The 144,179-nt window shown below is 36.8% G+C and overlaps 4 protein-coding genes and 1 long non-coding RNA gene across 8 annotated transcripts in view; all 5 read left to right on the top strand.

Moving 5' to 3' along the window:
* Window positions 1-26,145, top strand: part of msrab (methionine sulfoxide reductase Ab) — an 82,668-nt gene extending 56,523 nt beyond the window's left edge. For all 3 annotated transcript variants that reach the window (XM_028438674.1, XM_028438673.1, XM_028438675.1), the window contains 2 exons: window positions 13,210-13,316; window positions 25,756-26,145. In XM_028438674.1, coding sequence (XP_028294475.1) covers window positions 13,210-13,316; window positions 25,756-25,929 — 281 coding nt within the window. In that variant the 3' untranslated portion in view covers window positions 25,930-26,145. The remainder of the gene's footprint in view (window positions 1-13,209; window positions 13,317-25,755) is intronic.
* Window positions 26,146-34,038: 7,893 nt separating this feature from the next.
* Window positions 34,039-67,185, top strand: LOC114456582 (uncharacterized). Of its 2 annotated transcripts, none has more exons than XR_003672848.1 (3): window positions 34,039-34,612; window positions 38,597-38,955; window positions 64,809-67,185. It is a non-coding gene; the product is annotated as an uncharacterized LOC114456582 (long non-coding RNA). The 2 variants fall into 2 exon arrangements; XR_003672849.1 differs by lacking the exon at window positions 64,809-67,185 and adding an exon at window positions 54,091-54,142.
* Window positions 67,186-69,390: 2,205 nt separating this feature from the next.
* Window positions 69,391-71,565, top strand: id3 (inhibitor of DNA binding 3). Its single transcript, XM_028437856.1, has 3 exons — window positions 69,391-69,786; window positions 70,426-70,502; window positions 70,796-71,565. The coding sequence occupies exons 1-2, from the start codon at window positions 69,496-69,498 to the stop codon at window positions 70,477-70,479; spliced, it is 345 nt and encodes a 114-aa protein (XP_028293657.1). The 5' UTR covers window positions 69,391-69,495; the 3' UTR covers window positions 70,480-70,502; window positions 70,796-71,565.
* Window positions 71,566-77,560: 5,995 nt separating this feature from the next.
* Window positions 77,561-97,224, top strand: e2f2 (E2F transcription factor 2). The gene is given in 8 exon segments (XM_028437151.1): window positions 77,561-77,855; window positions 91,958-92,057; window positions 93,140-93,359; window positions 93,456-93,617; window positions 94,626-94,740; window positions 94,838-94,974; window positions 94,976-95,049; window positions 96,276-97,224. Coding segments are annotated over 8 exon segments (1,359 nt in total). The 5' UTR covers window positions 77,561-77,579; the 3' UTR covers window positions 96,551-97,224.
* Window positions 97,225-109,279: 12,055 nt separating this feature from the next.
* asap3 (ArfGAP with SH3 domain, ankyrin repeat and PH domain 3) overlaps window positions 109,280-144,179 on the top strand; it is a 39,472-nt gene continuing 4,572 nt past the window's right edge. Inside the window, exons 1-21 of the mRNA XM_028438258.1 lie at window positions 109,280-109,575; window positions 115,929-116,001; window positions 120,797-120,942; window positions 122,805-122,879; window positions 125,155-125,204; window positions 126,501-126,624; window positions 129,510-129,595; window positions 130,777-130,852; window positions 131,169-131,255; window positions 132,731-132,846; window positions 135,575-135,644; window positions 135,724-135,811; window positions 135,953-136,001; window positions 137,228-137,394; window positions 137,480-137,613; window positions 137,689-137,780; window positions 139,413-139,593; window positions 140,971-141,056; window positions 141,985-142,100; window positions 142,179-142,246; window positions 143,445-143,552. Of these exons, the coding sequence (XP_028294059.1) occupies window positions 109,450-109,575; window positions 115,929-116,001; window positions 120,797-120,942; window positions 122,805-122,879; window positions 125,155-125,204; window positions 126,501-126,624; window positions 129,510-129,595; window positions 130,777-130,852; window positions 131,169-131,255; window positions 132,731-132,846; window positions 135,575-135,644; window positions 135,724-135,811; window positions 135,953-136,001; window positions 137,228-137,394; window positions 137,480-137,613; window positions 137,689-137,780; window positions 139,413-139,593; window positions 140,971-141,056; window positions 141,985-142,100; window positions 142,179-142,246; window positions 143,445-143,552 (2,118 nt within the window). The 5' untranslated portion in view covers window positions 109,280-109,449. The remainder of the gene's footprint in view (window positions 109,576-115,928; window positions 116,002-120,796; window positions 120,943-122,804; window positions 122,880-125,154; window positions 125,205-126,500; window positions 126,625-129,509; window positions 129,596-130,776; window positions 130,853-131,168; window positions 131,256-132,730; window positions 132,847-135,574; window positions 135,645-135,723; window positions 135,812-135,952; window positions 136,002-137,227; window positions 137,395-137,479; window positions 137,614-137,688; window positions 137,781-139,412; window positions 139,594-140,970; window positions 141,057-141,984; window positions 142,101-142,178; window positions 142,247-143,444; window positions 143,553-144,179) is intronic.

Here is a 144,179-nt window from a genome sequence, read left to right as displayed (position 1 = left end):
GAAACACTGAGCAGTTTGATTTAAAGAAAAACAACAATTTTCACATTATTGTCCCCTAGTTTTCACTTCACATATAACTGATATATACAGTATGTAAGGCACTTGACTTTAAAATGACAAAGATTTGTCACAAAATAAAGGAATTTTGTGGGATTGTTTGGAAGAAATTGCAGGATTTTAGAAAAAAAAAGAGAGACAGCAGTCATGTGATATGCTATGTGCACGAGAAAATTGCGAGCTCATGCAAATATTATGGAATGTCATTAAAACTATGTATTTGGAGGGGCTGGCTTTGTCTACAACTGGATTTTTTGCTTTTCTACACAAAGATTAATGTTTTCTGCAGAGATGTCCAGAAAAAAATAAGTAGTTAAGTAAAGAAAAGCAGATTTCTAAAACGAGTTGCCGACCGAGGATGCGCGACATTTAGGGGGTTAAAGGGGGCATGCCCCCCTGGAAAATTTGGCAAAGATTAGGCTATGTGGTGGCTTTTGGTGCATTATATTAGTGCAATTGAGCATCAGTATCATGTACCAACTTAGAGTATAGCAGTAGTATGGGTGCTTGGTCTCTTAGTAGTCCTCTGTAGAATGCTGTCTAACATATTTGCATGATTAACATCATTTGTGTGTGGTTTGCTTATAGTTGGTGGTGGTAATATATTTGGTTGTATCAATGCACATTAATATACATAATATATCTAACACAAGCACATTAATATTCATAACATATCTTATATATACAGTATACCCTTACATTTGTGATTTTCGTAACCCAGTAGCCTGGTGGCAGAACTTTTAATTCATGATTCATTATGTTGTTAATCATGAATGTAAAAAAAAATACATATTCAATCCCATTAAGAAATTTTGACAATATTATTGGAGAAATGTTTAGAGAGAATGATTGTTTTCCTTCAGTTGCAGCCACCAGATATTTGTTTGGACCAGCAGAGGGCGCTGGTATTCCAGTGTTCGGTTGAGATGCAGCTATTCTGCGCAGTGAAGAAGAGATGCTATGTGCTAGCAGACAGAGCTAAGAGAAAAACCTGACTTTTACAGATATTCTTTCGGTGCTAAAGGAGTAAGGGATAATTTATGAACATGTTTTAAAGTAGAAGGCGGCCAGAAAGATAGTAGTAGGCAATTCCGCCCGCCGCCTACGCTTCTGCACATCTCTGATTCTGTCATTTTTATTTTCTTTTGTTTCCCAACTGTTTTTGTTCTCTAGTCATGAGCTCAGATTTAAACAATTAATTCTATTTCTGATGTTTCAACCATTTTAGATTTTGAACTCAACATTTTGATGTATTTTAAAGAGTGTGCCTCAATTTATGATTGATGGATGAGGAAAATGTCTGTGTGCATGTAAAAAAAAAAAGTGCCCTTAATGATAGGAAATGGATTGACAAATATTTCCGTTCACCCCCTGACGTGTACACGTACCTCTGGTTGGGAATCACTTCTTTAAAGGGCCGTATTTGGCCCCTGGGCCTTGAGTTTGGGTCGGATTCTCTCCATCGCTCCTGTGTGATAAACCACTAAGGATGTAAAACTGTTGCTTGTGTTGTTCATTTAAAGCAGGAATCGTGGAATACCAATTTAATATATCTTTTTTTAAAGATATTTCCATTGTTATAATGGTGAAGGTATTTTGGATGTTGGATCCTAATCAGAAGTTGTTGTTTTAGTTTTTTGCTGACGCCACGGATAAAGATGTCCTCCGTGCAGTCCAACTACTGTTGTCATTTGGACAGATTGGAGTACAACATTGGAGCTCTACTAGTTAGAGGTGCAGCTAAAAATAAGCCGTCCTAGTGCTCTGACAGCGTGCCCAGAACCATGAAGTGATCACATGAGCCTTGCTCTTGTTTGGGGAAATGGAAGCTTAAAAAAACATGGAAGATAATGTTGTCACATTAATCTTTAGTCGTTGAACTATTGATTCTGTTTAAAAAAGTTTTTAAAATTTGGTTTGTTGCTAAATGTTGCAAAAAGTTGCTGTTTGTTTTAGCATTAACTATTGCCTCTGTTTGTGTTCTGTCACGTTCTAACAGCATCTGTGTCTTTTTGCGTTACATACATACAAATTAAAGAAAAAGGAACGAATCGACTACTAAATACACAAAAACAATAGAATAATATGCAAAAGAAAACAAGATACATGAAAACTACTTCAAAAATGTGCAAAATTACAAAGAACTGTTTACAAAAAACATACAAATGAAAGAAAACCACACAAAACTACAAAAATACATAAAAATTATAAATCAATATACAAAAGAAAACCAAAGATACACAAAAACTACTTCAAAATTTTGCAAAATTACAAAAAATACACGAAATGTGTACAAAAACATACAAATTACACAAAACTACTGAAAAAATACATAAAAAGAACAGAACAATAACCAAAAGACACAAAAGGACGCCAAAAAACATACAAATTACTGGAAAATACAAAAAAATAATAGAATATACAAAACTGGGATAAATTCATACTATTTTGCATTTTATTTAAAAAAAAAAATTGTGAATTTGAAATAACTTTTTTGCAAACAATTCAAATGTTATAAAAATAACACAAAATGCACATTGTGTGCAAAAAACATACAAACATTGAAATACACTAATAACAGAACAACAAACAAAACAACATGCAATATTGAAATACACCAAAATTACTTCATTAATTATACAAAATGACAGCAAAATACAGAAAATTACCCCAAAAAAAACACATTTAAAAATGTGCAAAAATGCAGAAAATACACAAAATGTGTACAAAAAAATACAGAATACAAAAAACTCCAAAAAACATACCAATCACAGAAAAATACATGAAACGACTACAGAAACACAAATAGAATATACAAAAGAAAACCAAAGATACACAAAAACTACTTAAAAATGCAAGTTACAGAAAACTACAAAATACATACAAATAGATCATTATATACAAAACAACGTACAAAATGACAGCAAAATACACAAAACAACAGCGGAAACACAGAAATATACATAAAATGACTACAAATGGCAAAAATAAAAATGCAAAACATATAAATGTCTTGACAGTGGGTGAAATGGACAAATAAGTGGGAAAAGAGTTCAAACAAAAAGCTAAAATCATAATACATGAACGTAAAAGGAAGTCGATATGTTATAAAAAAAAATAACATGTATACGTCATGTGATGTGTGTTGGTGCGTTTTATGTCTTTCCTCCTCTGTTTAAAACCTGTGTGTGTGTGTGTTTGTACATTCAGGTGTGTGTGTGTGTCCACTGGGAGTGCTCTCAGCATCCCAGCTCCATACTCTGCCTCTTGTCTCCAGCGCGTCAGGAGCATCTTACATAAGACCAGAGCAAAAATAGCAGCAGAGAGCGGGAGAGGAGGAGAGAGCGGTGCTGACACACACACACACACACACACACACACACACACACACACACACACACACACAGTGAGGGGGACCGCGGGGCACAGCACAGGCACGAGTAGCATCACACTCGGGGAAGACTGCACTTATCAGTCGTTACTTCCTGTGTTCTGTTGTTGTCACTCATTGAAACGATGATAACATGAGGTGATGTTACAACTCCAAGGCTGGAGTTCACATTAGGACAGAAAACAGACACAACTTTAACTGGTTCATTAGTCCAGGGGTTCTCAACCTTGGGGTCAGGAGCCCATTCGGGGTCACCAGATGTCTTTAAGAAACTAAAAATTGAACAATTTGAGCCCAATGTTGCTTATTTTTATTCTTTCTCTGCAACTACACCAAACTTGTCATATTAATTAATGCATTTTTGATACATTCTGCCACTTCTACATTAAATTTCAATGCCTTTTCTGAACATTTTTTTCACTTTTAAGACATTTTCCGCATTTATAAACTAGACTTTACACCGATCTGATCGGCTATATCGGATCGGCCGATATTTTGCATTTTATGCAATTAATGTGATCGGCTGTAATGCCTCAATTCGCAGATTCAATCAATGACGTCATTGTCGTGATGAAAGTTTTTGTAGATGCTCCCATTGCATTGTTTTATCGTCTCATTTACACCGAAGAGTTGTTTGCTTTACGTGACACGACTTTATTTCACTCACATTTGTGCACAAAGGTAAAAACCTATGAGCGAACGGCAAAAATGTCTCTCGGTTGGAGCCGGACTTGTTCCCCAGTCGACTGGTGTGTGCGTGTGCGCTTGTTTTATTTAGCGGCGCGATGCGCTCCCATTTACGTTCACTTTCATATTATGTCCGTTTCAGTGCGATGGTGGACACAGAACTGGGACTTGATTCAACAGCTGCAACGTTTATTTTGCCAATCACTAAAAAACGGCGTAGAGTTTATAATTGATCTGCTCCGGTCGAACACGCTCCCTCACTCCGTACATTGGTCAAGCAGTTAAAGGGCCACACACACACACACACAAAACAAACGTTATGTTCAGGTTCTGCATGGAAATTCTTCAACTCTTCCACTCCCTCACAGTCACAAGGCTGCGTTTAGGTCCAGAAACATTTGATTTTCTGTGACTCTGTATCAGGTAGTGCCAAAGGAATTCAGTCGTTACCTAAAAATACACCTGAATTCATATGATCGGTGATCATTTTTGTTAAACTCACTGATCGGTGATCGGCCCAAAAATACTGATCATTTTCATATTTCATATTATAAACCCTTTACACCATTTTTCCACTTAATGTTGCATATGTTGACTCATTGTTGCACGTGTCCAACTCCTGGCCCGGAGGCCAAATCCGGCCCTTTGGAGAATCCGATTTGACCCGCAGGAGAAAGTAAAAAAAAAAAAAAAACTTGAATCATTGTGTAAATGAAACTCAACAATATTTACATTTGCTCACCGTTTTACCGGTGCTTGTATTGCACCATTACAATCATGTTTAATGTGAATCTATTGAAGAAAAAAAAATGAATTAATTCTTACATAATCTTTACATTTTCCTCAAATTATTACATAATATTTTCATTAATTAAATGGAAGTTGGTCACAAAATCTAGTGAAGATCCTGTTGGGACTAAAGATCTGTCACGTATTGCTTGGATATTTGTCGGTTTCTAACATATTTTGTATTTTACGTTTATGTAGAAATGCAAACTAGGGCATAATTGGCCCCTGAACTAAAATGAGTTTGACACCCTGCATTATTGTCACTTTTAACCTCTTTTCACCATCTTCCATGATTATTTTAAGCCGATATTGACACTTTGAAGTTTCCATTTTTTTACCACCCAAATTTACAACTTTTAACCAATTTCTGTGGTTTTTAAAATCCCATTTCACCACCTTTACCACCATTTTTGGTCACTTTTAACCCATTTTTTTTCTGATTAAAACAAGGATTTACATCTTTAAGATGACTATATACTATGGCGCAAATAATAATAAACGTTCCTGGATAACAGTGGATATTATTCAGATGAATAAATAAATGTGGTTATCACAGATTCATAGAACAATGGATCATCATTTTGTTGACTTTATGGATGGACCCCAACAATCTCTCCCCTTTATTCCCCCTTATAGATGGTCCTGTCTCCACATGGCTTTAATGTTCATATCTCAGGTATTAAAGTGGGGGTCCCCGGTCTCTGAAACCTTTATTTTTGGGGTTGTGGGCTAAAAAAAGGTGAGAACCACTGTTTTCTTATCAATAGACCACACTGTAACATGGAATTCTCTTCAGATAGAAAAACTGTGATTATTCAAAAGGTTTTTTTTAATTGCGAACATGAACGATAGCTTGACTAGTGAAATGTTCACTCCCCCTTTCTTCTCTGCATTCAAACATTGACTTATTTTTGCCTCATTTGCAGTCTCTCTTTTCTTGTTTCGTCTCATTTTGAGTGTCGTCTGAAATCCCGGGGCAGCGACGAAGACGAGAACAACAAAGGGACAGTGTGTGAAGTTGTTTACAGTTGAATATTTCTCTTTACTTTTCCAGTGGAATAATACAAAAAGTTTTTGTTGAGGAACAAAAGAAGAAAAAATAGATCAGTGTGGACGAGGCCACACGACTTGCTGAAAGCTTCACACTTATTTTTGCTTTACAAAATGTGTGAAATCCAGTTATTTTAGGTACTTTATCCAGTTAATAAGCAGTTTACAATCAGAGGGTTGCAGGTTTGAATCTGCTCTGTGGCTGCCCACTTCTCCTGGGAGGGGTTAAATGAGACTGCCCCCAACATACACGTACAAGATGACAAATACACATAAAAGCAAAAATACACAAAATTACCCGCTTGAACGCACAAATGGCTACAATAATACAGTAAAATAACAGAACAGCAAAACAATAATCTTAAAAACTCAAAATGACTCCAAAAAACATACAAATTACAGTGAAATGCATGCAAAAATACACAAATAATAGAATAATACACAAAAGAAAACTACTTCCAAAATGTGCAAAATAACAAAGAACTTCACAACATGTGTACAGAAACCATACAAATGACACAAAACTACATAAAAATAATGGAACAATATGCAAGATACACAAAAAACACTTTAAAAATGAGCAAAATTACAAAAAATACACAGTGTGTACAAAAAATACATATTTAAATGACTGCAAAAATAACAGAAAAATACACAATACACAAAAAGACAACAATAAACATGTAACTGACAGAAAAATCCATGAAACGACTACAAAAATACTCAAAAACACAAGAACAATATACAAAAGAAAATCCAATACACACTAAAACTACTTCAAAATGCAATTTTACAAATAATACACAATGTGTATAAAAACAAAACTACAAAAATAACAGAACAATATACAAAGCAACACAAGAATGACTTTAAAACATACAAAATACACAAAACATAAAAAATACATGCAATTATCCCCAAAAAGACAAAAAAAACGACTACGAAAAATACACACAAAAATAACAGAACAATGTAACGATAACTGAAAAACACAAAAGAAATCCAAACATATAAATTACAGAAAAATACATAAAACTACAAAAATAATACAACAATATACAAACTAAAACCAGATACAAAAAAACTACTTCTAAAATGAGCAAAAATTACCAAAAAAACACAAAATGTTTCAAAACTGATAAAATGGACAAATAAGTGGGAAAATAGTTTTAATAAATAAACTTTAATGCACTTTAATTCTCCAATCCAGTCACGTTTAAACTTGTGTGTTAACGTGCACACAAGTCGGCATTTAACCACTTTAACCACTTTGTTTCATCTGCGTTAAAGAGACGACTTAAACATGTTTAAATCTTTTTTTTTTGAGGGGGGGATTAATTAATACTTTTACCGTTTGCGGGCAAAGGTCAGTGACCTCCCCCAGGAGTCATTTGTGCACGCGTGTATCTGTATGCACGTGTGACCCGTAGCCCCGCCTCCTCCGTGCACCCCCATTAGCCTCTCCTTTCAGAGGCGAGGCTCTCATGCATAATGCAGAGGTTACAGGGAGGCTCTCATTAATAATTACTACAGCCTTTGATGGATGGAGAAAATAACGAAGGGAGCTGTTAAAAATGGAGAAAGCGAGCAGGAGATGTGATGGGGGGGGGGGGGGGGGGGGTTTGGGTAGTGTTTCTTGCTGTTGTAGTTCTTTGAGGACAACGTGCTTATGGGGAAAGATATGGAGTTGGAAGAATCAAGATTGTGGATGAAGCTGGTGTTGTGATCGGGGAGATGAGATTGTATCGGAACTTAAGACGTAATTATCACTCCAGAGTGTTTGTCTCCTGACTTTACTCTGATACTTTGTTTATAAGGCACATCCTCTTCTTTTTATTGTGACGTATTAACGTTTCACCTTTGATGTGAGGCCACAATAAACGTGTTCAGCTTTAATGGTTCTCGATATACGAGGGTCTTTACTCCTTATTAAAATGCACGTTCTGATCCTATTAATGCTCATGCTAGTGTTGATGTGTTGCTGTGTACAGCAGGTATGGGCAACTGTCACAGCGAGGGCCACAAAAATATGATTGTATCTGATCCGAAGGTCACATGACCAACATTCATGTCAGCATTTAGAATCCTGACCAATCAGAGCATTAACACGGGCGGAAAAAAGGGTTTCGTCTTTTTTTTTTTTTGTCTGTGGTGTTGATGTTTTCTCAGTTTTTAGTCGTTTTGTGTGCTTTTGTTTTTTTTTTGTTTTCTTGTTTCAATTTTTCTGTCAATTATCTGCATTTTTGTTGTCGATTTGTGAGTTTTTGGGGTCACTTTGTGTAATTTAATAACACTGTGTGTCTATTTTTGCTGTTTTGTGTGTTTTTGTAGTCATTTGGTTTGTTTATGTGGTTGTCATGTCTGTCTTTGTTGTCATTTTGTGTATTTGGGGAATTTTTTGTGTACTTTGTGCATTTTGAGGCCAATTTGTGTGTTTTGGGAGTTATTTTGTGTATTATGTTGGGATTCATATTCCTCCATTTGGTCAAAAATCCATAATCACCTTTGAGCGTAACAGACGGGATACATCGCATGTAAACCTAAGAGAAGCATATTCAAGGTGGAGAGAACAGACACAGCCACCGTTCGGGGGAGTAAAGAGAGTAATCTGTGCTTTCACGTCTCTAAAACATCGGAAAACTTACAGATAACACAACTAAAATGCCAACTAAAATTTGTCACTAGTCTCTATTGAGAAAAACCTCTTAAAAAGCTGCATAGTTGTTTGAAACAGGGAGGGGAGGGAGGAGCGTGGTTGTTTCTATACAAGTCTCACTATTTTACATACTGCGGCTTTAAGTTTCCTTGATTTTTGTGAAAACATTTTAATTTTGCGGAAATTTAAGTAAAATTGGAGGATTTTGAAAAGAAATTTAGAGCAATTCCAAGACTGTCATCATGTGATATAAGCATGGGAAACCTTGAGCCATGCAAATAAATAATAATACATAAATAAATAAAATAGTTTAATTTGTGTTTTCAGAGAGAATAAAATAACTACAACCGATTTAGTTGGTAATGATTCATGGTTTCTATCATTTTTCTTTATCCCGAGGGACGAATTTGGGGCACTAAAGGAGCCACATTTGGCCCCCGGGCCTTAACTTTGACACATATAATGTAGTTCAATAGTGAGGTTTTAGGGGCCTTTCAGCATTTAAATCTACATTAAGTGTTTGACGAATTTCTTGTCTTCAGAACACGTTTTTTTCCTCTTATATGAACCACCCAAACGCTTAACATGTAAGAAATGTCCTGAGACCCACATTCCCTCAGGCGGCGTCATTATTTCTGTTTTATTCAATGTATGTCACAGTGTGAACGCTCTGGACTTGTCTGCCTACGAGCGCTTCTCGGCATTGTGTTGAAACGAGCCTGTGATTAGAGAAAGTAATGTTGTTTCTGCTCAGCGTACACTTATTAGGATGGAAAGTATTTAAATGACATGATCTTTTGATCGCTGTATAGACAAAGCTGTGCTTTTATTTTGGTAGATGCTTCCTCTATAGTCTAATGTAAATGTTGTTCTATCACATCCAAGTATACTGTCACGTTGCTTGAAATTGAGCATTCTTCTTTTTGGACAGTGTTGTTACTTAAGTTGTTATCAGGGAGTGTCTACAGATGCTCAAAGTAATGACCCGGGGGCCAGATTTGGTCCTTTGGAGCATCCATTTTGGCCCACAGGAGAAAGTCAAAATTACAGTGAAAACATGAATCATTGTGTCAATGAAACTCAACACTCCTGGTGTCATTTAATATTAAACTGTTGAAAAACTAATTCTTTCAAAATTCTTCAATGTGTGTGTGAAATTGCAACATGACAAGGAATATACCCTCACATGTATGATACCAGACAATATCACGCATTTATACACACTTTTTCACCGCAAACAGATTGGCAAAGAGACGGAAATGTCAATTCACGCACAAAATATGACGGAGTTTACCTCTAGAACTATAAAAAGCCACATAACACTGACAAAATCCCCACCGAGTGGTAGTTAAGTTGGCAAAAATGTGCATGAATTATGGTGAAAAGGGCTTAAAAGTGACAATAATGGCTCAGCATATGCAACATTAGGTGGAAAAAGTAGTGGAAAGGGGTTAAAAGTGCTGAAAATGTCTTAAAAGTGGAAAAAATGTGCAGAAAAGGCATTGATATGTGATGGAGAAGTGGCAGAACTGGGAGAAATGTAGCATCTGATGAGGAAAAGCTGAAATTCTTCTACCTCCTGTGACACGTTTTTTACCCTCGAGTCCAACACTGACAAGCAAATCTTCACTAATTATTGTTGTGACACACACACACACACACTTTTAGTGAAGACGCACTCCATCGTCATCACGTTGAAATCCTCAATGTTTTGATTTTGAAACATAACTCCTCTCATTTCTGAAGCATTCTCTCTGCTCCCATCTGTTTCATTCCCAGTCCCATCACACGGTTGCTTTTGGCAGAAAAAGAAATCAGATTTTTTTTTTTTTTTTAACTGCCTACAATCTGCCAAGCCAACCTGCCAACAAATAAACATAAGTAACTATCTGGTGAACACGAGTCAGTGCACAAAAAACAAAAAAAACAGAACTTTGTAAAGATATTGAGAGTTTAAAGTCAATGTTGATTGATGTGTGTTAACTTTAAGCCTCCTATAATCTGACCCCAGGGATATTTGCCTCCAAAAATCATTGTCAGAACATTGTTTACCTACAACAAATAATAAATATGGTGTTTTGTATTTCTTTTTTTTTAATTGTTCTGTAACTGCATGTTTTTGTGTAATTTTGTTGCTCTTAGTGTTATTTTGTGTATTTTAGTTTTTTGTATATATTTCCTGTCATTTTGTGTGTTTTTTTTTTTTGTTTTTTTGTGTGTGTTTTTGGAGTCGCTTTGTGCATTTTGTTTGTCAATTTTTTTTTTAATACTTTGTAATTTTGCATGTTTTTGTGTAATTTTGTTGTCCTTTTGTGTGTTTCTGCTGTTGTTTAGTGTATTTCTGTTATTTTACTGTCTGTTTTGGAGTTCTTTTGTGTATGTTTCAGTCGGTTTGTGTGTTCTCAGTCATTTCATATACATTTGTTGTTTTGTATGTTTTTAGAGTCATTTTGTGCATTTTGCTTCTCATTTTTTAAAATTCTTCTACAACTTAACATGTTTTTATCTCAGTTCTTTGTCCTTTTGTGTGTTTTTGCTGTCGTTTTGTGAGTTTTTGGAGTCATTTTGTGCACAAAATTGGACCGAGGTCTGCATGTGGCCCGCGAGTCCCCAGTTATCCATATTTGGACTATATTATACTTCCTGCAGTGTTGTTACGTCTTTGCAGAGTCTGTTGTGTGTAGTTTATTTGTGCTCTATAATTTCTAAAGTTTTTGTGTCAGGCACTTTGTTTATTTGTTAAATACATAAATAACCCCTTGAGGGTGAAACCCTGACCTGTTCTCTAGCGCCACCATCAGGACAAACTTTTAAGTTAGAATTCATTTATCTTGAAACATTAATGGCTAAAGGGGGGACGGACAAGTTTTACACAGCTAAAACAGTGTGGGGTCAAATTGACCCCAGAGGAACACCAATGCGTGCAATATGTTTCCAGCACAATTGAAAAATATATCATTAGATTAGCAAAGGTCATGAAATACACAAAAAAAAGAAGTCAACGTTTATCTTTTAAATGATAAACATTGAATGGGGTCAAATAGACCCCAAGGACAACAGGAGGGTTAAACCCCAAAACCAACATTCAGACAGAAATAAGCAAAGCTACGCCAAGATTTTGCCATATTTTGTCTAGATCTCATTATGTTTGCAACACAAAACTGACCGACCGAGAAAGTTCATACAAAAAATAAATATACAAGTAAAGCCAAAAGTCATAAAAACAGATTTTACCCTTGGGGTCAATCTGACCCCAGGGATATTTGCCTCCAAAAAAGGATTTTTGTCTCAGGCACTTTCTTTATTTGTTGAATACATAAATAACGCCTTGATAATGAAACCTTGACCTGTTCTCTAGCGCCACCATCAGGACAAACCTTTGATTTAGAATTAATTGATCTTGAATAGTTTTCATCCAAATCTTCTCACACACACACAGACAGACAAGTTTTATACAACTAAAACAGTTTAAGGGTCAAATTGACCCCAGAGGAACACCAATGCGTGGAATATATATTTTTGGCACATTGAAAATATATCATAATTCTATGCTTAATCGATTGGACCCATCAAATTAGGAAAAGTTCAACTATTATTTTTTGAATGGGGTCAAATTGACCCCAAGAATGATTAGAAGGTTGAGAGTATTCTTTATTCATCCTGCAGTGGGGAAATTTTCTGTCATGACGGCTCAATAAAATAACAATGCAATGAAAAAGACAACAGAATGCAACACACAGAAAAACCCGAAAGACACGCGAAAAATAGTGCAATGGTTAAAATAAATTATTAAATTAAATTGGGCTTTTTGCCTTTATTGGTCATATATATGTTGTTACACATATATGAAATGTATCCTCTGCATTTTAACCCATTTTAACCTATCCCTGGGGAGCAGTCAACAATACAATACTAGAACCTATTAAGAATACAGGATACAAATATATACATATTTACAGGCAGGGGCAAGAAGATATATTTACATATTTACTGACGGTCCAAGGAGAGATTTAACCACAAAACCATTGTTCAGACAGAAATAAGCAAAGACCAAGATTTTGCCATATTTTGTGCAAATTTCATTATGTTTGCAATACAAAAGTGACCAAACGAGAGCGTTCATGCAAAAAAGAAACACAAGTAAAGCCAAAAGTGGTAAAATGTGGTTAACTGAGTGAAGACGTGTATATGTTTGGCCGTTGTGAACCAATGAGAGTGAGATGCCTGGTCTGCATAGTGTTGCATCCTGGGTAAAAGCTTAAAGTGATGCTGTGTACGTCCTTATCACCCTAACACTCAGATTCAGGCCTCTCCAAACACACTGATGTAAATGTTGTCAGTTCTACGTAGGCGACGAAGAAGAAGAAAAAAAAACGCACCCACCTACACGGGCCCGGACACCTACACACACGTCACTTGCCTCCCAAATCTGACACCATCTCCCAATTCATTCAGTTACATGAAATCTCACGACAGCACATCGACATAACTGTGGAAAAACCTTTTTAATGCAAATGGAGAATCATCTGCTTGGTTTATGTGTTCATTTGTTTCCTGTTCTGTTTCTCTTTTCATGCAGGAATGAGGCAGCAGAACGATAAAGGCTCCCAGTATCGCTCGGCTATTTACACGTCCAACGCCGCTCAACAGGAACTGGCTTTGAAGTCTAAAGTGGACTATCAGCAGGTAAGAGAAGACCAGAACATGTCCTGTTTCATTTCCATTAGAACTGAAACCAGACTGATTTAGAGCAAACGGCCTCTTCAGTGGAGGAGGAAGTGGTCGATTCAACAGGGAATTCTGAACGTTATACTATTATAAGTTTATAAGATACGTCTTTATTCTCATGAAGTTACGACTCTATTCTCCAAATATTATGACTTTATTCTCATGATATTTAGACTATTTTTTAAAGTCTAAATATATTTATTTGAATTTTATTCTCATAAAATTATGACTTTATTCTCATGAAATTATGACTTTATTCTCATGAAATTAAGACTTAATTCTCAAAATATTACGACTTTAATATATTAAAATTACGACTTTATTCTCAAAATATTATGACTTTAATATCAAGATATTATGACTTTAATATCAAGATATTATGACTTTAATCTAATAAAATTACGACTTTAATCTCGAAATATTACAACTTTAATCTAATAAATTACAACTTTATTCTCAAAATAGTACGACTTTAATGTAATAAAATAATAAAATTACGACTTTAATCTAATAAAATAACAAAATTACGACTTTAATCTCGAAATATTACAACTTTGATCTAATAAATTTCGACTTTATTCTCAAAATAATATGACTTCAATTTCGAAGTATTACGACTTTTAATAAAATTACAACTTTAATCTCGAATTATTACTACTTTATTCTAATAAAATCACGACTTTATTCTCAAAATATTACGACTTTTTAATAAAATTACGACTTTTTAATAGAATTACGACTTTTAATAAAATTACGACTTTGATCTTGAAATATTACGACTTTAATCTCTTTCTTTTCATTTTATTGTGGCCCTAATATGCCGAGGTAGAATAGAAATTGTCATGCATCAAAGCTTTAAAAACAAAGCTAAAAGTAAAGCTCAGGCTAATTATTTCAAAGCTAAAATAATTCCGTTGATGTGACGTTACACTGTGATTTTGTGTTGGGGGTGAAAGTGACTCGTTGCAGTTTGTTTTGGTTCTTGTTTGAATATAAAAGTCTGTGCGTTTATACGTGATGTGAGACGCTCTCAGAACCATCTTTGTTTGGATGATTCTCATCTCCATTCACTTATTGAACGCATCGGTTCCTAAACGGAGGGAGAAGATGGAGGTCAGGAGGTCGTTCCAACTGATCCTCCGATGCGCTGCCTTTTCAGCTGCACACGCGTCCATTCTATTGTTCCTTTCATCCATCCGTCCACACGTCCGTCCACACGTCCGTCATTTGATCTCTGCGTCGCTCTCCTCCAAATGCTATTCATGGGCGAACAAATTATAAACGTCGCTGCGACCCAGGGCGACCTAGGGTCACCAGTAAAGGGGCTGAAGGACTCTTATGTTGCCGTGGCAACAACCTCCCCAACCTTGGCCTTGGGCTGAGGGTCAGAGGTCAGAGGTGAGGGAGGCCAGCAGCTGGGGGGGCGAGCTAAGAGGGGACGCCGAGGAGGAATTAGATCAGAGGGTCGACGCTGACGGGTTATCTACGGACACTGGCCACGCCCCCCCTCGGCTATTGACTGACCGTGACCCCCTCACACCCACGCGTGGTTACATACAGTAAAGCGGGCGATAGTTTATGAAATCATGTTTGTTCTTCTTATGGGGACTGGGAAAAAATTACTTCAAAATTACTCCAAAAACACACATTATGACAAAATACCCAAAATGATAGAATGATATACAAAACGACACCAAAAATACCCCAAGAGCACTCAGAAAACACACAAAATGACAACAAAAGAAACAAATTACTTCAAAAACACACATAATGAAGACTAAATACCCAAAATGACACCAAAAATGAGGCAAATTACTCAGAAAAATAACTTTTTAATCCCAATAAAACACATTTAGCCATTATAGGCTGCTGGTGGTGCCTTCCAGCTGAATATTGCTCTAAAGGAGAATTAATGAGGCTACATTAAATGATATAAATACTTGTAAGCAATTATTTATTTATTTTTTTAATTTGTGTGTATTTTTTTTTAATTTTATTGTATTTGTTTTTTGGATTCATTTTGTGTATTTTTGCAGGGGTTTTTTTGTGTATTTTCCCATCATTTTGGACTCATTTTGTAATAATAATACTAGTAATAGATTTTATTTGGAACAGTGTCTTTCAGGTCACCCAAGGTCACTTTATAATGCATAGTATAAACATCACTATAAAAAAGTGCATTTACTTTTGGGGGTCGACAGCTGCCCAGGTTTGTTCAATATTTAAGGTTTGCAATCATGCATTGTGTGTTTCAGAACAGAAGCACTTGGAATTGCTTTGATCTTTTATCACAGATCTTTGCTCCGTCACAGTTTGACCTTGAGGAACATTTTCATCATCTTCTTCTTCTGATGAAATTATTAGGACTCCCAACAGAAGATCCATCAGATATGTGATTAGTGTGGGTTTTTAAACTCCAGTATGAACGAGGAGCTTTGGCTGAGACTGGAGACGACGTCTCCATCATGTCGTCATATGAACTGAAGCGTCGGGTTCATCTGGTTCAGCTTCGCCTTTTCCTCACCTCCACGTCTGAGGCTGAGAACCTCCATTTAGTTCACAGCAAAACTCTCACCAAACGCACACTTTCACCCCCATCGTGTCCGCTCTCCCTTATTCCCAGCAGCTCTGCTGACACCATCGATCTGTCAAACACTTCACTGGCACCACAGCGTCCATGTGAGGGCCACTGGGAGACGCGTCTCCTCAAAGCAGCTGACACGGCCTGAACCAAAATGGCAGCTCGGTGCCCTGAAACGCTCGCTGATGCTGAGTCTGTGGAAACCAACGCCTCGGAAATGGCGTCTGACGGAGGAAAAAGTGGGGGTTGCCATGTTTCTATGCGCGTGTGTGTGTGTGTGTGTGTGTGTGTGTGTGTGTGTGTGTGTGTGTGTGTGTGTGTGTGTGTGTGTGTGTGTGTGTGTGTGTGTGTGTGTGTGTGTGTGTGTGTGTGTGTGTGTGTGTGTGTGTGTGTGTGTGTGTGTGTGTGTTGTATCCTGAAAGGCCGGCGTGCTAAAGCATCAGGAGTGAACGCGTGTTCACTCGAGTGACAAGAGGCGGTGGGTAGAGGCGATCTAAGACAACCACAGATAAGACAAGCATCACAAAATCCAGATTCTACCCTGCTGCCAGCTCATGACGCACACACACACACACACACACACACACACACACACGTGCAGACATACATTTGGCCCATACAGGCACAGCTCAATGAATAATTAACCCATACGAAGAGTCTGTTCTGCAGGGCTTTCAGTTTCTTAACTTCAGCATTGGGAGGAAAGTGGGGGAAGGGGGGGGGTTGTAGAGGGAGTCAGAAAAGCTTGTTTAAGCAGAGAGGGAGTGAGGGGTGGGGGGGATGGGGGGTTCTCTATAATGAAATTTGAAATTTGCAGAACATCAAAGGCTTCTGTAGCTGAGCCGCTGTGGCAGCAGAGCAGAGAGGAGGAGAGAGAGCATCTCTTCTTCTTTCTCTCAATCTGCCTCCCCCATGACTCCCCCCCCTCCCCCACCCCTCCATCCCATCCCTCTCTCTCTTTGCTAAAATGTCTCTCCCTGGAGCTGGAGCGAGGCGCAGGGGTGAGCAGAGGGTGAGAGAGGAGGGATGGGACGAGTTGATTAGGATGAGAGTTGGGGGGTGGCGATGGCTTAGAGACGAGGTTTGGAGAGCGAGAAAACTGGATGAACGGGGGTTCAACATACGTGTGTGTGTGTGTGTGTGTGTGTGTGTGTGTGTGTGTGTGTGTGTGTGTGTGTGTGTGTGTGTGTGTGTGTGTGTGTGTGTGTGTGTGTGTGTGTGTGTGTGTGTGTGTGTGTGTGTGTGGGTGTGTGTGTGTGTGTGTGTGTGTGTGTGTGTGTGTGTGTGTGTGTGTGTGTGTGTGTGTGTGTGAACAATAGGTTTTATCATGCCAGCTTGGATGTGTGTGTGTTGGGCCTTGGAGGGGTGAGTGTGCCCTCTGATAAAGCATCCTAACTTAATGAGCTTGAAAAGGGGATGATGGAGGGGTGGGGGTGTACACAGTTTGGGATGATGAAGATGAGGGAAGGGGGATAATTCGGGGCTACAAATCTTGAGGGAAACCTGGAGGTTTGTCGGAACGGGACCTAAATTCAGCAGGTTTTACCATCGCGTTCAGAAGTCACAGTTATCCTCGTTTTTAGACGGTTTAGGTTCAAACTTTCACTTTTTAGTGATGATATCTGGCTCGTATCGCCATAAGATGAGAGGAAGTGTAATAAAATATGTTAAGACACAATGACGCATAAACGTTGAATCGCCGGGAACGTTGTGGCCATCGCTAAAACTCTGTGAAGATCAAAGGCGATGGCTTTGATGTGTGTTTGTACGTCCGTCCCTCTCTAAAAAATGTAGCAGCGTTGACTTCCTCGCTCACAAAATGTAGGAGAAAGATTAGTGCCCAGCTAAAATGGATGCCTGCCCTGATCAGAGGGAGAACGAGACAGGACAGAAACACACACGTACGCGCACACACACACACACACGTGCGTGCATACGTTTTAAATTCACAGAAACGACGCTTATGCGTCATTTTCTGTCAGATTTCTTCCTCTGTCGTGGCTCTGTGTAGCTTTTCCCGTCTCCTTTTCTTTGCTCCATCCATCCTCTCTCCTCTTTTCTCCATCACTCCCACGCTGCCTCGCTCACAGAGGTCGTCGAGGGCAACGATCGCCACGGACCAGTCGATGATTTCATGTGTTTCCCAGGCATAGATCGACTGTTTAGACGGAAAAACACACATCACTTCTTCTCAGGCCTTCATTTAAATAATAGAAATAATCATGACGCTTATATCAGGAGTTGTTTTACTTTTTTTATATATATTTTTATTATATATAGGAAGTAGTGTTAATTATGTTGACTAAAACTTTTCATCATAGTTTTTGTCAACTACATTTTTTTAACTGACAATAATGAGATTAAAGACTTAAAAAAAAAAAGAGTGAACAAAAAGTTTATTGAAATATATCGATTTTTTTTGTCAACTAATAAAAACTTAAATTTTGTCAGATTGGACACAATCCAATCAGAACTCATGTGATCTTACGCATTGATCATACGAAATGTTGTCTGTGTACGTTTACAAACATTAATATAATACATTATCAGGTTGATCAGCTTTAGATTTTTATTATAAAATCTTATTTTTACTATGATGCTTATATCAGGAGTTGTTCTACTTAATTATGATTTCATTCCGTTTCTTTTGCTTTAATATAGATTTGTATTGTTATATATTGAGAGTAGTGTTAATTTTTTTAAGTGACAACTATTAAAAAATGTAAACAAAACGTAATAAAAACTAAAGTATCATTTTGTCACTTCTAATCAGAACCCATGTGATCTAACGCATCGATCACATCTGATCTGTGTGTGTGTGTGTTTACAAACATTAATACAATCCAATATCAGGTTGATCAGTTTTAGACTTTAGTCGACTATAATATTAAGTTATAATCAAAGATGATAATTATATCATGAGTCATTCTACTTTATTATGATATCAGACTGTTTCTTTTGCTTTAACATTCATATTATTATTATTATTATTATTATTATTATTATTATTATTATTATTGTTATTAATAATAATAATAATTAGAAGTAGTGTTAATTGACTTAAGTGACAATAACCGGAATGACTAAATTAAAAAAAAATCCATGTCAACAAAAACTGTAAAAAATATATTGATATTTTCATCAACAAATTAAAAAAAAAAACTCGATCACATCAAATATTTGTGTGTATTTACAAAAATTATTCCTATCCAATATCAGGTTGATTAATGGTAATGAAAATGTTTTATTTTTTTAAAAAAAAAAGCTTTATGCTTGAAGATTTTAGTCGACTAAATCTGTTATTGATATAGTCGATAAAATATTATTTTTTGGCTAACACTAATCAAAGGACTACGACTAAAACTCAATCAGAATTTGCCGTCAAAGTTAACGCTAGATGTTTTTTGTCTGTGATTGTTTAATAACTAAGTTATTTATTTGTAGTCATCTTATTTTTGTTGTTGTTTTGTGTATTTGTATGTTTCAGAGTCATTTTGTGCATATTAAATTATGTTTTTGTTTGTTTTTAAAATATATTATTCAGTTATTTGTAGTCGTCTTGTGTGTTTAAGTCATATTTTGTCATTTTGTGTATTTTGTATACCATTCCATCATTCTGTATATATTTGTGTGGCCTTTTTAAATAATATTTATATATATATATATATATATATATATATATATTTCAGTGATTTATTTGTCGAATAAAATCTTGATTTTATTTAGTTATAACTGAAATAGTTTTGACGTGGCAAACACTAATCAAAAGACTACGATTTAAACTGTTGACGTTATCGTCTGTGTCTGTTTAGTCTCTAAAAGTGTTCATGAAGGCATTTTATTGCATCGCCGTTCGAATCAATATTCATCGATAATTTGTTCCAAACTAGCCTGATTTTTAAAGGTAAACATGACCATTGAAAGAACGCAGTTACTTGTAATGGATGATTACATAAAAATCACCAAATTGAGGTCATATCCCTCCTCAAATGTCTTCGCCATGAGTCATCGCGTGTCACAAACTCTCTGTCAGTGCGTGTGCGCCCCCCCCCCCCCCCTCATGCTCTCTGAAGCTGTAGGCTCTCCAACGGACGGGGGAGGGGGGGTTAGGGTACGTCTTCCTCTCCCGGGTGTCACATCATATTTGTGTCCTGAGGCCGCCTCTTTGGTTCTGGTGATGGTGCAGGAAGGCTCTCGCTCTCTCTCTCTGGATAGAAGGGCAGGACTTAGGCTGTGAGAAGGAGTCTTGGTCCGTGCACGAGGAGGGAGGGAGGGGGATGGGGGGAGACATTGGGGATCAAGGAGGAGATGGAGGGAGGGAGGTGGGGGGAAGATGCACCCATTCAACCATGTCTTTGACACGCGACTCATTCCGACAGGCGTGAAAGAAAGGAAAGGCTGAGTGAGGCCTGCACACAAAACATGTCCCTCCAGAGCAGTGGTTCTCAACCTTTACAGCCCCATTACCCCCCCAAAAATAAAGGTTCCAGAGACCAGGGGACCCCCACTGTAGCTGAAGGTGGTTGAACACATACATGAACATTGAAGAACAGTCATGTGGAGACAGGACCATCTATAAGGGGGAATAAAGTCCACAAAGTCAGTAAAATGATGTCATTGTTCTATCAATGTGTGATAACCACATTTATTTATTCATCTGAATAATATCCACTGTTATCCAGGAAGTTTATTATTATTATTATAGTCAACTTCAAGATGGAAATCCTTGTTTTAATCAGAAATCAAATGGGTTCAAAGTGACCAAAAATGGTGGTGAAATGTGGTTTTAAAAAACCCCAGAAATTGGTTAAAAGTTGCAAATGAATTAGACAGAAAAAGGGTTCAAAGTGTCATTATTTACTTGAAAGTGGCAAAAAAATTTAGGAAGAATTAGTTTAAACTGGCAAATAATGGGCACGACAAATCATGAATGCGGTTAAATTATCAAAAATAAGCATGAAACATGGTGAAAAGAGGTTAAAACTGACAATAATGAGTCAACATATGTGTCTTGAAAGTGTAAAAATGTGCAGAAAAGGTTCTGAAATTGCAGAAACGGAAGTAATGTAGCAAAAATGCATTAAAAAGAGAAAAGAATATGCAGGAAGTTTAGTAATATTTGCACCATAGTATATAGTCATCTTAAAGATGAAAATCCTTGTTTTAATCAGAAATAAAAATGGGTTAAAAGTGACAATAATGTGTTAACATATGTGACAATAGGTGGGAAAGTGGTGGAAAGGATTTATAAGAGCCAAACAATTCTTGAAAATGGAAACATTTTGAAAATGTGCAGAAAAGGCGTTGAAATGTAATAAAGAAGTGGCAGAAATGGGAGTAATGTAGCAAAAATGTCCTTAAAAGGAGCAAAAATATGGCAAGAAAAAGTGAAGAAAAATAAGGAAAGTTTGGTGTAGTTGCAGAAAAAAGGTTTAAAATAAGCAAAAATTGAATCTAATTGTTGAAAATTCCATGAAAATCATTATTTGCAGGTGTTGGCAGTTTTTCCCATGCTCGTATAACACGATGGAAGTCATTTTTAATCTGAAATTGTTGAAAGAAACCAGAATTTTTTTTTCCAAAATAAATATAGTCACGACCCGTCACCTCATGCTTAGATCTTGTCTGTGTCTTATATACCTTACATACTTGTATCAAACGTATCCGTATTTGTCCTCTGAACTAAAATGAGTTGTACACCTCTGATTTAAACACCATCCGCAGCTGACGGCGGGAAGACATTTTGCTATTTGGCGTTCCCTGGTGTTCCTTTCCCACGCTAACGCTGCTTTTCCCTCCTCACCGTTCCCAGTGTTCCTGTAGCTGCTGCAGTGAGAACACGTTCCACACACTAACGCTATGCATTCTGATTTATATTTCTAAAATGGCCGCCGTGTTACGGCTGCTGGAGGCGTTGGAAACGGTGTGTGCTGGAGTCGACCTTTCCTTTCCTCCTGCGTTCCCTCAGCCCTGGAGGCTTCTTCCTCTTCCTCTTCCTTTTTCCTTTTCCTCCTTCTCCTTTTCCTTCTCTTCCTTTTCCTTCTCCTTCTCTTCCTTTTCCGTTTCCTTTTCCTCCTTTTCCTTCTCCTTCTCTTCCTTTTTCTTCTTCTTCTTCTTCTTCTGTGGTTTGGGGCGTGGGTTGCACTGATTAATGAGGTGGCCGTGTATATACGTTGTCGTGAGTCAGGATCAGCTGAGCGACCACAGGCAGGGAGAGTTCTTGTTTCCATGTCAGTCTGAGAGGTAGGAACGCGTGTGTGTGTGGAGGGATTCATTCTGATGCTGCGGCGTGCACGTTTGTTTGTGGCGGCGTGCACGTTTGTTTGTTCCTACAGAGAGATTAGAGCCACTGAGGACGAGAGGTCAGCTGCTGCCTCAACCTCTCTGTGGGGAGCACAGCTTTGATTTACTCACTCCACTGCATCACACACACACACACACACACACACACACACACACACACACCTAGTACAACACTGCCTCCTTGTGGACAAAGATACACCTCACTCTCTAGTCTTCCTACTGTCTCTCATCATAAAAACACTCTAATATTTATTGTAGATGCTTCATATGTATCAGGAGCCTCCACTAAACTATGTGATGCATCTCTAGAGCAGAAACATGCTGTTTATCACATGAGGGCCACAAAACTGTCTGAGGGCCCTATTATTAACATTCATGTCAATAATGACCAACCTGAGCATTAAAACAGAAAAGAATATAGTGTTTTTTGTCTTTTATTGTGTTTTGGAGTCAGTCTTTATATAATTATAGTTTTGTGTATTTAAATTATTATTAGGGGGCCAAGCAGGACCAGCGGTGCTGGGAACCCCTATTGTAATTGTTCTGATTTTCATTATTATTCCTTTTTATTTTAGTGGTGCTGCAGGCTAAACCGTACAAGGGAGGGCGGTGCCCTTTGGAGGGCTGGTCCAGACCCCTCAGCTTACCTCAGACGCAAAATTTGCATACGTCCGCCAGTAGGTGGTGCTATAACCAAGGTCAACGCGTTTTGGCCTGTAACTCCCACACCGTTTGTCACACATTTAAAAACGTCATATCTACAGATTCCCTGAATAGCACTGAATCAGCTGGGCTAGGCCACGCCCACTTCCGCTTTCAATTTTCTGGCGCAATTTTGTGAAAACAGGAAATCAATGTGAAACTTGGCACGTAGAGTCTTTGGTTGGACCTGATCTAAAGTTGAGTAAAGAATTTTGCTCGGTCAAAATATGAGCAAATTATTAACGATTAAAGTTTTCAAGCTAGCTATAAAAATGCGAACTGTTTCATATCTCGGTCAAAATAAATGCTAACAACACAAAATCTGTGATCCTTGTTTGGCGTGTGACTGTGGGGGTATGAGCCAAATGTTAATAATTTAGGCCACAATGGGGGGCTGCAAATATGGGATTTTTATATCTCCTAAATAGCAAGACAGATTTTTACCAATCTGGGTGGGTATGACCTTGGGTTGCTCCTGGGGCCGTATCTCAAAGTTAATCACGATTGGTGAAAGTGGGCGTGGCTTATTAATTTATTTTAGCTGAAGTGTTATGAGGGCTGTGAAATTTACAGGGTATATATAGCAGAGCACACAGACCACACGTTCCAAAAAATGAGCCTCTAGGTGGCGCTATAATGGGTGCAAACACATTTTGGCCTGTAACTTTCACATTTTAAATCACATCTTCACAGCAAATGGCACGTTGGCCTGTGTCCTGACGCTCGCCCCCAAGCCCCTCATCCTTCGTGACATAATTCAATAGGACCCGCAAAACCTGGGGTTCACGCGTGAAGGTTTGGCCCCTTTCATAACTGCTTGCAGTTCTAGTAATTTATTTGTAGTCGTTTGTGTGTTTTTGGAAAAATTTTATGAATTTTTGTTGTTGTTTTTTTGTGTAAATTTGTATGTATTCTGTAAAAAATTGTGTTTTGTTTATGAGCCTTTTTTATTTTATTTATTTATTATTTTTATTTATTTGTAGTTTTGTGTGTTTGAGTATATTTTTTCTGTTTTTATTGGCTTTATGGGCTTTTGTTGTTTTTTTAATGTATTCTTATACACATTTTTATGTTTTGGAGTCATTTAGTGATTATTTTTTTGTGTGTTTTTGGAATGATGTTTGCGTTGGGGGCATGTGGCCCCTGGGCCCCCAATGGCCCATTTCTGCTCTAGAACAACAGTAACTATGAACTAAAGTCATTCATTTATGATGTTCTGACATTTTTCCTGTTTTGGCTTTGAATGTCTTAATGTTTAATGAGAAATGCACCGAAATCTCTTGATGGCTAAATAAATTGTTTAGTTCACGTTTGGGCTGAAAAATGGCTGTAAAACAATACTAGGGAGTAGGAATATTACATAATGAATTATAAATTGAACGTGCAGTGCACATTGCTGTGCTTTTGCTCTAAAAGTGTATTTTAGTTAGTGTTTTACCTGATTACACAACATCATGTATGAGTGTGTGTGACACACACACAGGCTTATATGAACAGGTTGAGTTAAATACATTAAGCTGCTGTTTCATGCTTAATGTGAGGCCTTTACAAAGGTAAACGCTGCTCACTGCTGCAGACGTGCACGCCACGTGTTGCCCGCAGACCGTCCCCATGCTGCTTAAACCATGTTTTTATTATTAGATGGAGAAAAACCACTCACCACAGCAGGTGCACCTTTAATATAGAGAAAGCACACACACGCACGCACACGCACACACACGTGTTCAGCATGAATGTGATATCAGTGATAATTAAGCTCTACTAGTGTACATGGATTCCCTTTTTTTTTACAATCCTTTTATTGTTTGTTTATAGCCTAGCTTGAAATAGATAAATTCTACTTATGTAGTTTCCAGTGATGTATAACACATCACTAGTAAACTACTAGTGAAGCAAAAAGTGTCACTACTTAGTCTAATGCTAATGAGGGGGGGCTTTCCTTTGACTTTCTAAAATATTCCAACTATTTTTTTACACTTTTTCTGCAACTACACCAAACTTGCCACATTTTAACCTATTTTCATCACTTTTTCTTGCCATATTTTTGCTCCTGTTAATGCATTTTTGCTACATTACTCCCATTTCTGACACTTCTCCATCAAATTTAAATGCATTTTTTTATAAACCCTTTACACCACTTTTTCCACCTAATGTTGCATATGTTGACCCATTACTGGGACTTTTTTTAAAAATCTTTTTTCATCATATTTCATGTTTATTTTTGCCAATTCAACCACATTCACAATTTGTCACACCCATTATTTGCCAGTTTAAAGTAATTGTACCTTCTTCCTACATTACCCCAACCCCCTCTCGCCTCCTTTCTGTCACTTTTAAGCCAATATTGACACTTTGAACCCATTTTAAAAAACAGACAAAAAGTACCTTAAAAATCTATTAAAAAAAACACCAAATATACACATTAAGACTCCAAAAATGCAAAATGACAACAACAAAAACGGACAAAAACTACCCCAAAAACACACAAGACAATATAAAAAACGGCACCAAAAAAAAGCACGTAAATGACTCCAAAAACACGAAACAACAACAAAAAACACAAAACATCAACAAAAACACATTATATTGCAGATACATTTTACTAAATGACTCGAACGAAAACAAAATCACTCGGAAAAAGTCATAAAATGGCTCAGAAACAACTACAGAATTAAACAAAATGACTCCTAATTTTTTTAAACACAGATCCTCTTACTTTTGTACATACGTTAAATTGATCCTCCTGTAAGGCCGTGAATATTTCTCCACTGGATCTAAATGGTGTTTGTTGTGTTTATGTTTGGTTTAAAGGAGCTGGAGAAGAAAGGCTACGGTCCCATCACCACTGAGATCCTGGAGGGGCAGCAGTTTTTCTACGCTGAGGATTATCACCAGCAGTACCTGAGGAAGGTTCCCAGAGGCTACTGTGGCCTCAAAGGCACCGGAGTCTCCTGTCCAATAGGATCATCCAAAGACGAGCTGTGAGGTCTTTGTAGAAGATTAATGACTTTATAACAGAGATGGGCAACTGGTATCCGGGGGCCACATGTGGTCCTCGGCCTGATTTTGTGTTTGGCCCTCACACAAAAGTATCCCTTAATCACACAAAATGATTGAAAAATGCACAAAACACCAGCAAAAAATCCACAAATTTGGTAAAAAAAAAAAATACACAAATTTACTCCAAAAACATGACAAAAAGATGACAATACCAAAAAATATACAAAAATACACTAGACTCCAAAATGACTGAAAAACACACAGAATGACTCCAAAACAACATAAAATGACAAGAAAAATACAAAATGACAAACAAATTTAAGACAATATAAAACACAGCACCAAAAATGCACATAAATGACTCCAAAAACACATTCAATTACAGACAAATTTCCAAAAATTACTCAAACAAAATCGCAAAATCATTGGGAAAAGTCACTAAATGGCTCCAAAACAACAACAAAAACAAACAAAGTTACTCCAACACATAAGGTAATATACAAAACAACATAAAAATGTACATGAATGACTCCAAAAATACAGAAGTACAACAAAAAACACAAAATGACAACAAAAACATTACATTCCAGAAAAATGTCACTAAATGACTCCAAAACAACATCAAAAACAAACAAAATTGCTCATAAAAAAACATGACTACATGTATACAAAAAAAACATAAACAAAAATATACAGAATTACTCCAAAAACACACAAAACAATGTGACTAAAACAGAAAAATCTGGCAAAAAATACACTAATTAACAACAAAAACCTATTGTTTTTCCCTGTATTAATGCTCAGATTGGTCATTATTCTAAATACTGACATAAATGTTGATAATGTGGCCCTTGGATCAGACAATTACATTTTTTATGGCCCCCAGTTTGATTAAAGTTGCCCATCTCTGCTTTATGGTAATGTTTCTGCAGTTACAATATTTCTCCTTAGGGTGGTGACATTTTTTAAGAATTTAAACACTTCAGTGAGAGTTTCAGCTTAACTTTTTATGATTATCTTATTTATCAAAGCTTTGTTTGAGCTGTGAATTTAAAAAAGGTGAAACAACTTTAAGGCTTTATGGTTTAAAATAACTACATTTTACATTTAGATCAGAAAGAAAAACCTTACAAAATGTAACCTGACATATTTTCTCATTCAGCTAATTTTTATAAAACACCCAGTCAGTTTTTAATGAATCATTTGTGGCTTCCATTAATAAACAGCGACTTCCTCTGACCCGTTATCAGTGTGACTTTCATGTGTGTCGTCGCACACTTCTGAGAAAATCAACCACAACAGTTTAGAGTTGACACATGTAACGAATGAGTGTCTGGAGACAAAAACTAAAAACAAAGCCATCATCGGGAATGTCTGGTGGACGCGTCGTGAGGAATAATTCATAAATGAGGAGCTTTTACATGAAAGTCTATTTTAAAAGTGATCCTCAGAGATAGTGTCACGGTGTCGAGGAAAAGCTTTTTTTGGTTGACCGCAGTGGTGTGATTCACCCACCCACCCACCCTCCCTCCCTCCTTTCTTTCTCAGTTTGTGTGTGTGTGTGTGCGTGTGTGTGTGTCACATCCTGACACCTGTGTGTAGGTGTGGACCAGGGCGCAGGTGCAGGTGCTGCCTCTGAGGGCCTATTTTCGTATTGGGACAGATATTTTTGCATGTGTCTGCATGCAGCAGCTGGTGCACATGCTTTGTGTACGTGTGTGTGTGCGTGTGAGTGTGTGTGTTTTTGGCATGTGAGGCTTGGATCGAACCATCCTGAGCGGTATGTGGTTTGGCCAGATTGCTACTCTTCTTCTTCTTCTTCTTCTTCTTCTTCTTCTGCAGCGCTTAAAATAAAAACGTGTGTGTGTGTGTGTGTGTGAGATTTGTTTTTAATCAGTTCTATGACTTTATAACAGCAAGATAATTTTGTTCCCCCCCCCCCCCCCCCCCCCCCCCAAAGTAAAGGCACCAAATGACAGAAAAATACACAATACACAAGCAAAAAATACACAAATTTACATGACAAAAAGATGACCTAAAGATGACTACAAATATACAGAACAATACCTAAAAAATACACACTAAAACTCCAAAAATGCACATAATGACCCCTAAAGCTCACAAAATGACAAGGAAAAAACACATAATTAGAGAAATAGTTAGTAATTTACTTCAGCAACACACAAAATGACGACAATACTCAAAACGACAACAAAAACGCCCCAAATTACTCCAAAAACACATGACGATATAAAAAAAGACACAGAAATGCACTTAATTTACTCCAAAAATGCAAAATGACAAAAATAAATGCACACAATTACTCCTAAAGCACACAAAATGACTCCAGAAATACACAAAATGACAACAAAAACACTCAAAACAACATCAGAAACATACAAAATTAATCCAAAAACACATTAGAAAATATAGAAAAAATTACACAAAAATGACTTCAAAAACACAAAATAACAAAAATACACACAAAAATCCCTAAAATTACAACAAAAATAGAAAAGTTTCACGAAATGTCTCCTAAAACCCATGAGTAGAAACATATAATAAAGGGTACCATGGTAGCTACTGTAATACACGTGGTATATAACTGTAATACACACGTCTATAGAGATGGACACAGGAACCAGGCTGTGTGTGTCCTTCAGACAGAGCCTATTGTCTGCAGATGTGCCTTTAATGGCCCCACAGCTGGCCACTAACAGCACACCGCTATGCATCGTACATTCACACTGAAAACAATGCTTTTTTATTTCACGTCACCCAAGTTTTCACTCTATTTCTATCTCTCCAAATCTCAGTTTTGAGCGTGGACGGTGACGAGTGATTGTTGTCTTATATTTGGTTGTTTTATGTGTTTTGGTTGTTGTTTTTATATTTTTGTCTTTTGTGTGTGTGTTTTGTCATTTTGTTTGTTTTTTGGAATCATTTTTGAGTTTCTGTGTTTTTATATTTGGTGATATTGTGTTTATGTTGTAATTTTTAGTGGGGTTTTGTCATTTTGTGTGTTTTAATGTTTTTCTTTTGTGTGTTTTGTCATTTTGTGTGTTTTAGAGTAATATTTTTTTATTTTGTTGTCTTACATTTGGTTGTTTTACGTGTGTTTTGTGTGTGTTTTAGTTGTTATTTTTATGGTTTCTTTTATTCTGAAGTTTTTGTGTTGGTTATCCTGTTTTTGCTGTTAAAGATTTTTGTTGTTTTGTGTATTTTTGTTTTCATTTTTGTGCGCTTTTGTTGCCATTTTGGATTTTTTATACTCATCTTGTATTTTGCTGCTGTTTTGTGTATTTTTCTTTTTCATTTTTGTATGTTTTGGTTGTTATTTCTGTATTTTTGTCTTTTTGTTGTTTTTAGTTTTGTGGGTTTTTTTTTTTGTCATTTTGTGTTTTCTCTTATTTTGTATGTTTTTGTAGTTTTTTTTGTGTTTTTGCTGTAATACATTTTTGTTGTTCTGTGTATTTTTGTCTGCTTTTGTTGCCATTTTGTTAGTTTTTTTTTTTCTCATCTTGTATTTTTTTGTCGTCATTTTGTGTTATAGGAGTCATTTTTGAGTTTTCGTTTTATTTTGTGTTGTTTTGTGTGTTCCTGTGTCATTTTGTGTTTTCAGTCTATTTCTATCTCCAAATCTCAGATTAAAGCGTGGACGGTGATAAGTGATGAGACACAGTTTGTTGATCTCACACCCCCGACACAACCACCACCTCAGGTTCCGTCCTGCACTGCTGCCAAATGCAAAGATGGGTCTCCCACGCAATACGTACCAATGCACAGAAAAACCACAGTGCAGAGACGTGCACCCACACACATCTCATGCACTCAGTTGTGTCATCTTTGCACAGCTTCTCTCGACAACTCATGGATTATACCAGTGGTTCTCAACCTTTTCAGCCCGTGACCCCCAAAATAAAGCTCCCCCCCCCCCCCCCCCCCCCCCCCCCCCATTGTACCTGAACACAGACATGAACATGTGTGATAACCACATTTATTTATTCACCTGAATAATATCCACTGTTATCCAGGATATTTAAAATTGATTAAAAGTGACCAAAAATGGTGGAAAAGATGGTGAAATTGGATTTTAAAAACCACAGAATTTGGTTAAAAGTTGAAAATTAGAGCTGCCAAAAACTGACAGAAAAAGTGGTAAAAAAGGATTCAAAGTGTCAATATTGGCTTAAAAGTGGCAGAAAATGGGATGGGGAGGGGGGTAATGTGTATTGTATTTTCAAAAAGTAGGAACAATTAGTTTAAACTGCAAATAATGGACATGCCAAATTGTGCATGTGGTTAAATTGGCAAAAAATAATGCATGAATTATAGTTAAAAGAGGTTAAAAGTGACAATAATGGGTCAACATATGTGACATTAGGTGGAAAAGTGACGGAAAGGGTTTATAGGTGCCAAAAATGTCTTAAAAGTGGAAAATATTTGCAGAAAAGGCACTAAAATTTGATGGAGAATTTTCAGAAATGGGAAAATATGACAAGAAAAAGTGATAAAAATAGGTTAAAATATGATATGTTTGGTGTAGTGGCAGAAAAAGGGTAAAAAATAAGCAAAAATGGGCTCAAATTGTTGTTGAAGGCATCTGGCGACCCCTACTAGTGTCTTGGGACCCAAAATGGGCTCCTGACTCCAAGGTTGAGAACCTATGGACCAGTTAAAGTTGTTTCTGTTTTCCATCCTAATCAACTCCAGCCTGTGCACATGTTTCAATATCACCTCAGATTACACACGGTTTCATGAAGTCATCATATTATCTGGCAAATAATGGGCATAACAAATCATGAATGTGGTTAAAATATCAAAAATAAGCATGAAATATGGTGAAAAGTGACAGGTCAACATATGTGACGTTAGGTACCAAAAATGTCTTGATAACGGAAAAAATGTGCAGAAAAGGCATTGAAATTTGATGGAAAAGTGGGAGAAATGGTAGTAATGTAACAAAAATTTATTAAAAGGAGCAAAAATATGGCAAGAAAAAGTGATGGAAATAATTTAAATTATGGCAAGTTTGGTGTAGTTGGAGAAAAATGGTAAAAATGAGCAAAAATGGGCTCAAATTGATCAAAAAATATTCTTTTTTTTTTCAACCCAGTGTGTCGCGACCACAAATGGGGTCCTGACCCGATGGTTGATAACCACTGGATTATTCAATATTTATGTACTTTAAGACTCTGCTTTTATCCACTGAAATATGTATAATTGGTGTTAGTTACTACAGTGTTTTTCTGGTACCATGTTTTGATCTAATCTGTCCCTGTGTGACCTTTACATTCCTTCACTGATAATATTAGAGGTTGTGTTGGGGGGCTTTGCAGATGCCAGATGTGTTTGCGTCCCCTCCCTCCTCCCTCTGGTTCCTGCACGGGCGCAGAGACTCAATCGGAGCGTCAGGGCTCCAGGATCCAGAGCACAGCGGCGTCTCTGTGCTGCCCAGAGAAGTGCAGCCTTGTCTGGGCCCAGTGCATCTGTGGCCTGGGGGGTGAGCCGAGGGTAGGAGGCCACCCCTGGCCCTGGTGCTCCTGCAACTGGCAGCGTCTCCACCAGTGAGTCCTACGTCCACTGTTAACTTTCACTGCAGATTTAGTTTTAGTCCAAATTTAGTCATCACGACTATTTCAGTTCGAACCTTGGGGTCAGGACCTCACTGGGAGGGGGTCACCACATGCCTTCGAGAAACTAAGAATATTTTTAAAAGAATTTTAGCCCATTTTTGCTTATTTTTACCATTTTTCTGCAACTACTCCAAACTTGCCATATTTTAACCTATTTTCATCACTATTTCTTGCCATATTTTTGCTCCTTTAATGTATTTTTGCTAGATTACTCCCATTTCTGACACTTCATCAAATTCCAATGCCTTTTTTTGCATATTTTTCCACTTTCAATACATTTTCAACACTTATAAACCCTTTTCCACCACTGTACCACCTAATGTCACATATGTTGACCCATTATTGTCACTTTTAACGTCTTTTCACCATATTTCATGCTTATTTAACCTCATTCACGATTTGTCATACCCATTATTTTCCAGTTTAAACCAATTTTTCCTTTCCATTACCCCAACCCTCTCCTATTTCTGCCAGTTTTAAGCCAATATTGACACTTTGAACCTCTTTTTTATCACTTTTTCTGTACATTATTGTCACTCTTAACCTCTTTTCATCATATTTTTTGCTTATTTTTGCCAATTTAACTACATTCATGGTTTGTCGTGCCCATTATTTGCTAGTTTAAACTAATTGTTCCAATATTGACACTTTGAACCCTTTTCATCACTTTTTCTATCTTTTTCTGGCTGCTCTTTAATTACAGCTTTTAACCAATTTCTGTATTTTCTTCTAAATCTCATTTCATTACATTTTTCACCATTTCTGGTCACTTTTAACCCATTTTATTTTGAATTAAAACAAATAATAAAATAAATGTGGTTATCACAGATTCATAGAACAATAGACCATCATTTTACTGACTTTATGGACGGACCCCCAAAAATGTCTCCCCTTTATTCCCCCTTATAGATGGTCCTGTCTACACGTGACTGTTCTACAATGTTTATGTAGTTCATGTAGTTTTGATTTTGCATTTAAATCTGTTGTTTTTTACTAAAATAAATGAAGTTTGACAGAATATTTAGGTGTCACGTCATTGATCTTCATATATATGTATTTATTTGCCATAAATCAGCAGCTTTCGCAATATTTTTGACCTCAACATTCTATAAATCAGTGAATTACCAACATTGTTGATACTGGAAACAGACAAATTGCAGCTAAAGTGTTCCGTTATGGACGCTATGAATATGTTTTAGAATATAATTTGGATTATTTTATACTTACAACAAAATAAATCCTCATATTATGAATATTAAAATACCTTTCAACAGGTATTAATGAGAGCTACTGTATGTGTTTAATAACTGAGTCCAGATTGTGTGTGTGTGTGTGGAGGGCAGCGCGTGCTGTTGGCTGCTGCCTGGCTCACAGGCTCCATGGCAGACAGCCCACACTGTGACACTGTGCACCTGGAAGCCTGCGTGTTGTCAGCCGTGCTATAGCTAGCTCGCTCCGGCTACCACAGCGTCACACACAGGAAACACAGAAATAACTGCTGAGTGTCTCCAACAGACTCAGTCACCACACTGTGAAGGTTTGAAGATGCTCGGCTGGAGGTGGGGGGACGCCAGTCCAGTGGAAAGTGACAAATAAGAAGATAGAAAGTAAAGTTGGGCAGATTTAAGCACAGCAGGGCCTCATTATCAACATTTGTGTCAGCATTTAGAATAATTATCGTTATTAATATACAAGCATTAATCCCAGAAGGAACAATGGGTTTATGTATTTTTGGTGTTTTGTGCTCGTTTGTTTTTTTTCATTTTTTTTTCATATTTCTTTTACATGTTGTATGTTTGTTTATTTTTATAATATTCTCTTATTTTGTAAGTTTTTGTTGACACTTTGTGAGTTTTGGTTTTTGATTTTATGTTTTAGTTTTTAGCATTTGTTTTATGTCGTTTTGAGTTTTTGTTGTCTTATATTTTGTTGTTTTATTTATTATTGTCATTTTGAGTGTTTTAGTTATTTAAATTTTTTTTCTCAATTTGTATGTTTTGGGGGGATTTATTGGTCATTTTTTGTGTTTTTGTTGTCAATTTTTAATATATTTTTTTTTTCTCATTTTGCATGTTTTTAAAGTAAGTTAGTTTTTTTTCTGTGTTTTTGCTGTTCATTTTTGTTTTTGTGTATTTATGTTGTCATTTTATCTGTTTTGGTTATTATATTTATATTTTTCTCTTATTTTGTAAGTTTTTGTTGACCTTTTGTATGTTTTTCAAGTGATTTGTGTGTTTTTGGAGTCATTTGTTGTCTAATATTTTGTTGTTTTATGTATTTTTGTTGTCATTTTGAGTGTTTTGGTCGTTATTTTTATATTTTTCTCTTATATTGTACGTCTTTGCTGTTTTTTGCATCTTTGCTGGTCTACTTTTGTTTTTTTTTGTGTTTTTTCTTGTGCTTTTGTGTCGATTTTGTATATTTTTGAGTTTTTCTTTTGTTTTGTGTTTGTCGTCATTTGGAGTGATTTTTTTGTGTCCTTTTGTTGCTATTTTTCCTCTTATTTTGTATTTTTTGTTCTTGTTTTGTGTATTTTTGTTGTCATTATGTATATTTTCTTGAAGTACATTTAGGCATTTCCTTTGGAGCCACACAAAAGTAGGCCGACACACTGTATGTGGCCCCAGGGCTACACAGTTGCCCATATCTGATATAGATATAGAAAATATCAGCCCTGTACCTTTTGTGCATCTCATTTTTCAACATGGTTTGTTTTAATCAATCCTCCTTAAAAGTGATTGGGTAACAGCTGTACTTTATCACCGTGTGTTGTAACAGTCAAATTTCCACAGCACGTCTGTGATGTGTTCACTGTCTGCTGTGTCCATCTGCACCTCCACTCGTTTCTGGTTCTTATCGTCGTCACAGGTGCCGACGAGGCCCCCGATCACAGCTCGATACGGGAAAGAATTGAGCAACATCAGAGCTTTCAGCTGCTGATGTGTCACCGATGTGAGGAAACGAGCCAGAGGAGGGGGCGCCCACACATCAGTGTAACTGTTGCTTCACATTATGACACAGCAGAGGCCGAGGTAAAAGTAACTGATCATTACAAGTACTCACGTTACTGTAATTCAGTTGATTTCATGGCTATTTGTCAGTAATTCATTACATTTCTACACCCAACCATTACTGAGTAAATTACATATATCATAGTTTTAAAATTATCAACGGACATTGTGAAACTTTACAAAACAACAATCATATGCATCACAGCATAGCCGACCAATCAGATTAAACATAATGCTCCAAAAACAGCATTGAATGGAGGTTATTTTTAGAGTTCAAAATAGAAAAAGTATAGATACATTTATGAATTAAATTCATTTGTTATTTTATTATTTTTTTTTTTTTAAAAGAATTGTACATTTTTACAAGCCTTTTATTTTATACAGATGACTTTGTGGAAAATAAATTTAGTTCCAATTGTGCAAGGTTTTATTTGTACATTTTGACGACGACGAAAAAAAAATACAAAATGAAAGAAAAATATCAAAAATGGCAACCAAGGCACACAAAAATGACTGGAAAACACCCAAATTAATGACAAAAACAAACAAAATAAAAAGAACATAGAACAAAAACACAAAACGACAAGAAAAATATACAAAATGGCAACAAAAGCACACAAATATGACGACAAAAATGTACAAAACACCATAAACGTAGAACATAAAAAACACCCAAAAACTTACAAAATTGGAGACAAATATAAAAATAACTACCAAAACTCTCAAAATGACAACAAAAATACATAAAACAACAAAATATAAGCCGACCAATCAGATTAAACGTAATGCACAGCACCTAAACAGCATTAAATGATGGTTATTTTCTCAGTTTTAGAGTTCATAAATGTAATAATAATATAATAATTTTATTTTGAATTGAATTAATTGGTGTTATTTGATTTAAAAAAAAAAAAAAAAAGAATTGTACATTTTGACAAACCTTTTATTTTATACAGATGGCTTTGTGGAAAATAATTTAAGTTCCAAATGTGCAATATCCTCTTATTTTTTTAACTTTATACATGAGATGTTTACTGTATGCAAAGCAACCAACATTTATTACCAAAATAAAGGTGGGGGTTTAAATTCAGCTACTTTCTACTTGTACTTGAGTGTTTTACGTGTGACTTTCTCGTACTATCAGTACTCAGGTGCTATTAGTTAAAAAAAGAGACAGGAAAAGGCGACTGGTGCAGGTTCGATGTAGCGCTACCGTTCCCTGCAGCTGTTCCCAAACACCCACTCTCTTCCTGCTGGAGCGTGTGCAGCATCTGGTTCACCTCGTTCTGTAGTTTTTAGAGCTGTACACCCCTGTAAGAGTACTGATGTATCCTACGTTTAAGTGATTTCAATTGTACTCAAGCACAGGTACAAGAAAGACGTGCGTAAAATAATCAAGTTTATTTTTGGTAATAAATGTTGTTGCCATGGTTCCCTTACATACAGTAAACATCTCATGCGTAAACTTAAAAAAAACAAAAAAACAAATCTTGCACAATTGGAGCCTAATTCATTTTCCACAAAGGCATCTGTATAAAATAAAAGGTTTGTCAAAATGTACAATTGTTTTGTTGAATAAAATGAATTAATAAATAAATTCTAAGTATAGCTACATTTATGAACTCTAAAAGTGAGAAAATAACCAGCATTCAATGCTGTTATTAGTGCGGTGCCTTACGTTTAATCTGATTGGTTGGCTATGATATGATGCATTTGATTGTTGTCGGGTTATTACATTTTTATGTACTTTCACAATGTCTGTTGATCATTTTTAAAACCAAAAATAATGTTTTACTCAGTAACGGTTGCTGTAGAAACGTCATTAATTATTTTACTCCTTTTAAAACAAACTTTAGTACAAGTAAAACTACTGATTTAGAAATATGGAGGGTTTTTACCTTCTGGGCAGTAACACGGATGTGCGGCCATATTGGAGGCACTCTGAGGTAAACGCTACGATGGATAAACGTCCAAAACCACAAAAATCTCCTTAAAATGTGTTATAGATGCAAAGGCATACAGGATGTTATGGTTTATTGGTGGTGCAGATCCTGGTTTTAACCCTAACCCAGTCTGGATCATCCTTATCTGGAATACAATGAGAAATACAGTTGTATATTTTAGCTCTATTTTAACAACTGTTGCTACGGTAGCAGGCTATTAAATGTGATTATATTAAGTCAATAATACCACAAACACTTCATTTACCTGACAAGAAAAGGGCTGAGCAATTTTGGATGTTGTCCAGATGTTAGCCTCGTAGATCGTGGTTTAGCTTTGCTAACCACAAGCAATTTTTGACATTGTTTTCCCTGATTTGTTTTAACTTTTGGCAGTCTATAAAACTAAACGTTTTTCACGGTCTGACCCATTGGTACAGCCGAAAACATGCCTTTCGTTGGACGTTCGGTATCTGCTTTGCTTACCTGCTGAGTACCTCCAATATGGCCGCTTCCTATTTAAAGACGAGCCATGAAAACCCTCTATACTATATAAAAGTGTGAGTACCCATAAAAGCAACTCTATTACAGTAACATGAGGACTCAGCAGTGAAAACAGCTCATGAAAGGTTTGTTATCTTGTGTTTTGAATTTAAAATCTATTAATATAGTTTAAATTTCCCCTAAAAAAAAGTCTAACCTTTGGGTTTTCCTGCCTCACTGAAACACTTCATGTCTTTTAAAAGAAGCTTGACCCCAAAAAACATCCGCTGGTGGAAACACTGGCCTGTGAGTGAGTGACTCAGTAGGTTTGAGGTGAGCATGTGGTCATACTGAGGTGTTCTCAGCCTCCGTTTCTCTCAATCTATGTTGAACAGCTTTTCAAATTTTCCGATACAATGAAATGCAAACGATTTCCGCAGCAACGTTGTTCTAATTCACTGTCTTTCTGTATCAATATTTAAATGCTGACATGTGAACAGTAAATCAGGATTTAAGGTCTATAACTAGTGCATGTACAGGATTTATTGTATGTTAATAGTTCGCTAGTGAAAGCTGTGAAATTAACAGTACAATTCTATAGGTAACATGCATGTTAACAATCATGTACTTCTACTTAGTATATATATATAAGTATATATATACTTATCAGTACTCTTTACACCTCTGGATCTGTGAGCTACTTCCTCATAGTGTTATGCACTACATAATAGCATAAATATTAGCTATAGATCACTTAATAAAAGCTATAAATCACTAAATAATAACTATATATCACTCAATAATAGATATATATATATATAACTAAATAATACATATATATCACTAATTATTGGATATATATATATATCACTAAATAATAACTATATATCACTCAATAATAGATATATATCACTCAATAATAGATATATATCACTAAAAATTAGATATATATTACTAAAAATTAGATATATATCATTAAATAATAGATATATATCATTAAATAATAGATATAAATCACTAAAGAATTGATATATATCATTAAATAATAGATTTATATATCAATAAATAATGGATATATATCACTAAAGAATTGATATCTATCACTAAAGAATTGATATATATCAATAAATAATAGATATAAATCACTAAAGAATTGATATATATCATTAAATAATAGATATATATCATTAAATAACAGCTACATATCACTAAATAATAGATATATATCAATAAATAATTGATATATATCATTAAATAATAGATATATATCACTAAATAATAGATATATATCACTAAATAATTGATATATATCATTAAAGAATTGATATATATCATTAAATAATAGATATATATCAATAGATAATAGATATAAATCACTAAAGAATTGATATATATCATTAAATAATAGATATATATCAGAGTGTTTGTCCCTCATGGCAACAGTGAGTGCAATGTGTCCTCACACGGGGTCCATGACCAGTGTCACCTGGTCAGTTGTTGCCCAGCAACAGAGATATGAAGCTGAAACGGCCCATTGTGATCCATGTGGGCTCATCTGTTGGTATTTTTCTCCACGTTACAGCTGGTGCAGCGAGCCGAGCCGAGCACAGGCACATCTGCTTCACGCTCCATAATGACGGGGGGGGGAACAATACGTGATCACCACCCAAACTGTGACAGCCTGTTACATTACAGTGTGCCACTTCATTCTGGATGGCTATTATTCAGGGGGAAACCGGTTTGGGTAAATTATAGGAGCAGTACGACGCAAAGTCATTCATCTCTGAAAGTTTAAGTACCCACACTGTTACAAATGGTTTGAGACCCTTGTTTTTTTTGTGCAAAGTTTGCATGTTTTTCCCTCAAGTGTGTTTTTTTCTTCCATAGCAACAAAAACAACGTAGACAATACTAGCTTCAGTGCAACAGCTCAACTGACCAGGTAAGGGGTCACACCAGGGTTGGGGTCAATTACAATTTGTTGTGTTTTGTTGTTTAATGCTGTCGTTTTGTTTTTGTTTTGTTGTTTTTTCATTTTAATTTATTTACCGACATTTATTTTTTAATTTTTTAATTTTCTAATTTATGCGTGTCCCACTGTTGTATATTTGCACTATTATCCTACAATTGTATTTATTTATTTTTTGATGTGTGCTGTTCTATTGTTGCTGCAACGTGTGAATTTCCCCTCTGGGGATCAATAAAGGTCTATTTTATTCTATATATTTAATTACAGTTATGGTGACAGGCAGTTTTTCCAATTATGATTAAAATTACAATTATCATTTTCCCCCTGAAAGTCAATTACAATTACGTTCTCAATTACTAAAGTTCAGTTACAATTAATCCCAATTACCCAACCTGAAATAAAATAACCCCATGAAACATGACCGTCCTTTTGTGTTAGCTTCCTGTTAGCATCTCTAATGCTAACGGTTCAGTTTTGACCCATTTCTTAAATCAGCTGTAAAATATATCTATAATTTTTTTCTGTCAAAATTGGTAAAATGATACTCGAAAACTTGATCTAAATCACATTTTAATAATCATTTATGTGTAAGACATAAAACTGTAACATGGTCCCCCTGGTTTGAATTTTATTACATTGTAATTGACAGTTTTTATAGAATTTCCATTCCAATTACAAAGTCATTAATTTAAATTACAGTTATATTTACGTCATAACTGTAATTTATTATCAATTAAGCAAATACAATTATAATTGACCCCAATGCTGGTTCAGACATCTGCACACACGGGTCTTTCTCCCTTTTATTATTAAATATAATAGTTACCTCAGGTGTCTCGAGTCCTTCCCTGAATCACCTCCCCCGATCCTCACACGCACCCATCACATTCAGATATCACACTTTTCAAAAGAGTAGCCAACAGGTGTGCAGCACTCTTTTCTGAGCCTTTCCTTAGTTATGCTGCTATAAGTTTAGGAACCAATTCCTCCTTTCATTAAATGTGATTTTTTTGACACCCTATCCAAGTCCCTCTCTCCTTTCCCACCTATGGTGTGTGTGCTGAATGAATACATTTGACTGTAATAAACAATGATGCTTCTCGTGTCCATATCTCTCCGCTCACTCCTTCGGCCCCTTCCTCACTCCTTTCCTGGTCCCTGGTGTGTGTGTCGTACCTCAGGTTTCCCATCTTTATTGTGAAGATGATAAATGAAGCATAGATATATATATATATATATATATATATATATATATATAGTTGGTTTTTTTATGTGAAAATCACAATTACATTGGATGATCCCGATGTATTGTTGAGGTGTTTTAGCACATGTGCTAATTCATGACGCAGGAGGCTTTTAAAGTGATAAAGAAATAGAAGTAATAAGAAAGTAAATGGTGGGGAAATGTAGTGTACAATAACATTACAGCAGTAAAAGAAAATAATTTTATTCTCTTTTTTTAATTATGTTTTGAAAATATACCGCTGACATAACAAAGTGTATATATTTGCTGTATATTCACATCAATTATACATTAAAAGTGCAGACTGTTTATGCAACGTTCTATACAACTGTTAACGTGCAGAAAAGCAATTTTCTAATTAAATATATAGGTACTAAAAGTAATGTACGAAATAATCATGGAATAATCATATAATGCAGAAAGAAATACTATTAATAATAAAATTTAATTAGAAAGCAGGTGCTCAAAGACGCTTCACAAAGGTGAGACAAAAAATAAGAGACATGAATAGAAGAAACATAAGAATAGACATAAATAAGAACGTAAACGCATTTAAAAACAACACAGGTATAATATAGTTTGATACTTGTATATATTTCTATTATGTATTATTATTTATTTTCATATTTATTTTTTTCTACTTTAATGTGTGGATTTGAATTGAATCCTTTTCTTTCTTTCTTTGTTTAGTGTTTATTCTATGTTTATTCTTCTGATCAGACATTAAAAGCTAGTTTAAAAAAACACAGCAGGATGGACGTATCAATTATGTAAGATTTTGAAATGTTATAGAAATCATTAACATGCTAAAGGTACAGTATATGATAACATAGACGATATGGCTGTCGTCTATGAGATCCAGTTGCCATAGTGACGTTTCACTGAGAATAAGAAGAAGAATTGTAAAAAAGTGCAGCAGAGATACCACAGCAAACAAAGCGGTCGTATCCTAGCAACCAGAACTCTTTGTTGGAAAATCTCTCTGTTGAGAAATGAGTTGCTCCGCCTCTTCACACACTTTGATCTTTTCTCCTCCCGGCCCATGAGTAAGAGGAGTATAAGACGAAAATAACTGGTAGTTTTTTTTTTGGTTTGTGCACATGTGCATCCATCCACCTACACACACATCAAGTCACACTCTCTCTTACTTTGAAAGGGCTTTAGCTAAGCACGTTTAGCACATGTCAGTCAGTCACGGTGCACGTTAGAAAAGAAGCTCTCTTTATTTGGATTTAGTTTTAGTTTTGTTTTAGTCAATCAGGATTATTTCAGTTAAAGCCTAGTTTTAGTCAACCAGCTACACAACTTTAAGATTTTAGTTAACTAAATATGTAACACATATGATCAATAAATATAAAGCATGAGAGTAAACATTAAATTACTATTTATCAACCTGATATCGTATGGTAAATAATAATGTTCAGATATCAATGTGAGTCAGCTTATTTCCTATTGGATCACTTAACGACTTGTCCCGCCTTCCACGCTATAACAGTAGTTTTGATTGGATACCTTTGAATAAAGAAACTTATGACAAATGTATAGTTTTGTTTTAATAGTTTTCGCATATAGTATGCATCTGGGTATTTCTCACATACTCAATCTTTTCATACTATCTTACGTACTCATTTTGACGTCATACTTAGTATGAGTAGTACATTAGTATGACATTTACAACACGGCCTTAAGGTGCGTTCACACAGTAGCTATAGTTGCATAAATCGCCCGTGATTAGTTGCTTAAACATAGTTGTGCTTTTTGCTTGCTTCATTTTCCCCAGTGATATGATGACAGGGGGAGTGGCTTGGGTGGAAACTCATTGCCGGTTGGATGTCAGCGTCACTCGAAGTCGTTTGATCGAATTTCGTTGATTGAAAGGAGGTCGCTTGACGTTGCGTCATTTTCGTTGATTTTTAATGTGTTCACACCAAATGAAAATTCAGCGACTATAGTTGCTTAAATTGCCAGTCATGAGTCGCTTGAACATAGTCGCACTTTTTGCTCAATTTATCTAGTGATGTGACGACCGGGGGAGTGACTTGGGGGGAAAAGTCATTGCCAATTGGATGTTGCGACAGTGTCCCTAGAAGTCAACTTTGAGCAACTTCCAGCGACGCTTGAAGGGAGGTTGCTTGACGTTGCGCAATTTGCATACATTTTGAATTTAATCTAGTTGCTGAAGTCACGTTCGATGCGAACGCACCTTAAAGGTGAGAACTTAGAGCGACTTTGTGACTCAGATCATGCGATCGAGTCACTGGAATCACGCGATTGAGTCGCTTGAAGGGAGGATGCTTGAAGTCGCGCCATTTCTATACATTTTGAATGTAATCTAGTCGCTGAAGTCGTGTTAGATGTGAACACGCCTTAAAGGTGAGAACTTTGAGCATCGTCCAGCGACTCAGATCGTGCGATTGAGTTGTCGGAATTGAGCTTTCGCAAAAGCCCCGCCCCCCTTATTTACTTGTGGGATGTCCTTCAATGTCTCGTCTGTAATGGCTGGGAGAAGTCTACCAATGTGTGTTAGTGACATTTTTTGGAGCAATACCTGCGCGAAAATGATTACAATATGCTGTGGAGGGATATATTCAACATATTAAAATAAACAACAAAAGGGACTTTACAACAATCAAAGCGAAGACATACCAGACCAGTTATGCTCTTGCACTGCTGGGTAAGTTTTACCACAGCTAATGGGCATCTTAATAAAACAAACTGTCACATTAGCTAGCTGAACCTACAGGTGACCCAAGGCTAATAAGATAGCAGCTATGAACGCTTCTAATTGGTAACAAAGCCTGTTGATTCAGGAGGATGTCGACTGGAATATTGATTGTAATATAGTAATATGATAGTTGCTAATAACTGTATACCCCAGTCGTCATCGTCGCGGCTTCGGGAATGGAAAGAATGTGACCACCCAGCCAAACTCTTGGGGTACCTGGTATCTGACTTACACAAGTCATGAGCACACCACTTCACCATTGTGCCTGCTCTGATCATGTCGGACCTTGTTTACATGGTAACGGTTGGTCGGACGTATGATTGGACAATGACTGTTTGTGGGCGGGGTTTTGCAAAAGGTCAATTCAGTCGCTTTGCTTGAAGGGAGGTCGCTTGAGTCGCTTGATGTTGCATCATTTACATTGATTTTGAATTTAATCAAGTTGCTGAACACGTCTTTAGTCTGATTATTATCAATTTTAAAAGAAATTCAAACAACAACGATGAATATTTGCAGTCAACAAAATGAACAGTGGCTCTGTGAGAGAAACGGGATGTTTTTTTTCCCATTAATCTGGATTCTTCATCAGGGTTTTTGGGAATTTTTTAAGTTGTGGGATGCGACTCACTGTGGCTCCTCTTGTGACGGATCCTGCTGCCTCGCTGTCAAGCTGGCATAGTGGCATCATTCTAAAACTGGTATTAGGCATTTCCTGCTGCGTCCGTTGGCGGGCGTGCATGTGTGTGTGTGTGTGTGTGTGTGTGTGTGTGTCAGGGCGGAAAGCACCTGGTCCACGCAGCTGTGGGGATCCTAGCAGGGGGGAAAGAGAAAGAGACGGAGAGAGAGATAGAGGAATGAAAGAGAAAGATAGGGATGGGAGGAGACAAAATAGGGGCCCTGTGTAGCTGTAGTAGGGGGAAATAATGTGATTTAACGCCGTCACAGAGACTTATGATAAATACACCAGACTTAAACTTTCTAAAAGTGTCGTTTACGTGACTCAGTCAGCAGAGAACACGACTCTGACTCAAGCCTATGTGCTCTGTTTCTTTTCTCCGGTAATGGTTTGACAATCGTCTAAAACAGAGCTTTTAGTAAAAAAAAAAACTGTTTAATGTTTATATTTCATAGCGACAAAAACTAGTATTTTTTAAATGTTTATCTTAAGTATGTAAAGAATGATTAAGGTTGAAAAGTTTAAATATGTACAAGAAAGTCTGAAAAAAATAAAAATAAAATATATATATATATATATATATATATATATATATATATATATATATATTCAGACTTTTCTTATATCTGTGTATATTGAAGCTTTTTTGATATATATTTTTTCATTCAGTCCATATAATATATATGAATATATATATTTAATTCCCTAAATGGCTTGCCATATATATATATATATATATATGTGTGTGTGTGTGTATGTTTTTTTTCAACCTTAATCACTCTTTACATACTCAAGATAAACTTAACTTATAATAAACATTTAAAAAAGCTAATTTTCAAACCAAGACTTCACACCTACAGTAACTTGTAATAAAGCCCCTGTTCAGAGAAATGCTAGTTTTTGTCGCTATGAAATACAAACATTTCTTGACTAAATGGTCTGTTTTAGATGATTTAGGAATATATATATATATATATATATATATATATATATATATCAAAAGTTTGTATAGATATATATATAAACTTCCATATACTGTATAAATCCAGGCTTTCATATATATATTTGAAGTTTTCTCATATATATATTAAACTTTCACATGTATGTATTTCATTCATTCCATATATTTTATATATATATACACACACACACACACAAACATAATGATTTCCTTGTTTTTCCATTTTGTTATCAATAATAAATAATCAACAACCTTTTAGTTCTCTCGTGTTCCCAAACACTGGAATGCAGTTCCTTTGGTTTTCTGTAGAGGGGGCAACGTATCTGGGAGAAAATATAAAGCCACTATCTGCATATTTCCTGTTCAGATTCAAACTGAGAGAACATCCTACCAGTGAGAAGTGGAAACCACATCTGAACTGTTATCTAGATCTCATATTCAGGTTGGGTGAGTCGCTTTAGTTTGAAGCCCAGATGTGATTGAACACGGTCTATTTCACTGTTGGATGACCAAAGGACCAGCATCGTAAAGGTCATGTGACCAGGTCAAAGGTCAATCCACAGAAATAGAGAAGAAAAGAGTCAACACGGGGGGGGTTTAACTTCAGTCTAATGGCACATGGACACTCTTACTATTAGCCTGTTAGCCAAAAGGAGCTCTGTCCAATCAATTCATGAGAAATAATATGATTTATTGTGTTTCGTTGCCAGACAAGGAGGACATGGGCTGTGTTGGCAATGCTCCACTCTGTAGTATACACTGCAAACTCAATGAGTACTTACTGTCTACTTTATACCATGGTTAGGCTGTTGATTCTCCGCCTTTGAAAGTTCTGAAAACATTTTAAGTGAGAAAGTGACCAAGTAGAATATTAAAGGTATTGTGGACAAAGTTATTTTGGCTCCAACTTCTTGGTGGATCATGTTAACTATTGGTCCTCCTAAATGTCAATCATTCTGACGATATGTTTACATAAGGCCGTCGTACATGCTCATGCTCGTGCCCGGTGCACATCGAGTCCTTGGAAAATGGATTTTCACTTACCAGTGTTGAGTCTCAACCTTGCCTGCAAGATGGATTCACAAACACCAGAATCCATCTTGTACTGTTCCTGCCTGTGCCTTTAGGAACCGAACCGAAACGGTTAAAACCAATCATGAGGCAGTGTTGTGGTTTAGGGCGGGATATCCAGGTGTGACGAAGGCAGAAGCGCCAAAGCAAAACTGGCACATATACAGTTGCGGGGAGAGGAACTAGCTGGGCTACCGCTATTAGATGTCGACACAGGAGGATGGTTAACTTGCCCTTAAGTCACATACTCGTGTTACAAAAATGGCAAAAGTCACTCAACAACATTATGACCGCAGCATTAATATCCAAAAAGAAAGTTTTCACCAGCGGAGCCTCGTTGTTGTTGTTGTAGCAGCGTCTCTGCGGCGCATACCGATGACGACATCATCATTTGTTACCGTGTGATTGGCTAAAATAAATCATGGTGGACAGGCGCTTCGCCCAATCAGCTTCAAGCATTCTGTTCATGTCCCTCCCTGGTTCTGAAAGGATTTGCCAGACACAGATCAATGTGGAGAACTGGAGTTAGAGGGAGGGGCTACACATCAATCTGGCTCTTGCCAGGTTAGACGAGTCTGATATAGTGGGAAAAGTGCAAGGTAAGCTGAACCAGCAGCTTGAATGAGTGATGCCAACTCTAACTTGTAAACAAAGCTGTGCACGAGGAAAACTGGGCTCGTGCACGCTCTCTCGCCCACGTAGGCATTCCCTCTTAGAAGCAGGTAGTGTTGCGCATGTGTTTGTTTCCTAAACTAAACCAAAATCATCCTCTATACCTTTAACATGTGCTCATTTGATCCATAAAAGTCAAGTAGACACATTTCTTTCTGATATTTTCGGAGACCCTCCATTATGTTTCTGACAACACTTTCTCTTAGCTTCAAAATAAGAGCGCGACTCACAAAAGCATTTAAAAATAAAATAATAGTAATGGAAGACAAGAAGAGATGCTTTTCTTTATAGTCAACCAACTACATAACATTAAGATTTTGGTGGACTAAATATGTTACAGATATAATCAATACTATTAAAGCATGAGAGTTTATGGTAAATAATAATGTTTAGATATAAATGTGAATCAGCTGACTTCCTATTGGATCCGTTACCCGCTTGTCAATGTAAATTGATCCTGTTTGTTCTGCTATTTATTGCTTGGATATTGTCGGTTTTCCCATATTTAGTGATTTATGTACATGTAGAAGTGTGAACAAGGACAGAATAATGTTAAAATTGACCCACTTGAGATCAAACTGCTCTTTTTTTGGCCCCTGAGCTAAAACTAGTTTGACACCCCGGCTTAAAGGGTAAAGTTCTGTGTTTCTGGTGGTTCTACTCCTTTGGTTCTGGAGTCCTAGAACGTTGGTGCTCAGTGAAAACACACCAGTGTCACACCCCCACTTTTCTTAAAATTTCCATATGTTCTAACGAATGCATGAAGCCTCTGGGCAACTGACTGAGAGAGCAGAGAACGCAGAGTACGGTGGCTTGTCATGGACAAAAGTTAATGAATTGCAAAATGAGCTGAACAAATTCTAAAGATCTTAAGCTAGCTGCTAGCTGCTACCTTTGCTATTATGTGATGACATCAAAAAGTAATAATCTACATTATATCTAGCATTCCCCTGAATACTCCCACTTCTAAAGTTATGCTCTACATTAAACATAAAGGGTTGTTTTATAGCTTTAGCTAAGAGCTAGCCTAGCAGTTAGCTTAGATAACTCTCTTACCTTCAGAGTCCAGCTAATGACGTCTTGTTGATTGGGTTAAAAATTGGGTTTGGGAAGTGAAACCTTTACGGAATTTATATTTAAAAAATCTAATGTACACATGTAAAGACTAGCAACAGAAAAACAGAACATTTATTCATTCAGAAATTGAACTTATCTTACCTTAACTTAAGTTTCTCCCAGTGACTTTAAATCCATTGCGATTTTGTCTTTTTCAATCCATCTTTGACTTCAAACACTCCTTTTTTTTTACCTCGTGTGTGACGATTTCCTCGAAAACAAAGCGGCATCTTTAATAATTCTGTCACGTGTGAGTAAAATAACCGTAATGACATGATACTGGCTCTAAAGACCAACTCATTAGCTTTCAGAAACTGGTGGAATTTCTCCGACAGAGGAAATATTAGCGGAGTTACAGTCTTTTAAAATAACATGTTCCTGAGATGCGTTCAGTGTTCCTGGGAAACCCGGTCATTTTTTGAGTTTTTAATATCCGGCCAAAAGTCTGGACAAAACATCAAAAAAGGACATGTCTGCGTAAAACCAAACATACTGTATGGTACATCTTAAGCTATATGCTAGCTGCTAACTGCTAACTTTGCTATTATATGATGAAGTCAGCAAATAATAATCTACATTACATCTAACATTCACCTGAACACTCCTACTTCAAAAATTATATATTTGTGTATTTTTGGCCAAAATAGATATAGCTTTAGCACACAGCTAGCGTAGTTAGCTTATGTTGTACCAGAGCCACGAAATGATGACGTCTTGTTGATTGGGTTTAAAATTGGATTTGGGAAGTGAAACCAGTATGGAATTTATAAAAACTTGTGATATATGTGAGAAATGAAAAATCCCTGATGTGAGAATAAAGAGTATTTATTTTATCATTAATTAACAGACTTTGAATTGTTTTACATAATTCTCTAATGTCTTTTTGAGCTATAATGACCTTTAGATCTCTATTCAGTTCCTAATATTATTATTATTGTTATGTTTGCATCTCTTTTACTTCTTTATCAGTTCATTCTCGAGTCGAGCAGCCAATTTAAATCTCACGCCGTTTCCTGTGTTTTTGTTTACATGAATCAAATCAACGTTACTGAGAAACATTTATTGCTCCTTTTCCCTCTCATAAAACTTAGTAACATTTCAACTATTCAACTTTTACGGTCTCGGTAATTGCCACTTTGGTTGTTGGGATTGTTATGTCACTGCCCACACACACACACACACGCACACACACACTATCTTATCAGAGCATTAAGATATGCTAACTAACGTGCATGGTCAGTGATGCACGTTAGTGACCCTGAGTTGAATTAGCCCTGGCATGCAGCCTCATTTCACGGCGTAACCCCCTGCTGCCCCTGCTGCTGCTGCTGCTGCACAGACACAGAACACACACACTCCCTTTACATTATCAGTCTGCGTCTAACAGTGATGAATGTAGACTAGATTAAAAAAGGACTGAAAAGTGAGGTGAGAAATCACAGGAACTGTATTCACAATGATGGACGAATCCTCAGAGCCACAGGTCACATCTTTGGAGCCGTAAGGTCTCATGTTAAGATAAGAAAAACTGCAAAGGGTAGACCAGATTTGGGCCCTCGGTCTAATTTTGTGTGGCCCTCAAAGTAAACACACAAAATGACAGAAAATTCACATAAAATATACCAAAAAAACACAACATTACATGAAAATACAGTAAAAAGCAAGAGAAAAACACAGAAAACACTCCAGAACCACACAAAACTACTACAAAAATGAACAAAACGACAATAGTAATACACAAAATGACTCAAAAGACATACAAAATCACAGAAATTTACAACAAAAGTAGACAAATAAATACACAGAAAATGACGTTTTCCAGACAGTCACACCAAATAATATTTAACACTTTGAATAACAGAATAAATCAGATGTAATTTAGTAAGGAAATGAAAAATCAAAGTGAGCATTTACTACATTACAACATATTTTTTTATACATTTAAACTAAAAGAGAATATTAAGGTGTCACATCATGATGGTGATATTTCAGTCCTTTTGAATTTGTAAATTCAATGAAAATTCACAGTATTTTTGTTTGCTTACTAATTTCCCATGAGTCAATCACATAACTGAAGTCATTTTTAATTCCTATATAATTACAATTGTCACATAAACACTCAAGTCTTCTCAAATCTTTCAATTTTCTCACAAAAAAATGCCCTAAAATACACAAGAAATCCCCCAAAATCAAAGGATTTAGACATGAAGATCCTCAGGGACTAATATTTGTCATTTATTGTTTGTTTATCATCGATTCCAAACATACTGTATGCATTAGTGATATGTGGCAGTGAAAACTACAGCAGAATAATATTAAAAATGCTTGTTTGTCTGTGGCCAAATTGAGATTGAACTGCTCCGTATTCGGCCACAGAAAATGACAGCCCGCACAGTTTTAATCAGTAGTTAAAAATATTACATTTTCCCACCCTGACTCCCTCTCCCCTGTTCCTTTCCCCGTAAAACTGCCCTTGCTTTTTCATATCCTCCCTGTAATAAAGATTGTCTTCCCTTTCCTTAGGGAGGGCTGGTAATAGTCACAAATATGCAATAAATTAAATGTGTTTATTATAAAACATGCATTGCTGTTGCAAAAGGTAAAAAAAAAAAATATTTCTTTAATATTACTGAGTAATGCAAACAATATTTAACGTTTTTAAATGTAAAATATTGTTTGCATTACTCAGTAATACTGGCGGATGTCGATGGGATCTGAATATACATATAATACTGTTTAATGTTTCATCTTTCACTCATAAATAAATTTACGATGGGTGAAGGCATAAAAAAACTAAAATAAATTTTCACCCTGTTTTTTTGCACTTTTGGTGCCGCGTGGGTTAAAGATGCTGAAAATGGAGCCCTCTGCCCTCTGCGTCTCCAGCTAGTCTGTAAACATAGCTGCTCCAACATCTGGATCTCACATCAGCCTCATTCACAGACTGGCACTGCATATGCTAGAGAAAGGAAAGAAAAAAAAAACAAGAAGAGCAAAGCTAAAGTTGCTAAAGCGATAAACTGCAGAAAAAAATGTCTTTTAAATGATATAAAATTAAATTATACTCCTTCCAATATTAGTTGTTGCTTTTTAAGTGTGTGTGTGTGTGTGAGATGCTAATATTGAGATGTGTGTACACTGCTGCTGGTGCATCTGTGGCAGGAAACATGCACACCAACCTGCCATCTCTGCAGAAACACTAATGGAAAATCTCACACATTTGTGTGTGTGTGTGTGTGTGCGTGCGTGCGTGTGCATGCATTGGTATGCAACTGATGGTTTCATGTCTGTTGATTGAGTGCATATAAAGTGAACTGTAGTAAATGAATAACAATGGTACTTCTCTTGTTGAAATAACTTTAAGGTAGTTTTTTTTGTTGCTAAGTTACATGAAAAAGTACTAAAACTGTAAACAATACGTAAAGACTTAAATACCACACCACAAATTACCTCTAATACCATTGTTTTCACAACAGGGTGAGTTTGTTGTGGGTGTAGCACAATTTTTAAACCTCCCAATTCTGTGAAAATGTACGTTTTAGACAGTATTTATGTTTTTCTGTTATGGGTCATGTGGTAATAATTTGTACCAGAGAATTTTAGGAAAACACAATAATTATTGTATGTCAATGTGTCAAACGTGTGTTTGGCTGAACCATAAAAGGACCTGATGTTGCTTGAATCTGTGCAAACTAAAATATGAACAAACAGTATTTTAGATCATTTTCTCATATAGTTAATACATCCTGGTATCCATAGTATTACTTTGTAACAGAGATAGACGTTTATCACAACTAGGGCAACAAAAGAAGTGATTATCTGATATAAGGATCACATGATCAGCATTGACGTCAGCATTTAGAATAATGACCAAACTGAGCTTTAACACAGGAAGGAATAAAGAGTTTAGTCTGTTTGTTGTAGTTTTGTTTTTAGAGTCATTTCATGTTTTTTGTTTTTTTTTCTGTGTTTTGTTAATTGTCATTTTGTATTTTTCGTGTCTGTTTTGTGCTTTTATTATTATTTTGTGTATTTGTGCTGCCATTATCTGTATTTTAGTTGTTGTTTTGTGGGTCATTGACTATTTATCTGATATTTTGTGAGTTTATTGTGGTCTTTTGTGTGTTTCTGACATAGTTAATTTTAGAATCTTTGTGTGTTTTTCTTGTTTTTCTTTGTGTACTTTTGTTGACAGTTTGTGTATTTTTGGAGTCATATTGTATACGCACTTTTGTTATGTCATTTTGTGTATTTTTAAATATTTTGTTTGTTTTTCTTGTTACTTAGTGTACTTTTGTTGACATTTTTGGAGTCATATTGTATACGCACTTTTTTTTAATGTTTTTTGTAATAATTTGTAGTGTTTTTTTTTGTTTTGACTCATTTTGTGTATGTTTGATGTCTTTTGTGAGTTTGTGCTGTTACTTTGTGTACTTTTGTTGACATTTTGTGTGTTTTTTGACTCATGTTTAAAATCTTTTGTGAATTTTTCTTGTTACTTTGTGTACTTTTGTTGACATTTTGTGTGTTTGGCTGTTTTTGGAGTTATTTTCTGTATTACATTAGGCTTCATGTTCCTTACAACTTCTTGAATTGCATTTTTTTTGCCAGATTTGTTTTGGGGGGCCGAGGGCCACATGTGAGCCCCCTAGGCCATCATTTGCTCGTTGCTGTTTCACAACAATTACATTTTAAATTGCGATTTAAATTTACTTAAAGTGCTGAATCTGACTGTGAGGCTTGAGATTGATACACGTGTGTTTTTGATGATGCTGTTTGAAGCTAATTATTCACTCAGGCAGGTTAAAAACGATAAATACTGAGCAGAGCGTGTTACTCTAAGATCTTAATCATCCTTTGTGGATGAGTCACTGCTGTCATTGGTGGGAATTATTCACTGTTAATGATCTGAGAGACTGATCTGCTGGCTTTGATTTTTGATTATAATGAAGTTTTACTGCATTAAAAGCTGCTGCCATGGTTACATCTTTAGTGTGTGTGTGTGTGTGTGTGTGTGCGTGTGTGTGTGGATGAGGGGTCACGGGGATGTTCTTGACTGTGTCATCTCCAGCAGCTGTTTCCCCACCACCACCACCACCCTATCGCTTCACAATGAAACCAATACAAAGGAACAGGAAGTGCCCCCCCGTTAACTGGGGGCCCAATCAAAGCCATCATTATTCCCGTGTCAGAATTTTTAACAGGAAGTAGCTTCTCAGAAAATATGCCAGCTGTGCAGGGAGTGTGTTATCATTGATTCATGTATTTTTTATTTTTTTTGTAGGTCTTTTCTGGGGTTTTTTTGTCTATTTTTTAGAGAGAAACCTCACGCATCGCTAACAAAAGGACGCGGCGCCGCGGTTTGGACCACGTGTCACCGCCGTGGCGCCGTGTTATTGTGAACTCAGTGAATAAAGGGCTTTCCTGCTGTGCCTGCTCGGGCTTCTTCGGTTCCCATCTTGAACAAGCAATTGTCTTTTGAGTCCTTTTCGCTAGATGAGCTGAGCTGCAGATGTAGGTGGGAGTGCGTCACATTCACACAAACACACACACAGACGCACACACACAATGCTTTGCCTACTGGTGCTGCATCTGTAAGAGAGCTGCTCAGATTACAGCATAAACGGTGGGTTCAGGTGAAGCCTAACGTTTGCCAGATGCTGCATTTAAAGTCACCGGGAGGTTAGCCTAACACTGGGGTGTTGTTGTTGGTCGGGGAGGCTGGAATCATCCACTTCTTTCCTCTAACAAGAGCAACTAAAACCTATAAACCTAAAAAATTCAGAATGTCAACGAGTTCAGATACCTTGGCGTCATTTTAGATTTGAGACTGAGCGTTAAGAAACATATGAAAAAGGTACGTCATACAATAAAATATAATCTGTTTACATTTAAATCTATAAGAAATTAATTGACAATACACGGAACCAAACCCTCAACTCAACTTTATTTATATAGTGCAAATTACAACAAAGTCATCTCAGTGCACTTAACAAAATATAAAGTCCATAGTAAGAAAAAGAATCCAACAAGATCCTCATGAACAAGCATTTAGCGACAGTGGGAAGAAAAAACTCCCTTTTCATAAGAAGAAATCTCCGTTAGAACCAGGTTCAGAGGTGGAGAACATCTGCTTCCACTGGTTGGGGTTAGTGAACAGAAGGATGGAACATCCGAGTGTTCTAGACGAGCTGAGTTGTAGTGCCATGACGTACACCCATTTGAGAAACTCTGCCATATAGTACACATCCAGGTATTTCTCACATACTCCATCTTTCCATCTAATGTGAACACACTACATACTCATTTTCATGTCATGACATTTACAACACGGCCTGTGTCTCTGGGTTTGGTTAAAGTCACCGGGAGGTTAGCCTAACACTGGGGGGGGGGTGTTGTTGGTCGGGGAAGCTGGAATCATCCACTTCTTACATCTGCAGGGCCTTAAAACCAAATCTAAAATATGAAAACTATCTCAAACAAAGCGTGAACCAAAGCGATGACGCCTGCGCTTTATCACAGATATTCAGACGGGAGAACACGATGCTCATGTTGAGATAGATTTGAACTGGAAAGAAGGATGAAGGACATCTTCTCTTTATCTAATCTTTGCTCGTCTTCTGTAATCTTTTTTATGTTTTTAGTCGGCCTCGCAGACGTCTGAGGGACAATAATTAACTCAACACGTTGACTCAGGTGAGCTCCACTTGTTAAACAGTCATTATCGAGCTGCATGCACACACACACACACACACACACACATCCAATGAGTGCTAACTCTGCGTATACAGCGCCGTCTGTCACGTGGCCCCTGAAGCTTCTACGGGGACAAAATCCCACTGTTGTTGATTGTTTGACGACTGATTAGATAAAGTTTTCACCTCCACCTCTGCTGGGATTCACCAAACAAACCTCACCGCTTCTTACTCTGGTGAATACAATGCACAGTCAAACCGTTGAAACTGTGTCGTTTTTTACGGCAACGCTTCCAAGAGCGAGAAAATGATCCAGTTAGAAAAGATGACGCTGAGGTTTTTAAACTGCAATAATATGTTGAAATATCTGTAAAGAGGAGATTAAAAAATGTAGTTTTAATGATAATTTTCTCTTCGATTTCCTATTCCGAGCCATTTCCTTTTCATTGTCTTTCCCTATTTCTATGACTTTACTGGCTATTAAACTTCCAAACATGCTAAATAATGTGAATAGAGTCAACTACTGACATCAATTCTATATTTAAATTAGTTCTGTCAAATCATTAAAAAAAACCCAACTAATTAATCACATAATTCTGTAATTAATTGTGATTAATCGCATTTTTCTACGTAATAGATGTGTATAGAGTACTGATATATCCGAGTACTCACGTAGAAGTACTGTTACATGATTGAAATTGTACTCAGGTACAAGTACAAGTAAATAGTAGCTGAATTAAATAGTACTCAAAGTAAAAGTTACTAGTTACTTTCACCCCCCATGTTTATTTTTGGTAATAAATGTTGTTGCCATGGTTCCCTTGCATACAGTAAAACATCTCATGTATAAACTTAAAAATGAAGAGACCAAATCTTGCACAATTGGAGCTTAATTTATTTTCCACAAAGCAATTTTTATGAAATAAGTTTTGTCAAAATGTACAATTATTTCTTAAATAAAGAAACATTCATGAATTAAATTCAAAATAAATAAAAAAACATCTCAGGCTTTAAGTACAGCTACATTTATGGAGGAAATCACCTCCATTCAACGCTGCTTTGGTTCTGTGCATTACGTTTAATCTGATTGGTCGGATATGATGTTTTACAATGTCCGTTGATCATTTTAAAACTAAAAAATAATGAATTTACTCAGTAACGGTTGAGTTTTGGAATGTAATGGATTACTTTACTTCTTTTAAAATGTACAAGTAAAATGACTGATTTAGAAATAAACAATAATGTGCAACTCAATTACAGTAAGTACTACATCCGTTACTTTCACCTCTGTAATAGATGTTCTTTAGTTTTTTCTTCAAGTACTTTTGATCATGTCCACTGAGATGCTTGAAGACTTACAGTAATTCTTCTTCTTCAGGCCATTCGTGTGTTTTTGTTCTTTTTTTAAATCTACTGCGTCTTTGACCCTAGACTCTTTGGAAAGCCTCCTAACGTAGTGGTGTGGAGATATTTTCAGTAATTACACAGTAACCAGGGAATGTGAGCAGGAAACGTCCATAACACAATGCACTGATGCCAAACAAGGCCAAACAGATAGAGGAATTTCCTGGTAGTGTTTCTCTTTTTAGGAGTGACTCATGCTCTTGTTACTCCAGCTGGGTTTTTCTTTTTTTTAAGACTTACTTCTTGACTCTAAAAATTGTGTTTCAGCAGTTAGTGAAGTCACTCAAAGATCTGAGTCAGTTTGGTTCAGATTTCTGCTTTAGTGAAAGCTGTTTACAAGCTTCCAGTGGATCCACATCAATAAGGTGTCATCACGTCTCCAAAAAAACCTTTACTTTTATATTTTCTGCCAAATCAACTCAAAATTGAAATTTAAAACTAGATTGATGTTTGAGAAAGTGAAAATATAGAATGCAGTTGTTAAAAATTGTGTGGTGTGTTTTAATTTAAAAAATAATAATAATAATAATGATTTTATCTATTACTAGACATTTCAGGTGACCCCATTTAAATTCCAGGCGACCCCACATGTGGTCATGATCCTAAGGTTGAAAAACACTCATTTAGGTGTTAGCAACTGAAACAATTAAAATTACTGTAAGCTCTTCCAACTATATTTTTTCTTATGTCACTTCAGATTTTACAATATTTATGGTCCAATGAGCTGTAATTAGTTAAATGTTCTATAAAAGTCTTTGGTCACCTGTTTTACAGCTTTATAACATTTTATTTACATTATAAATAGGATTCATGTGTAAAAAACAATTATAGCTTAGGATTAGGAAGTTAAGAGGATTTCACAAACAAAGCTTAAGTATGATATGATATGACATCAAACTGATGATTTTGTTAAAAATAAATAAATATATATATATATATATTTAAGAAAAACTACTTTATTGTTATCTTTTTGACTGTGTGTGCGCGCGCGTGCGTGTGTGTGTGTGTTTAAAGCAGCTTCTAATCAGGTCACCAAGACCCCCAGACCTCAGACCCCCCCCCCGTCTGCAGGGCTCCACCAGTGGTGACCAAGAGGGGCACCGTGACCCATATTAGGACAACGTCAGTGCACGTGTGTGTCAGTCACTGTGTGTATTCATGTGTGTGTGACTCTGTGTGTGTGTGTGTGTGTGTGTGTGTGTGTGTGTGTGTGGAGGGCAATCAGCTGTGTGTGTGTGTGTGTGTGTGTGTGTGTGTGTGTGTTAGAGGAGAACACAATGTCAGTGGCAGAAGGGGAAAGTCACTGCTGTGATTCATCTTGGATTTCAGCGAGACACTTGACCTAGAAACGCATGGCACACACACACACACACACACACACACAGGTGCACACATACCCACCAGAGACCTCCCAGCCTGTGTGTGTGTGTGACGCCTGACCAGCTGAACCCTTGCAGCAGCCACCACAGCTTCACTCCTTCACGTCTTTGTTTCCCATCTTGTCTTTTTCATTCAACCTGATCATCATCATCATCATCATCATCTTCATCATCATCTTCATCTTCTGTCTTCATCATCATCATCATCATCTTCTGTCTTCATCATCATCATCATCTTCATCTTCTGTCTTCATCATCATCATCATCTTTCTTCCACCTTAGCCCCGTCCTCATTCCCCCCTCCACTGGTTTCTCTGAGCTTGTCTACTTCCTGATCACTAAAACTCATTTCCTGTTTGTATCTGTGCATCATGTCTTCAGGTTTCAAAGTTGGAAATGGAACAAAATGCAGTTTAGTTTTAGTCAAAATGTCGTCGTCGTCAGGACTGTTTCAGATATAGTCGACTAAAGCTAAAGTTCTCAACCTTGGGGTCACGAGACACTGTTAGAGGGTCACCAGATGCTTCTCAAGAAACCTTTTATGAACAATGTGAGCCCGGTTTTGCTTATTTTTACCATTTTTCTACAACTTCACCAAACTTGCTATATTTTAACCTATTTTCATTACTTTTTCTTGTCATATTTTTGCTACATTTGTCCTATTTTTACCACTTCTCCATGAAATTTCAATGCCTTTTCTGCACATTTTTTTCACTTTTCCACCTAATGTCACACATGTTGACCCATTATTGTCACTTTTAACCTCTTTTCACCATATTTCATGCTGATTTTATTCATAATTTGTCATTCCCATTATCTGCCTGTTCAAACTAATTGTTCCAATATTGAAAATTTAAACCATTTTTTTTTTTTTTTAACCACTTTTTCTGTCCATTTTTGGCCACTCTATTTTACAACTTTCAACCAATTTCTGTGGTTTTTAAAATCCCATTTCACCACCTTTTCCACCATTTTTGGTCACTTTTAAACCATTTTATTTCTGATTAAAACAGTGATTTCCATCTTTAAGATGACTATAATAATAATAATAATAATAATAATAAATGTTCCTGATAACAGTGGATATTATTCAGATGAATAAATAAATGTGGTTATCACAGATTCATAGAACAATGGACCATCATTTTTGCTGACTTTATGGATGGACCCCAAAAATCTCTCCCCTTTATCCCCTCTTATAGATCAACTGCCAGCCTTCCTCAGAGGTATCTGCTGATCAAAGGAAACATTAAAGTAATTAGGAAGACTGGCAGAAAGCCTTACCATATATGGTGTGACCATCTGGCAAAGAAAAAAATCTGTAAGATGACTAAATCTATATTCAAAGTTATTGTCTGCACTATTTTAGTTATGTTATAGTCCTGTATAAGATTTCAAAGTATTTCTATATCTATTTACTTTGTAATATTCATTCAAACCTTGCCCGATGATGATGTCATTTTATGACATGTGGTGAAATCCTTATACGTCATTGACCCTCATATGTATTTGTTTTTAATTCGTCATAGTCTCGTTAAATAAAATGTAGATGATGAAATGTGTTTTTTGTCAACAAATGAACTCGTGTAAAGAAATGAAGCGTATAGTTTGTGTTGGATCTCATCGGGCTGACGCTATGACCTCTTTATGCTGGAACATAATCCATCCTGGTGTTTGGTCAGACGTGTTGGGATTGGTTTGTTTCCATTTCGTTTGTGTTCTTCTATCTCCACACGACGAGAAACGCTTACATTCAAGCAAACATATCACGCTGCACCTCTGGAACCCAAGTGAACTTTTGAAAAACAACCATTTAGATATCAGATTTAGATCTGTGGAGTAAAAACAAAGCCTGTTGCTGCTGGTGGATGTTACATAAGGTGGATTCAGGCTGTTCTTTGTGTGCGGGGGTCATAATTCCAGCTCTACTTAAATAAACATTGATCTATCACCATTATTGGCACCGCTACAAAATACCAATAGCATAGCGTTTCAGCACAGGTGAAAGTAATGGATTACAAACACTCACGTTTCTGTAATTGAGTTGCTTTAATGGATTCTTGTACTTTTTTGAGTATATTTCTAAATCAGTCATTTTACTTGTACTTAAGTAGATTTTACAAGAAGTAAAGTAATTCATTACATTTCTACACCCAACCTTTACTGAGTGAAATATTTAAAAATGATCAACGGACATTGTGAAACTACAAAAAAATGAAATGACCAGACAACAATCAAATGCATCACATCATAGCCGACCAATCAGATTAAACTTAACCAAAACAAACACAAAACTCTTTTAGAGCCTGAGAATTCATTATTTTGAATTTAATTTCATGTATATAATATTATATATTATTATTAATTATATACTAGTGCAGTGCCTGTAGGAAGTACAGTATGTCTTGCTATTGAAAAGTTGGAACGTTGGTCCTACCTAGCTAATCACTGCACACCGTAGCCACGTGCGTACCAGAGCCAATCACTGCACAGCCCACCTCCATACCCCACCCATTTCGAAAAATACAGTGATGATGCCATCAGTCCTACCTCTGCAGTGATGATGTCATCAGTTACAAATAATTTATTAACGGTATCATTGCAGTCCAAACAAATCTGACGTTGCACACCCTTGAACCAAGCAGCAGCCATGTTGAAACCCTCAGCTCTGTCCGTCCCTGAACCGCTGAGATATTTGAGCCACAGACACACAGACAGACAGATATTTCTTGCTATATATATATATATATATATATACACTACCGGTCATTGCACTCTGATATAAAAGAATAGATCCATGAACAATACTGTTCAGTTGATGCTCATGAGGGTCTGGTACCACAGTGTGTTCCAACACTGCTTTAATGCAGACAGAGGAGGTTGTAAGTAACCAAGAAAAGTTGGAACACCTGCAGGAATGAGTAGCACCAGCTTTCAATACTAATTCAACCTTCAATGCTGCAGAACAGCTTTAAATTAACACTTATGTACATTATTTTTCAGTTTTGGGAAACCAAACCTTTTTTTAACCTCTCGTTGTTCAGTATTTACCTTTGTACAATTTCAAGCTATTCATTGGACTTGCACGACATAAACTGAAAACATTAGGTAGTGTATGTGTATGTATGTATATATATATATATATATATATATATATATATATATATATATATATATATATACTGTATAAAAGATTTGCACATTTTGTCAAATCTGCTATTTTATAGTTTATAAATGAGATGTTTACTGTATGCAAGGGAACCGTGGCAACAACATTTATTACCAAAAATAGAATAGAATAGAATTATTGATCCATTACAGTAATAATAGAAAACTTTAAGTTGAATAGCACATGGTAAGAACAAAATAATAGTGCAAATGTAAGACTGTGGGACAGACACAAAATAAAAATAAATAGATAAACAATACATAGTCAATAAATACATATATAAAGAAAAGAACAAACAAAACAAGTGCATAAAAATGTGCAAATGATAAATAAAGGAATACAGTGGGGCGTGGGGGGATATCAGAGTGGTGACAGTTATCATATAACTGTAAATGTGGTTAAAGTAACTCGTAACTTTTTCTACTTTTAAATATCCAGTAACCGTACTTCTACGTTACTACTAGGATACATCTGTACTCTTTACTCCGCTGTTCATTTGGTCACTGTTTTCAAACTCTAAACGTGTTTTCATGTGTTGTGACTAGTGGGATCACATTCGCCTACACACCTATGGCCCAGAGAACCACCACCACCACCACCACCACCTTGTCTGGCCTTGCTTACACAGAGCCAGATGTTGATCCTCATCAGATGAGATGGCTGCACAGTAAACACACATGCACTTCCTGTCAGCTGATAAAAAACGACACAACAATAGCGTGGCTGTAGAGCACCTGCTGCCCACTGGCACTGTTTTGGAGCCATGATGCTAACGTTATGGCCTTCTGAGGCTAGCGTCCCATCTGCTGTACACTTCTACTCCTACTTAGAGAATGTAACGCAACATTCACACCCAAGGACACAAACCCAGACACCTGACACCAGTGTAATGACAACATCCCAGTTCCCACAATGGGAGTGTGTAAACCGTTATTACCAGAGGTGACAGATCCTGACTGAGGATTATGTTCTTATCTTCCTACTTTAGTCCCTGTGTGTTTATAGATATGTGAGCAACACTTGTGTTGTTGTTTTTGAGGGTTTTTATGTATTTTTGTTAGTACAGTGCCCATTGGAAGTATGTATTCATATAGTGGGAGGAGCTTAAGTAGAGTTGTCATTTATGGCCAAATGAGTATGTGTTTAAAGGTTGGATGTACAAAGAGGTGTACATACGCTGTACTCTATAGTGTTATTAAGGGGTTTATTTGTGGGTGCAAAATAAAATAGTGTGTGTGATTTCCCTGGTTTAATTCTATGGGAACATGCACATGATAAATGTGTTTGTTGTTTTTACTCATTTTTATATATTTTTGTTTGGTGTATTTTTCTGTAAGGTATATTTTTTGGAGTCATTGTGTATTTTTCTAACTTTCTGTTGTGTTTTTGTGCATTTTCTGTATAATTGCGGTTTTTTGTTGCCATTGTAGTGTGATTCTGGAGTCATTTTGTGTATTTTTCTATCTTTTTTAGTGAAGTTTTGTGCATTTCTGTTGTCATTTTGTGTATTTTTTGTAAATATTTAGTTTTGTGTATTTTGAGTCATTGGTGTATTTTTTGGCAATGTATATTTTTTGGAGTCATTTTGTATGTTTTTGGAGCCTTTTTGTATATTTTAGTGCATTTATTTTGTCGTTTTGTGTATTTTTTGTATGAATATTATTTAGTTTTTAGTTTTTTTGTTTGTTTTACTTTCTCTTGCAGTCCAATTTTTGTTGTTTTGTATTTTTTTTTTCTCGTTTTGTGTGTGCTTGTTGTTGTTTTGTGGGTTTTTCGAGTCATTTGTTGCCCTTTTTCGTAATTTATTGTCATTTTGTGTATTTTGGTTATTGTTTTGTATGATTCTCTGTTTCTTTTGTGTGATTTTGATTATTCTAGTAGTATTTTTTTGTTCTTATTTTGTATTTCTTTTCATGTTTTTGTACATTTCATTGAGTCATTTTCTGCGATTAGTCGCACAAAATGAGTCCGAAGGCCACTTTTCCTGTGGCTGAACATTGAGGGTGGTGGTGTGTAACCACTGCTGTGGCCTCACATTAACCTCCTCGGGTCCTGAGTGGGCGAACGGAATGAATGACACACATTTAACCGAGTGTTCATTTCACATAGAAAAAGATTATGCACGAGAGGCTGTGACACAAATGCTGTGAGCCACACAGAACAACAGTGTGTATAAAAATGTCATGTCACTGCCTGGGTCATTTGGGACAAAAGCTTTGGATGTGTAGGCAGTTCAAAGCTTAAAACAAAAAGACTGAAGCTTCTTTGAGGAAGAAACTGAGAAAATACGGCGCAGAGGTTGAAGAATCCTGTGTGAACCAGACTTTATTACGATGACGTATTTATAAAGCCACAAGAAAATAAAATCATAAATCTGGGCACTTTAAGTCGTAATATTTTGAGAAAAAAGACGTATTTTAATTAAATCACAATTTTATAAGAATAAAGTAATAATATTTCAAGATTAAAGTTGTAATATTTCGAGATTAAATTTATTATATTTCTAGATTTAAATAGGAATATTTCGAGATTAAATTCATAATATTTCCAGATCAAAGCCGTAATATTTTTAGATGAAAGTCTTAATATTTTGAAATTAAAGTCATAATGTTTCAATATCAAAGTCGTAATATCTTGAGATTAATGTCGTAAAATTTCGAGATTAAAGTCATAATATTTCAGGATTAAAGCAGTAATATTTTGAGATTAAAATCATAATATTTTTAGATTAAAGTCCTAATAATTTGAGATTAAAGTCGTAATATTTCAATATTAAAATAATAATATTTCAATATTAAAGTTGTAATGTTTCGAGACTAAAGTCGTAATATCTTGAGATTAAAGTCATAATATTTCGAGATTAAAGTCATAATATTTCAGGATTAAAGCAGTAATATTTTGAGATTAAAATCATAATATTTTGAGATTAAAATCATAATATTTTTAGATTAAAGTCCTAATAATTTGAGATTAAAGTCGTAATATTTCAATATTAAAATAATAATATTTTTAGATTAATGTCATAATAATTTGAGATTAAAGTCGTAATATTTCAATATTAAAGTTGTAATGTTTCGAGACTAAAGTCGTAATATTTTGAGATTAAAGTCGTAACATTTCTAGATTAAAATCATAATATTTCATGATTAAAGTTGTAACATTTCTAGATTAAAGTCGTAACATTTCTAGATTAAAATCATAATATTTCATGATTAAAGTTGTAACATTTCTAGATTAAAGTTGTAACATTTAAAAAATAAATAAAGTTGGAATTTCATGAGAATAAAGTTGGATTTTAATTAAATCATAATTTTACAGGATTAAAGTCATAATATTTGAACGTTAAAGTCGTAATATTTCTCGAATAAAGTCGTAATTTTATGAGAATGAATAATAATCCGACTTTAATCTAATAACACTCATAAAATGACGACTTTAATCTGGTAGTGCTCAGATTTCTTTTCATTGTAATGTGGCCGCTGTATTGTTGTAGATGAAGGTAGTCCCTGTATTCCTGGCTGCTTAATTCCAGCCTGTAAGTAGACTTGTTTGTGCCTGAATAGAATAGTCGTGTGTTTACAATGCGGCGTCTCCACATCACAACACGGTGACGCTGGTGAAAACCTTCTGTTTCTTTGTCTCAGTGAAGATGAAGCTCATTATTCTCTCCTTTGGTTCTACGCTCACACCAGGCAGAAACACACTCTGTTATGTTCACACACAGTGGAGAGATGTTTACGCCCAAGCATGGATAGAATCTCTTCTTTATTGTTTATACATTGTTGTTTTGGATATTTTGGTCTTTCATGTTGAGTATTTTTGTCTCATTCTATGTGTGTTTGTTGTTTTCTGTTTTTTAGAGTATGTTTTTGAAGTCATTTTGTGTAATTTTGTAGTCATATTGTGCTTTTTGAAGTCATTTTTGTGTTTTTTGGTCTTTTATTTTGTGTGTTTTTGAGTATTTTTTTTCTCATGTTATGTGTTTGTTATTTTCAGTTTTTTTAGTCATTAAGTATGTTTGTGAAGTGTATTTGTGTAGTTGTCTTGTGTGTTTTTAAGTCATTTTGTGCATTTTTGTTGTCATTTTGGTGGCTGTTTTGTTTTTTTTGAGTATTATTTTATGTTATGTCGTATTGTTTTTTACAGTCATTAAGAATGTTTTTTGAAGTCATTTTGTGCTTTGTTGTCATATTGTTTTTGTTTTTTGCAGTAATTTTTGTGTATTTTACATACCTTTCTTTATTTTTACTTTTTTTTTGTTGTTGTAATTTTGTAGTATTTTTGCATGTTTTGTAAGTCATTTTGTGCATTTTTGGTGTCATATTGTGTTTTTAGGAGTCATTTTTGTGTTTTTGTAGATCTTTTTGTGGCCATTTTGTGTATTTTTGTTGTCATTTTTTAGTTGTTTTTATTCACATTTTATGTACGTTTGTTGTTTTCTGTTTTTTAGAGTCATTAAGTATCTTTTTGAAGTCATTTTGTGCATTTTTGTTGTCATATTGTGTTTTTTGTAGCCATTTTTATGTTTTTTGCAGTCATTTTTTTTGTGTTTTGGTGGGCGTTTTGTATACCATGTGGTTTTGGAGTGGTTTTTTGTGTACTTCTAAGGCTTTTTGTCATTTTTTTTTGTCATTTTGTGTGGGTGGAAGGGTTGGGGGGGGGGGCACTGCTAATTATGCGTGGCGATTGTTGATGGTTTGATTGTCTGTGTCCAGCTGCACGGAGGATCAGGGGGAGGGAGAGGGAGGGCGAGCAGCGAGGCAGACTCTCTGACGCCGGCCTCGGAATTCTCCCATCCATTGAAAGAGAGACCCGATTGTGTCCAGGGCCTTCCGACGAGCACCTGATCCCTGCACAGACACACCAGTGAGTGTGTGCGTTTTGCACAGATTTACGCACTGAGAGCTCTGGAATCTGCAGGCACTGGGTACCACAAACAAAACAAAAAAACTCATCTAGTATTTACAGCATTCAGAAAAGATGTTTAAAATACGCTACGTTTACGGTTTGAGGGGAATTTCTCATCAGAGATGTTTCCAATCTGTTGCCTGAGATTAGCCAAGCGAGCCAATACAATTATTTTCCCAGCAGACCTGGAGAAACTAAAGCAATATTTGTCCTCCCCTTGACATATTTAAGAAAGATATTTGAGGTCAAAGTCTTGTTTGCATTCCCGGCTCCACTCACACATATCTCTGGAGTCGAGCTGGATCGAAGTCCCCGTCTCTGGGTTCAATATTATGGTTTGTACTGATGTGAGGTCACTCTGTGACTCGTTCTGCTGGTAAACCTCTAAACATACGATCCAATCAGATCACGCTGAATGCTGATGGCATGTTCTATTTGATGTCTGTCTATGCTGGGAACGTTGCGTCCACGTTATTATTGGGGTTCTAAAAGAGATCTAAATTTGCACTTAAGCAGCTAAGGAAGAAGGGCTATTAATAACGTATTCTAATAAATCTTTATTAAATTGCATTAAGATTTTTAAAAAATAATTTTGTTTTCTAAGAATTCTATTAGCATTAGCGGTAAACGCGCTAACACAATACGACAAGATTAGCAGTAGTTGCTTCATTTTTTTACATTTTTTTTTAAGCAAATCCGTTTATTAGATTTAAACTAAATATAGTATAAAGTGAAATTTGAGATGCAATGAGAAGACATAACATAAATTGAGATGAGATTATGTTATATTACATGAGATTATATTACATGAGATTTCATGACTTGACATGAGATTAGAAAAGAAAAGATGACATGACACATAACCAGTAATGAGATGAGATTAGATGACGTGACATGAGAAAAGAAAAGATGACATGACATAAAACATGACCAGTCATGAGAACAGACGACTAAACATAACATGAGATGAGATGAGATTACATTACATGAGATTTCATGACATAACATGAGAAGAGAAAAGATGACATGACATGACAAATGACCAGTAATTAGACGAGATTAGATGATGTGACGTGACATGACAGGAGAAGATGTGACATGACATATGAGATGAGATTTAATGACATGACAAGAACAGATGTTGTGAGATTAGAAGACATGATCAGTCATGAGATGAGATTACATGACATGAGATGACATAAAATGAGATGAGATTATATTACATGACATGACATATAAAGAGATGAGATTATATTACATGAGATTTAATGACATGACAAGAATACATGTTGTGAGATTAGAAGACATGATCAGTCATGAGATGAGATTACAAGAGATTACATGACATGAGATGACATATAAAGAGATGAGATTAGAAGACATGGTCAGTCATGAGATGAGATTACATTACATATTACATTACATGACAAAATGAGATTATATCATATTACATGAGATTTCATGACATAAAGCAATAGATGTCATGGCATAAGACATGACTAGGTATTACATGGCATGTCATGAGATTAGATGACACTATCAATCATAAAATTATATTACATGAGATTTCATAACACAACATGACAAGAGAATACAAGAAATATCATGTTTTGAAGACATTATCAGTCTTGAGATGAGATTAGATTAGATGACATGAGAAGAGAAGCTGTGACATGAGATTACATAGCATGACATATCAGATTCCACCAGATTCTATATTTCATCAATAGAGTCGATCTTATCATTTACAATACTCACAATGTACACATATAAATCAAAAAGGGGAGAACATAAATGTATTTATTTTTTATAGCTATAGGATACGGTCCTGGTGAAATATCACAGATGACATTATCTCAATTATTACAGCACCAACACAGGTCACAGGTTGTGTTGTTTTAGTTTGAAAAGAATACTATTTTAAAAAATTGGAAAAAAATTTTTGAATCAGTATTTATTTTTTTATCACTTACTATACATTTCAGATGACCCCACATGGGTCCACAAACCCAAGGTTGAAAAACCCTGCCATACAGAATTATTAAGGCCTGAAATAGATTGAGTACACGAGCTAAAATGTGAGTAAATTATTTTCCAAAAGGAATTTGATCCCTGGTGACAATATCTATGGGGCACCGATTGTAAAGTTGCTCATGCTAAAATAAACAGCAACTTTAAGCAACATTTAGCAACAAACCATGTTTAAAACAAAATATGTAAAAATATGATGTCAATGTTAAACCTAAGTGTTAAACCTAAATGTACACTTATATATAAATGCTAAATCAAAATAATAATTGGTAAATCTAAATGCTAAATAGAAATCTTAAATGTTTAATGTTAAATCTAAATTTGAAAAAGTAAATCTAAATGTCACGGGTGAAACTAAATATTTAGCTAATATGCAAATTCACCGGAAGTACCAGAATAAAATCTCATTGACGTGAACGAGCTTTATCCACGACAGATTTAACATTTAGATTTAACATTTATATTCAGACTTAATATTTTAGATTTACATTTAACATTTAGATTTATATTTAACATTTTTAATTTAACATTTAGATTTAGATTTAACATTTAGCATTTAGATTTATGTTTAACATTTATATTTAAATGTAACATTTAGATTTAATATTCATATTTAGATTTAATATTTGACAATTAAAATTTGATTTAGATTTAACATTTAGATTCAGACTTAACATTTAGATTTAACAATTAGGATTTAGATTTAACATTTAGCATTTAGATTTAAATGCTGATATATTTGGTTAGAGAAAAATTGAAAATTTCACAAATATTGCTGCAAATCTGATCAAAATCAACAGAAAATACAATTGGCGCCATATAAATATAGTTTGGTTTTGATTTATTTTTTTGATGCTGAAGAAAGAAAATAATATTATATAATCCAATGATCATAATCACGCCTTTATATGAAGAGAAACGATCATATTTCCTTAAGTTTCTCTGAATAAAACTGATTCAATGATTGACAGATGTGCTCAGCCAATCAGAGCTCTGAGCGCCTGTGCCTCGTGGGTTGACGGGGGGAGGAGGGCCGTCTGCCAGAGCGGGGAGTGCGCGTCGGGTTGAATGGATGACGTCAGGAGGCTGGCGCCAGCATGTCTGGGACTGGCGCGTTAGATCAACACAGCTGGGCCGGGATAGGACACACAGCTGGCTCAGGCCTGCATTCCTCCACAAAACAGGATTGTGAGAAAAGGGGAAAATAAGACCCAAATAGGAGCCTTTACAGCTTTGATGTCCACGAAAAAACCCAACAACATTTGGGACCGTTAAAATAGAACTTTTTATGAAACACAAAAAGTGTAGAGTTTGGCAGCTGGTTGGGACAATTTGAGGTGCGGTACTTTATTACAACTTTATATATAAGTTAAAGCACATTATTGGGCTGAAGTGAAAGAGCAGTTTACCTTTTATAGTAGAAAAAGCTAAACATAAGATATATGTGACAACTGTTTCTGTAACAAGTGAGATAATATCATCTGTGACACCAGGACTGTATAGATATAAAAATAAATACATGTATACTCCCTTATTTCAAAAAAGTGTGTTCAATTACACTCAATATTTAGCTTTGATCGGCCTAAAACAATAGAAATAGTCATAATAACTCAACAAACTTTGTTTTATGTCCACATTGTGACTGTTTTAGATTAATACAATCAACTTCATTAATCAAATATATAAATTCAGTCAGCACACAAGTTCAGTGCACTGGATATAAAATGGTTATGTAAAAAAAAAATGTATGTCCTACTAAAAAAGGGTATTTAAAGATAGAAACTTAGTGTCCAAATGTCATGGGTGAAAATAAATATCTACAGTAGCTAATATGCAAATTTACCGGGGTACTTTATTTTTCTTTTTTTTTGTTATTTTGAGGTTGTGAATTGCTTCTCAAATGACAGATTTATTTTCATAATCTATTGATTGTCATAATTTCAGCCTTTAAAGCTAATTTCATGTTTTGTGCATTAAATCATGGTTGATTTTAGATTGAAAAAACTGTTGTTACATTGTTTATTTCCATTTAGCATCAACACTGCTCCACATTTAAGTTATAAATCACTCAATGTTCTGTAACATCTTAATTTTCTCTCTTTTTTGGGGGTCACACAGTCTATTGAGGTGCTTCGTGGGAACTTTTCTATTTCTAATAAATAATAACACCTGAAACCCCTCAGCTCACTCACTGATTGACACTCTCCCTCGGGCATCCCACTTTTAATTTCCTCATTTTTTTTTTCCACCCCAGCCTTTCCACAAGGTGGGGTTTAGCTTTTTTGTGCTGGCCAATCAGGTGACGGTGCGAGAAAGGGGGCGTTCCCGCTTGTGGAGCGTATAAAAGCCAAAGTGAAGCTGTCACACACACAGAGCGCGTGCACACAGACCGACTGCACGAGTGTTTCATTTCGTTTCTTTCTCCCGCCACTGAGATCAAACAGCTTTTTTTCCCCTCCTTTGATGATGAAAGCCATCAGTCCCGTCCGCTCGGTGAGGAGCTGCTACAAAGCCGTGTGCTGCATCTCGGAGCAGAGCCTCAGCATCAGCCGGAATAAACAACACGCGTGCATGGACGAGCCCGTGCACGCGCTGTGCGACATGAACGACTGCTACTCCAAGCTGAAGCAGCTCGTGCCCAGCATCCCGCAGAACAAGTCCGTGAGCCAGGTGGAGATCCTGCAGCACGTCATCGATTACATCTTCGATCTGCAGATCGCCCTACAGGCGGAGGACGCGGTGCTGTCCATAAAGGTGAGCAACCATCATCATCATCATCATTGTAAGGCAGTTCAATGTGCTTTAATGATTTTAGTAATCAACAGAAAACATTTAATAGTTGATAAATCAATAAGAACATTAAAATCAGCAGTAAAAACGTTTGAAGTTAGCAATAAATACATTATAATCAGTAATAAAATCATTTAAAGTCAGCACTAAAACATGAAAATCAGCAGTAAAAACGTTTCACAGTTGAAAGATCAAAAAACACATTAAAGTCAGCACTAAACCCATTATAATCAGCAGTAAAATCATATCAATCAGCAGTAAAAACATCTAAAATCAGCAGTAATTTTTTTTTAACTGTTTCAAAGTCAATAAGAAGTTCTAACAACATTAAAAACATTAGAATCAGCACTAAGAATGTGAAAAATCTGCAGTATAAACATTAAAAACACAACAATCAGCAGTAAAAACATTTAAAATCAGCAGTATTTTTTTTTTCAACTGTTTGAAAATCAGAGAAAACTTTAAAATCAGCAGTAAAAACATTAAATCAACAATATTATGATTAAAAATCCATCTCCCTCTCACTAGAGAAAAAGAAAAGGCTTTAACTTCACCTTCACATCATGACATTTGGTTTCTTTCTTCTTTTTACTTTTCACTCAGACTGCAGACATTGCTCGAAATTTCTCCAAAGAAGATGGAAGTTTGTGCCACTAAGGCTGGAGGAAACAGAAATGATGGTACGTTACATTCATGTGCTACTTCACTGTGTATTATTCATGTCTGAATGCAGCTGTAGAGGATGATATGAGGGGATTTGTGTTAGAACGTGACACAGGCCTGTGATTGTGCAGCCCCTGCTTTGCTTTACTCTGCTATCTGCCCGGGGTTAATGAAAGTCCCATGCCTGCATGCTCGGCGCCAGGCTGTCTGCAGCTCCCTTCTGCAGGGAGGGAGGGAGGGAGGGAGACAGAAAGAAAGAGGGAGAGATCTGACTTCACTGTTTTTTTTTTCTTCCTTTCTCTCTATGCAGGTGCAGGGAAACACATGTCTCCACTTCACTCCGGGCAAGAGGACAAGAGGGGCAGGGTGGGATAGGTATTTGTGAGAGAAGAAGAAGACGAAGAAGAAGGATAATAATAAGGAGGAGGAGGAGGATAATAATAAGGAGGAGGAGGAGGAGGAGGAGAGCTTAAAAGTGACTGTTTCCTGAACAGAAGAAGAAATGCATGAGCAGGAAAAACAGAGACTCATTCTTTGGCCCTTCCTCGGACAGACAAATCAACTCACCAAAGCAACAACAAAACAAAAAAGTCAGGATTGGAAACTAAAACCTTGGATTCCTTCTTATAATGTTGACACATTGTCCTTTTATTTTCATTTATTTTTATTTTTTTTATTATTATTATTTCCAATCTTTGCATTCCAGACTTGTTTCTCCACCCTCCCTCTTTAATCCTATCCACACACAGTCTTCACATCACCCTCGTGTAATTATTAATTATCAACCTCCTCACGTCACACAATTTGTGTTCTTTTTGTTTTGTTTTGTTTTTTCAAAATGATCTGCAGAATGTTCAACCCTCAGAATGTGTAACAGCATATGTTGGTGGATTCTAAATGGGAGTTTACGTATTGTTGGGTATAATCAGAACTCTATAATAGAGTTATTATGTGTGTTTGTAGGGATGGTGATATTTCTACAGACAGTGCAGCAGTGCTTTGAGTTTCATAAACTCTTTATTTTTTTGTTCGCTTCGTATGTACTTTATGTAATGAAATAAAACAAAATGATCAAGCAAACAGGTGTTGTATTGTTTTTGGATTTTTTTTCTTTTTTTTTAGCAGATTTTGTTTAGACAGGAACAGCAGGTTCTCGTGGTTTTAAATCAAACAAATGTCATTTCCCGTGTGGTAAAAAAAAAAAAAAAAAGTAATATCTTCAACTTACAACGCAAAGGTGTGACGTAACAGTTACAAAACAGGATACACAGAAGAAATATGTGTTATTTCAAGATGTGCAAGAAGCCTAAATAATGCTTGAATTGACCTCATAAAGTAAGATTTAAAGGATTTTAAAGTTGATGCAACATTAAAAATCTGTGAAAATATAGATACACACAAGTGCCCTTCTCGTGTCTTTAAAGAAAAAGATTTAAATAATGGAGAACATGCAAACTATACAGAATAATACTTTCATTTGATTTGAATTGAAGCTGTACTGCCCTCCAGTGGTCACACTAAGTAAGTGACAGGAACATTTCAGAGCAGCAGTGTTTTTAGACGAGTTTAATGTGCAAATATGATTATAACACAAAGTGCATCTTATCTACTGTTCCATAAGCCTCTTGTTTTTGTACATTTATTATGCTATTTTAATTTTTTTTCTTTCTTTGGGCTCACATCAGCTTGTGGCATTAGTTTTTGGTCAGAAATAGAAAGGGTGAAATTCATTTCCGCCCCAAAACTTCAACACAATAACTCCAAAAACCCAAAATAACTTAAAAAAAAAACTCAGAACTTGAAAATAAAACATAAATGACTCCATAATCCCCAAATGACCACAAAATAAACTAAAGAATGACTAAAAAAAACTCAAAACGTCAATGATAATACACAGAAATGACCACAAAAACTCAAAACGTCGACAAAAAAAAAAAAAAATGACTCCATAACACAAATTGACAGAAAAATACACAAAAGAACATAAAAATGACTAATATCACAAAATAAGAACAAACGATACACAAATGGCCAGAGAAACTAGAGCTAGAAATGGTGTTTGAATAGTTTTACATAAGAATAGAATATTAGTGCAATCAAATATATTTTTATCTTGTTTGTTTGTTGGTAAATTGAAATGAAATGTTGCGTTTGCATTGAAACATTGAGTGAATGATTACATTAAAAGCAGGTCATATTGAAAAATGATGATAATATTAGAATTGTTTACAACCAACAGGCGACCCTCTGTCTTATTCTGTGTGACCCCCGATGCACAAAAGCACAATATGATATGATACATACATAAAATGACCACAAAAACACACAAGAATGACTCGAAAAAAAATTATATTAATAACTTACAAAAATCAACTAAAAAACAACAAAAATACACAGAAATGATTGACTTTCCAACTGTATTTATATATATTTATTATGTTCTTATAGGTGACTGAGCCAAAACACTGCTTATCATCCCTGTGTATACTGGATGAGAATAAACCAAAAAATATCCAAAAAGGCTAGAAAACACATAAAAGGTGAACAAAAAAAAACACACAAACACAAAAATGACAGACAGGTATATACAAAAATGTATAAAAATCACACAAACCATTTGTTTCCTGTATTAATGCTGTGATTAATCATTATTCAAAATGCTGACAGATCAGATAATCATTATTAATATTTGTCACACTACTGCAATAATTTCCACAAATGTGTCCTTAGGTGTAATTGACGCAGAAGAAAAATGGTCACAAATACATTTGCTTAAAACACAGTAATTTTAAAAGACGATATTTTAACTTTAGTGTTCTCAGTTTCTTTAGATAACTAATAGACTGATTATATTTTGTCTTTAGATGTGAATTGAACTGAACTAAATGTATTACTATTGTTGGTATTTTGCTTTGCATATCTTAGATACTGATTATTAGTCTGATTTTGACGGAAGCAATATGATGAAACTTGTTGATTAAGAAATCGGGGTGGGATTAAATAAGTCTTTTTTTCTTCCCACTCCCTTTGAGCAGACATTTTATTACAATTATGTGTACATGGATCTTATTATTTTGAAAATCTGATTGTTTTTTTTTCTGTTGGAGTCTTTTTGTTCCTTTTGTTTTTTTTTATTTTCTTGTCCCTGCTCGAAAAAAAAACATATACATGAAATGAAATGAAAATATCAGTGTTTAAAACCATAAAAGTAACAGAAACGATGTTTGTAGGTTTTTTTAAATCAAAGTTGAAGCCAATGCACAGACGTGTCCACTCCACAGGGGGGCGCTGTTGGATAAATATCTTTATATTCTTTCTCCAAACACAGAAACACTAGTTTTTCAAAGGGAAACTTTGTTTTTCAACTGGTATTATCAAAATATCATGCAAATATTGTACATAGAGAAGACATTTAACAGAGCGAGTGTCTTGTAACATTTCATTATTATTTAATAATACATTTTAAATATTTGCAAGCCTAAACAATCACTTTAGTTTATTGATTGTTGAGCTAAATGTGGTGTTAAATAGTTAAAAAAGTAACTAAACGCAGAGGTTTGGGTTGATGAGTGTCTAGGCTGGAATGATTGAATATGGGCGGGGCTCCTGGAGCAGTTAAGTCACGCCCAGTCTATACTGTAACATTTCCAAAGATCAATCAATGCCAGGGTAGGGGTGTTCAACTCATTTTAGTTCAGGGGCCAAATACGGAGACATTTTGATCTCACGTGGGCCACATATTTTATGCATGAAAAAAAGTATTTTCAACATTATTGTGCCCTAGTTTGCACTTCTACACATACATAAAATACAAAATATGGAAGAAAAACGATAATATCCAAGCAATAAGTGACAAATATCAGTCCCGACAGGATATTCAATTGAAATTTCTTTGGTTTTGTGACAAATTTCTATTTTATTAAGTAAAATGTTACATAATAAGTTAAGGAAAACTGAAATTTTGTAATAATTTTAACAGTTTAACGTTAAAAGTGACTGCAATCCTGTGATATAAGCACTGGGGAAACTGTGAGCACCTGCAAATATTGTTGAGTTTCATTCACACAATGATTCACGTTTTCTCAGTCATTTTTACTTTCTCCTGCGGGCCAAATTGGATGCTCCAAAGGGCCGGATTTGGCCCCCGGGTCATGAGTTTGACATGTGTGATCTATGCTACGCTAACTAACTAGCTACTCTATACTCTTTATACGTCTCTATTCATAACTCTCTCAATCCAACCGAGTCAACAGGTAATAGTTTTTATAGAAGGGGCGGGGCCAATAGTTTAGTTACTCTTTGAGATGTGCTTAAAAAAAATAGTCAAAGATCGTATCCATCATGTATTTAACTTGACCCATGGAACACTGTTAAAGTTAAATACATGCTGCTTGTTCTTCCAAAGTGAAAGTACAAAAACGTGTAAAATGAATCTTATCATTGTCTAATGATTTACCAGCAGCAGGTGACAGAATCAGCAAAAGCGCTTTTACATTTGTACCGTCATAAAAACCCTTCACCTGTTTAACATGTTGGTTAACAAACTAATATTAAAGCTAGGAAATGTACTATTAAGTCTCTATATTACCTCAAAGTTTGAGCCACGTGTTAGAAAATGTGCGTGTTGAATAAATGTGAACGCAGAGTTCATCATTTCTATTCAAGTGCAGTTCACAATGAGAAATGACAATGGCTTTTACTGTGATTGGGACTCAGTAGTTGTCTTGGTAAATGGGGGTCAGGTCATACGCTCTGAATGGGGGAGGGGCTGTTTTCTTTCAATATCTCCTCTAAGCCAATAAGCAAGAGTGGTACAGACTAGTGAATCCAATTATCATCCATGTACAATTGCCCTCCATGAACTTTTATCTAGTGTAAAGACAGATTCCCATTTTGAAAGTATCTTTGATGCTTTATCTTTAATCAATAAATTTAGATCTCAAGATCGATGCTTTTTAAAACCGATATTTACTTGTTTAACAGTCGTGGTTTCAACCTTGTTTAAACTACTACCACAAAAAAAGGAGAAGAAAATACCATTTACTGCCGCATTCGCTAAAGTGTGGACACTGTTAAATCATAGTATTTATAAGAACATTTTTCAAAAGTATAATTAACATCATCCCAAACTCCCTTTCCCTTGTATTCCTCCCCTCACTCAGATCTAACGCTGCCCTTCCTTCTTATATCTTTATTCCTCCTGATAAAGTCTGGTTTACCCTTCCTTAGTGAGGGCTGGTGACTGTCACAGTTAATCAGAAATATTAAACAGAATTTTTTGCAACAATAAACCATGCGTCGTTGTTGCAAAAATATTGCTCTTCTTATCGAAATCTTGATTAAATTTAGTGGTGTGATAGCAGAATAAACCCTATACAGTATGTCTGAGTCAAATTTCATGAACATCGGTCAAATATTCGACGGCGTATTAGGGCCACATGAAAATTAATAGAAATCTGAGCACTACGACATTTAAGTCAGAATATTATGAGATTAAAGTTGTAATATTTCAAGAATAGTGGGAATTTTGTGAGAATGACCCAAAAAAAAAAAATGCACGACAATGACTCCAAAACCCCCAAATGACAACAAAATAACACAGGAATGACTCCAAAATACACATAATGCACAAAAACGACTCCAAAATCCAATACATCAACAAAAAAATGACCCCATAACACAAAATGACAGAAAAATACACAAAAAAACAACAATAAAATCACAAAAGGGCTATAAAAACACACATAAAATGAGAATAAAACACGCAAAAATGACTGACAAATATATTTTAGGAAAATTTCATCCAAATCCATCCGTTAGTTATTGTTTGACTGTTTTATAACAGGTTTATGTTTAATCAGGATTATTTACTGTATTTTATTCCCGACAGTCATAGAAAGAACAGTTTGTGCCTACATTTCACTTTGTTGGATTGTTTTGTTTGGAAATGAAAATGAAATATATGTTATAATTAACTCTAATTAGAAATGTTAAATGCCTGCATTCAAACGACTTTAAAAAAAAAAAAAAAAACCCACATCACAACAAAAATACATAGAAATGAGTCCAAGAAACCCACAAAATTAAGCAAGAATGACTCCAAAACGCTCGACATTAACAAAAATACACAGAAATGAGTCAAAAAATCCCCCAAATAACCACAAAAACATTCACAGAAGGGCTTAAAAAAAAAAAAAAAAAAAAAAAAAAAAACACACATCACAACAAAATCACAAAGAAATGAGTCCAAAACCCCCCCAAATAACCACAAAAACATTCACAAAAGGGCTAAAAAAACCCCCCAAAAAAACAAAAAAAAACAAAACAAAACGGGGAAAAAACACAGAGTACTACACACACGAGAGACAAATATATTTGCGGAAAATTCAATCAAAATCAAAAAAAAAACAAACAAACACTTGCAAAACAACTCATGTAATAACAGCTTCATAAAATGTGTATTTTTATGTTTAAACAGGATTATTTACTGTCTTTTATCTTTGTCGATCAAAGAAAGAACAGTTTGTTCCTGCATTTCGCTTCTGTCGCTTTAAGAAAACCAGCCCCGCCCTCCTACAACTGTTTTATGTAAATATGACAAGCCGAGCGTGCCGTTAGCCAATCAGATTGCAGCGTGAACCGCGGGAGATCTAAATTTCGCGGGACCAACTTTGGCGCTAAAAGGATTCTCTTCTTCTTCTTCTTCTTCTTCTACTACTACTTCTACTTCTTCTTCTTCTTCTTCTGTTGTTTGGAGACGATCAGATCGTGTGGTGTCAGAAACACGGAGCAGATCACAACAGGAATCCTTTGTATGCTCTTTGATCTGCTACAGGAACCGGATCAGTGTGAGAAAGTGGACTTTAACACACCGGACTGTGTGTGTTTGTGTGAGATAGTTTGTTAACAAAGGACAACACGGAGCTACGGAACAAAAACCCTCCAAACCAACGCTTCACTGCAGAATCTGAGCATTAAAAGTAGATCCAGGCTGTAATTGATCTACTTTTATTGTGACTGGAGGCTGTGGGTGGGTGAGTGGGAGCTTTAATAGGATCCTTTGTGCTTAGCTAACTTAGCTCAGTGGGTTAAAGATGATGCGGATGCCCAGAGGAGTCTCTCCGGCGGGGAACCGTCCGTCCCCGGCTCTTCCTCTTCCTCTTCATCACCCCTCGTCCCAGCACAAGATGAAGGCTTTGTCCGCGGTGGGCACGGGGCTCTGCAGCCCCCCGCTCAGCACGGTACCGGCCGGGTTCTTCACCCAGTGGTCCAACACCGCAGCGACCGAGCAGAGAACCAATAACAGCCTGTACTCCACCCCACACGGACCAGAGGCCAAACCCATCCGATCATCGTCCGGGAGACTACCGGTACGATAGCAGCTCTCTACCCCTACCTGTATCTATCACACACACACACACACACACACACACACACACACACACACACACACACACACACACACACACACACAAGCCTCTGTGCTGCACTGTGAGCTGAATGTGTGTGTAGGAGGAATAATAGTGGATTTGCTGTGGAATGCATGTTTAAAATGTGTTTTGACGTCATAAACCACAGAGGAACCAGTGTTACTGATGATGATGATCATCATCATCATCATTTATGGCAGTGCTTCTCAAATGGAGGTACGCGATGGCACTACAGAGGGTACTAGAGAGAGAGAGAGGAATATTAGGGGTTTATTTTGATTTAGAAATGATAATCACACTGAGTATTATCAGCAACTCACACAATAAACAACAAAAACTCACAAAATAAAAGAACAATATATTCTCTCATTTTGTGAGTTTCTGTCAAAATAAGAGAACAATATATTGTACACACACGAAGAGAGAATACTTCAAATGGTACCAACAACACACAGTAACGACAACAAAAACTCACAAAATAAGAGGAAAAATATACCGAATAATAAAAAGAACAGACAAAAAGCAAAAATCACACACACTAAGAAAGCATACTTCAAATAATAACAAAATAAGGGAAAAATATCCTGCACAGAAACACACAAAATGACAATTAAAAGTGCACAAAATACTACAATGAAAATACACTAAATGACAAAAAAAAACAATAAATACAAATGTACAGTAATAACAAAAAACACAAAATGACTCCAAAGAAGAACAAAAATATACAAAAATCAAAGTGAAAAATACAAAACAAACAAAGAAAACACAACCTTTGTTTCCTGTTAATGCTGTTATTTGTCATTAATGTAAACGCTGACATGAATGTTTCTAACGTGGCTCTCAGATCAGATACAATCACATTTTTTGCAGACGTGCTGATATTAAAGTTGTCATTGTAGGATTTTTTTTTTTGTTTGTGTGTTTGTTACATTTTAACCTCTTTTCTCACCACATTTGCATGTTTTCTTTCTGATTCCAAATGAAATACTGCGGGACTGAGCAGTTAATCACGCTGACATAGTGTTGTTGTCTGACTGTAGTCATCTGCACAGTCCATTAGTAACCCTTGGGTGAGTCTTGGGGGTTAAATTATCATCGATAGTCCACAAATCTCATGTTAACTCCCTGCTCACTAATAGGCCCCACAAGAGGATTAGTCCCACATAAGTAAAGATAGAAATAGGTTACCACCTGTCTTATCATATATACCAAACAGGACATTCTGTCATATTTTAGTTGTGATTGTGTCGTTGAATTTGTGATGAAAATGTTGCATTAATACGGCCCATATTTTACTGCTATTAGGGGAAGAAAACACAGTTCAACCTACATGTGCGCTGTAAAGTGCTGAGTCGTGTTGGAAATGTCATACTAACGTACGACTCATACTAAGTCTGACGTCAAAATGAGTATTAAGGCTGCAACAATGAATCGAAAAAAAATCTATAAAAATTGTCTATTGAAAGCGTTGGCAACGAATTTCATTGTCACTGACTGTGACGCAGAGCTGTTTGGTTCACCTGCAGTGTTTGTATTTCAGTGCAAGAGTGTAATTGTGTGGGCGCAGAATGTTTGTGTGTGCACCACGAGAGTTTGTGTGTGCGCATGAGTGTTTGTACCACGGGTGTTTGTGTGTGTGCAGGAGTGTTTGTGTGCTGTGTGCGCGCATGAGTGTTTGTGTGCGCACCATGGGTGTTTGTGTGCGCGCAGGAGTGTTTGTGGGTGCGCATGAGTATTTGTGTGTGCGTGCACCACGATTGTTTTTGTGTGTGTGCAGGAGTGTTGTGTGTGCGCACAAGTATTTGTGTGTGCACACGCAGAGTATTTGTGTGCGTGCGCGCAGGGTGTTTGTGTGTGTGTGCACCACGAGTGTTTGTGTGCACGCAGGATTGTTTGTGTGTGCGTGCACCACGATTGTTTTTGTGTGCGTGCAGGAGTGTTGTGTGTGCGCACAAGTATTTGTGTGTGCAACCGCAGGGTGTTTGTGTGTGTGCACCACGAGTGTTTGTGTGTGGCTTGTGTGCGTGCGTTTGTTTGTGCATGAGAGACACTTTTATTTCAGTTTAATCAGCTTAAGCAGGGTTTAAATGTGCTTTATAGATAAACGGGGTATTTTTAAAAATCGGATTAATCGATTATGAAAATAATTGCTAGTTGCAGCTCTAATTAGTATGTTGTGCGTTCACATTAGATAGTATGAAAAGATTGCGTATGTGAGAAATACCCAGATGTATACTATATGGGGACATGTTTCTAGTATGCACGGTGGGTATGATACAGTGGGAATGGAATGTAAAATCATCCTGGGACTGGCTTCAAGCTAAAAATCAAACATCCCCTTTTCAAAATAAAAGCATTTTGTCTCGTCTTCCATCAGTTTTTTTGTAAAAAAAAAAAAAAAGAAGTTTCGTCAGTAGGAAATGTCGGACAATATTGAGTCTTCGAAATGTCTACGTGAGTAGACATTTTTAACGTTTTTAACGTTAAAAATGTTAAATGTTTTAACGTTTTTAACGTTGTAGGTTCCAAATGCATCTTGGGAAACTTGGAAGTAAACTTCAGTGGGAACGCTCATCATCCTAATCATACTATAGTATCTAGTAGACAGTATATACTATAGTATATAGTAGACAGTATATACAGTACTCATTGATTGATCCAAAACAACCTTCAAAGTGCACTTATACTTTGTTGAAACTTTAGAAATGTTGCTTTTATTTTGCTAAAAACTATAATGGAAACACAGGTGAAGTATTAATTTTTGCCATATTTTTGTAAAGGTCTTTGTTGAATCAGTTAATTTTTACATGCTAACTATGCTAATGGTGCTAATCAGTCACAACAGGTTCATCTATAAGGGGAAATAAAGGAGAGAGCTTTTTGGGGTCCATCCATAAACTGATGGTCCATTGTTCTATGAATCTGTGATAACCACATTTATTTATTCATCTGAATAATATCCACTGTCATCCAGGTTAACAGTTGTAAATTAGAGTGGACAAAAACAGACAGAAAAAGTGGTAGAAAGGGTTCAACGTGTCAATATTGGAACAATTAGTTTCAACTGGCAAATAATGGGCACAACAAATCGTTAATGGGGTTAAATTGGCAAAAAAAGGCATGAAATATGGTGAAAAGAGGTTAAAAGTGACAATAATGTGTCAACATATGTGACATTAGGTGGAAGAAGTGGTGGAAAGGGTTTATAATATATAGAAAATGGAAAAAAAATGTGCAGAAAAGACATTGAAATTTGATGGAAAAGTGTCAGAAATGGGAGTAATGTTGCAAAAATACATTAAAAGTAACAAAATATGGCAATAAAAAGTGATGAAAATAGGTTAAAATATGGCAAGTTTGGTGTAGTTGCAGAAAAATGGTGAAATTAAACAAAAAAGGGCTCAAATTGTTATGAAAATATTCTTAGTTTCTTGAAGGCATCTGGAGACCCCCCCCCTAGGGTGAGAACCCCTGATGTACACCGTCTGTTTCAGTAAATCTAACTGTGTGCGATGCTTCTGACCTCTGGCTCTGTCATGTGTTTGCTGTTTTGTGTGTTTACCTGGAGCTCCTCCTCCTCCTCGAGGGCCTTCAGGTATCTGTAGAGACAGTGGAGATCTTTGGGTGTCCCCCCCCCCACTGTAAGCTCTCTTCCTGTCGCTGACCTGACCTCACCCCCACCTTTAACGCTCGCCCTGAGGATAATGTCCTAAACAGTGTCAGCTTTGCATTTCAAAGCCTCCTGTCCGTGAACAGCCCAAATGGGCTGACCCAGCCTCCTGCTTGTGTTGGCATAACAACGGGCCACAAAAATGTGATTGTTTCAAATACGAGGGTCACATGATCAACAGTCATGTCAGCATTTAGAGATTAGAGAACAAAGGGTTCATGTGTTTTTGTGGTCGTTTTCCTTCATTTTTGTATATTTTTCTTCATGTTTTTTTTTTTTGTCATTTTGTGTATTTTTTTTCTGTAGTTTTGTGTGTAATTGAAGTTATTTTGTTGTCAGTATATTTTCAGTCATTCTGTGGGTTTTTGTTGCAATTTTGTCATTTTGTGGGGTTTTTTTCGTCATTTTGTGGGAATTTTGTTGCCTTTTTCTGTATTTTATTGTAGTTTTGCGTTATTGGAGTCTGTTTTGCATGTGTTTGTTGCAATTTTGTGTGCTTTAGTCATATTTTTGTATTTTTTGTTGATGTATGTTTTGAGTCATTTTGTGTATTTTTATTGTAGTTTTGTGAACTTTTGTTGTCATTTAGTGTATAGTCCATCATTCTGTGTCGCCTTTTTGTGTATTTTATTGTAGTTTTGTGTGTTGTTGAAATCATTTTTTGTATTTTTATTACTGCTTACTGTATTTTCTGTCATTCTGTGGGATTTTGTTGCCTTTTTCTGTATTTTATTGTAGTTCTGTGTTATTGGAGTCTTTTTTGCATGTGTTTGTTGCAATTTTGTGTGCTTTATAGTCATATTTTTGTATTTTTTTGTTGTATGTTTTGAGTCATTTTGTGTATTTTTATTGCTACTTAGTGTGTTTTCTGTCTTTCTGGGGGGATTTTGTTGCCTTTTTGCGTATTTTATTGTAGTTTTGTGAACTTTTGTTGTCATTTAGTGTATATTCTGTGTTGCCTTTTTGACTATTTTATGTAGTTTTGTGTGTTATTGAAGTCATTTTGTATATTTTTTGTAGTTTATTTGTATTTATTGGGTCATTTTATGTGCTGTCATCACAATAGTGACGTATTGAACTCCTAAAGCTGAGCTCTGTCTGTGCTGGGGAAACTGTCAGTTGCTCTGGTGAAATTCCTGTGAAGTCAGACCGGTACGGTTTGTTGGCTTTGAGGACAGACTGTAGGTTTATGTGTAGGCGGCGTGAATCCAGAAGAATGCACAGCACACAGGAGATGGAGCGGTGTAGACTTTGGGTGTAACGAGGCCGTTCAGGGCGAGGTTACAGCGAGTGGAAGTGGAGTGATACAGTGAGGGTTGGAGATAAAAGCAAGAGGAGGGTGTGGAGTTTAGACTCGCACTCACAACCTTTTCACATTCCTGTAAATTGTTGCATTCTACAGTTTCCGTTTCCTCCTATTGAGCTAAATTTTGTGTAACATTATTATTGCTTCATCAGAGACAAACAGGAGCGTCTGAGCTCATAGAGCTGCAGGCTGAAACCGTTGCTTCCTCCAACAATGTGTCTTTAATGTGTCATCCTGCCTGTGGCTGTGACCTTAGTTATTAACCATCACAATGATGGGATCAGTGCACCAATGACAGGATAGCTGTAGAACAAACACACAATAAATCCAAAAAACTTACAAAATGACAACATGGAGAAAATGACTCAAAAGGTACAAAACAACAAAAATACACAAAAAGTCTCAAAGTGCACAAAATTTAAACAAAACGACTCCAAAACACACAAACGACAAGAAAAGACTGAAAATGACTCCATAAAGATACAAAATAACAATAAACACAGTATGTCAACAAAAGTGCACAAAATGGAAATAAAATGACTTCAAAAACACACATGGCAACAAAGAAAACCCACAATGACTCAAAAACACACAAAAATAACATCAGAAATTCAGGAAATGACTTAAAAATAACAGCAACAACACACCTGGCAACAAAAATACACAAAATGACAATTTTAAATGCACAGCATTACTCCAGAAACACACAAAATGACATCAAAAACTCAAAGAATGACTCCATAAAGATACAAAATAACAGGAAAAACACACAAAATGACAACTAAAAATCATAAAATGACTTAAAAAACACACAAAACTACATTTAAATTACACAAAATGTCTACAAAAACAAATATTAAATGAAAATACACAAAGTGACAACAGGAATACACAAACAGGAATACACAAAAACAGAAATACACAAACAACAAGAATATACAAAAATGAAAGGGAAAAAAATACCCAACAAACACAAACTCTTCGTTGTTTCCTGTATTAATGCTCTGATTGGTCATTAATGTTGATAACGTGGCTCTCAGATCAGATAAAATCACATTGTGTGTGTGTGTGTGTGTGTGTGTGTGTGTAAGTTGTCGAAGCGTTTCAGGTCACAACATGTCGACGGTCCAACTGGAATCTACAGCGTCTCTGTGACCTTTAGTTTTTAACAGCTACTATTATTATAGTTGAACCTTTTACAGCTTTTCAGGCGTTATTTTACAACTAAATAGCAATAGAGAAATGCTTTTGTAACGTCCGAGTTATAGGGGCTCTCACTTGCTGTTGTAGACAAGAACACACGACTTAGACTCTTGGAACGCCAGGGCAGACGTCTCCGTTTATTTTCACCCACACAACACTACCTCATCCACCCGCGCCGACGCGCGCTGATGACATCACACATACACGGCGCATCAAAACAACACAGTACCAATTGCAGCGCTCACATGCGTCCCCCCTCAGGAAAAGAAATGTCCCCATTTCCAAAAAAAAAACAGTGGGTACACCCCCCAGAACATAAACAACCCAAGGAGGGGAAAACAAGGCACCATGAACATGACAGAACCAACCTGAGAAAACACACAATGCCGTCACGGAAAAGAAGGAGAGAGAAAAAAAAAAAACCAGAACAATCAAAAACAAAACACCCCGTTCACACGGGAAATTACCTTCCTAAATAAAAACAACAAAATAAAACAAAATCATTCCAAGACATAGTCCCGGAAACGAGTAGGAACCCGTGACTGCCTCCCAGCCCGGGAGACTTTACCCAGAGCAGGCACAGGGGAACCAGGTGAAACACCAACCTGCCCCATGCCGCCACCCCCAGCGGAGCCAGGCAAAGGAACAGCACCCGGGCTGCCGTGGGGGGTAACCAACTCCTGCAGCACAGGCGACATAGAAGGGGCGTGACCAGATTCCGAAGAACCAGCCATAGGCACGGCAGCCGGCAGGCCATAGCGGCGGAGTCTATTATAATGAACAGTCTGGTGAGGAGGGTCCTCGGCAAAAGGGCTATTTATCCGATACGTGACCCCCACCATGCCATCCGTGTCCAAACGGGCCTGTACCAAGTAAGGACCCTTCCAATGCGGAGCAAGTTTGCGACGGCTCTCCGTGGGGTCGTTGAGCCACACCAGATCCCCCACTTCATAGGGCTCGTGCCTCATCCTGCTGTCATAAAAAGTCTTCTGTTTTAAGCTCGCCCCAAAGTTATTGTCCCGTGTCAGACCAAACGCTGTCTCCAAGCGCCTGAGGAGGGACTCCACAAACCCCTCCAGAGACACAGGCCCCGCGTAGGGCTGCCCCGAAGGACCCAACAGCACATCCACTGGAGTACGGGCCTCCCTGCCATGCGTGAGAAAATAAGGTGTGAACCCAGTGCTCGAGTGCACACTGGTGTTATAGGCAAAGGCCACCTCTGAAAGGAAACAGTCCCACTCCCCCTCACATGACAGAAGAGTCTTAGCGAGCTGATCAATTAGGGTCCTATTGAACCTCTCAACCATCCCATCAGACTTCGGATGATAAGGCGTGGTGTGGGTCTTCCTCACACCCAACTTGCAACATAAATGTTTCACGACCTCCGACTCGAATTGCCTGCCCATGTCAGTGTGCAATGTTTCCATAACCCCATGTTCCAGGACATAATCCTTAAAGAGACGTTCAGCGACAGTGGCCGCCCTCTGATCAGAAATAGCGTAAAGGTTGACAAATTTGGAGAAATAGTCCTCAACGACCAACACATAGCGGTTACCACCAGATGTCACAGGTAACTCCAGGATGTCAGCAGCAACACGCTGGAACGGTCTCTCAGACTGCGAAGTCCTCATGGGGGCTTGATGATTTGGCACCGGGGACTTTCTCCTCTGACAGGCATAACACTGTTCACACCATGCAAGAATGTCCGTGTGCATGTAGGGCCAATAACACACAGCTCTCGCACGCGCCAAAACACGTTCATGAGCCAGGTGAGCCGTGAGAGGGGCGCCATGAAGAAGTTGCAGGACCTCAGGGACCAAGGTGGAAGGGACCACTACCTGGGTGGCCAAGCCAGCCTCAGAAAGATAAACAGTTCTGTACAGGAGACCATCAACCAACTTCAACCGTGGAAACTCGTGCCACAGTTTCTTCAAACCCCGGCTCGCACCTCTCAGCCTCCACCGAGGGGGTCTCAGATCCTCCTCCAGCCAGGCCAAAACTTGGCCAACGTCCGCATCTTGTCGTTGGAGTTCTCTCAAACTGGAGCCATCATGTGACAGTGCGTACACCAAGGCTTGATCCTGATCAACAGCACAACTAACGGGAGGTGGTGTCGAATCCGAGGGTGAATCGGGTTGGGGAGACTCAACCGAACACACAACGGCTGAGTCACTGTCCATGTTTGTTTGTGTGCTGGTGCTTCTGAGAGTGGTGGAGGCACACGGGGCACCATTGTCCAGCACCTCCTCATCGACCCCGGGTCTGCGTGACAGAGCATCAGCATTGGTATGTTGGGCCCCCTTTTTGTGCACAATCACCCAATCATAGGGGTCCAGCTCCAGGGCCCAGCGACTTCTACGCCCCGTCCTGTCATTGTCAATAACGAGTTTCCGCAGACCCATTAAGGGCTGATGATCTGTGACAATAGTGAACTGATGAAGTCCCAAATAATGTCTAAAACTTCGGACAGCCCACACAATCGCCCACAGCTCTCTATCGAATGTGGACCACCGGCGTTCAGTCGTTGTGAGAGATTGACTAGCGTAAGCCACCACCCTCTCCTGACCGTCAGAGTCTTGCGCCAGCACAGCACCAACTGCTACTTGAGATGCATCAGTGTGCAGTTTGAAAGGCTTAGCAAAGTCAGGGTGACAGACGACCGGTTCTGCACAGAGAGCGTCTCTAAGGAACTCAAATGCCATCTGGCAGTCCCCCGTCCACTGGAATGGGACATTCTTTGCCGTGAGGTGACTGAGAGGAGCGGCACGTTGAGCAAAACCTTTGACAAATCTCCGATAATAGGAGCAGAGACCCAGAAACGCACGCACTTCTGTTGCCGACTGGGGTACCGGCCAGGTCATAACCTTGCGTGTGTTTCGAGGGTCCGGGCGGAGCCCCTCGGCTGAGATGACATGACCCAGGAAGACAACACTGTTGCACGCAAGATGGCACTTCCTGGCATTTAGTCTTAGTCCAGCTTCCCCAATGCGGCCGAAAACCTGCCCCAGGGCCCCCAGATGATCCTCAAATGTTTTGCTGTACACCAGAATGTCGTCGAGATAAACCATGCAGATGTGCCATGGCAGCCCCTTCAATACCAACTCCATAACCCGCTGGAACGTCGCAGGCGCATTGGTGAGACCCATGGGCATTGACCTGAATTGATAAAGGCCCTGGCCAGTGGTAAACGCAGTCTTGAATCTATCCTGCTCCGCCACTTCCACCTGCCAGTAACCGTCAGAAAAATCCAGTGTGCTGAACCAGGCGGTCCCCGCCAGGGCGTCCAGTGTGTCATCCACCCGCGGCAGCGGATGAGAGTCTTTAATTGTCACAGCATTCAGGCCCCTGTAGTCCACACAGAACCGCCATGCGTTGTTCTTTTTTCTCACCAGCACCACAGGGGAAGACCACGGACTACAGCTCTCCTCAATGACGCCGTCCTCCAGAAGACGCTGGACCTGCCTCTCAATCTCCTTTTTTTTCTCTGGGGATGTCCTATAAGCTCGTCGTCTAACTGGCAGATTGTCACCTGTGTTGATGTGATGCTTAATCAAATCAGTCCCAATAGCGTCATTCCTACCAGGGAGGAACACGCCCCGATGCATCTCCAGCAAGGACCGCAGCTGCTGCCTCTGCCCATCTGTTGCAGCAGAGTCAGATAAATCTGGTAGAGGATCAGTTACACAATGAGAACCAACAAACTCCGTGGAGGCAAATATGTCACACTCGTTAACATGGTGTAACACCCCTAAATGCGAGCCAGGATGCAGAGCCAGTTCATGGTCAGTAGGATTCAACAGCCGCGCGACAGTGTGCCCATTATTAACCGGCGCCACTGTACGTGCAACCACCAGACCCACACTGTCCCGAAGCTCAGGCTCCAAATAGCCCAAGTAAGAGGCAATGGGAGGCTCCACATATTTAGAAGACTCCACTTGCACAGGCACAATCATCTCACTGAAAGGTGGAATGACAACATCAGCAGACACAGAAATGTTACAACACATAGGAATGAAGTCCACAGACAACATAAGAGAAACATCAGTGTCACTGAGGCGGAGGAAACCCCGACCCACATCTAAAATAGCATGAGTTTGTAGCAAAAAGTCAAAGCCTAACAGGACAGTCTGTGTGGATCCCCGCACAACATGAACAACCTGCTCATAACATTTCCCCCCTAACTGTATAGAGAGAGTCACAGTCCCCAAAGTGTCCAGTAAATTTCCATTAACAGCCCGACCAAATGTGTACTGAGTCTGTAACACACGTTTACGGAGTGATGGGACAGACATCTTAAATTCCTCAGAAATCAATGAAACAGTAGACCCAGAGTCAATCAGCATAGTAACATCCATACCTTCCACCAAACCTTTAACGTATGCTGTAACTTTGGACTCGCTCACCATACATGAGTTCATCACTGGATCCGGAGCCGAAACAGTTGAACACTCAGGTCGACCCTGCGGCGAAGCAGCTGGTATCCGGGCCTCAATGCCAGCTACTGGAAGTTTCCCCTCTCCGGCCGGTGCGGGGAAAGAGATGGAGTGCGCCGAGAAGGAGACGAGAACCTCACCTCCCGTCTCGGCTGTCGTGTCTCGGAAGGAAGGGGTGCTCCTGAGCTTCGATCTTCCGTCCGTCGTGGCGAGAAGCTCGCGGCGGCGTCCCGGTGCATCTGCTCCTGAGGCGACCATTCATTGGTCCTGTATCCACTCCGATATCCGCGTTGTGGAGAACGACCCCTTGGCTGATCATCCCTCTGGAAATCTCTGTCAACAGACCTGCAACCAACTCTGCCACAGTCACAGTGACAGACGGGCCGCCAGTCCCTGCGTGTCCGTGGATCGCCCAGGGAGGATGTACCACGACCACCACGCTCATCCTCACATCGCTGTGCCTTCAGGCCTCTCACCTCCATCTGCAAGCTGTCCATCCTGGATGTGAGTTTTTCAACGGCATCGAAGAGCTTCTCGGCACCACCAGAATTAGCGCCCACAACACCATCCAGAGAGGAAACCACAGCAACATGAGATGGAGGAAAAGGTGCAGCAGTTACGGTCGCCTTCAGGGACAACCTCGCCCGCTCACAGCGACCAGCTATTATCAGTGCCTCCTCCATGTCCGTCGCTCCCTGCTCATGGCATTTAGCTTGGAGAGCAGGATCAAGTCCGGCAAGAAAACGTCTGAATTTCTCACCGTTCAGTGCGGCTTTGTCATAGTCTGGAAAAGCCTCCATCACAAGCCTGGAGATGTCAGCAGCATAGACCTCCAAACTTTCATCCACCTGGCGAGGTCTTGCAGATACACACGTCTGAAAGTATAACAGGAACTGCTTCTGTCCAAAAGCCTCCTTTAATCTCTCTTTCATCCGTTCAAAGTCACACTGTACATCCGGGGGAAAGCTATCCCACAACAGAAAAGCCGCTCCATCCAGTCTGGTTGGCAGAAGACTCACCAAATTAGCATGAAAAGCACCGCGGCCTGCGCGTCCCGTCTGGGCGCGCACAGCGGCTTCAAACTGCTTAATCCACGTGCTGAATGGCTTCTGACCGTCCCCACGAAATGGCGACGGGAGCTCCACTTTGACACTACTCCCGCCAGCAGCCCATGAAGCAGCAGGTTTGGAATAATCCTCATCCATGTCACAGTCCACCGTTTCGGGCATCCGCGTCGAAAACATGTTGTTACCCGGGCAAACACGAGCCTGCTAGCCAGAAAAAACTCCGACTAGAAAGTCCAGCAATTGTCCACAAAATAAACAGTCAAAGCCAGCACACTCTCCAGTTACCGCTGCCACCAATGTAACGTCCGAGTTATAGGGGCTCTCACTTGCTGTTGTAGACAAGAACACACGACTTAGACTCTTGGAACGCCAGGGCAGACGTCTCCGTTTATTTTCACCCACACAACACTACCTCATCCACCCGCGCCGACGCGCGCTGATGACATCACACATACACGGCGCATCAAAACAACACAGTACCAATTGCAGCGCTCACACTTTTATAGCTTGTGATAGTGTTGAATCCTATAAAGGGTTAATCCTGCTAAGATGTGTAGAGGAAGTGGCTCCCTGTCCTGTTTCCAGTGCCTTTAAGGCCTGCTGCAGGGATTAATGTCGTCTCCATGCATCTGCTGTGTTTTCAACAGGTGGATGTGTCAGAGTTCACAGTGGGACAATAGTGGCCTTCACTGTCCCATCACAGGCCTGTTGGTGTCCACACATGGTGTTTAGTTCTCCTCCTAAAGCTGATGAAAAAAACGGTTATTATTGACAATGTAGAATGTATTTTAATGTATGAACAGTAACATTACAAACTGACCTTCCAAAATAAAGCGTATACACATTAAAGCATGGATAGTGATGTTTCAACAAAGGTTCTGCGTATAGCGAGAAACATTTGGAGAGAACTTTAGATTATAGTAATCACAGCGGAGCCACACAAATGTAATTGTTTCTGATCCAAGGGTCACATGATCAACATTCATGTCAGCATTATGAGCAATCTGAGCATTAATGTGTGTTTTTTGTGGTCGTTTTCCGTTTTTTCTTTCTTTTTTTGTCATTTTGTGTGTTTTTATTGTGGTTTAGTGTGTTTTTTTTGTTGTCATTTAATGCATTTTATTCTCATTCGGTGAGATTTTCTCGCCTTTCTGTGTGTTTATGGAGGTTTTTTATATAGTTTTGTTTTAGTTTTTGTGTTATTGTTCTGTGATGCATGTTTTTGGAGTAAGTCAGTGTGTTTTTTTCTTTTTCTATTTTGTGTATTTTTCTGTAATGTACATTTTTTGTGTATTTTTATTGTAGTTTTCTGTGTTTATTTTGTGTCTTTTTGCCATTTTGTGTGTTTATTTTTGTTATTCAGTGAGATTTTGTTGCCTTTTTGTGTGTTTTTCGTTCTCGTTTTGTAAATTTTTCTGTGATGCATGTTTTTACAGTCATTCTGTTTATTCTTATTGCAGTTTTTCGTGTTATTTGAGTCATTTTGTGAATTTTTGTTGTCAGTGTATTTTGTCATATTGTGGGATCTTGTTGGTTTTTTTTTGTATTTTTTTTTTGTCATTCAGTGGGATTTTGTTGGTTTTTTTGTGTGTTTTTGAGGTTTTCTTTGGTTAGTTTTGTTGTCATTTTTTTGTGATCCATGTGTTTAGAATCATTTCGTGAATTTTTATTGCAGTTTTTGTATTTTTTTAATTGTATTTTTGTGTTATTGGGGTGCTTATTTGTGTGTTTCTGTTGCAATTTTGTGTGCTTTGTAGTCATTTTGTGTGTTTTCCATTGGTGTTTTCTATATTTTTTAGTCATTTTGTACATTTTTGTCATGACTGTGTAATTTTTCTCTCATTTTTGTGTGTTTTTGGGTTTATTTTCAGCAATAACTTTGCAGGGGTCACACAGAATTGGAAAGAGGTTCCATCAGTTCCCCTTGTCTGTATTAGTCTAAACGTTGTACGTTTTTGTGTTGCAATGAATAAAACCTCAATTGTTGCAATAATCATGTACGTATGTGCGGCATGTGTGGAGTGGTTGAATAAAGATGCAGACACTGGAGAGGGGGAGGAGGGGGAACCAGTGAATGAATCCAGAGACTTCCTGGAGTTTTTCAGGCAGCAGGTCGACCCCAAACACACACACACACACACTCGGGGAAAGTGCTCGGCTGCTGCCTTCCATCCTGCACTTGAGGATCGTTGGCGTATTTATGACGCGGTTGTTCTCGTCTGACCTCGACTGAGACCTTTTGACAAAGTTGGACAAATGTTCCAGATTGTTTTTAGCTCTGCTTTGTGACACTTTCACTGGTTTTAAAACACTTTGACTGAGACGAACATCTGACTGTAAATAAACGTTTATTCTTTCAGGCTAAGAGAAAGCTGGACCTGGAGGACCCTCTCTACCTGCCAGAGTTCCGCACGCCCAAGGGCAAAGGCAGCATCGCAGTGAGGGCTCCCAGCCCCAAGAGTGAGTCCACCCCCTTTTTTTTATTCTTCTACACTTCATTAAAGACAGAAGTTACTAATAGTGAATTTATAACTAACTTAAAACCGCTGGAAACTATCATTTAAAGACATAGTGATCAATAAATCTAACATCATTTGCTTGAAAAATACATGTAAACACACTGTATATTGACTTTTTCAGAATTATTTGCGTATTGCATTGTAGGAAGTGTTTTTCCTTCATTCTTAATTGTGTTTCTTCATCAAACAAAGAAGACAGTGATTGGTTTGAGTCCATTTTTGGTCTGGTTTGTTCCTAGTATTCCCTGTGATCTCGTCTCACTGCACCAGACATTACATTTTAGCCAGATTTGGATGTTTTTGTGTGATCATTTGGCTATTTTCAATGACTTGTGTTGGGAAGTCACTAGAAATCACATCAAGAATGAAGTAAAAACACTTCTATGCATCCATCTACAGGACTTCACATCCCAAAATGCAATGCGGCAAACTGTTCAGACAATGTCTATAATTTTTTTTTTTCTTTGATTTATCGTGTCTTTAACTGATAAATAACTATTGTTTTCAGCAGCTGAATGAATATTAAAAAAAATAAGAATTTATTAAAAAGCTTTATATACAACATAGATTGATCGACGTAAAATGGGATTGTCTGAAATGTCTGATTGGTTAAAAAAAATATGTATTAATTTTTGAATTTTTTTGAATTATGTTTCAAATGAACAAATCGCACACAATAAATATCAAATAATTGTGTCCTATGATTAAACCTCCTCAAATATAAATGTAGTGCAAATAAAAATGCAGAATAAAACTATCTAAGGTGGCACACTAATACTGACTACTCTGTATTTGTAAAACACTTTAATAAACATGATCAAAAACTATTTCTAGAATAAAAATTGTGATATCAAAATGGGGTCACCGCCTGAAAAAGGTTTAAAACCTCTGACTTATTGTGTTTTAATGTAAATAACAGAAAAGTATCTCAGTTAGAAGCTAAACAGTTGAAAGAATTCCATGCGTGTGAATTTATTCACCATAAGCTCCCTTTATTTTATTTTTTTAAATCTCTTCTTTTAGCTCCAAAGTCGCCCGGCGAGCGGACGCGCTACGACACGTCACTGGGTTTGTTGACCAAGAAGTTTGTGGGTTTGATCGCCGAGTCGCCCGACGGAGTCCTGGATCTGAACTGCGCCACGGAAGTGTTGGAGGTTCAGAAGAGACGCATCTATGACATCACCAACGTTCTGGAGGGAGTTCAGCTGATCCGTAAAAAGTCCAAGAACAACATCCAGTGGCTGTGAGTGTCAACGCACGAACCAGCCAATAGACCACCTTGTACCCTTAGGTTATACAGAAGATGATAGGTGTGTGTGTGTGTGTGTGTGTTTTGAAGGGTCGGGGATGTGTTTGAAGGCGGGGCAGGAGGAGGAGAGAAAGCTCGGGCTCTGAGGAAAGAGTTATCAGATCTGGAGAAGGCGGAAAAGTCTCTGGATGATCTGATCCAGTCCAGCACGACTGAACTCAAACTGCTGACTGAGCATAAAGACAGTCAGAGATATCCTTTACTCAGTGACGTGCACCTGTCATCATGGCATGTACAGTAAAATACTACAATGAAAAGAGAAAATGGAGTTGTCCACTTGACTGCTCTACACATTTATTTTCTGCATGATGTTTTAATAGTCAAAAATTATGCATTTCCTGTTTCAAATCCATTGAAAAAGAACGTCACTCAGTCAGATTTTTCACGTGTTTTTCAGAAACGTCATCGACAGACGTGTGAAAAGTACTTGTGAATATTTTAGAGACAAATTCCTCAAAGATATAATTGGAATTCTAATGCTTATTGTAAATTATGTTAAAACTTGTATCGTTTCAGTGCAAGAACACACAACATATGTCACGATATATTCTTGCAATAGCAGGACAAAATAGTAAAAGTACAAGAAAACTCCTTTTTTTTTATTTTTTACAAATTTAAAAATACAAAATGACAGAAAAATCTGCAATATTGTAATACAATATAGCACTTTTTCATACGTTTTATTAAAGAAAAAAACTAGTTGAATAAATAAGCACCAAAGTGAATAAATGAACCCGTGTTCGTTTAGCGCAGACTTTGGAAAACGGTCGATCGGATCCGTACGTCTCCATGGAGACACTGTTCCAAGACGAAAACGGTTTTCGGAAGTGTGCGTGTGTGCACTTGCGTGTGCGATCATTCACTGATGACATCATTAGTGTTCTAAAACAATGTTTAACAGGAGTTCCACAGTGTGGATGGGAAAATGAATGATATATATCTATCTGTATAGTAGCCAGAACATCACCAACATGTAATCATCTCTTCCTTCCTCATTATCAATAATTTCTGAAAATTTCATCAAAATCCGTTTCAAGTTATTGTGTACACACACACACACAAAAACAAACTGACAGACATACTTTCCAAAAATCGTTTTCGTTTTCGAAAGTAATAATAGAAAATGGGATCCGTGAATATTAATTTCAGTTTGTTCACGTCGTCCGTTAACCTGCTGTTAGCTTTAACCCCTCCCCTCACGCTGGGCTACGTCACGTATCAGGACATCAGATCTGTCGCTTCTCTTCGGGATCAAACGGTGATTGCTGTCAAAGCTCCGTCAGAGACCAAACTGGAGGTTCCAGACACAGCAGGAGTGAGCTCATCTTTTATTATCCTTTGTTGCATTATTTGTTCATTTCATTTAGTAATAAAAATAAATAAAACCTTAATCCTTTGCCCTCTCCCAACAGCAGGGGTCGCTGCAGATTTATTTAAAGAGTAGAAACGGAGCCATCGAGGTGTACCTGTGTCCTGAGGAGGGTCTGGAAGACGCCAGTCCTGTTAAAAACCTCATCACACCCAAGAAGGAATTTCCCCCCCCCACCACCACCACCACTTAGCACGCTGACGGCCACGCCCATCACGCCGCAGAACATCAGCGTGAAGGAGGAGCCTGTGGACAGTAAGAGCTACATAGTCATCATCATAGGACCAAGTGTTTAGTAGAGTTAAATACTGATGCACTTTTAAATGTTTATTTTCACTGGAACATTTTACCAAATGTGAAATTACAAATTTTACCACTATTTAAAAATAGAGATGTTCAAAAATAGCCTTTTTTTTTTTATTTTTTTTAAACCATATTTGTTATGATGATATTGTCCAACATTAAATTAGATTTTATCTCGGGCTCTTTCTTGTTTATCATTTTTTAAAATCGTTTTATTAAAATATTTCAGTGTGCATTCATCTCTAATATATATATATATATATATATATATATATATATATATATATATATATATATATATATATATATATATATATATAAAATCTTATTTTATATTAAAATACTTGTTTAACTCAGACCTTCCCTTAAACAAGCCACACTACAGAACTCACTCACACGTGCTGTCCCGTCGTTGAGTAAAAGTCAAAAGTGGAACATATTGTGCAGCTGTTTGTTAATAAATGTGCACGTGTGGCGTTTTGCATCGGTAAATTTACCCCGGAATTGTCTTTCTAGTCAGACTTGGAGTTATTTTTATTTGTTTGTTTTTTAAAAGAGACAAAAATTGATAAATAAGAGAAAAAATACTTTATTGAGTTTTTTTGTTTGTTCTTTAAAGAAAAAAAGTGTGAAAAAGGGGGAAAAAAAACAGGGAAAAGAAAAAAAATAATAGAAAGATTACTTTTTGTTGTTTTTTTTATAGAGAAAAAAGGGGGGAGATGAAAAATAAGAGGAAAAAGACTTTATTGAGTTTTTTTTTCCTTTTCAGAAAAACAAGAAGTGAAAGAAGAAAAATGAAAAATAATAGAAAAAAAGACTGTTTTTTTCCTGAAAAAAAGAGAGAGAAAAGTGGAAAATAAGAGAGAAAAAACAAAAAATTCTTTATTGGGTTAAAAATCTTGAGATTTTTATTGTTGATTGTCATTTTTAAACAAAAATATTGAGATATTAGTATTGATTTACAGCCCAGCCCTAGTTGCATGTTGAAATTAAAGTATTTTCTACCTTTTTAATGAAGCTGCTGCCTGTCATTCATCATCGTTCCCTACAATCAAAGTAAAACTTTAGTATTTTAGATCTTCACATTAACCAGTTAAAGTATCACACACTTTCACAAAGGTAGAGAATTAAACTTCTTGTCTCTGACTGCAGATAAAACCCCTCTGTCTGTTCCACAGCGTGTATATCTGCAGCCCCCCCAGCCTCCAGCTCAGCCCCATCATCCAGCTCCTCCCTGCTGGACGTGGAGACCCTCCTGGGCCTCCCCCCGAGCCTGCTCCAGATCACCGAGGACCAGCTCCCAGGGGCCTCCTTCAGCTCTGACCCCAACACTCCGTTCGTCTGCTTCTCCCCCCCCCTGGACCAGGACGACTACCTGTGGAGTCTGGAGGACAGCGAGGGGGTGTCGGACTTCTTTGACACGTACGACCTCGGGGACTTGTTGAAGAGCTGAGGTCAAAGATGGAGAATAAGTGAAAAGACGACGACGTCTCACGTAATAATGTGACGATGCGTGTGCAACACAAACAATGAACAATCTCATAGAAAACATGAGATTTTCTACATATCACATCATCAGTGAATGATCTGATGCTTTTTTATGTTTAATATTTAGTGTGATCAACTCAGGAAGCTTTAGTGTGTTTTCCAAAGTGTGGTGCCACTCTCTGGCCCACAGGGGGCAGCCTTGTATTATGTCAGCTTTAAACTTTGTCATGCAGCTTTTACAGGATTTCAATCACTGGAGGAAAGCCAAGGTGAACCATTGCTTTCACCTCTGACGGACTTCAATCAGCTGTGAACCTCGGTTTTTAAATACGTGAATACGAAGATGTGCTCCTGGAGTCTCGCAGTGAATGATGGGTAATGATGACTACTTCTTTTTTTACTGTGAGCGTACACGCACTGTCTTTTATTCGACGAAAAAAGGCATTTGGCAGCTTAGTTGGAAATTGAAGTTCTCAGTTGATTCTAGTTTAAATAGTTGATTTTTAAACAAAATCGTATTATTATTATTAGCGACGTAAAGCTATACACATGTATTTCTTAGGAAATATCCACAATGAAATGAATCAAATGCAGCCTCGGTGCTGCTGGTTTAAAATTGGATATAAATATGTGATTTGTGTCCCCGTTTTGTATTAAAATTGCAGAAAATTATTGATTTTAAACTCTGCTGTTCAGGTTTCCAACACACGTTTGTGTTGGTGTGTGTGCGGTTTTTTTTTTTTTTAAACTAGAAGAAATTTCCTGATGTGAAAGAAACGCAGCTTGTTGAAAAAAAAAAAGTTTAAAAATGTTCTAGAAATGTTTGAGGGTTTTTTATTTTTGTTTTTTTTTTTTGGCTTTTCCGGAGATAAGCTAAGTGTCCTGTCCTAATGAAACTTGAAAATGTACGTTTGTGTGTGGGTTTGTGGTGTGTGTGTGTGTGTGTGTGTGTGTGTGTGTGTGTGTGTGCAGAAAATATGAATTCAGGATAGTCAATTGTTTTAATTCATTCAATGAGGTTTTTTTTGGTATTTGTACATAAGCTGTTTTGTATTTATACCTATTATTTTTCTGAATTTGTGAGCTGTTTTTTTTTTTTTTTCTACGACGTTGCAGCACTTAATATTTTTGTAATATTGTGTTGGTCTGTTTGGAGTTCTGAAATAAATGCTGAAGTTATGGTTTTACACTTCTGAAACACTGTATCTTTCTTTGCATCTTTGGAAAACAAACTATAAAAAAAAAGCTAGCATTAGTATTTACCTAACATTAGGTAGCATTAGCCTAGCATTAGCATTAACAGGAGGGAACGGTGGTCTGTTTGGAGTTCTGAAGTTATGGTTTTACACGTCTGAAACGCTGCATCTTTCTTTGCATCTTTGGAAAACAAACTTCATAAAAAAAAGCTAGCATTAGTATTTACCTAGCATTAGCCTAGCATTAGCATTAGCAGGACGGAACTGTGGTCTGTTTGGCGTTCTGAAGTTATGGTTTTACACTTCTGAAACGCTGCATCTTTCTTTGCATCTTTGGAAAAAAAACTTGACAAAAAGCTAGCATTAGCATTGTCCTAGCATTAGGTAGCATTAGCTTAGCATTAACAGGAGGAAACTGTGGTCTGTTTGGAATTATGAAATAAATGCTGAAGTTATGGTTTTACACTTCTGAAACACTGCATCTTTCTCTGCATCTTAGGAAAAAAAAACTTTATAAAAAAGCTAACATTAGCCTAGCATTAGCATTAGCGAGCATGGAACTGGTCTGTTTAGAGTTAAGAAATAAATGCTGAAGTTATGGTTTTACTGTTACACCTCTGAAACGCCGACACATTTTTCTTTGTATTCTTGGACAAAAAAATATATAAAAACTAGCATTAGCATCAACTTAGCATTAGCAGGAAGAAACTGTGGTCTGTTTAGAGTAACAAAATAAATACTGGTTATGGTTTTACACTTTTGAAATGTTATGTTTTTCTTTGCGTCCTTGGAAAAAAGTTGATTTCTTTTTAAAAAAAAAAAGTTAGTATTAGTTAGCATTAACTAGCATTAGCATTAAGAACTGTGGTCTGTTTAGGGTTAAGAAATTAATACTGAAGTTATGGTTTTCTGCATTTTTTTGCGTGAAAAAAAGTTTATAAAAATAAAACTAGCATTAGCCTAGCATTGGCATTAACAGAGCATTAGCATGAACAGGAGGGAACACAAATGCAAAAAGGTTACAACACGAATGCAAAATGGCCACAACGGAAGTGTTTCCGCAACGGAAGTGTTTCCGACGGACCTGTATTATGATATGATAGCCTGATATGAAAAATATAAGAGTATCCTAATCAACTTTCACTTACTTTCATGTTTAGATGTCTTCTTCTTGTTCTTCTCTGTTCTGTCGGGTTAAAAACATCCGCCAGAAACGTGTCCGTCGGAAACACTTCCGTTGTGGCCATTTTGCATTTGTGTTCGTTTCTGTAAATGCATTCACCTGACACTTCCCAGCCACCGTAGGTGAGACATGTTTATACCACGCCCACAACATCCATCTGGAGCTGTTCTGGCATTAAATGAAGCAAACATCTGTAAAGGATGAATCGCAGCAGAAAGGAATGAAGTCACATGACCATTTCTCATGCCAAGGAGGTCATATTTTACCTCGACAGATTTTAACAACATTTCAAACCAAAGACAAAACTTACGTCATGGAAGATTCCAGAACATTTTGAAGGTGATCCAGATAGATCTACAGATTCTGGATCAGTTTCAAAAATCAATAACATCCCGACCTCATATCACTGGAGGAACATCAAAAATGAATATCTTGGTTTCATCCAGATCAGATCTGGATTGCACATTTCATCGCAATTTTTTTTAAATTATTTGATGCATTTACTTAAGGTGATTGTTTTTGTTGCTTTTTTATGTGTTTTTAGATTAATTGTGTATTTGTATTGCCATTTTGTGTAACCTTTTGTCATTGTGTGTTTTTGGAATAATCTTGTGCCTTTCTATTGTCATTTTATGTATTTTTCGGTCATTTTGTCTGTTTTTGTTGCCATTTTGACTGTTTGTTTTTTTTTTAGTTGTTTTGTGCATTTCAATGCTCATGTTATGCATTTTTCTGTCATTTTGTGTCTTTTCCTCTGTATTTGGATGTGTTTTGGGGTTTATTTTCTGCAGCATTTACTTTCAGTGTGCATTTTTGTTGCAATTTTGTGTGTTTTTCGACTTGTCTTGTGTGTTTTTGTTGCGGCAGATAACGCTCCTGTAATGAGAAGTGACATTCCCTGAGAAGAGACGATGAGTCGACATAAACACTGAGGCAGCAGTAAACTCAGTCAGACAGGTGGACAAAAAGAAGCCGTCATTCTTTGTGGGTCGGTCGCTTTGGAAACAAACGGACAAAGGAGGAAGAGGCCGCCGTGGGGGTCAAAGGTCACTGGGTCATTGGGTAGCTGTGTTCATACTCTCAGAGGGCAGAAGAATACACCACTAACACTGGAGGACACTGCAGTGTTTATTAGCAGCTTTTTATGAGCAGACATTGTCTAATATCTTCCAGTCTGAAAGTTAAATGCGTTTCCTATAAATGTGGGGGCTGTGCACGCACGGACGCTGTTCTTTGTTTCTGCATACAGGAGCACGCGTGAAACTCTGCCGTTTCTCCCTCTGGGTCAGAATGTTGCTGCTCAAAGTGTTTTATTAATGAATTCTCCTTCACAGCAGCTCCGGGTGTTTAACAAGCTGTGAGAAAATAAAAAGTCACACATTGTAGAAAAACGTAGAAGTCGACTGTGTGCCTTATAATGAGCAAAAACACACACTTCTACACCCACAACAACACAAACACTTCTGTGTTTAATGTCTATAGGTGATGTGAGTGCTTTAAAGATGCTGGATATGACGTGATTCGGTTATTAGCACAAAAACAAGGATTATTAACATGGTAGAATGTGTAAACTGAATGTTTATATTGTTCCACTTTTATAAAATCACTGTTTTAAAATGTGCTATGAAGACTAAACAGTCTTTATTTCTTTCACTGTTTCTTTCCTTCTTTCTTTTTTATTTTTTTCGTTGTATCCTTTTTTCTCTGTATCTTTTTTCCTTCATTGTATCATTATTTCATTGTATTTTTTGTTGACATTTTGTGTGTTTTCTGTATCTTTTTTGAAATTGTTTTGTGTATTTTGCTGTTTTGTGTATTTTGCTGTTTTGTGTATTTGTTGTCCTCTTTTGTGTTTTTGTTGTCCTTTTTGGCGTATTCTATGGTCCCTTTGTTGTCATTTTCTGTATTTTTGTACATTTTTGGAGTCTTTCTTTGTATCTTTCTTTCATTGCATCATTGTTTTATTGTATTTTTGTGTGTTTTTCTGTAAATTTGTATATTTTTTGGAGTGATTTTGTGCATTTTGCTGTTTTGTGTAATTTGTGGTCCTTTTGTTGTCATTTTATGTATTTTTCTGTCATTTTGTATGTTTTGTGCAGTGATTTTTTTTTTTGGTTTCATATTTGTCTTTTGTGTGTTATGAAGCTTTAGAAAAATAATATTTTGTTGTCTTGTGTGTATGAGTAATTTTTTGTAGTTTCGTTGTGTTTTTGTGTATTTTTCTGTAATTTTATGTATTTTTGCTGCTGCTGTTGTTTTTTTCTTTCATTTTGTTCATTTATTTTAGGGGCCGTACAATTATAGACCGAGGGTCCACGTCACCCTCAGGGTTGGTGAGTGTACGAATCCTGTTTTATTTATTTATTATCAATATGTCATAGTAACAAAACCAATTGTTGGGCACTCATTAGTAAAATAATGAGGCCTTTTCTAGAACATTATTACCTTTATCATTATTTGCAAAATCAATGCTTTTATTGTTCTTATGTAAGTGATTTTAAGTAAATATAAGGACGATCAGTAGCCAATCGGCTCTTTGTTATATTGACAGAGAGCATCACTGATAGGCTGTGATAAATACCATTGTTCTGTCCACTAACGTAACACGACACTTTAATAAATCATAAAAATTCATAAACAAAGGTATTATTGTATATTCTTAATTTATTTAAGGGTAGATGAAAGCAATTCTGTCAGGATGAGTTAATTTAATTAAATCCACGTCTAGACAGAGAGTGATTGTGTTTACCCACATATGATATAAAAAAAAAAAATATGAATCACAAACAAGTTTGACTTCTTATCCTTGAACTCTGTTGCCATAGTGACCTTGACAACAAAAGTGCTACAGATGTACTGTTGTGTTAGGGTGGAGGTGTGTGTGTGTGTGTGTGTGTGTCTGTGTGCGTGTGTGTCAATGACAGACACAGCGACAAGATGACGTGTTCTCTGCCGATTTAAAGTTGTTGTTCATCAGTGTCACAGACGGTGATAAATTACACAACAAATTTTTAGTTTTAGTCGTAGTGTTTTCACTAGAATGCAACTTAGTTTTATTCATCAAGACTATTTCAGGTTAGTTTTTAGTCAAATAAATGACATTGAGATTTTAGTCAAATGGAATTTCATTCGGTTTCACAGGGGTTGAATATTCTGAAGATAAAAGGAATGGAATAAAGAAGAATTAAAGGAGAAAGAAGGAAGAAAGAGGAGAGGAAAGAAAACAAAAAAGTTTAAATTACTATTTATCGTTAATATTTGTATGATTTACAATATTTGAGCGTTTTTATTTTAATTCCATTTTCAGCTTCTTATATCTCAGGAACTACATCACATAGGAAACTGGAGAGAAAATGTAGAACATCATAAATGTGTTCATAATAGATACTAGTACTGTGCCCGTCGGAGGTATGTATTCATATTGACATTAACAGCAGTTCCACAGTGTGGATGGGAAAAGGAATGTGTATATATATATATATATATATATATTGGTTGCCAGAACGTCACCAACATTTTATCAGCTGTTCCTTGACCCATTATCAACATAATAATAACCTTTCAAGTTATCATGTAGACAGACAGTGCCGCGCTGCATTAGCTTAGCATTAGCAGAGAATAGAACACTGATGATGAAGACACTTTTGATGACATCATCAGTGTTCTAAAGCAATGTTTGACAGGAGTTCCACAGTGTGGATTGGTCATTTCAAATTGGTTTTAAATTAGTTTTGGAAAGACCAAATGACTCCAAAATTACGGACGCACACACTCGGGGTATGCGCAAGCTGTTGACAAAGTTTCAGATCGATCAGATACTGCGTCGGGGAGATATTCGCTCCACAAACACACGCACGCAGACGTTCCTTGCTTTCATGGATAGATGTTTTTAAAAATAAATGTTTTTCTGATGCACTTTTTTCAAATATGTTTTATGTTACTAGTGAAAAACTAATAAACTATAAATGATTATGAGACACAGACAAAGTATAATGACCTCATGTAAAGGATTTTCATTATTCCCGAGTGGTGAAATAACTCCAAAGTTGGGGTCCAAAAAAAAAAATTAAGAAGTCGCATAAAGAAAAGAAAAAAATTACAGTATATCCCAAGAAAGAGTTATCTTTATCTTTATACTTTTTCTTGCACTCCCACATGCAGTAATGGGCTGATGAAAATTGTAAAAAAAAAAAAAAAACTAAAAAAAAACGATTTTTTATTTTTTTATTTTGAAAGACTCACCCAAGAACCGATGCATATATGTGACTAATCATTAGTGATGTGAACAGTCTATGTTCATAGCTCTAAGCTGATCTAATTACAGGAGCTGAGGCATATGCTAAGTTATTTACTGAAGGCCCAAACATCGACACAGACAAACTTTTTTCCATTTTTGTGGTGCTGTCATGTCCACCAGATAGAATGTATAGCAGATATTTTTCTATATTCTGAGAGTAGGTGGAGCTGTATTTATATACCACATTTAAGTTTTCTATGTGATGTAGTTCCTGAGATATTAGAAGCTGAAAATGGAATAAAAATAAGAACGCACAGAAATCAACACATACCCACCCACCTCACTAAATTGGCCATATCTGAAAAAGTGATCAAACTAAAACTCTACAATGTGAATAACCACGGAACAATTGGTATTGACACTTTGACAATTATAGTAGACAAAAACTATGACAAAAATGTCCAGTCAGCAAAAGTAACCCTGTTTTTTAAATACTTCCTATAACGGGAAACTTGCAACCAAAACACATTGTTTGACCATAAATCAGACTCTTAATCCCACTTTGCTCCAATCCTCCTATTCTCAGCCATCCGTGTCCACCAGGAGGTATTTTACGGTAAACCAGGGCCTCCCGTCTTGACAGCAGTAGTAAATTGATAGCAGCACTGCTGAAGCTGAGTCAACACCAGGAGAAATGGGGAAGAATTAAAGTGGGGGGTGGGGGGGGGGGGGGGGGTGCTATAGCTGCGACTAGTACTTTGGGGTTTGCCTGGAAGTGGTTGGGAAATCCTGGCAGCAGTGATTTTTGTTCCTGGAAGATGGTTCTGTGACCTCTATTGTGTGCGTCAGAGAAAGAAAAAATAAGAAAGTATGTGCTGGGTGAAGCTCATTTCCTCTGTTAGATCAGAGTAAAGTTACTGTAGTAGTTGAGAAGCTTCAGAGACACAGAGTAGGATTCAATTTCTTTATTTACACATTTTAAAAGAATAGAAATTAATCAACAAAAATATCAAGTCAATAGGAAAACAGGCACTCATCTAGCACACAGCTGTGTAAAGAGTACTGATTACTGTTATGTGATTGAAATTGTATACACTCAAGTATACAAGTAAGTCAGTTGATGAGATAAAAATATGTACATAAAAAAAGGTGCTGTTTTTATGGGAAAATTATGTTTTTCTGAATTGATGAGATAATCTTTTTATAGGAATTTTTTTTTTTTTGAGTTGAGATAACTTTTTATAGGAAATTCAGAAAAAAAAAGCAAAAAAATATATTTCCTATAAAAACGTATCTCATTAATTCAGAAAAACTGAAAAATATTTCCTAAAAAACAGAAAAACAAGGCAATTTTTATTTATTTATCTCAATTTTATGTCAACAATTCAGAAGAAATGAAAACAATTCGGATACAAAAACAGGAAAAAAAGGCACTATTTTTCATTTACTTATTTTTATTTCATCATGTCCAACAAAAATCGAAAAATATTTCCTAATAAAACTCATCTCATCAATTCAGAAAAAACAAAAAACATTTCCTTTAAAAACAGAAAAACAGGGCACATTTTGTTTTCAATGCACTTATTTTTATCTCATCAATTCAGAAAAGCCCAAACTTTTTTCTTCTTCAGTGAATGCAATAAGCTTCTGTACATTGCTGACATACAGTGGAGTGTTGATGTTGGAAAAGACAATGAATGTGAAAGGCATGAGTCACACAGGAGAACTTTTTCTTGTGTTTTCCTCTCTTTCCTCTACCGATGCATCCATCCGTCACTCTGTGAAACACAGGCTTCACTCTATGTTTAGTTATCTATGTTTAGTTCATTGGCTGAGCTGACCGGTTTGCTGGGTTTGACAATAGGACTCGAGGCCTGCAGGACTAACAAAGGCTTTGAGTTCTTATCGTCTGAAAAGAAACTGAAGAAGGTATTGTTGGGACACTCCATTACATCAGCTCAGAGACACCAGCCAAAAAAACCAAAACCAAAAACAGAGCATGCAGAAGGAGCCTGGATCAGTAACATAAATCACTAAAGCAGAGATGTTTATATCAGTTTCTCCTCTTTTACCTCAGTGGTTTACACAGCAGAATGAGTTCATGAAGTGAACCTGGTGGTGATCATTTTAGAAAATCCTATTGTACCATAGTTTTGTGAGTCAGTTTGTGCATTTCAGTTGAAATTTTGTGTATTTTCTTGGTCATTCTGTGTGTTTTTGGATTCATTTTCTGCATTTACTGTACTTTGTGTGTGTTTTTTTTGCCGCTTTGTGTGTTTTTGTTGCTGTTTCGTGTAACTTATTGTCATTTTGTGTATTTTTGAAGTCCGTTTGTGCATTTTTATTTTCAGTTTATCTATTTTCCTGTCATTTGGTGTATTTTTCTGTCATTTTGCAGAGCGCGCTGAACATCACAAGTGAAGGGATTTGTAACACAAACAAGTTCTGATGAACTACAGCCAGGCCCAAATAGCACGTACCACGTTCCTGAGAATTCAGTGAAATGACTTGGTTCCACCAAGTAAAAAAAATTAAATTGTAATCTACAATGAATTGCCTTTGAAATGATATATTACAAGACTATGTTTCAATAAATTTCAAAATTACCGGTCTCCGAGAGCCTCTTGACATCCGCTCATAGAATGTCCATGTCAAATTAGAACCTGATTCAACGGGCATTATCAGAGGAATAGTCATTTGAAAAATGGGGCCCCCCCGTGGCACATATGGAGTAATTGGCCCCATTTATATATTGGTATGTGTCAATGATTTGGTACCACCAACTGTCGCAATATTTGACTCACAAATAAATGAGAAAACAACTTTAAAGGAAATTGCCTAAAAAAGGCCCCTCAAGCCCCTAATCAAATTCATAATCGTAATCTACGTTGAATTACCTTTGAAACGATATATCACACGACTATGTTCCCATACATTTGGAAATTACCGGAAATGGGGGGTGGGCCGCCAACCTCGTCAACGTCTCATCATATTCATTCATAAATTATTCATACCAAACTGCATTCCGATCTAACAAAAACTAACGAAGGAGTAGTGATTTTAAAAAATGGGGCACCCGAGGGCCCCCTGTTGCCCCTGTGGAACGTACGGGGTCATGGGCCCCATTTAAATATTGGTATGTGCCACTAATTCGGTACCACCAACCATCGTAATATTTACTCGCAAATAAATGAGAAATCGACTTTTGTTTTTTTTTTTTCTTTTGGGGCTCAAATCGAAAATCGGGCTCCGAGTGTCGATGCGTACACATCCATAGATTATAGCTACCAGATTTCAGCCCAATCTGTTTGCGAAAAACAGGAGTAGTGATTTAAACTGGTGTAGACAACAAGAAATGGGTAAATATATGGTTCCATGGTGGTGAAGGAATCCACAGTAATAAATGCTCAGGCCCAAAGGCACTTCAGTGTGTTATATATCAGCGTTTCACCCTGAGGCAGGACACACTAACACTACTCTTTTCTTTCAGCTGACAGCCTCCACAATACCAGGTATGCACAACTTATGCCATGTGTGCACAACTCCTGCAGGTTTTATCCTCCTCTCCAGTGTTTTTCTGGCCTGGATTCTTCTGGTTTGTGGAATTATTTCAGGAAATGTTGGGAGCAAAAAAAAAAAAAAAGTCTTCATAAATTCTTTTTATGAAATGAAAAGGAAGAAAAGTCTTGGGAGTCGGAGCCAAAAGGATAAAAGTAGAAATCTTCAAAGAAGTAAAACACCTACAAACTCCTGATTAAAGGGCAGCATGCATCAAACTATGTTTTACTTCTATTTGAGGTTCAGTTTTTGAAGTTAGTTCTGAAGAACAACTAAGACGTTATCAGTGAATGTTCTGGTTTGTGACTAAATCCTTTTGTTTCAAAAGTAATCAGATATACCATTGTTAAATTATTGTTTAGACCAGTGTTTCTCAAATGGAGGTACGCGATGGCACTCCAGGGGTTACTTGAGAGAGACTAAGAATTTTTTTAAATAAAAGCTTAAATATAGCATTTTATGTTTATTTTTAGTTAAAAATTTCATAATAATAATGATAGAAATTATCTTGATTTGAACATGAACTTGAAAATACAAAGGTTCGTGTTGTTCCCACATCAGGCCACAAATCTTTGTCATTTTCTGCAAATTTTCCTAGAATTATTTCACCAAATTGAACACAAATTTGTCACAAAATCAAGGAAATGTATTTAATTTATATGTGGAAGTACAAACTAGGGAACGTTAAAGTTGAAATTGTTTTTCCACCTAAAATCTGCAGATCAAACTGCTCTGTATTTTGCCCCTGAACTACAGAGAATAGTTTTCTGTTTTAGGATTATACCCATGCAGACTCAGGGGCGGAGTCACAAAGATCTGAAATAAAGGGTGGTAAACCAGTTGCTTCCCTAAATCCTTTAGTGACGCTGTTTCCTCACCTGCTGCACAGAATTCACTAAGGTTGCAGAAATCATTAGTGCACGTGCAGAACTGGTGCAGACCGCCCTTAATTAAGTGAGCGTTTTCTACGTGTTGTTGTGAACATGAGTGCGTGAAAGCAAAAAAAAAAGGGGAAGCAGCAGAATTGGAGGTGTTAATAGAGGAAAATAAATTTAAAAAATGGATGAATTACAGCAGATAGATAGATATTCTTTATTCATCCCGCAGTGGAGAAATGTGTGTGGATGTGACTGTGAGTGACAGATGGGTGCTGATGGGCTGATCGCGTGTGTGTGTGTGAAACAGTGCCGCGCGGAGGAGAGATGGACACACGTCCACACACACACACACAACTGGAGCCTTTTTTTCATCTTCGCTGTGTTTGTTGTCCACATTTACTTTAGCAATGATCTCTGCGTGCATATTCATTAGGGGGAAAAGCGCTAAATGGATTGAGGGGCATTGGGAAGAGCAGCGGCGGTGCACTCCTGATTCTCTGGGCTTTGTACTCATTATTAGCACGTGGAGTGACTTTTGCACACGTTTTAATAACACGAAAGTGTATTGTGCACAAACGATTGTAGGGATGGATGGTAGAGTTAGCCTAGCCTTAACTGCGGAAGTTATATATACTGTATATGGGTCGCCGATTGTAAAGTTGGGCATGCTAAAATAAACAGCAACTTTTTTACATTTAGCAACAAACCACGTTTACAAAACATGTGTGAAAATTTTATGTTACTTTTGACCAGATTTACAGCAATATTTATGATTTTTTTTTTCTTCGTAAAAATATGGCAATGTTAAATATAGATATAAATGTTCACTCTAAATCTAAATGTTAAATGCTAAATCTAAATGGTGAATTTGCATATAAGCTAAATATTTAGTTTCACCCATGACACTTGAATTCAAAATTTAGATTTAGATTTAACATTTACATTTAGATTGAATTTTACATTTACACTTAATATATAACATTTAGATTTCATTTTAACATTTAGATTTAACATTGACATGTTTTTACGTGATGAACATCACAAATTTCACAAATATTGCTGTAAATCTGGTCAAAAGTAACATTAACAAAAAAATTAAAAATAAAAATCACGTATGTTTTTTTTAATTGTGGTTTGTTGCTTAAATGTTGCAAGAAGTTGCTGTTTATTTAAACATATGCCCTATAGTTATAATAATATAAACTAAGCATGCATGCAAAGAAATAAAATTGTCGAAAAAGCCACAAAAATATGCATGATACATGAGTGGATAACTCAACATAACTCGTATTCAGACTGTGGAAGAAAGAAATATCATGTGTATACAGGTATGTTGCATTGGTATTTATTGCATGGTGTGTAACTCTATCCCAGGGTTTGATACTCCTGGGATAAAAACCCATGACCTCATCATCCTCATCCATTGAAATTCCTCTTCCTGGGTTTTTTTTTTCTCAGTGAATGAATGAATGAATGAATGTGAGCCTTTCTGTAAAAACCATGGCGACCACACGACGGAGTCCTTGGAGTTTAGCATTTAAATGAAAAAAGTAATAATGAAAGGAGACACACAAGCGCGCGCTCACACAAACATTACCACGTGATGCTAAGCCTTGCCCCTCCCTCCCTCCCTCCCTAGAGAGAGAGAGAGAGAGAGTCCAGAAGTGAAGGCGTTTCCAGGACACTTTAGAGAAGAACTGGAAGGCTTTGTAGACAGGACACCGTCCTGCTTGTCCTCACACCGATGGGACTGGACTTTTCTCTGTGACCGACCGACCGACTTCTCTCTAAAAAAATAAATAAAAACTAAACATGCCGGAGCGAATCAGTATTTCGGACTTCGTGGTCCTGGCCAACGAGGATCTGTCCTCTCCAGGGTCCGCGAACTTCCAGTCCAAGATGAGCGACTGTCGAAACACAGTGTCAGCCGTGGAGGAGGTGAGTTTGACCCGCTTTAAAGTCACCGTGAAGTCCTTCACGGACACGGTTTCTTCACCAGGAAGAAGAAGAACAACCTCTCACTCACTCAGGTGTTTTTATTCAGGTTTTCATGGAGACTTGGACCCTTTTCTTACAACCAGGCGACATGTTTGTTATGGGCTGTCGATTGTAAAGTTACATATGCTAAAATAAATAAAACAGCAACTTTGCGCAACATTTCGTAACAAACTAAAAAACATGAGTTTTTTTATTTATTTATTTTTAGTGTAATTGTTGACCAGATTTACAGCAATATTTGTGAGATTTATGATTTTTCTTTTCTCGTAACAATATGTCATTGTTAAATCTAAATGCTAAATCGAAATGTTAATTCTAAATCTAAATGTTAAATTTAAATGCAAAATCTAAATGCTAAATCTAAATCTAAATGTTAAATCTAAATCTAAATGTTAAATCTAACTGCTAAATCTAAATGCTAAATCTTTATGTTAAATCTGAATGTTAATTCTAAATCTAAATGTTAAATTTAAATGCAAAATCTAAATCTGAATATAAATGTGAAATGTAAATGTTAAATCTAAATATAAATGTTGAATGTTAAATCTAAATGCTAAATCTAAATATGAATGTCAAATGTAAATATGAATGTCAAATGTAAATGTTAAATGTAAACATGTTGTTGATCCCTAACATTAACTAACCAGTTGATGTTGGGGATCAACTGGTAACCATGTCCATCTGTGTTGTACTGCTAAGTTTTGCCAGACTGTCACAAACATCCAAATTTTAATCAGCAAAACTTTAATTCTAGTGATTTTAAAAAATATATATATATATAATCACACAAAAGAAACATTGCGAATTATCATAAATAATATGTATCTTTTCCCACCCCATTATATTTAGATCTCTTGATGCACGTCCCATTTCTCCCACAGAGAAGCTATAGTGTTCGTTTTGCTAACAGTACTCGAGATTTCTCAAACGATAAATAAAAATCCTCCAAACTCGTCTGAAAAATCTCCTCATGAAAGCGTAAAAACTTTTTCGCGATATTTGAGTGTTTTTTTTTCTTCAAAATTCACGTGTTTCTGTTACCAGTTTTTATTGCAATATTTAGATTTTGAGCATTTAGGCTAATGGAAACGCTGCTACTGTTACTTATGGCAGAGAAATATGGGTGTTTTTCACATCCGATACAATACCAATATTGCCGCCTTGCTCATTAACCGATGCCAATATTGATACGATGCGATGTCGGTGTGAATCTTAGACACTTTTAGTCAATAGTCAATAACAGAACGTATGAGAAAAACTGACCCATGTATTATTAACCAACAAGTTACAAACCTTAAACAGAATTATATTCTACAATTGCATGAAATGAAAATAAATACACCAGAAGACCCTGAATTATTACATCAATAAATCAATTTAATCAAATATTTGCTGATATTTGACCGATATCTGATATCAATGTCAAGTAAATAGAGTATGAGATAATGTTACATTTATACTTTTCCAACCTTGTTTTTTAGTCCCACGGGGGCTGTGACCACAGAAAACTCAGATTCAAGTGTTGTTTGAGGTGTTGAGCATTAACACGGTTCTCATGAATCAGGGTTGCCCTTGTAATGAGTTTATCAGTGTTTGCAAAACATGAACGGGAAATTCTCTCTTTGATTGCAGATGTAATACTTCTGCCAAAGGTTTGTTTGCAACCTTTTTTGCATGTGTTTGAAAGCTTCCGTGAACTTTGCCATAAAACAAATAAAGTGTGCAGACAAACCTGCCCTCGCTTGTCTGTCTTACGTAGATCGACAAATAGTTTCTGTATCTCCTTCTGTTTTCTTCCTCTGTGTAAAGCAGTGTTTCTCAACTGGGGGTACGCGGTGGCACTACAGGCCCTGGGGGTACTTGCGAAAGACAGAGAGGGGGAAATTAACAAATGAAAGCATTAAAAATGAGGTTTTATAGTGTTTATCTTTAGTTAAAAATGATAATACTAAATATTTATACCAGCAAAATACACACAAAATAAAATAAAAATTAACTGAATGATAAAAAGAACTGACAAACAACAACAAAATACACAAAATGACAAAATACTTACTATGACCAGTAACACACAAAAAGACAACAAAGACGCACTAAATGAGAGAAAAATACACGCAATCACTACAAAATACACAAATATCACACAAAACGACTTAAACAACCAAATGACACCAAACACACACACTATGAGTGAAAAATACACACAATCACTACAAAATACATAAAAAAATCACACAAAACAACATATGAAACAACCAAAAAGAGAGAAAATTACTTACTATTACCAGCAACACACAAAACAACAACAAAGACGCACTAAATGAGAGAAAAACAGACACGTAATGCACTACAGCCAATCGCTGCACACTGTAGTCACGTCATAGTCACGTGTGCAACACAGATGAGCGCGCACCCGAGCCAGTAAAAAAGTACACAAAACGACAACAGAAATGCACAAAAATATACAAAATGATTGCAGAAACACACGAAATTGCAACAAGAACCGACAAAATAACTGTAAATAAACACAAAAAGGCTCCAAAAACACACAAAATGACTCCAAAACACACACATTTCAGAAAAATACACCAAACAACAACAAAAATATGAAAAAGAGTACTAAAAACTAAATATTTAAACAAAAAATACATCACCACAACTGAAAAACATACAAAACACCAAAAACACACACACACTGAGAGAGAATAATTTAAATACTACCAACAAACGCACAAAAACGACAACAAAAACACACAAAATAAGTGAAAAATATACTGAAAAATAAAAACAACAGGCAACAAAATACACAAAAAACACACAAATTGATGATATTGATTGATTAGAACATGATCTGAAAATACAAGAGTCAATGTTGGTTCTACACCATAAATGATAAAAAAACTATAGAAATAAATCTATTCAGGAGGCACTAAATACTGTTTCTTTCTACGCATTTAAAAAAAATGAGATTATTTAAAATGTGTGTTATCGCAGATGAATTCCATTGTGATGCTCTGTAGTTTTTATTTTTCTTCGTATTCTGAGTAAAATGTTGTAGTCGGACAAAGAGCACAACAAAGACGGGTATGTTTCAGACAGCTGTGTGACACATTCGTCTTCAGATCGTGTCCTCAGTCGTGACACAGGAAGAGACATTGCTGGAATTGCTTTTCAGGGTCGGGACATGAGGCTGGAATCCTACACATGTGCACACACAGACAGACAGACACACAGACAGACAGACAGACAGGCACACACACAGATGCAAGCGCAATAATCTCTTTCTACACATGGTGGTTGTGTTTAGTCTGCCTGGTGAGAATGGGCTTGATTAATAAGTTGGGAGATGTGTGGGCATGTGTGTGGTTTAGTGCTGAGACACAGACGCTATTTACTAACTTACACACTTAGCTGCTTGTTACTTATTCCCTCTGATTACAGGGAACGATAAAGATGTAGACGCAGTAAAAACAGGGTTTCCTTTTATGATGAATTGTATGTGATTAACGCGGAGCTCAACCTTTAACTGTGTTGTACTATTAATTACGGGAAGATTTACAGTGTAACCATGCTGCGATTCACTTTAATTCACAACAATGCAACAGGCAGCGTCTTCTTAAATAGAGTGTACATGTAGGGGAGCCTTCTTTCTCTCCATATTCATCAAAAAACATCAGTTCTCATATTTTGTGGCATGAACTCAGATGGTTTTGGTAACCGACTAGGGTTGCAAAATTCAGGGATTTTCTTTTAGGTTGGAAGGTTTGCATGTGAATTCACACAAGAATAGATTAGATTTCCAGCCTTTTGCTACACATGATAAAGCTACGTTAGACATTTGACAACTCGTTTTATGGTGAAACTTTAAATGAAGGTTTTAGTCTGTGATGTTTATGTTTGTTTGATACTTACTTTTACATTTGCTGGAGATATTACGACAGCACAGTGACGCAATCTCAGTCCAGAACACGTAGGTCAGCTTCTTTTTCTGCTATAAGAACCAAGATGTTCCTGATGGACTTTAATCCCACATGGACAAATATGGACTGTGTAATCCTACTCACCAAGCCCAACATGTGTCCACCCTTATTTTGTGGTTTGTTTGAGAAATCACATAAAATAGCAGTTAAAGTTGGCAGTGTTATTTGTACAATTTTTATTTATTTATTTATTTTTTTTTGAAATATCAAATAAAAACGTTAAGTTTCATTGTTGTGTATTTTGGCACCTTATGAGACAGAAAAAAAACATAAGCGTTATTTTTTGTATGCCTTTATGTATTCTTGTAGACTTACGAAAAAAAAGTTTCTATTTTGAAAAATCACACAAAACACCAATTTGTGTGATTTGTGTACAGTTTATTTTTGTAACCCACTAAAATATTAAGTGCAAATTGCTTAATAAAGCAGAAAAATCTAAGCTTTCTAGTTCTGCTAGTTTTTTTTTCTAATGCAGGTTAGATTGATGAATTTCAGCACTTTTTCTTTATCCTTTCCACTCCGTTATCATCAACCGTATCCATGGAAACCAGGGAACAACTTCTAGAGATCAAGTTTTAAAAAGGCAATGAAGGACATTAGGTATTAAAACAGAAACCATAGAGATGTTCCTCAGTGTGTGATGGCTGTGACCAACTATTATGTTTTCCACATTTGCATGATTTTACAGACTGTAAAATATAAACAACCAAAAAAAAAGCTATTTATTTGAGGTTTGATCTCTGCGTTTGTCCATTATTCCTGCATGGTTCTCACACATGAACTTTAAGGGTAAATAATAACTTGCTAGCTGTAGGAATATGGGTGAAATTGTCATTTGGGGAACATTTGTGACGTTGAAAACCATGGAATTTGAAGGTTGCAGTAGCTCACTTAATTAATATTCCATGTTAGCTGTGCTGTATTAGCAGCATAGCAGCAGTGCTGAATTCTTCCTAATGTTTCTTTAACATGGGGTTGAATGATGATGATGTTACCTTTTTTTTTTTGTGGTAACGGAGTGGAGTGGAAAACATGAAAGTTGGTCACAGCCATCACACACAGAGGAACATCTCTATGGTTTCTGTTCTAATACCTAATGTCCTTCATTGCCTTTTTAAAATTGACATCAAAAAAGTTGTTCTGGGGTTTCCATGGATACGGTTGATGGTAACGGAGTGGAAAGGAAAAGGAAAAGTGCTGAAAATTGTCAACCAAACCTACAGTACAAAAAAAAAAAAACCTAGCAGCAGAACTAGAAAGCTAAGATTGATCTGCTCTATTAAATGATACAAAATTGATGTTTCAGTGGGTAAAAGTTTTCCTGAAAACAGTATGTTTAAAAAAAATATCGGATCAGGAGGACATATTTTCTCCCAAATGTGCCCCGAATGGAAAATTTTGCCCATATGGCACAGTTAAGGATTTTTAATTGTCATTTGTGCTCATGTGAACATATACGGAACAAAATTATGTATTCGAATCTCCTGTTAAGCACTTATATATTAAATATATCAAGAAAATGAAAAAAAACCACGTTAACAAACCCTCACTGACGTTTTTTTGGGACAATATCAGACATTTTATTGATATTTTTCACCGTAAAACAAGTTGATTAATGTCTAACTTTACCAAGTGTATTATAAAGTATGTATATATATTTCCCCAAATATGTCCCTAATGAAAATTTTGCCAATATACAATGCCAATTTTCTTTGAGTGGTGTAGTTAATATCATATAATTTCAACTTATAAAACAAAGCAACCTGCCTCTTATATTTTATCAGTTTCTTTTAGTTAAGGGGCCTCAGTAATCACCTCCCACATCCTCTTAAACCCTAGAATTACTTTCTCATTCACTGAATGTAACTCCACTTTACACAACACCCATACTACCGCCCTTTAATTAATGGGCCAGTGCTTACTGGGAGTGGAGCTACCCAGGAGGGACTGGGGAGTGTAAACACTACCAAGTAACAAGGCTCGGTCTCTCTAAAGTCGAGCTATTTCTAGTGGCAAGTAGGTGGAGGAACACAAGTCACAAGTGTAGCTGTGTGGAACAAGTGGCCTGTGTGTGTGGAAACAGTAGATGACTTCAAACCATGTCGTCTGTCTGTGTCTGTGTCTGTGTGTTTATGTGTTCTAGCACCATGTCTGTCCAACATTGTGGTGTTTCAACCTGAAAAGTGAGACGTGGAACTGCTCGTACCGACTGTTTTAGTCAAACTAAAAACCAGGACAAATATGTAAAAACGTGTTTTAATCTTGTTTTTTTTTTTTAACGTGCTTGTTTCCCTCTTTTGTTTTTTGATGCAGTCTCTGGAGCTGGACCACACAACGTTGCAGAAGATGAAAAAGATCATCAAAGCGATACACACATCTGGACTCTGTAAGTAATATTGTGATACAAAGTACAAAACTCTTAATACGCAGACGTCACTTTTCACTCCATAAATGTTGTCTTTGATGTCTTAACTCTCCCTGATACTCTGAAAACTTCCCCACAAGTTCTTATTCTAGAAGTAGAGGCAAGAGAATGCCAAAACACTGAACAAGTATGACAGCTGATCAGCAGTTCCCTGTGAGTTCTCAGTTTATGCATGTTGAACCTCCTTCCTTTTTTTGTTTGGATTTGGTTTGTATGGAAGCGGATTGGGGCAAATTTTGATGGAGAAAATAATTTGGTGCAAATCAAGAATAAAGTCGAAATTTCGAGAGAAAAAAAATTCGAATTTCGAGAAGGAATTTGAAGTGTAATGTAGAAATGTTAAGATTAATGTAAAAAAATGAGAATAAAGTCGAAATGTCAAGATTAAAGTTGGAATTTTGAGAATCAAGTTGAAAGATAATGTAGAAATTTCAAGATTAAAGTTTAAAAAATGAGAATAAAGTCGAAATTTTGAGAATGAAGTTGAAATGTGATTTTGAAGTTTATAGTCGAAATTTCAAAAATGAACTCAAAATACAATATTGTAATAAAAGTCAAAGGTTTGCTATTACCGTCCAATCTACGGAAGCAGACGAGGGCCAATTCACTTGACTGGATTGTTTGTTTTCACACAATCCTTAAAGTTGTCCAGATGCCGGTCTGTTAAGTGTCTGCTCATGTTGCTCGTGTTTCCGGACGAGTAGCACGCGGTACCTTTGCTTGCGGTACACGTGTTTACCACCTTTTCATCAAACTCCTTTGTTTCTACGTTGCTCTGTGGACTGCCACCATCCACCATGTTTCCTTTCCCCTCTGACCATTGGCTCAACCGCCTGTAACCTATGACGCCGCCGCAATGCATTATGGTACTTGTAGTTTACTGTGAAAATGTCCGCTACAGCCAACCCAAAAACTTAATTTTAAGCGCAACAGCTCATTATTTTATAATGTGACATAACTACGAGGGGTGGGAACCTCAGGGTACCTCACGATACACGATACAAAGCTCACGATATGTCGATACTGTGATTATCGATATATTGGTCAGAAATCAATCTACGATAATCTATGACATAACAACAAAAAAAGATTAAGTGAAAAAATACACTTTATTTCATATATCTGAAAGACAATAAATTGAAAAAGTGTCCTATGAACACTGACATAATTTTAGTGCAACATTTCTGTAAATAAGTGTCAACATACCAATGTAAACGAATAAGTATCTGTAATAGTGCTTTATGTAAACAACAAATAGGGTCTTTCTTACCAGTGACACCATTATTGTGCAATATTGCAGTAAACAAAATATTGGTTCCTTCAACAAACAGTGACAACATTTCTGTGAAGACCTACCTGCACATTTTAGTGAAAAAGCAGAAAATTAAAAAATGAAAAATAAATCGAAACTTAGCGCGAGCATATCGATAATCGATTGTGCGAAAAAATATTGTGATATATCGCCGTATCGAGATATCGTCACACTCTTAATAACCACGATGATATCGAGGCAATTGTAATGCCGCGGTATCGTCAATACCATGACATTCCTAATATATATATGTAGATAGTAAGTCGTAAATGGTGAATTGACCCTAATCCACTTCCGTAGATTTGACTTTCATCATGATATTGTATTTTGACCTTATTCTCGAAATTTCAGCTTTAATCTCGACATTTCGACTTTATTCTTGATTTGCCCAAAATTATTTTCTCCATCAAAATTGGCCCTAATCCGCTTCCGTAGGTTTGAGTTTTATGTTATGATGAAACTTCAGAGATTGTGACATCACAGGAATAATAGTTGAACTCCCTCAACCCAAACAATTGCCTCATATTAGTTTAATTAAATTTGTGCTTTTTTCAGACAAAAGTATGGTTTTGTATTCAAAGGACTAGTTTAGATGTGTTTTAGAAAGTGACTTCATAGGGGTCTCCGATTTTCCGTGATCGTAGAAAATAGATGGAAAAAATTTTCTCTTTATTTAAAATTGGGCCCCAAAATGACAATTTGGGAGGATGTCACACATTTACGCACTATTCTTCACCAGGAAACTAGTGACTGAATGTCTTAAAAGTGTAACAAATGGACAAATATGTCAGATTCTGTCGATGATCCTGTTAAAAAATCCTGCGCCACGTGTAAAGTTTCGAGTAGTTGTCATGTTATCCTGTGATTGAAAATACAAGCAGAGCTTCTTTTGTATGGGGGACAAAAAATGACATAATTACAAATAAATGAAATGAATTATGTATTTATTTCTACAACTATTTGTTTATTGCGTTATATTACTCTTGTGTGATTTCAGCGTAACTTTCCTGTTTATGTAAACCATCAGAAGCATATAAAATGTAATATTAATAACAGTAGTTTACTCTATCAACCGTATTGTGCGTGTTTGGTACGATTAGTTTTCAAGTTTAATAATCAGTGAAGTATCTAAACAGGGAAAGATGATGAAAACAAAAGTGTAACGTGATGCGAAAATCAGTAAACCCTACAATGGAATTTTGAATTGGAAATAAAATCAATTAATATGTTTCTACATTTTTTTACATGTGTTTTCTTTACTTGTGATTCCTAAAGAGGGTAGTATGATGAGTTCTTGGTAGAGGACACACACGTTGCTGTTTAAATGTAACAGAAATGATTAGATTATGTATAAAGCAGAGTGATTTCTGTCCCTCCAAGCCAAACGTATCAACCTTGAAGCTGTTTTAGAGATAAAGGTCAGCTTTATTATGGCAGAATGAGCTGCTGGGTCCATAGGGGAGCTCCCACATCGTTCAGTGTACGATGACATCATACAGCCCGGCGTGTGGGCAGTTATGTTTATGACTGAGGCCCCTTGTTATGGGTCCATCGTGCGTGGGTTGATGAGGGATTGTGTTTATATTAAATAGTTTTTTTGCTGTCTGTGTGGCTTCAGCAACAACATTGTGTTCAGATGAGTGAGTCACTTAGTGTCACTAAGTAATAGTCAATCTGTGTAGAAGTTCTACGTCACCCCCGTTTCATTGGGGATTTTGGATGACATTGAGCATGCATAAAACATGAGTGTTCAACCTCAAAAATGTGCGGCAGGAACTGAAGGACTGTTTACTGAGTTTGTTTTTCAGCTCGCTAACGAGCCTGATTCCCATTTTGCGACTCAAACTTATGGTTTTTTGGTGAAAACGTGCGTCAGCAGCAACCCAGCTGCACCAGAATGAAGCATCAACATCCCAGAATCTGCACAGAAGGACTGCATCCAAAGAATATCTCTGGTCCTCCTTCCTCGGCTCTGGCTTTTATCATCTTGTTACACAAGATGATAAACGCAAGTTACACACAGAATAAGGATCAGAAAGGTTTTTATTCGCCAAGTACAGTTCAACAAGGAATTTAACTTGGTCGTTGGTGCGAAGAAGGGAAAAAGAACCAAAAACAAACCAGAAACTATAATAATAATGATAAGGATAACTATGAAGCATAAATACATACATACTGTATATACAAGTGCTACAGTATTGATTATCAGAGAGATAATCATTTCCAACCAATGACTGCAAATGCCAGATTATTTTATGTCTTATAACATTTGTGTCAAACTCATGGCCCGGGGGCCAAATTCGGCCTTTTGGAGCATCCAGTTCGGCTCGCAGGAGAACGTAAAAATTACAGCAAAAATATGAATCATTGTGTAAATGAAACTCAACAATATTTGCAGGCGCTCACAGTTTCCCTACTACATTTTTAATGTTATACTGTTGAAAACTCAAAATTCTTAGAGAAGACTTCAGTATTTCTTAAATTATTACATAATATTTCCCTCAATTAAGTTTAAATTGGTCACAAAATCTAGGAAATTTAAAGTGAAGATCCTGTGATATTTATCACTTATTGCTCGGATATTATTGGTTTCTTACATATTTTGTATTTTATGTATACGTTGAAGTACAAACTAGGGCACGATAATGTTTAAAGTAGTCGTTTTCCCACTTGAGATCATACTGCTCCGTAGTTGGCCCCTGAACTAAAATGAGTAAATTGACACCCCTGTTTTAAAACATCATGTGTTCAGAGCAAAGGTGAAAGTAATAGATTACAATTACTCACATTACTGTAATTGAGTTGCTTTAATGGGTGCTTGTAGTTTTTTTTTTTAGTATATTTTCTAAATCAGATGTCTACAGAATACACTTCATCTTCACCACTATGACTAATAATAAGGATAATAACAACAACAATTCTACCTAACATTCATTAACACTACAGTCATATTGTTATGTAATAAACATTACATATAGTTTATTCCCTACCCTAACCATCGATTTTCTTCATACAAATTTACACAAGACAACAAAGCTAATAAGTTTTGCACAATATTGGCAATAATTGAAAGGAAATCATCATCAAAATGCAGTTTTTCTTGTAAAAAAGCTTGTTTGCTTCTTCTGAAAGTCAAATAATGCTCCGGTTCATTTCTATCATATTTTTTCAATTTAGATTCTACATCTGAGAGACGACTGAGGTCATGACCTTTGGGAAAGTGATTTATAAACCCCAGAGAGACATAAGTCTCTATATGTTTGCCTGTCTCCTACTTCGGGTTGTTGGGTGTAAACCACGACTAATTTATCCCACATGCTTGTTAAAGTTTTCCTCAGACATTATGAGGTCACATTTTCTTTAGATTTTCTGCTCGTTTGTCTAAAATCTGACTGTTTTATCACCGTCTGCATCTCTGCTCACCCTTTCCTTGTTGTTTTTCAGCACATGTGGACAACAAGGACCAGTACATTGAAATTCTGGAGAACCTGGGAAATAGTCACCTGACCCAGGACAACAATGAGGTGTCCACAGGCTTCCTCAACTTGGCCGTGTTCACCAGGGAGGTCACGTCCCTCTTCAAAAATCTGGTGAGAAGACCGGAACGCATGAATAAAAGTAAACTTTGGATGCACAACTCGACTAAAAACTGGGTTGCTCTGCTTTGAAGAGTTTAGACCAGCCATGGGCGGGGGCCACATGCGTCCTTTAATTAAATTTTGTGTGGCTTCCACTTCTGTTCCGTTTCCTTCTGGCCTGGGGTCTGGTCCCTGCTGGCTCTGGGCCCGCCGGCGGGTGCCTGCTGGCTGCCCGTTCGGTGCTGGGCATGAGCCTTGGCTCCTCCGCAGGGTTCTCAGGCAGGGGGCTCTCTGGGCCCTCCCCTCAGGGGGTTGGGTGGGGGGGGAGGTGGGGTGGATGTTGGCGGGGGGCCTCGGGGTTGGGGGTTGGGGCCAGTGGCGCGGTGCGCTGGGTCCTCGGCTCCTTGGGGTTTTCTCGGGTGTGTAGGTAGGGGGCGGTGGCTGCCTCTTGGCTTGGGGCCATCTGGGACACTGCTCGGTCGTGGGGGTGGCCTGGGGCTCCCTGGCCCCTGCTCTTTCTGCTAGCCTGGCTGGATCTCTGGGTCCAGGGCAGCGCTTGGGTTTGCAGTAGCGGTTTTTGCACAAACACTGGTCTGCGATGCATTGGCATGTCTTGGGCTGTGGGATAAAACTCGTACTGGGCTTAAATTTAGACACGTTGATCCCAAATACCTGTTTTAGGTATTACCACTCACTCCTTCCCTCTGTCCACAGCCACCACCATTATAGCTGAGCTTCACACTTTCCACCATTACACAACACAATAAGCACAATATGCACAACTACAACATCACATCTCACTCTCACTTGAAAATAATCAACTCTTCCCCACCCTTTCCCTGTTCCCTCCCCCCTCACCCAGGTCTAACACTGCTCTCCCTTTTAATATCCTCCCTATAATAAAGTGTTTCTTACCCTTCCTTAGGGAGGGCTGGTGATGGTCACAATTAAGCAATAAAATGAATTCATTATTTAATTGCAATAACAAAACATGCATTGCTCTCTTTAAAAGATTGCACTTCTTGTAGTGTTGACCTTTAACAGCATGTGCAGACAAAGAGAAAAAAAAATTGAGTAGCTTCCAAAAAGAAAACACACAAAATGACAACAAAACCACACATTAAAACAGAAATGCATAAAATGACTGCAAAAAGACACTACAATAAAAACACAAAAGGACAGCAAAACACACAAAATGGCAACTAAAACACACAAAGATGTAACAAAAACTCAAAAAGGGACATCGACCCTATTTTAGTGTGATCTGATCACTTTAAAGCATAGGAATCACCATAACATAAATCAGCCTAATTTACACAGAGTAGCTTCAACAGCAGCAGAGAAACCTGTACTCGAGTAACTCCACAGCACACGTTTGTTTTGGAGAAAATCCGTTTCCCGCAGTTTCTATGGGGATGATAATTCATCCCAGACCTCCTTATGTGAGTCAGCACGTACACACACACACACACACACACTCTCACACTCTCCCCCCATGTGTCAATCAGGGCCCCACAGGCAAACCCAGGCTGTGCAGATGTGGAACCAAAGTGGGTCAGGAGGTGATTTAAGGAGTTTTCCTGTAATGGATGACATCAATGCTTATTTGCAATATAAAAAATGCCATTACTTTCTGAATCATCACACGTGGATTTTACTGTATCTGATATCGCTTCCAAACCGCGCACACTTCAAACATGTGTCATGTTCACATTTGGATCCAAAACTGTTTTTTTCCCCTTTTGATAATGATTCATTGCAAGTCGAAAACACAGTTATCCAAAATCCTTCCCAGAAATGCAAGGCTATAGAGTTACAGTTATAGATAAGAACCATCTGTGTATTCTCACTCTGTTTGTTTGTTTCTCTAACAGGTGCAAAACCTCAACAACATCCTGGCTTTTCCATTGGACAACGTGTTAAAGTCTGAATTACGGGACGGCCGATTAGTAAGTCCATCTTTTGGCATCACTATTAATTTCATATTCATCTGTACAGATTCACTCATTTGTTGTTTTAAATTTAAGAGTTTTTAAAAATAATAATGAACTTAAAAACTACATGAATATTTATTCCTTCTGCACTGTAAAGAATAATAAGTTGACTTTACTTTAAAAAAAAAAATAGCCAAACACGTTGCCTTAAAAAAAATCACATTTTTGTTTGCTTAGATCAATTAGATTTGATTAATTTATAATCTAATCTAATAATGTTGATCTAAGTCAACAAAAAGTAGTTTTCTTTTTTAAACGCAACGAGTTTGCAATTCTTTTTTTAAAAAAAGTAGTCTTTTTATTATCATGTAGATGTAGATTTCATAGATCCATAAATTGTAGATAATTTGCTCCAAATAAAGATGTCAAAGGTTTAAATCGCTGCTCGAAAGTTTGTTTTAATCTCCATTGTAAACACTCTGTCGGAAAAGTTTAAAGCGTTGCATTGTGGGATGTGGGTTCCTGTAATCTAATGATGTTGATCTAAGTCAACAAAAAGTTATTTTTTTTAAATGGCAACAAGTTTGCAAATTGTGAAGGTATTGTGATTGTCAATACCTTGATGGAGTTCGAAAATGAGAAGCGCACTATTATTTTTTCCGGAGTTATTGCCCTTGATCTGTTCTTTTTACTCTGTTCAAAGTATCTTCAAAGGGACAGCTTTTACCAGAAACCGTTCAAGATAGGATAACCAAATTTGGTGTGTGGATTCAGGGTATCAATACCTTGATGGAGTTCGAAAATGAGAAGCGCACTATTATTTTTTCCGGAGTTATTGCCCTTGATTTGTTCTTTTTACTCTGTTCAAAGTATCTTCAAAGGGACAGCTTTTACCAGAAACCGTTTAAGATAGGATAACCAAATTTGGTGTGTGGATTCAGGGTATCAATGCCTTGATGGAGTTCGAAAATGAGAAGCACGCAATTATTTTTTCCGGAGTTATTTCCCTTTGTTACGACCCCCTCTAGGATAATCAGTACCCCAACTAACTGATCAAAACACAAAGCAAAGATTTAAGCAACTAAAGTGATGACGCAAAATACTGGCAAATAAGAACAGAGTATTAACATGTTATCCCAAAGTTATCTTAAAACTACAATAACTCTAGGCAAAACGAATCACGATAATATTCTCCCCTCAAGGAGCGACGACAGACGAAGAAAGTAGCACAGCAACATAGCCAGTACCAAACTGGACTATTACCAAAGTTACTGCACCACAGACGAACCAGTGGTAAATTAAACCAAGTACTGCAGTGCACTAAAACGAACTGAACACATAATGCCACTGCAGCACAATTTACCACATACCCCCAAAGCCAGTGTTGAAATACTGCACCCATCAACATGAATCCAAATGTCACTTTTGGGAGGGTAACCCACTTGAGACGGGGGGCCCCAAAAGTGATCCCGGACAAGCCCCCAATTTATGTTACGACCCCCTCTATGATGTCAGGTCAAGGCTTGAGGGGCCGCAACATAAACAGGACACCACACAGAAATCAAAGGTTTATCAAAAGTATTTGTTAACAAAATTCTAAAAGTAGCAACAGAACAAACTAAAAGGGACTGGAGACCCTGGCCAAACTGAACAAAAGTAGGGACGACACTGGGCCAACCCTATACAGGGCCGTCGTCCCAGCGTCCACCCTCTAAACTACAAAAACATACAAAGGACTAAAACTACCTAAAGACGAAAACAGGACTACCAGAAATCTCCAGTCCAAACTAAAATAACAAACTTACAAACATCTCCAGTGAGGAGCTGAAGAACTCTCCCCACACGTCTGCTGCTGGTCAGTTGTTGTAAAACCAGCTCTAAGCGTTGGTTTCCTCCAAACAGCTGATTTCACCTTGGATTGAATCAAAGCAAAGTGTGACAGTGCTAAAGTGTGACAGTGCTAAAGTGTGACAGTGCTAAAGTGTGACAGTGCTAAAGTGTGACAGTGCTAAAGTGTGACAGTGCTAAAGTGTGACAGTGCTAAAGTGTGACAGTGCTAAAGTGTGACAGTGCTAAAGTGTGACACTGCTAAAGTGTGAGTGAAAGCCTGTTGAACCAGAAAACTGACGAGTCGGCATCATCTGATTAATCACGTCTGTGCTCTTTACCTGACTTTAGACATTGGGAAGTACCCTGAAATGCAGCTTCATCTGGTTACTCTTAACCCCTCATTAATACAGTATTTGTCATTAAGCATGGTCTACTTTCTTCTTTTTCTCTCTTTTCACAGGATTTAAAGAAACACATGGAGAAGAGCTGGAAGGAGTACGACGCTAAAATGTAAATGGTCCTTGCTCTAGTTTTGTTGTTTTGTGTTGCAACACACTGACTGCGCGGTGTGTTGCAATAAAAGTTTTATCGACTTCGTGGGAATCCTGTCACACATGCACAGTTTCCTGGTTGTTTTACTAAGTCACAGCAGAAAGTTCTCAAACATTGATTACATAAGAGGAGGACAGCTCTGTGAGACGACTAATGAAAGAATGAATAGTTGCTGCTCAATGTTGTGTTTTCTACTTAAGAATATACGAGGCTTCATATTTAATCCCTCTGTGTCAGTAGTTTAAAATGTTTTATAATCCTGTTAAAAGATCACACCCTTCACTTTATCTTCCACTCTTATTATGAACAAAAAGAAGAAGGAGAAGAAAAACTGATGTGGAGCAAATGAGACAAAAAAAAAAATAGTATTACATAAAGATGGACAAAGTGACAATTACAGCATTAATATCAATTATATTCCAAAGATGGCAAAAAGAGAGAAATTAGATCACAATTACAACAGTGGTGACAAAAACCCAACAACAGAGGTAATAAATAATAAATAAAAATGTAATAAATTGTTACTTTTTAAATAAAAATAAATAAAGTAAAAATAATATTAAGATAAATAAATAAAAAATAAATGCAATAAAATCACAACAGCAGTAATAATTAAGTAAATATACAAAACTATTTTTAAAAATTAAATTAACATAAATGAACTAAATATGAATTGAATTAGATTATGAATATGAATGAATTAAAATAGAATTTAATTTAAAATTAAGAAAAATTCACAATGGTGTTTTAAAAAAAACAGTAACAGCAGTAATTAATAAGTAAAAAAAAAAACTAAATAAAATAATTTTTCATTAAATTAAACCAAAATGAAATGTAATAAATTAAAATAAAATAAATTAAAATTACAAAATATATTTGAGCTGGCACAACTTGTCACTAATTCTGGCTGCTCTGTATTTGTAACAAAGTTAAAAAAAATAAAAACATAATCAAAGATTCATTCTAGAAGAAAAAAGTGTCTTTGGGACGCCTGAAATTTTTCATATCAAAATGGGGTCACGATCCAAAAAATGTTGTTTAGCTTTGCTAAATACTGTTTAATTCCACTTATTTACAAAACAATATTATTTAAAAATGTTATCACTATTACTGGTATGTTGTAGTCAGACAGGGAGTTCTTGGATTCAGAAATAAGAGAAACGGGGTACTTGAGCCGAAAGAAAAAATTGAGAACCACTGTTCTATAGTGCATGTGACGCAGTGAAAATAACCTAAACTCCTTCACCTCATCAGAGGGAAGTTGGAGAAGGAGAGGAAGGAGAAGGCCAGACAGCTGGGCCTCATCAAGATGGACGTATCAGACGGAGGAGAGGACATGGAGAGAGAGAGAAGGATCTTCCAGCTGCAGATGTGTGAGGTGAGACGCTGCTGCCAGTGTAAATATCAAACACACACGCTGTTCACAGAGCTGAGCTGGGCTCCGTTTAGCTCACACTGGTGGTCTGCTGGGTCACGTCCCATCAATACGTGTCAACCTCGAGGCCCCGGGGCCAAATCTGGCCCTTTGAAACATCCAATCCAGGGTATGACTGAGAAAACAATAAGTAGTTGTGGATATACAGTACCAGTAGGGTTGCAAAGGAGAGTAAAATATTTGGCAAATTTCAACGGGAAATTAAGCTCGGGAATTTTGACAATCTATCTATTAAAGCGAGGAATCTCTGTGTGTCTGTGTGTATGTGTGTCTGTGCCTCATGTATCTCTGGTGTTCAGGGACAGACAGAGCTCATACTTGCTACATAGCTGCAGCTTGGTTCAAAGCTGTGCCACGTGGAATTTGTTTCCACTGAAACTTAAAATTAAATTATTTTTAATAATCACACGGAGGCAGTAGCCTCCGTGTGAGCTGCTGTAAATGACACTGTGTTGTTGCTGCTGCTGAGGTGTATGCAGATTGAGAGAGAGAAGCACTGCAGTAATATGCTTTTAACAGAGCATGTTATATTATTGTGATGTTGCTGTCGGACTAACGTTAGCTTGTTGCTCCTCTGAGGGAGGGACTTTGGATAGTTTGGAGGCAGGGCAAGAGGGCAGCGGGGAGGGAGGGTGAGAGAGGGATCTGAGGGTTGCGGACTGCACCTTTAAGCCCCCCACTATATGAATACATACTTCCGACGGGGACTGTACTAGTATTAAAAAATAGGAACTTTTCAAATGATTATTGATTGAAATCACTGTAACATATCCAAATAGGAATATTAGCCTTTATGCTAAATAATGCAATATAAAAACAGATTTATTTGGAAGTAGAACTTTACAATTATTCACGTTTGATTTTCATTGAATTTGTCACAAATTCAATGAAACTCAATATTTAGACTTAGACTTTGGCTCGTATTGCAGGACAAAAAAACAGGATAAAAAAACTGTTTACATAAGGAAAGTATTATAAGGTGCAGATATAACTAGATATCAAGATTAAAAGCTATGTATTTGCAGGGGTTTCCAGTTTTCCCATGCTTATAGAACATGATGGAAGTTATTTTTACTCCTGAATTGTTGGAATAAACTTAGTTTTTCCCAAAATTTTTGCTCAATACTCAAATTATTTGACAATATTTTCCCAAATTTAAATAATATTGTCACTACCTTTTACCTATTGCTTGGATATTGTCGGTGCCTTATATACTACATACATGCTTTTATATCATTTATACATAGGAATGCAAAGTAGCACTGATGTTGAAATAGTTTGATGGCCCACCTGCGTGGCCCAGTGAGCTCCAACTTGTTTGTATTTGGCCCCTGAACTAAAAAATGAGTTTATTAACATTAACAGCTGACTGGAAGCTTTTTGGTTCATCTTTGTTCTCTTTATTGAAACCTTTTAGAAAGTGAGTGTGTTTGGAGCTGTGTCATGCACATCAGAGAATGATTAAAAGATTTTATAACCCACAGTAAATCTCAGATGTGGGAAAATGCTACAGAAAACGTTCCCTGCTGTATTTGCGAGTAGTTTTGGAAAGCAGCTTTTTTTTTTCTTTTTTTAAAATCCTGACCGAGACCAGCTGTGGAGACGGAAGAACAGGCTGTGAAAATCAACTTTCCACTTGTTTCGAATCACATGGAGCCCTCCGCCTCTCAGACACTTTTCTTTTCCCCTCGTTTGAATCCATGCAAAGGCAGAGAAACGCATAGAAACAGACAAAAACACAGGTTTCACGGAGCAAAAGCAGTGCAGTCGTTGCTTCCATCACAGTTACAGTTTCCTTTTGATGCAAAAGGACAAGTTGTGACTTGAACAAAGATTTCCTGTGAAATAAAAACTCGTGTTTGTGCAGTGGATTGAAGTGCTTTGAAAGAGCAAAGATGGAACAAAAAGAGTTTCCTTAATTTAGACCTTTTTCAACCCATCCGTATTAGGGATGTATGTCAATATGGTGATATATCGCAATATTTCAGCGCACGATTATTGTATCGATCCAAAAAAATGTCCAAATCTATTGTTTTTTAACAAAAAATACAAGAAAGAACAAAGGATTTGTGTGTGTTTTCAGTGGCTTTGTGGTTATCTGTTTTTTTTCTTGCAGTCATGTTGTCTGTATTTGTTGTTGTTTTCAATATTTTTCTTTTAGTTTGTGTTTTTTTGATGGTTGTTTTATGTCTTTTTCTTTCATTTTTGTGTATTTTGGTAGCCATCTTTTGTGTTTTTGGAGTTATTTAGTGTATTTTTGTTATTATTTTTGTTTTTTCTATTTTTGTGGTTTTGTTTATTTATCTGTTATTTTTGTGTCATTTGTGTATTTTTGGGAGTCATTTTGTGTATTTTTGTTGTTAACCCAAAAAAAATCATTTAATTGCGCTAACGTGCATTTTATCTTGGAAGTTGATTGCATTTTTTTTTTTTTTTTTATGAAACATATTGGACTCTTTTATTGATGCATGTGGTTACTTTTTAAGAAAAATAATTTAAGAACAGAATCAGAATATGTTGTAGAAGCAAAAGATAAACGGTTTTGAAAAATGTAATTTGATAGTTTGATAAACATACCACTTGATTTTAATATTGGTTATTGAATTACAGTTATTTACCATTTACTTGGTCTCGCAAGTTTAAATAAAATTAAATAAATTGTATTTTTCAATATTTTGTACTTGTAAAGGTGTAATTTGTAATTATTGATATTGCGATATATCGAGATGTATATTGTATTGTTTGGCAACACACACCCCTAATACATATGTTTGAAAATCTTTATTTTAAAGTTGTTTTGTTAATGTCTGTTTTGTTTATTCTTTTAGTATCTTTTGAAGATCCAGGAGCTGAAGGTGCGCCAAGGACCTGATCTTCTCCAAAGTCTCATCAAATATTTCCAGGCCCAACTCGGGTAAGTGTCAGCCCTTAAAGCTGTTTCCCCCGATAAATATATTTCTTTAGATAAAATCATAGTGTTTACCTCGTTGATCAATAAAGCATTTCCTCCAAAAACAAAAGGAAAAAGGTTGCTCCAAATTTTGTTTTCATCTCCAACCAAAACACTCCATTTGTTGACATTTTCATGCATTGCATTGTGGGATGTGGAGTCATAATTTTAATATTTTTTTATTTTCTTTTTGGAGTCAATGTTGTTTAATTCATTGATCAATGAGGCAAACACTATAAATTTATCAAAAAAAAATAAAAAAATATCGAGGCCAGGAAATCTTAACCTTGGGGTCAGGACCCCATTTTTGGTCGCGATGCCTTCAAGAAACTAAGAATATTTTCTGAACAATTTGAGCCCATTTTTGCTTGTTTTTAACCTTTTTCTACAACTACACCAAACTTGCCATATTTTAACCTATTTTCATCACTTTTTCAAGCCATATTTTTGCTCCTTTTAATGCATTTTTGCAACATTATTCCCATTTTTGCTACTACTCCATCAAATTTCAATGCCTTTTCTGCAATTTTTTTTCCACTTTCAACACATTTTCAGCACTTATAAACCCTTTCCACCACTTTTCCACCTAATGTCACATGTTGACCCATTATTGTCACTTTTAACCACCATATTTCATGCTTATTTTTGCAAATTTAACGACATTCGCAATTTTTCATGCCTATTTTTTTTGCCAGTTTAAACTAATTGTTCCTAATTTTCAACTTTTAACCAGTTTCTGTGGTTTTTAAAAACCCATTTCACCACCTTTTCCACCATTTTTGATCACTTTGAACCCATTTTTATTTCTGATTAAAACAAGGATCATTAAGATGACTATATACTATGGAGCCAATAATAATAAACTTCCTGGATAAACTTTATTTCTGGGGTCGCGTGCTGAAAAGGTGGTTGAGAACCACTACTTTGAGAATAGATTTACCTTGTCCTGTTCTAAAGAGTAGCTTTCACACATGGCACAGTAGATACTTTTGGGTTTTTACTTCCTTTCTTTCTCGCTAGCCATTTACACAGGCAAATGGCCATAATGTTGTAAAAGAGCAGCGTGTGCAGACACAGCATGTGATGTTTCGGTTTGTGGATAAAGTGCTGACGCGACTCAGCTTTTGTTCCTTTTTCAATCTCAGCTTCTTTCAGGACGGGCTGAAAGCTGCAGAGAATCTCACTCCTTTTATCGAGAAGCTCGCCTCATCCATTCACACGGTAAAAAAATACACAGAAATTAGCACTACTTCCTTCTCTGGGAAGAATCTGGAGTGTTAACCAATTTTTTTCTGGTTCTTGGTGGAGCAGAACTCGGACTCGCTCAGAAATGCCAGGCCTCTGCCTCGAGAGGGAAATAAGAGTTAGAAGAGATTGTATCATGAATCACAGAAAAAAAAAACTGTTATAATGTTGCACGAGGGTTTACTTAAAGTCAGCATAAAGCATTTAAAACCACAGAAGAAGACCCAACTTTAATGTACGGACCAGTTAACATATTGTGTGTGATTTGATGTCCTGTGTTATTTGTGTGTAGGTGCGTGTGGAGCAGGACGAGGAGGTAAAGCAGCTCACACAGTTAAGAGACTCTCTCAGGTTACTTCTGCAAGTGGAAGGAAAAGAGGTTTGTTTGTTCATTTCATGCTTTGTCATTTCACTCAGTTCATCAGAGGTGGGAAACGTATATCACAGTGGGGCCACAAAAATGTGATTGTATCTGATCAGAGAGCCACACGATCAATATTCATCTTAGCAATTTGATCATTAATAAAGGAAATAATCAAGGTTCTGTGTGTGTTTGTAGAAACTTTTGTGTGTTTTCACTTGTTTTTGTGGTCATTGTTTGTTTCTGGAGTCATTTTGTGTGTGTTTGTAGTTGTATTATTTCTTTCATTTGTGTGTATTTCTGTAGTTATTTTCTGTATTTTTGTTGTTTCTGTATATTTTTCTCCCATATTGTCTATTTTTGTGGTTGCTTTATGTATTTTTTTGTATGTCTGTTGTCATTTTGTATATATTTTTTCTCTTTGTTTATTTTTGTGGTTGTTTTGTGTAATTTTCTGCTAATTTTGTGTATAGCTGTAGTCTTCTTTTGTGTTTTTGTAGTAATTTTTTATTTATTTCTGTTACCGTATTTTTCGGACTATAAGGCGCACTTGAAATCCTTTAATTTTCTCAGAAATCAACAGTGTGCCTTATAATCAGGTGAAATTAATATGTCAACATGTTTTAGTACAACTTTGGTAAACTATGAAGCTGCACCTCTTGATGGATTTTTGGCGCCTTAGGGTTACCGTAGTCTGGCGCCTCGTGGAGTGATATGTACTAGTACTGTGCTTCAACATACTGAACTGAAAATGTGAGTGTAATGTTCTATATTTTATGTGTTAAACCTGAACAATGTTGAGAGTTATTGTTAGAGTTGAATAAAGTTTGACTTATCTGACTATTTTGTTTCGCTTAACGCGTCTTAATAATAATAATAATAATAATAATAACAAACCGGTGCGCCTTATAGTCCGGTGCGCCTTATGTATGAAAATAGACCCAGTCAGACCCATTCATTGATAGTGCGCCTTATAATCCGAAAAATACGGTATTTGTTGTAGTTGTTTTGTGTTTTTGGAGTCATTTGTGTTTGTTCTCTAATTTTCTCACTCTGCGTATTTTCGTTGTGTTTTTGTCAATTTCTTTTTAGTGAGTTTGTGTTGTTTCTTTTGTGATTTAATATAATTTTGATGTAATTTGGCATGTTTTTGGAGTAGATTGAATGTATTTTTCTGTCTTTCTGTGTATGTTTGGGTTTCATTTTTTCTCCTTTTTTGTGTTTTTGGAGTCAAGTTGTATTGTTTCTTGTGATTTTTGTATTATTTCTGTGTTCCTCTAGTCGTCTTGTGTGTTTGCCCATGTCTACAATGCTGTGTCACAGGCTTTAGTGTATGAACGAGTGTCCTAAAAAAACCCTTGGAGGCAAATGACAACATCATTTCTCTGCCTTGCCACATCTGTTTTTAATCAATACAGCTTTTTTTTCTCTCTACCTACAGAACAGGCCTTACATGTCTTATCTAAATGTTTAAAAACCTGTTAATGTTTCAGGAATACCTGAACAGGAAAAACTCTGGGACGAACAATGGCTACAGTATCCACCAACCTCAGGGAAACAAGAAGTACGGCACCGAGAAATCTGGCTTCCTGCTCAAAAAAAGTGACGGGTGTGTATCATAAATCTGTGTTTTTCCCAGTTTGGCCTCAAAAGAAAAGGATATTACACAGAAAATGTAAAGAATAGATGAGCATAAGAGTTTGTTACGTGCCCATTTTCCAAACCTTGCCAGTCCAGAAGTGATGGAAATCAGAGGAAAGAAAGAAAGCAGAGCTGCAGCTGGTCTTCATTAGTTTGAGATGAAGATTCAAGCAGGGGCCCCTCCTCTGAAGTCTAATAGTAGACAGGGCCAAGCAGGGCCAACTTTTACGTCATGCACACACACACACCACACACACACACACACACACACACACACACACACACACTGAGCTTGATGGCTGTGCGATAAGATGAGGGGAAGTGGTTCAGTTGGTGAATGGAAATTAACTTTGTTCAAACACTAAAGAGAACTCATTCTCACCAGTTCTGCCCAAGAGTGAAAAGAGTTTAAAGAAGATGAATAAACTAGACCAGTGCAGGGTTTACACCAGGGGTCTGCAATCTGCGGCTCTGGAGCATTATGTTGCTCTTTGACTCTTTGGCAATGGCTCCCTATAGCTTCAGATAAATACTGAAATAAAGAATTGTAATTATACCAATTTGTCAACTTAAAAAGAAATCACATATTGCAATAACTGCAACATCTACAGACCATCCACTTTCTTCGTGCCTGCGGTTAACCTTAAAGGGGACATATTATGAAAAATCCACTTTTGCAGTTTTTTTGATCACATATGATGTAACTTGAGTGTCCACCGGCACAAAATGTGTCGTTTTTTTGTGGTCTTTATAAGTCTTACAACACAGAGAAAATTGCTCCGTTTCAAATTTTCCAGATTTGTGACATCACAAGTCAAATCGGGAACGAAAATACCCTCACCTCCGCTGGTAACTCCACCCATGGACTCCACCCCCAACCTGATGAAAACTTTTGCGAACGTCCGCCATTGTTTGTCTTGCTAGCGAAGGAGTGAAGGCTACCGGTAAAACGAAATACAGAACTTTCCTGCTGCCGGTGCCGCGCCTCCACAGCGAACGTACACTGTAGTTCGCTGTGGAGGGCGCTGGTAACCCAGTGGTCGGTTGGCATGCAGCTAATCTAGCAGTGAAGAAGAGATGCTAGGCTAGCAGACAGAGCTAATAGAAAAACGTGACTTTTACAGATATTCACGTAATATTACAGATAGTCTTTTGGTGCTAAAGGGGTAAGGAATTATTTATGAACATGTAGCATTAACATGTAAGAGTCGAAGGCGGCCAGGAAGAAAATAGTAGCAGATTCCGCCCGCCAGTACACTGCTGGACAAGAGAAGGGATACATATATAGCGCCCTCTGCTGTTTAAAAAAAGTACTGAGATTCAATTTTCAAAGTATCGATGTCAATCGTTATACCTATGAATCGATTTTTAACTGCCTTACGATTAATCGTTACATCCCTAGTTGATAGCAAAAATAAAATTGCTTTGGCGATCACTGATCACCCTGTAAAAGAACGAGACGAGACATGGCCAACATGGCCCGATTTCAGAACTGCTCAGAAAGTGACTTTTCAGAGGCTAAAACTCTGGAAAACAGGCAAGTTTTGGAAAATAAACCTCAAATACTATGTTTTTGGGGTTCTAGTAAAAATAGAGATGGGTGAAAAATTGCATAATATTTCCCCTTTAAGTTTTACATTCCTGGTAAGATAACTATTTTATTATAAAGTAGTCTTTTAGTTGATTCAGAGATTGTAATTGTGTGAGGACAGATTCATTCATTTGCATGCTTGATATCTGGCAAGAAAGAGCATGTGTTGATCGACATGATCATGTGGTTTCAAAGTTATTTTCTGTAGCCCTTCAAATATGTTAACTCAAAAAAAAAAATCTTCTTTACATAACGTTATTTTATTTTATTTTAACTGTGTATAATTTTATACACAATATTGTCTTCATTGATGAGAAGTAATTTTTTTGGGCTCTGGAAGGATTTTAATCCAGGAGAGCGTAAAGGTTGCAGACCGCTGGTTTACTCCATCAAATCCAAGTTTCTCATCAAGCGCTGATGTTACTTGATGAACAGAGACCGAGGTTCAAATTTACTTTTTTCCTCTCAGAACCAAAAGTGGAAGGAAAAAAGGTTTGTTCATTTCTCTCTATACTTTATCTGACACAATTCATCAGAGAGAGGCAACTTTTATTACAGCAAAATCTGATAAAAGTCTGATCCATGGGCCACATTATCGGCACTTAGAAATAATGAGCAAGTTGATCATTAATACAGGAAATAATTAATGTTGTGTGTGTGTGTTTGCCGTTGCTTTGTGTATGTTGTTTCTGGAATAATTTTTTGTCATTTTCTATTTTTCTCATTTTGTGTGTTTTTCTTTCATTTGCGTGCATGTCTGTAGTCATCTTGTGTTTTTTTGGAGTCATTTTGTGTATTTTTGTATTTATAGATATTTTTCTCTGATTTTGTGTGTTTTTGTGTTTGTTCTATGTACTTTTGTCCATTGCTGTTGTCATCTTGTGTGTTTTTGGACTCAGTTTGTGTATTTTTGTTGTCATTTTGTGTAATATTATCTTTGTTATTTTGTATATTGTTTTTTCATTTTGTCCATTTTTGTGGTTGTTTTATGTTTTTTCCTGTTATTTTTTTGTGTATTTCTGTAGTAATCTTGTCATTTTGTATTTATTGACTGTACTTGATGCAACTCAAAGATATGAGGTTTAAATTCACCTTTTTGTCCCAGAATCCGAAAGGTTTGGCAGAAGAGGAAGTGTGGAGTGAAGTTTGGCTGCCTGACTATCTCCCACAGCACGGTGAGGAAGGGCTAGCGTTGACACGCTGCTGTCGGTGTGGTGCGCGACACGTGGGCTGAACAAATGTGTGTTTCTGCAGATCAATCGTCCACCAGCCAAGCTGAACCTACTCACCTGTCAGGTACGAGCAAACCCAGAGGACAGGAGGACCTTTGACCTCGTCACTCGTGAGTTATTCACTCCACCTCAACACTTTCCCCTGTATCTCACATTTTTTAAGTCCTTCCATTGTTTTTAATATATCCATTGTTTCACCTTCCTCGCTGCTTCTCTTTCCTCTCACTAAACACCTTCCCTTTTCTTCACAGATAACCGGACGTATCACTTCCAGGCAGAAGACGAGCAGGAATGTCTGATGTAAGCCTCTCAGCTCCTGTGGGATTGTTTTGTTTTTTAGCACCGTTCCCTTCCTTCTCTCATTCTATTAGCATGCTATTACTTGCCTTGCAGGAGAGCTGTAATCTAAAAAAAAAAGAAAAGGAAAAGCTGAGGATTGTTCATAGTCATTCTGTCAGCCAGGAAGTAGAAACATGTTGGAAAATAAAAGAAGAATAAATCTCTGTTTATTGAAACTGAAATGTGCAAAGAGAAAGGTTTCTATCAGATAAAGACATAATGTGTAGATACAGTATATCAATAAATCTAAAGTCATTTGCTCAAAACAAAGATGTAAAAGGAAGAAATTTCCGCTCAAAAGTTTGTTTTGATCTCCACTGTAAGCACTCGGGACACCATTTAGGGTCACAAGATACTGGGAGGGGGTCGCCAGATGTCTTCAAGAAACTTTTTTTTTTTTTTTACCCTTTTACTGCAACTACACCAAACTTGCCATATTTTAAACCTATTTTTGTTACTTTTTCTTGCATTATTTTTGCTCCTTTTAATGCATTTTTGCTACATTTCTGACACTTTTTTTTATCAAATTTCCATTCCTTTTATGCAAATTTTTTCAACTTTCAAGACGTTTTTGCCAATTTAAACAAATTGTTCCCCCCTTTTATGCAACTTTTAAGTCAATATTGACACTTTGTACCCTTTTTACCACTTTTTCTGTCTGTTTTTAGCCGCTCTAATTTGCAACTTTTAACCAATTTTTCTCTTTTAAAACTCCATTTCACCACCTTTTTCCACCATTTTTGGTCACCATTTCATTTCTGATAAAAACAAGGATTTACATATTTAAGATGACTATATGCTATGGTCCAAATAATAATAATAATAATATTAATAACAATAATAATAATAATAATAATAATAATAATAATAACTTATTGATTAACAGTGGTTAATATTCAGATCAATAAATGTGGTGATCACTGCTCTCCCTTATAGATGAATAGAAACACTGCCACATTTCTGGTGTTTTCATTTTTTTTTGGGGCTTACACAGAAAAATCTGAACCCGGTTGTCTTTGAATATCTGGCTTAGGGAGGTGATATCACTGGGAACAAACTGGAACAAAAATGGAGTCAAGCCAATCACTGTCCTCCTTGTCTGGAGAAAAAACTTTCCAGCCTCGATTTCAAACTTTTACGTCTTTTTTCCTCCTGCTCTGCTCTTCAAACCTTTGTCTGCGTCACAGTTGGGTGTCGGTGCTGCAGAATAGCAAAGAGGATGCCTTGAACACGGCTCTCGGTGGAGACCAGCTTCACCTACAGGACAGCGGCCTCCAGGAACTCTCGCGGGCCATCATCGCTGAGCTGCGGCAAAAGCCGGGGAACGAAGCGTGTGCGGACTGTGGAGCTCCAGGTTAGCTTTTCACTGCAGCTCTAACTCAATTATTCCACAGGTTTCTTTAATATTTGAGCCCGTTCACTCCGTTTGTCCATCTTAGATCCAACATGGCTGTCGACCAACCTGGGAATCCTCACCTGTATCGAGTGCTCTGGGATCCACAGAGAGCTGGGAGTCCACTATTCCAGGATTCAGTCTCTCACTCTGGATCTACTGAGCACCTCTGAACTCCTGGTACGACTTCTTCAACTTTACACTGGATTCACTCAACTCACATTCTCCGTGTTGTCTTTGTGGTTGTCACTTCAGTTGGTGGTCAGCGTCGGCAACACCAGATTCAATGATGTCATGGAGGCGGGGCTTCCCAATGACTCTGTCAAACCGTTGCCGCACAGCGACATGTGAGCCCCTGGTTTCCATCTGTTAAAAGAAATACTATTGCTTTCATATTATTTAAATACTTTAAAGCAGAGGTGGGCAACTTTTATCACAACAAGGCAAATCTGAACATTAATACAGGGAAGAACAATAAGTTTCTGTTGCCATTTCATGTGTTTTTGGTGTTATTTTGGTTTTTGTGGTCGTTTTGTGTAATTTTTTTCTTTCTCTTGTTGTCTGATGTGTTTTTACACATCTTATTTCTTTAGTTTTTTGTTGTTTTGTGTGTTCTGAGCCATTTTGTGTATTTTGTTGTGATTTTGGAGACATTTTTTGTTCATCCGTTTTCTGTGTTTTTGTTGTCGTTTTGTAATTTTATAGTTTTTCTATCATTCTGTTTTGGGATTTTTTGTTGCCATTGTGTGGTCATTTTGTGTATTAATGTTGTCTAGTTTATATTTATGTAATTTGTGTGCATTGACTTCAGGGACCACTCAAAATTAGAGCGAGGGCTGCATGTGGCCCCCGGGCCACCAGTTGCCCATGCCTGCTTTAAAGGGAGACTCCACTGTTTATTTTTACAAATGTGGCCTAAGACCTTTGAAATGTCCTTATTAGTAGATCTATGCCAAACAAAACACATTATTTTGCACCATATTTGTTTTTTTTTTACTTTTAAAAATGGAACAACAATTTTAGAGCCTGTGTTCCTCCATCTTGAAATCACATGATTGATGATGTCACACGGCCCCACTGCCTGTAAACATCCCATTGTTTTCTATTGGAGTGAAACATTCAGCCTTATTTTTAGATCATTTAGCAGCTCTTTAGGCAATTTAGTAGCTTTTTCGGTTAAAATCACAACTTGTGCTGCTTTTGGTTGCTCTAAATAATCATGATATGTTAAAGATCTCGATGTGAACCTCTTTTGTTTACCAAAAGAGAATAAAAACCTTTTTGACCCAAAAAATACTCTGACCACAGTTCCAACTCTGCATTTTTTTAGTAGACAAAGAAGCAGAGAAGAAGAGCTCTCCTCAGGGACCTTTACTCTCCCTTAAACAGTGCACTGACATGCACTGGTTAATTGCTGAAGTTAGAGAGTAAATCATGGATTGTTGAAGACACACAAATCCTGAGGATAGAAGTCGTTTTGGTGTCTTTCAGCAGTCCGTGATTTAGTCCTAACTTGAGCCACCAGAGCGTGTCAGCGCACTGTTTAAGGGAGAGTAAATGTCCCTTAGGAGACCTCTTTTTCTCCACTTCATTGTCTACTACTAAAGCGCAGAGTGGGAACTGTCGTCCCCTGCGCTCATAGATTTAGATAATTTTTTTGGGTCACAACCAAAAGCAGCACAATTTGTCAGTTTGACCAAAAAAGCTGTTAAATGATCTAAAAATCAGTGAATTTTTCACTCCAATAAGAAAACAATGGGATGTTTACAGGCAGTGAGGCCGTGTGACATCATCAATCACATGATTTCAAGATGGCGAAACACAGGCTCTAAAACGGTAAAGTAGTCCCATTTTTTAAAAAAGTTAATAATAATGAATATGGTGTAAAATAGTGTGTATTGTTAGTTATAGATCTTCTCATAAGTACATTTATAAAAACAGTGGAGGATCCCTTCAATAACACATTTCCAAATAACCAGGAATGCCAGGAAAGAATACATCGTGGCCAAGTACGCAGAGCGCCGCTACGTCCTTCGCAGAGAAGAAACCCTACCGGACCGTCTGTACGACTCGGTGAAAAGCCGTGACCTCACTTCTCTTCTGCAGCTCTTCGCTGAGGGGGCGGACCTCTCCAAGCCACTCCCACTCCCTGACGGACAGGTAACCCGATCCCTCTGAGCTCGCCTTAAACTCCTTATCGTCCTGTGACATATTTAAACTCCTAACATCCTACAGATGTCATACGTTTAGTGAGGATGACAGGCACATCCGGAGGCTTTTCGAAGCCCACACACATTTAGAACAAGTTTAAAAACACTCAGTCCTCCTCATGTTAAAGAGAAGTGTCAAGGCTTGAGTTATTGAGAGTAATTAATACAGGAAATCCGGTTTTCTCTGAATGTGTGTGCTTTAAAATCACTCTCTTTTCTCTCATCTTCCCTCTCTTCTTCAGAGTGTTGAACTTCTGTTTGTGTGTTTGACGTTGTTTGTTCATGTTTGTTCATTATTTCAGCTTTTAGGCAGAAAAAGTGTCTGGCAAGGGTAAAAAAAACCAAAAAATAAGGCCAGAATGATGGACTGACACAGAAACTCTTCAAATAGTTTGATGTCACTCTAGAATCTTTAAGTTTAGATTCTGGTGATGTTTATGACCTCCGCCAAGGATTTTATTTTATTTATTTGTTTGTTTGTTTGTTTGTTTGTTCGTTAGCAGGAGTACGTCCAACGTTCTTAACAGATTTTTACAAAATTTTAACCAAAGATAGACCTTAGGCCAGGGGTGTCAAACTCATTTTAGTTCAGGGGCCAAATACAGAGTTCATCTCAAGCGAACCACAGATTTTATGTGGGAAAAAGCTAAATTTCAACATTAATGTGCCCTAGTTTGCACTTCCATGTATAAATGATATATAAAGAATGTAAGGCACGGACAATATCCAAGCAGTAAATAATCCCTGCAGGTTTTTTACTTCAAAAATTGTGATTTTGCAACACATTTTTGTATAAGAATTTGGTCGGAAATTGTAAGATTTCAGAAAAAGTGTCAGTTCTTCCCACAGTTTGTGATAAAATATGACTCTGGTCATGTGATATAGGCATGGGATAAATGTGAGCCCCTGCATATATTGTATTTGAGAAACACTGTTCTATAGGGACACATTTGGCCCCCGGGCTTTGAGTTTGACACAAGATTTCATTACATTTTGGAAGGGATCAGGATCAATAAACTGATTCCTGATCAGTTTGAAAAATCCCAAAATCTTTTTCTTTATCACTGGTTAAATAATAATAATAATAAAATAATATCTCTGTTTATAATTGAGCGATTCTTATGAAATTTGACTCAGTTATGTTTAATTGGCTCCTCAATTATTTCAATGAGTTTAATCCAGATTTAGAATTTAATCAATTTGATACATTTGGACCTATTCTATGGCTATTAAAGAGGATAGAAATTAGTTCAAAGCCTTTAAAATGTGAATAATCATGGTATAACTGCAGATATCTGTGTGTGTGTGTTTTTCTTCTTTTTATCAGGGCTTTAAAGAGACGGCTCTCCATCTCGCTGTGCGTCTGGAGGAAAGAAGCTCCCTGGCTCTGGTGGATTTCCTCTGCCAAAACAGGTGGGACACTTACACCAGTATCTACTATATTTGTCCCACTGGATCTCCTTTGGACTCTGATTTTTAGTTTTAAAAATGTCCTCAGTTCTGTTTCAGTGTTTACCCTTTCTGTTTTATTGTTTTTTCCTGTTTAGATGACTTTACTGGCTGTTAAAACACCAAACATTAACCTTATATAGAGTAAATCGAGAAAACTTCTGTTATTAGTTTTATATTTATATGCTTCAGCCTGCTTTTTAGATCATTTAGCAGCTCTTTAGGTCATTTAGTAGCTTTTTCAGTTAAAATGACAACTTGTGCTGCTTTCGGTTGCTCGAAATAATCAGGAAAAGTTAAAGATGTTGATGTGAACCTCTTTTGTTTACCGAAAGAGAATAAAAACAGTTGTGACCTCAAAAATAATCTATGACCGCAGGGGGTGACGGTTCCAACTCTGCTGTTTTATAGTAGATAATGAAGCAGAGAAGAAAAGCTCTCCTAAGGGACCTTTACTCTCCCTTAAACAGCGCGCTGACACGCTCTGGTTGGTTGCTGAAGTTAGAGAGTAATTCATGGATTGTTGAAGACGCACAAACCCTGAAGATAGAAGTCCTTTTGGTGTCTTTCAACAGTCTGTGATTTAGTCCTAACTTGATCCACCAGAGCGTGTCAGCGCACTGTCAGTGTTACTTAATAACGCGTTAGTCCCAACACTGGTGATGGCACAGTTTGCAGTTAGAAATTAGATTTTTAGAAGAAGGGCAGTATTTCTTAAATGATGTATTTAGTTGTTTTACTTAAGTTGAATCAGCCTCAAGCTGGTTTGTGTTAACAGGAAACGTGAGTTCATGCATAATCCAAAAGTTGCTGCCCCTGGAATAAGGGATAAGCATTTGTTTGTCTTTGCTTAAACACTATTAATCTCCTCTCTGTGATGATTGCTGTGCAGCAACTGTCTGGAGAAGAAAACAGCAGAGGGGAACACGGCGCTCCACTACAGCGTCCTACATCACAAGCCTGAGTCTCTCAAGCTACTGCTGAAAGCAAAGGCAGCGCTTCAAACTGGTGCGATACCATCCTTTTCACTGTCTTTGTACCCAATTCAACAAGTGAACCAACTGTTTTTTTACACCTTTACTGCAGTGAACGCTGCAGGAGAGACGGCACTGGACATCGCCAAACGGCTACAGTACATACACTGCATAGAACTGGTGAGACAAAACTTTCAACGTAAAGTTTGGATTTAACCCTCTTGTTATCCTGGGGTCAATCTGACCCCCAAAAAGTGTGATAATGGGTTGGGCTGAAGGTTTTGACCCCAGAGGACAGTAGGTGTATAGAAATCAGGAGGACATTACGAGATTAAACATATAAATATGGGGCCCTGAAAGCTTACAACAGAATCGAAAAAAATCCATGAAGAAGAGTTTAACCTGAAGTGAATCAAACAAATAGTGGTAGTAAATCCTTTGATAAGTGAGTATCGAATTTATAACTATTCAATTCAACTTTATTTATAAAGCGCAAATTACAACAACAGTCATCTTGAAGTGTTATCAAAATACTAGAAACGAGAATATTTGCATTTCCTGAAGAAAATGCAAGTGAGGATGCAGCTGTTGAACACTGCATTAGCCTAGCATTAACATTAGCATTAGTCAACCAATAGCATTGCCTAGCAATAGCATTAACTTAGCATTAGTATTAGCATTAACCTACTATTAGCACTAAACTAGCATTAGTATTAGCATTAACCTACTATTAGCACTAAACTAGCATTGGCCTAGCACTAGCTTTAACCTAGCAATAACATTAGCCTAGCCTAGCAATAGGATTAGCCTAGCATTAGCATTAGCACTAAACTAGCATTGGCCTAGCACTAGCTTAACCTAGCAATAACATTAGCCTAGCCTAGCATTAGTATTAGCATTAGCCTCACATTAGCACTAAACTACATTAGCCTAGCACTAGCTTAACCTAGCAATAACATTACCCTAGCTTTAGCCTAGCCTAGCAGTAGCATTAGCCTAGCATTAGTATTAGAATTACATACTTACAATTTGCTGTCAGTATTTGTTTGATTCTTAGTTTGGGTTTAACTCTTTTTTTTTAGCTTTATTCAACTTTGTTAAAGTGAAAAGTGAATAAATGAAATATAAATTGTTACATGAAAAAGTTAAATAAGTTAAAACAATTAGGATTTCTTGTGTTGTTCTGATCCACTTGATTCTATTTATTGACACATGTCGACAGAAATATAACCATTAAACACCATTGTTTCTATTTGTCCTTTTGTGTGAAAGCTGTGCATGTTTATCAAATTATTATTAAAGACCTGCAGCAATGAGTTTGAGTGTATTCTGAGTATTTGTGTGTGTGTGTGTGTGTGTGTGTGTGTGTGTGTTTCAGCTGGAGCTGGCCCAGAGTGGGAAGTTCAACTCTCAGATCCATGTGGAATTCATGTGGGAGACACAAAGTCAGGAGTTCTACGACAGCGAGGATGACCTCGATGAGAGGGTAAACTTGGACTTTTTATTTGGCTAGTTTTTAGATTTCACTTTCTTCAGTCAACTTAAAAATGTTTTAAATAAAGCTCATTTATTAACATTTTTATTATTATTTTTATAAATGTGAGCCCATTGTCTGAATGGTGGCTCCTCCGTTACTCCAAAAACATACAAAGTTACAAAAGAACACACAAAAGTATAACAAAACGACTACAAAAAATGACTAAAAAAAACGCATGAATATGCCCCCCAAAAATATTAAATTATAGAAAAACAAACAAAAAGATAACAAAAATAGACAAAACATCATAAGTATACGAAACAACAAAAAAATACATAAAATTTTACTAAAAAAAACTACAAAATGACTACAAAAAGAAAAGAAAAACAAACAAATCATCTTTCTCTGACTTAGAAAACTGAAAAAAAATTCAAATAAAGCTCAGTTATTAACATTTTTAATCCAAAACATCTTTTTTTTTTTTTTTAAAGGTGAGCCCATTTCCCAAAAATTGCTTCCCTCAGTCATCGGATGGTGGCTCTTACTTTACCCCAAAACATACAAAATTACATGAGAACACACAAAAGTATAACAAAACGACTACAAAAATCTCAGACAAAAGAACAAAATGACAAT

Source organism: Gouania willdenowi, chromosome 22 (genome assembly GCF_900634775.1).
Source record: "Gouania willdenowi chromosome 22, fGouWil2.1, whole genome shotgun sequence".
In the NCBI taxonomy this organism is placed as follows: Eukaryota; Metazoa; Chordata; class Actinopteri; order Blenniiformes; family Gobiesocidae; genus Gouania; species Gouania willdenowi.
Note: the sequence above shows the minus strand (reverse complement) of the source record. Positions and strands in the feature narration are given on the sequence as shown.

Bases quoted from the DNA above. Each gene is read 5' to 3' on its own strand.
- id3 (XM_028437856.1), top strand. From the start codon at position 69,496: ATGATGAAAGCCATCAGTCCCGTCCGCTCGGTGAGGAGCTGCTACAAA. The intron at 69,787-70,425 runs GTGAGCAACCAT...CTTTTCACTCAG, and splicing joins ACGCGGTGCTGTCCATAAAG to ACTGCAGACATTGCTCGAAA.